This window comes from Mesoplodon bidens, assembly GCF_964165515.1.
Source record: "Mesoplodon bidens genome assembly, chromosome: 3".
NCBI lineage: Eukaryota > Metazoa > Chordata > Mammalia > Artiodactyla > Ziphiidae > Mesoplodon > Mesoplodon bidens.
Genome location: NC_138178.1, coordinates 77,664,625 through 77,808,803, shown reverse-complemented (window position 1 = coordinate 77,808,803; position 144,179 = coordinate 77,664,625).

Sequence of the window (144,179 nt, the reverse complement as noted above, 5' to 3'; positions counted from 1 at the left end):
ATCAGTGATATTGGCCTGTAGTTTTCTTTCTTTGTGACATCCTTGCCTGGTTTTGGTATCAAGGTGATGTCGGCCTCGTAGAATGAGTTTGGGAGTGTTCCTCCCTCTGCTATATTTTGGAAGAGTTTGAGAAGGATAGGTGTTAGCTCTTCTCTAAATGTTTGATAGAATTCACCTGTGAAGCCATCTGGTCCTGGGCTTTTGTTTGATGGAAGATTTTTAATCACAGTTTCAATTTCAGTGCTTGTGATTGGTCTATTCATATTTTCTATTTCTTCCTGAGTCAGTCTTGGCAGGTTGTGCATTTCTAAGAATGTGTCCATTTCTTCCAGGTTGTCCATTTTATTGGAATAGAGTTGCTTATAGTAATCTCTCATAATCTTTTGTATTTCTGCAGTGTCAGTTGTTACTTCTCCTTTTTCATTTCTAATTCTATTGATTTGAGTCTTCTCCCTTTTTTTCTTGATGAGTCTGGCTAATGGTTTGTCAATTTTGTTTATCTTCTCAAAGAACCAGCTTTTAGTTTGGTTGATCTTTGCTATCGTTTCCTTCATTTCTTTTTCATTTATTTCTGATCTGATCTTTATGATTTCTTTCCTTCTGCTAGCTTTGGGGTATTTTTGTTCTTCTTTCTCTAATTGCTTTAGGTGCAGGGTCAGGTTGTTTACTCGAAATGCTTCCTGTTTCTTAAGGTGGGATTGTATTGCTATAAACTTCCCCCTTAGAACTGCTTTTGCTGCATCCCATAGGTTTTGGGTCGTCGTGTCTCCATTGTCATTTGTTTCTAGGTATTTTTTAATTTCCTCTTTGATTTCTTCAGTGATCACTTCGTTATTGAGTAGTGTATTGTTTAGCCTCCATGTGTTTGTATTTTTTACACATCTTTTCCTGTAATTGATGTCTAGTCTCATAGCATTGTGGTCGGAGAAGATACTTGATACAATTTCAATTTTCTTAAAATTACTGTTCAATATTTTTTAGTTGGTCTGCATAGGTACAATCCAAATCTCTGTTTATATATAATTGCCACCAATATTTGAGGCCTGGATTTTAAACATTTCCTAAATGGAGAAGTTGAACAGGTAAAACATGGTTGTTTTTTTCAGTAGGATTTGTTGCAATGATGATGCAAAATTGGAGAACTAGAAATATTCTTATCATTGCTGAACGTAGTATGCCCAGGCTCCTAGTGAGCTGTCCTTTTCCTGAACATACACTTCTGGGTCAAGTGTAAAGATAGTGAGAGGGTTAAACAGATTCTGTATACACTCATAAGAGTTTTTGACAGCTTCTGTTACTCCAGAGTTCCAGCCTACCATTCACATTACAATGAAATGAATACTTACACCCTTCATTTAATCTATGTTTCATCCAGATGACAAGATGTAATTACCCATTAAGAAAAACCTAGCTAGAGGTGAAAAAACAAAGTTTTTCTACTTCTCTTTTAGACCCCACATGAACCTGATGAGTTCAATCTCAAGCCCAAATTGAGACTTTTAAGCTCAGATTCTATTTCCTTTCAGCCCAAATCTGACATCTTTATGCAAATAAAATAAGGGCTTAAAGATGCTTTTTAAAAACATTCATTGGGGTTTTTGGACATCAAAAATGTTTTATTTAAAAAAAATGCAATGAGTTAAGTTTAAACAAATCTGAAAATATGGGTCAAATTTTCCATAATGTACACTTGGGCTTAAAAATTAAGGGAAAAGTACTAAGAAAAAACTTTCCCTGGTTGTGCCAAAATAAGAACATTTGGGCAAAAACTGGCAACAATTGACAAATCTAAGGTATAGCCAGTTTCACTCATCTCTTGGTGACAAAACCATGGGTACCATACTGTTATCACTGAAGAAAGTGTGGAGGATCAGGATGGAGGATGTTGGAGAAATAGATTTTTTTTTTCTTCCAGAACTTAAACTCTTATATGTACATACAATTATTTCATTTTGGTAAGAAAAGGATAGAGACATATTCTAAAAACATTCTGACTTGGCTTCTCATGGTATATTAAAGCATACTATAGAGGCACAGACTCAAAGTTTGGAGGTTTAACCCCAGGGAGAGAAAATTATGGTTCTCTCCATTTATCCATGAACCCTACAGCTGGTAAGACTGCACTCTGTTAGTAATTACACTGAACAGATGAGGGACTTTTTAATTTTTTTTTTTTGACCTGCCGTTAAACACAATTTGCTTGTTTTATTTTTGGTTAAAAAATGATGAGGCAGCACCAACCCCAGTTTCACCCCAGAGCTGTTGATTTTTCCCCCTCTTTCCTAATTTGTTTCAGACGAGGAGTGCAGAGTCCCATTTTAGTGGGAAACGTTTGCTGCCAAGACCTTCAGGGGCTTTATCTGCAGTTTATTTTGTTAACTACAAGTTTTAGATTGTTGTGAGTTTTTTTTTTTCTTCAAACTTTGCAACGGAAAAGTTCATCTTCTGCTTTTAGGAAACACATTTAAAGCAAAAGGAAAGGGAAGGATGGGTTTGGAGTAGTCAAAAATTGTCAGCAATGGTCTAAAACCAATGATATTTATAAAGAGGAATCATAAAATAATACAAATGAATTCACTGTCTTAAAGGTTTTAGAGCCTGGTCCACACTCCACTCCCACCCTTCCCCTTGTAATTCAAATTTAACACTAATAAAAGAGAGGAACTAAAGATAATTGGCTAGAATCAAGCATTACATAGCAGGCATTTCACAAGCTGACCCAGCTAAGCAACTGCAACTCGATGCGTTTTAACTTACGAGTTCAGAACAAAAAACAATGGTTCATGAGGTGGAAAGAATGTGGTACAACACCCACATTGCCCTAGCTGGTATTTATAAAGTTTTGGCAAAATTTCATAACAAATTTTAAAATAATGTGAAAGTGTCCTGTTTCCGGTTTCTACCCTGCACCATGCCTGTCTTGAGGATGTTGTGGTTAGGGCAAGTAGCCAAGAATTTTGCCTGGCAACAGGAATGGAACAGACAAGCACTAATAATCCTCACGTTTGTACAGGACTTTCTTATTTGATGTTTCAAGGAACTTCATATAGATCCTCTCATTTAGTTCTCATCACAAGCCTGGTAGACCAAGATTATTTTATTTCCCTGATGATGAAACCAAGATTAAGAAAGATGGGGGACTTGTCAGGGCTACATAGTTGATAAGGATGACTGTAGAAACTTAAATCCACTTTTCCGACCCCTAGACCAAAGAATTTTTCATCAAGATTCAAATGTGGAATAACTACCCCAAATCCTCTTTGTTGCCCTCTTTCTCTGCTTCTCTATAAGGCTTCCACTGACCTTCCCCACAATCACACAGGGCTCTGTGTGTCTCCCCAAGAGTACCACTGGAAGAATGTGGAACTCCACTGGATATACCACAGCAAACAGTTCACCTGAGGCTGACCCACCTAACCATAGAAATTATAGCTCTCAATCACTGATCAATATTTGTTTAAAAACACCAAAACAAATCATCTAATTTTAAAACCCATGTGAAAAATTCAGGCTAAAGGAATCTTTTGCTGCTATCATTAAAATCCCAAGTAAGCAAGCCAATCTATAAAATTTAGCTAAATAGATGTCTTCTTCCGTGTTATACATTGTATCAGGTGAAATGTGTGCTATGTCCATCGGGTGAATAGCAGTGCATCTGAAGGAGGAACAGTGGACTGGAAAAGAAAGGCTTGGGGCAAGAAAAACCTGGGTTAGTATCTTATTTCTCCCATTTAACAGTTATGGGACTTTGGGCATGTTATTTCACCTCACTGAAACTTAGTGTCTCCGATAAAACTGTTCCTTTAATCTGACAGGATCCTTGTGAGGATTAAATTAGACAGCACATATCTTGCATCCCCACAATTTTAGCCCCTTTGTCGAATTCTGTTCCAAATATTTTAACTCACTGATGCTTCAGGAGCTCATTCTTCAGCTTTGGTTTTCCAGATGTAGTCCTGGCTTGTAGCTATAGCAGTTGAACTGTCTTGTGACCAAGTTAGTTATAGTGTAATTTGCACAAAATAAAATGGCAGAGAGTTGGGTGATGCAGATTTTTTTTTTTTCCTACAGGAGAACTGCCCACTCACTGATGGGTTGTGGTAAGGATTAAGTGAAGTGGGAAAGAGGTAAATACATGGAGCAGATACTACTAAATTCTTTAAATATACTATTTCGTTGAATCTTCTCAACAACATGGAGTAGAGACTTGAGCAGTTATATAATTGTACAGCAAATAGATCAACTATTTATATACCCAAACTCAGTAATTAGTAGTGAAAACATTATTAACTGAGTTTGTAAATGAATCCTTCAGGTATTTATCTTAACTCTCTTCTTCTCTTTGTTCACTGTAAATTTTCAGCCCTACAATAATTTATTCTGTTAACTTAATTGGCACTAAGGCCAATTCAGCTCTAAATTATTCACATTGTCTTTCAAATTATCCCAACATTAAAAGGATATTCCCACTTCCCCTTGATTTTTTGCATGGGGTTCCATCTACAACATGACAACCCACCTACCATAAAATTGTGAGCATATGTTCTGTCTGGTTTGTCCCATCTTGGGGCTGGAGGAGGAAAAAACAAATTTTTCTAGTTTTAAAAATTAGATCATTGGCCTTGTAAGACTGATACACATTATCAGCTATTTTAGGCCCTTGAGCCAAAGGACTTTCTGTAGGTTTAGACACAGGATTATTCTAAGATCCTAAGAAACTAAAAACTTTAGTGAAATTTGGCAGGCAGTTACACTGAAAAGTTAGGGTAGATGTGGGGTCATGGGAGGATGAAGGGGTATCCACCTAAAATATAAGCCAAATCTTCTATTTTAGATGACTTTCCAAAGTTAAGATTTCTTTCAAAGCTAAGTATTGTAATACAATTCTCAAAGAGAAAAAACAAGATAGAGCTAAAGTTGTAAAACTTTTTAAAATTCCCTATAGACTCATCATCATTATTTTATTCTCCTCCACCAAGTCCTTTAATTATCTTTAGATTTTTTTCCTTCTTGATATATACTGGATTTAATAGAAAAATAATATGTACGTGGATATTAATACTTCTTTGAAATGAAGACTATTCAGCAAAAGATTGAACTACATTGATAAATACAGTATAGATTTCATATGTATGGTATCCTTCAGGAACTAAGTAGAATTAAAATTAAAGCTGGGAGATTCAACAATAAACATATGTCTTATGAAAAATAAAACTAATTTCATACAATCTTAAAAGCATTACTCAATTTTAGAACCACAGGAATGTAGGACTTTAGACCACCCTATGCCATTTCAAATTTGTGGGTTTGAGTATTTCCAGTTTACACCTCCTTCCTAGATTAAAATTAAGGCATCCGTGTACCATTTGGCTTAAGTATCCACTTAACTTGAGATGAAAGGTGATTCCTTCTAGAAGCATGCAAGTATATGAGGTTTTCCCCAAAACATACCAGGTACATGCCACAAAGTGCTAGGAACTGGGCCAAGAATTTAAAATAGGATTACTATGTTTTCTCTTCTCCTCCTAACTGTATTTTTCTTACACACACTAAACCACCAAAAGTTGAGGGTGAAAGGATCCCAGACCTACCCATTTTAACTTGTAAATTGGATCAGTTCAGCCAAATTTTCTTACATACAAGAACAGATGGTATGATATTTTATCATAAAATGACTTTTCCTTTGCTTTACTGTAAAAAAAAAAAATCCAACCCCAAATGACAGTATATTTTTCACAGACCTGTGGCCTGTTATAATCTGAGCTTGTTTCGGCTCCCTGATCTAATTTATGGTTGAGTATGGCTTCTTTTGTGTCCTCAGATGTACAAAATGAAAAACCTCTTTTGCAAATGGAAATACCTTTTTCTGTTTGCATGATATGTGTGTGTTTAAGAAGAGGGAAAAAGAGTTTACCCACATTTGTAAAGAAGGTTCCAATTGTTCAGATAATGGGCTCCCTACTTTACTCATGAGCACATTGTTCTTTCACTTAAAATTAATTACAGAACATTCTCGAATGTGTACCCTCTGCCTGTGTGTACACAGAGTGGACAGTTGAAGAAATCACTGGAATATTTCCAGCAGAAAAACACTTTATTTAAAACATACAATTGATTAACAAAAAGTAAAGGATTCTGTTTGAATTATTAAGAGAATTGTATGCTGTTAATTTCCTTTTTGTGAGAGTAGAGTCACCTTTTAAATAATTCATGTTCCCTTGTGACCAAGTTCTTCCTTTGCTCATATGTACTTTAGAGATGATTATAGAATCTGAACTTGCAACACTTTACCATGAAAATTTAAGAATATTCAATGAATTTCAAAATATCCCAATATTTTTATTCTTCCCTCTCTCTACCAGGTACGTTCTCTCTCAGTCTGTATCACATTCTATACCACCAAACTGACAGAATTTAAAGAAATTCAGGGTTTTGGGGGAGGAGGGGTTTGCTGTGTGTGTATGTGTGTGCTTCTTGTTTTCTCTCAGAGAAATGGAAAATTCAGTTTTTGTTTCTGTTTCACATCTAGTTTCCTTAGAAGGGCCTGGAAGCTGTTACCATCTGAAAGTCTGAACTAAGGAGGGGAGAGCAAAGCCAAATCAAGGTATCCATTTAGCATGAATCCCTTTACAATCATGAAGAACCTAAGGGTAAGACAGGAATAAAGACACAGACCTACTAGAGAATGGACTTGATGATATGGGGAGCGGGAAGGGTAAGCTATGACAAAGCGAGAGAGAGGCATGGACATATATACACTACCAAATGTAAGGTAGATAGCTAGTGGGAAGCAGATGCATAGCACAGGGAGATCAGCTCGGTGCTTTGTGACCGCCTGGAGGGGTGGGATAGGGAAAGTGGGAGGGAGGGAGATGCAAGAAGGAAGAGATATGGGAACATATGTATATGTATAACTGATTCACTTTGTTATAAAGCAGAAACTAACACACCATTGTAAAGCAATTATACTCCAATAAAGATGTAAAATATATATATATATATATATATATATATATATATATATATATATAAAAACAGAAGTCTACATAATTAAACAATAGATTCATGTTCAAGGACTCATTAAAAAAAATCATGTTAATTGGCAGTTGTAGGTGGTCTTGGTAGAGAGACTAATAACTGAATGGGAAAGGAGTCACAGTTCCCAAAGTGGACTTGCTAATCCCCAGGCAGTGTCATAGTAACAAGAATGTACCAGGTTGTTCTGCTAATTCCTTGATACACCTACTGCTGAAGTGAGAAGGGGATTCAAGCTTTGCAGTTGGGGTGCTATCTGTCACCAGCACCAAATTTAGTCCCAAGAAACCAAAGGAAACTATGTCAGGCCCGTCTTGTAGCATCTTTCTGATTCATAGCCAATTCACAGTGTTCCATGAAGGGTTTGCAATAAAGAGTAATATGCTCGGGAAATTGAATCATGCATTGGAGCTGTTAATTACACACACGTTGGTTTAAAGCTGAAGCAAATACTTCTATCTGCCCTTTGTTGCCCATTTTGCATGCCTGCCTGTCCTCTACTGCTGCTGCTCGGTCTGTCTCTCTCTGATCTACCGCCCCGACCACTTCCACTACCCAATTCTAAGCGCTAACACAAATGTAAAATGTAAATTGTGGCCTAGATTGCTGCTACTGGTGTGTGGAGAGAGATGCCAGATTCTGTAAGAGCCTAGATGTGCCTAGGATCAACTTCCATGTCCTTGTTGATTGAGAGTCTTATCCATCACTTTCTTCTTTGGTTTCCTAACCAGTTTCATTCTTTGGCCAATCATGTGGATTTCCCATGCCTATTTACATGTGTTTTTCTTGGCATAGAAGAGAACACGTCTACATTTGAGACCTCCAAGCCAACTTACTTTGCATTGAATTTCCCTTCTTTATTTTTCTTCCTCATTATAAAGCCTGAAGGATGATTAAGCCAACATTTCCCTCCAGCAATAATTATCTATCTAATTGTGTCATCCCCCAGTTGTTAAGGTATGATTGATCATGATAATGTACTAACCTAACTTCCATCCCTGCCCTCTAAGAGCTTTTTATCAAAGAAGTGATTTAGTAATTCTGAACTCTAAGGCTACTGTCAAGTCAAAAAAGAGAGAAGAACACAGGCCAAGGCATAGATGTGCTGGCCCAGTGTGCTTGGAGGATGGTGAGCAGATGGTGGTGGTAAATGATGGTGCAGGATAAAGTATAGCAGGAGATGAGCTGAAAAGAAAGGTTATGTTCCAATCATGATGGTGCTTGGGCACCAAGAATTTGGATTTCATCCAGTAAGCAGCAGGAGGAAATCAACGGACATTTTTATCCAGAGACAGTACCCACTTCATTTTTTAGAAGGAAAAAAAAAGTACTGATGGCTGTTACAGAGAATTAACTGGGGAAGAGAAAAATGAGTGAGAGAAAATCTGTTGCCACCATCAGGACAAGAGATGATATGACCTAGTTTGAGACAGTGGGAGTGTGTGAATAGAGAGGAGGGTGTGCTTGGGCACATTTCTGAGACAAAGCAATGGATGGTACTTAGCGTTCTATTGATGTGATGGGTGAGACGGGAGCGTTCAACATGGATAGGTAATGGCAACTAAAAAAGTGCAGGAGAAAGAACAGATGTTGCCCAATTATATACAAATTTTTAGTTACAGTGAATCTGAGGTACTTACGGAGCCTCCAAGACAAGATGCCTGTAGATAGTTGAAAACACAGCCCGGTTTGGAGTAGTCAGGGCTGAAGAAAGAGATAGGTAATCATCAAAGCCACAAGAGTTCTTGGAATTGCCTACAAAGAGAGTGGAAAATGAGCAGAACTGGAAACAGAACCATCAAGACTACCAGCGTTCAAGGAGGAAGCAGTGGGAAAAAAGCCAATGATTGAATCTGAGAAGAAATTAGTTGAAGAGAAATTCAGGGCAGAAGTTTGGGGTCAGTAGATGTAAACTGTTACATATAGAACAGATAAACAGCAAGGTCCTACTATATAGCCCAGGGAACTCTATTCAATATCCTGGGATAAAACATAATGGAAAAGAATATTAAAAAAATGAGTGTATAAATAAATATATATATATAACTGCTACATATATACATATGTATAACTGTTGTATTAATTTTTGCTTACTGCAGAAATTAATACAACATTGTAAATCAATTATACTTCTATTAAAAATAAATTTAAAAAAATAAAATAAAATCTATAAGCAAAAAAAATCAGGGCAGGATTCTTGTTATAACATCTAGAGAGTATACTTGCCAGCTGAGGAACTGGAATACAGGCTACAAGGGAGTGTGTAGACTCCACTGCAAAGTGGCAAAGTGGGCATTACCTGGTCTGAAAGATTTTCCTCACTGAAAGCTGTTACAACCCCAAAGAGGCTTTGGGAGTCAGTATCTAAAATTTTCCATTTGAATGGGAATGTTGTTGTTTCTAAAACCAGCAAAGTGGAGTGGGGATTTTCCAGATTATTCATGTTATTCAGTCCTTGAGAATGCACTCAGCAGTGAATTGAAGCAAAAGTGTTCTCAGCTTAAATAACGAATATAATGATAATTGGTTTTTGTGTTTCATTTAACAAACATCAACCTGACCTAAGTTTTTTTGTCCATTTGTTTTTTTTGTGTGTTTTTTTTCTTCTTACTGATATATATTTCTACTTTTATTTATTTGTTATTAGCTTGGAATTCTGGGGACCATTTACTGTGACTGATGAACATTAAATCAGAAAATCATTATTTAGTCTGTACTGAGGACAAATACTATGCTACATCTATGGTGGATACTTCTGTTCTCAAACTAATGCTTTATTTATTTAGCTGTTCATTTTAGAAACATGAAAAGCATGTTTAAAAAAAACCCAAATTAGCCTTGGGAACAGATGAATAAATATGAAAACAATTTATCCCTTTAACAGCCTAATAAAATATGTTTTCATTATGCTAACTGACCCTGATAAATTCAATAGCCATCAGTTAAATATATCCATCATCCTCAAGAAGTACATCCAAATGTTTGCTCATTTTCTGATCCTCAGTGAGCCTTGATCACATGATGATCATTAATTGTGACATCTATAATGTAATACTTTTTTGGCTTTCAGTTTTAAAAAGAATTGGTAAGGTATGATTTCACCTCAAAAAAAGAAATGTTTGCAATCCTACTTTGAGCCCTTTTCCAAATTTTGATTTGAGCTCACTTGATTTCCCTTCGGTTCCTTTAGATTTTCTCAACAGCCACTTTAATTGTCTTTTGCTGTTACAGAAGTAATAGCATCAGCTTCGTTTTCTAAGTAGGAAGCACCAGGTTCTGACTTTGCTCTCATGTGGTAGGGATTGAAGTTGTGAATTCGGGTTCTCGCTGTTAGTAGTGACAGCCACATTTTTCTAAGGATGTCCAAAGGATAGCATAGGGCATGGGACAAAAGTTTTTGTTCCTCATTCCGCATTTCAGGAGGATTAACACTCAGGATAAATGAAGGAAAAGAGAACCTCTCTAGATGCGGGATAAGCAGAGCCCCTCAGATTGCCTCTGAAAGTGAGTGCATCACTCAGGACCCCAAGACTGATAAGCTTAGAATGAGCTTTCTCACTGCCAGACCAAGGCAGCCACCCTTGGTGGGCCACCCTGGCAGGCCTGGGGGACATCTTGGGCCACTCTCCCCACGTGAGCAGAAATTTACGAATACCTATACATGACTAATACACAACCCAAGAGAGCCTTTCCAGCCATTTCTGGTTCTTCAGTCAATAGCCTGTCACGTGGTTTTCTCTTCTAACCCTTCCCACGGGGCATTGCCTCCAAGCTCTAAAACCAGGACCACGTGCTCTTGTTTGCACATCTGGCCTGGGCAAGCCTGGCTCCAATTTAAAACCTACATGTTGGTCCAATTCCATTATTGGACAAGGAAATTCTGTTAACTAGTGGGCTCATTTGCATATTATTACCCAGAATGCCTACCTAGCTCACAGCTGTTTCCCAGACACTGACTGGGGAGACGGTGGGGGAGAAGTGAAGCTTTGGAAACAGAGAGATGTGTGTATATGTTACTCAACATTATTTTCCCTCTGTTTTCTATTAAGAAAGGAAATGTAATACAAAATTATGAATTTTTACCTGAGAGAAAAATTTCACTTTATTTTCAGGAAATTTAAACAAATGGAGACCAGAAAAACTAAACCACCAGGTAATGCTCTATTTATTTATTCAGATAAAAGAGAGAGTAACAAACTTCCATTCTTTATTTCCAACATTTGCCAAAGAACTTTCTTTTTTCTTGGGGATCAAAACACTTTTTTTTTAAAGTGATGTTAAATTGTTAAAAATGGAGGGTCTCCGTGGGACTAAATTTTGATAAAACCCACAGTCAGGAAGGATTTTACTTGGATAAATGGAAGCCACACCATTCTTCTCTTCAAATCTGAGCTCACTTAGTCACAATGTAAACTTCTCTATTGTTTTCTGAAAAATATCTAAAGGATTCTGGGCAACAGCTGGGAAACTAGGCTCTCAGTACAAAAAAAAAAAAAAAAGACTACATATACTGTCCACAGTTAAAGGTTTCAGGGTTCTTTTTATGCTTACATTTTACATTTTTTTTGTGCTTTACATTTTATTTTACAAAAAGAAGGAATGCTTCATTCACAACAGAAAGACCAAAAAAAAAAGAAAGAAAGAAAAGAAAAGAAAAAGAAATGAAATACAATAAAATAAAAATACTATAATTGCTTTGGGGACTGAAGTTAAAACACAGGTGTTTTGAGGGGAACATAAACATTTTTTCCTAAATGAGGCGTTGAGGGCTGGGAGAAGGGCAGTAAAATTAGTGGAATTACTGCCTGATTTTAACCAGATGATTGCTGCAGTTGGACACCAGCGAGTTTTCATTAGGGACTCTAATTTACAAGCCATTCAACACATTCCAGTGGAACACAACAACTCCCCCAGGTCCTAAAGAATGCCAGCTCTCCCACTTTATGGCAGAGATGCCGAACTGAAAGGGTTTTAAAGGCCAGCACGACTAAGAAATGGAGCTCAGGCTCTGTGAACTGGAGATGATCACATCATGGTCTCCCTGAAGGAGACGGTCGCAGGGAACCGACTTCTTATACGCAGCTCACCCGCAGTTTGGGAACATGTGGTCCCTCGGTGCTGTGCTAGCAGCCGTGGTGTGTCAGGAGATGTCCATGTGGTACTCCAGGAATGTTATTTGTTTGCATAAACCAGTGATAGATTCACTTTTAATATGTGACTATAAAATGATGTCTAACCTTGTTTCCTTGGACAATCAGGGTTGCTGGCTGTGCAAGATAAATAATTTTCTAATGTTCCACGGCCTTCATATTCCTGGTGGAGTCAGGATTTCTGTGGTCTCCCCCTCATGTGTTGCACCTGGACAGTCTATGCATTTTTATTGTGATTTGTCAGGGCTGGAAAGTAATGTGGCAAGGTCAGGAGTTCAAGTTCTGCTTATCATCTCAACCTGCTCTAACCTCAACAAGGTGAGAAATTGTATGAAATCATCCCAAACCAAACTCATCTCTTGAAGAGGAGAGAGCAGTCTCTCGGGGAATCCTAAAGAGCTTTTTTATGTAACCCAGAAAACAGACCTAGCAGGTCTAGACCGGTTTAGATCTTGAATATCTTGGGATTGAAGCCTGGTATCTTTAAAGTATTAGAAGTGAAACTTGCAGAAGTTAACACAATGTTAACCGGAAGAGTTGGCCGAGATCAAGCCCCTGAATACTTCTACAGTCACAGAATCTCTACAACTGTAGAAAGTAGCCTGGAATTTACAGGGTTGTAATTCACTTAGTGAGCACTGGTTAAACTTGGCTATAATGTTAGAAAAAGTTGGCAATCCATTTGTCGGGTCATATTTTCCATGTTGTACCTAAAACAAAACAAAACAAAAAGGTTCCTTAAAAAACTAAAAATAGAGCTACCATGCGATCCAGCAATCCCACTCTTGGGCGTATATCCAGAGAAAAACTTGGTTCGAAAGTATACATGCACCCCAATGTTTATTTCAGCACTGTTTACAATAGCCAGGACATGGAAGCAACCTAAATGTCCATCAACAGATGAATGGATAAAGAAGATGTGGTACATATATGCAATGGAATCTTACTCAGCCATAAAACAGAACGAAATAGTGCCATTTGTAGCAACATGGATGGACCTAGAGATTATCATACTAAGTGAAGTAAGTCAGACAGAAAGACAAATATCATATATCACTTAAATGCAGAATCTAAAAAAAAAGAAAAGAAAAGAATGATACAAATGAACTTGTCTACAAAACAGAAGCAGACTCACAGACTTAGAGAATGATCTTATGGTTACCAGGGGGGAATGGAAGGAGGGAGGGATAGACTGGGAGCTCGGGATTGACAGATACACACTGCTATAGTTAAAATAGATAAACAACAAGGACCTACTGTATAGCACAGGGAACTCTGCTCAATATTCTGTAATAACCTAAATGGGAAAATAATTTGAAAAAGAATAGAAACAAATAAATAAATAAAATTTTAAAAAAAGAACTCAGGAATGCATCTAGCAGTACTTCAGTGTCCTACAAATATCCAAGTGTGTCCTGATCATTGACACTTGATCATTCCCCTTTATCTGTTTGTCCCTGCTGGTGGAGGTTAATAAAGACAGTGATGTAGAGAATCTTAGCGCCTGTTTTTGTTTATATTTTAGCTCCATGGGATTCCATACTGTGGTTGAAACTTAATTAAAGATTGTTCTGCACATGAATCAAGTACTTCTTTGGTAATTGGCCAAAAACAACCAGTTCAGAACCTCTTCCAGGGTCACAAAACCTCAGAGCCTCATTTTCTGAAACTTGAATCTTGAGAGACAATACTGGAAGAAATAAATATTTAATACATATCTAGATAGGCCATTGAAGGTATAAAACCACTTTCTATAATTCATAACTGAGAATTATTTGTTTTGTTTTGTTTCAGATTATATTGGGGAGGGGACAAAGTTAAAAGTTTTTCATTATTTGGTTTCTCCAATTCTATGCTAAAACCAAAAAAAATTGTTTCTAATTGCATAAAAGTAATGAGTCCTTATCTTTCAAAAAGTCATGAAAATCTGACTTCTAACTCATCAAAGAATCAGGTCATTGTGATTTTCATATTTGCCCATAAAAGTTCAGGACTTTTAGTGAAAAGAATTCTAGATAGTGAATTTTGAGGTTATCATTACCTACTCCACATGACATGAAGAATATCATTAACTTGAGAAAAATCATCAGATGTCCACTTCTGTGAAATAGTTTTTGATTATTCATATTTTTGGAAACATCTTTAAAATACTTTCCAAGACTTTATTCATGTTGAACATGATGCCTCTTTATGATATTTTATTTAGCTGAAATTTAAACCCAAACTGTTCATTACAAAAAAAAAAGATCGAGTTTTATAATAATTATTTTTATTATTTTCTTAGTCATTTCAACAACTGTACTTTAAATTAGGTAACTCTGCTGTTAGGAAATGTGTACTTTTACATTTGAACATATCTATGTCAAAAGCTATCCAGGTGGTAACAGGTTTCTGGGAGTAGGGCTATGTTGGGTAGTCGGAGGGGGGAATTAGGACAGTGAATGAACTCTTGAAATGAAAAACTTACAGTATTTCTCTTTTATGTTCCATTTTAAAGTGCCTTTATACAGAATTTGTTAACTTTTTTAAAAAGACACAAACTCTAAGAAGAATAAAAATAATTTGTAATCTCACAACCTAGAGAACTACCATTTCACCATATATTTTTCTAGATTTTAGAACGATTGCTCTCATTACATCTATGCTGCTTCATAACTGTTTTGCTTTTCTAAATTTAACAGTATATGACAAACACTTTACCTTATGAAAGACTTTTCTGAACCAAGATTTCTGATAACTATACAGCTGTTCCATTATATGTATAAATTCCATCCTACTGTTTGGTTTTTGGATGTTCACTGTTATAAATAATACCACATAATGGAAAAATACATTGTAATGGATATTTTACATTTACTCTTTGCTTATACTTCTGATTATTTCCTTGGAGAATTTTCAGATATAAAAATTTGAACTTTTAGGTAAAGTATGTACACTTGCTTAGGGCTTTTGACTTATACTGGCAAATTGTCCTCCAGAAATGTACTGCACCAATTTTCACACTCATCAGCAGTGTCAGGGAGAGTATGTTGGACCACAGAGGTTGCTGGGTTTTTTTTTTTTTAATATGTATGTTTGGTAAGAAATCTATGAAAACTTCAAAAATACGTTCTGAACAGGATAGCCTATCAGTTCTGTTTGATCAACCATTATTTATTGCATGCTTACTCTTTGGTAGACTTTGTGTTGTCCTTTTACTTCACATTCATCATTCAATATGATGCTTACAAGAATCCCAAGACATATGCTCTGTCCTCATCCTCCTGCATGCAGATGTGAAAGAGGGTACAGCCTGCTAGTCACAGGTCTACCAGGTATCAAAGCCTGGCCTCCAACTGTGATCTGTTTTATTTCTAACTCCAGGCCCTGAACTAGTACTAAACTGCCTGCTTCTGTCATATACCGATAGCTACCTATTAACCAAAGGCCAAATATTTTGCTCTGCCACACTCTTTGGCTTTGCCACTAACTGGTTCATAACCTGGGATAGAGATGCTCTCCCTAAAATGAATGTTGAAAGGTGAATCAACTCCATCTCTAGATTTGTGTTTTCACACCTTTTAAACTTTTGCTTCAGCCAGGGCACAGGCTACGTCTGGGTTCTGATCACGCTTCCAAGGACCTGCTGAGCACGTCCTTCTACAGGAACAACAAACACACTGAAGAGGTTTCTGCCAACAACACTCTCTGGACTGCTGAAAGAAAAACATACCACTGAAGGCAAAGGAATATGTAGTCTGAACTCAAAAATGGAACTTTCTTTTCTTCTCCTGTTTTCAAGTTGTTTGCCCTGTGATATTTAAACTTTACCCAAATATATGTGCAGCCAGATTGACTATGAGATTATTGGAATTTGATTTTCAGATAAACCACAAACTTGGATGAGCTCATGTTATTCCAGATGCATTATCTCCTGATCTTCAGGAAGAGGCTCATTCAATGGGAAGGGACATGGAAAGACCTTCCCTGAAAGAACAGGAATAGCCATGTCTAATCCCCACTCTGCCTGGGAAGGAAAACGTTCACCTACCTCCCATGTCAGGGCAAGAATCAGAGTTCCTCTCAAATTCTTAAAATGCTGCAAAGTAAAGACAGATAGTCATCCTAAATATGATTCATCCTTGAATTATTAAAAAATGGAATTCTTTGTACTGGAAGAAAAATGATAAATAATTTTAAATTCCAAAGGCAAGGGAATGTTTTTGGTTTGATAACCCCAAAGAGTTTGGCTTCTGACAAGAGCTTAGGGAATGTACATGTAATATTTAAATCTAATTAGTTTAATCATTGGAATAATCAGGTATTTAAGAAAATAAACTGAGTAATCAATTATGAAAGTGATTTTCCATTTAAAAGAGAATGTAATATGTGTGCAAATAGTTTTCAAACTGCCAAGGTTCAGTGGTCTACTTTCTGAATAATTTTTACCATGACTTCATTGCAGTCTTTTCATCTATAAAGGAAAAAATAAGAGTGTCCATTCATTCAACAAGAACTTATTGAAAGCCAGCATTTTCTAATCATGTTTCCTGTACTCATGGTTCTTACAATCGTGTGGATTGTAGCTTTATTGACATGTTTTATGGAAACAATTAACTTTTGATAAATGTTCTGAGTTATTTAAGTCTAAGAGAAATGGTCGGTGGACCTATTCTGAGATAGTATCGTCTAGTGGACAGATCCTTACACCAATCGGCCAATGTCTCACCATTTTTTCAATTTCAATTTTCTCATCTTTAAAATAATGAGGAGATGGAAGGTGGGACTAGCTGATCTCCAAGTTCCCTTCCAATTTTAAGTACTTACTGAGCAATCGCATTGAGTAAGATGCTAACCTGCACATAACTCAGTTCTGTCCTGATTTTAAGAGGAAAGCAAGATGGAACTATGAAGTACTATATAAATGTGCCTTGACAATTTTTAAAAGATTCTCCAAAGAAATGATCCCCTGGTCATTCTTAGAGCAGTCAAAGCTCTCTAAAGCTCATACAAGAAGCAAGTTGCTTTCTTTTAAACCTCCCCAATTTTGATGATTTTTGTAACCTGATAAAATCTTTCTGTTGTTATTTCTCAGTTTTCCATTCGCATGCCATTTCTCAGTGGGTATAATCATTTTATTTTACTGACAATTCACTCTTCAATTATTGCTGTCTTTAAAGTGTGATATTAACCACCTTTTGGGTGCACATTGCTGAGTTCAGATTGATTGAATTTGATTGTGGTCTGAAAGGCCCATTCATTTATTCAACAAGAGTTTATTGAACTCTTACCATCCTGTCACCACAACCCACACATCAGACAACCAGTTCGAGTTATTAAATTTCTTAGGGTATAAAATAGATACATATTAGTTAAGTTAGTGACTCCCAGTCTAAACTAGGTTGACCCAATTCAAATCTTCCATCAGATTTTTAGTCTTATTCAGTTACTATTCCTATTCCTGCTTCTTATTCACTTCCCATTGTTCTCTCGCTCTCAATTTCTTTTGTATTCATTCTTTTTTACTCTTGTTTTCATTTTTAGCTTTCCTAACAGTTGACCCTAAAGCTTTTTTGTGCTTGGAAATCTGGAAAGATATTTCTGTGGTCCTTGACAATCTCTACTGAAAATCAGTGGCTCCAGTTGCATTCTCAGACATTAAGTTGTTAATTGGATGCTCATTCAAATACCTTTATCTGAGACATGAGACAGCCTTCTTCAAGGCCCATGGCAAACTAAAGAACATGATATATCAATAACTCTGGTTGTTTACCTTATATTCATTCTACTTTTCTTTCTTACTAACAGAACCCAGGTTCCCTGGTAAAGAAACTACATTTCTCAGCCTTCCTGGTAAATAGAGATAGCCATGGAACCAAATTCTTGCCAATAAAATATCAACATAAATTTTTGTGTAGGGCTTGGTAGTGGGGTCTAACTCAGTGATCATACACCTTTGTCTATGTCTCCCTTTCCATTCTTCCTGCCTGTAATGCAGATACAATATGATGGCTGTAGCTGCAATAAATCATTTTGCAACCATGAGATAACTCTGTGCTAAAGATCTGGAGCAGAAAAAAAGGCAGATCAAGGTCCCTTTCAAGTTTCTGGAAGTGCCATGTTGTGAAGGAAAAAAGTATCAAGTTGTTTAGACCACTGAGTTTTTGAGGTCTGTTACTTAAAGCCAAGTACAAATCCTAACTGATTCTAACAAATCCTAATATGTGTATGTTCTGTGTGTGTGACATCACATATGAATGTATATCCATGGCATGCATTTATTGCTAGATAGATAAAGTCTTATTGTAGTCAAAGTCTATTCTGTCTCTCTAAATATCTTTTATATTTATCCAAAAAAATGTAGACCCTAATATGAGTTCTTCTCCAAAGACTTGTATAGTGTGACTTAATGTTTATTTATTTAATTAATCCACTAATAGAAACACTATAACCCAAAGGGACCTTAGGAGTTTTATTTTCTTGATACTGTTAGCATTTAACAAAATATGATCAACTGATTACTAGTTTTGTCTTGTTGAAAGTTCCTCAAAACCTAAATGGGTTCTCTAGAATTTGAGAGTCATGGTATATATTAAAAATCTTTAAGGAAATCTGCACTAGAGAAACTTGCTTAACTTTGACTTTTCCGAAGTTATCTGATTATAAAACACTTCTTTTTCCCATGTAACCCCAAATATCCCTTAGCGCAAGTTGGCAGTAAACTGGTTGGGGGAGGTGCTTAGACCTCTTTGAATGTCTGACAGGAAAGCACACAGTGAGCGGTCACTAAGTAATTGTGTTCTGGTCATGTCCCCACAGATGACATAGGTGATCATATTATCAAAATCTACCTCTAGGAGCTCAAGGACAAGGGCTGGGAAGGGGCCATCGGTGGTGCTGATTCTTTATTTGATGCTCCTGTGGTCTCTAGCGTAAGTTTAACCTATTTTGAGCCCCAAACATCTAGCTGATGTCTCCAAAATCATTTCCAGTGTCTCCTTTGAAGAAGGGTAAAAGAAATGTTAATAATATGCACTTTGACTGGTCTTGTTTGTAAGTTTCCTGTAAATATATGTAACTTGAGAGTGGCTGAGCAGTTTCTCTGTCTTTCAGATACCCTGCTTTGTACTTGGAGTGCTAGTTAACCTTAGCAAAAAAATTATTGTCAGCAATAAATATTTACTTTTCAAAAATATCCTGAGGAGACTTGAAACAATATGTGCAAACCTCTCTGGTACTGTTTTTTCATTTAGAGATGACAAAAAGTCTGGGGAAAAAGTGACAGTTTTAAGGGCTTTAAAAATATCTAATGCTTTAGGTTTGAAATTGGCAGTGAGCCAGGTCCTGTCTTAAAGGGACAGGCACTTTATTATACTTTCTAATTCTTCCAAAGTCTGTCTTTAGGATATATGAGCTGCCTCTAATATGACTACTCTCTTCTCATCCTCTAGTGGTATACTCTGGTCTCATCTCATAAATTGAAAATTGAGGATCTGTAAATCAGGGCAGACTATTTCAGAGAGCCATTGTGAATTTCCAGTCAAATCTTCCAGTTTATCTTAAATATTTCACCTTAATGTCACCTTATGAAAAGTCTTTGATTCAAGTAAGTTACAACATCCAGTTCTAAACTTATTACACTTCTCTACTGACCTTCCGCTAGGAGACTGCTTGTTGGCATTAATGTCATTTCTGCTGATCTAGTACTGAACTAAAGGGGGAAACTTTTTCAAAAACCCAAATTATTTGATGATTAACAGATAAAGAATAGTAACCCAAATGTGTACAGTCTACTAGCTGCTCTACAGGAAGAAACAATTAAAAGGATCATTTTCTGTCATTATTTGCTGTTTATATTTTTATTGCCATTGTGTTTTAAATGCCCAGGTTATTATGAGATTCTGAGATCTGAGTTGAGTGATTCAGGTTATACGCTAGAGCATCTACTCATAATTAGTTGTCAAATATCTGTTGTAAAAATTAAGTTTATTATTTTCACCTTCTCAGTATATTCATAAGTATGTGAACTTCTGCCAACTCTGATTGCCCTTGGATGGCGTCTGAAAAAAATCACTTCCTTCAGTTTTCCTTCTTTGGAACCACTGTTCAACAGGTTAAATGAAATTGAGTATTTCCATGTCTGTTTGTTTATACAGGAATCAACATATTCCACCCTTACTCACCCACTGACAAGTTGGATATTGAACTTTCTTGTCATTTGAGCTAACATTTAATAACCTGTCAGTTGAAAGGACTTTAAATAAACATTTTCATATAATATTTAATATAATTCAAGTGTACATGCCCTGAGGCCAAAGATGAATAGACAAACGTTACAAGCCTTCGTCTTTAGTAATATACATATATATTTCTACACATCCTAATCCTTTAGTCCTTGAGACTTATAGGCAACAGCCTTGGATCCAAAAGAATCCAAAAATAAATAAGGTAGTGATATACGTGATTCAGCTTCCTGTACAAGAGCCTCCTAATTGTCTCTCTCCACTCTCTCTAGTCAGCTCCCGCCCACAGAATCAACAAAGAAGCAAGGACCAAAGTTATTCGATTTTTTGCTAAAATAATTTGATATTAACTTGATGTTGAAACGTGAAAACTTGTCAGGTATCCAGTTTTCCCAGAAGCAAGAATCTCACTTGGGTCAAGGTTGGGGTGGTCAAAGTCCGCACCAGACCTGAGGACAGGAGGCCAGCTTGATAGTGTATATCAAATCATAGAATCTCAAATGACCGAGGTGGGTGTGGTAACATTCATGTGTGAGCTGGGCAGGGATGTGATCATACAGAAGGGGAAAGACTAATGGCAAATTGGGATACTTATACTCCTACCACCTAATACATTTCAATTTCCAATTTTGAAATAACTGCGCTAACCAAGCGAAGAGAACAGAAGATGCCAGTATGAAACCCTGGCCTTCATGATGAATGTGAGCTAGACCAACAACTATAAAATGCAACCCACCTGACCCAACCAAGAAACATAATAGATATTAAAGATGAGCTGTATAGAGAATGGGATGGGCCATCATCTCATATAACTGATTCTCTGTTTTTCTGTGCTATTTAGGAATCCCTTTATAGAATTCAAAAAGTAGAGCAGATTTAGATTTTTAGACTTTTGTCTAGTTCAAAAGTTGAGCTGCCTAATAGTTGCTTTTGCAATTAAAAAAATATATATGCCACTGACATCACCAGAGGACACATAAATCACTTTTTAAAATAAAAGGAAAATATATGAATCAGAGAGAGTGACAATGGAATATCATTTGTTGTCATCCAGATGTCTAAAAAATCTCTGTAGGTTTCATTGGTTACTGCTCATTATTGGTATTTCAATTTTATGGTATTACAATTTTTTTTAACTCCCCTAAAGGCCTTTGCCAAACTTCTTGTCCTTATTTTGGGCTAATTGCAAAAAAAAACACCTCTTTCTTCTCTCTCCTAAATTTAAAAGAGTGAAGACACCACCTCATAAACAGCTCAGCTGGCACAGCAGAAAAAGTACTCACTCCATCTATTGCTTGAGTTTCCCCAATGATCTCTGCAGTCCTCTGAATTTCAGGGAAAATATTTTTCAGAATTTATCTGAGATATTGGATAAGATTTCATTTTGGTAGTCATGATGTTAAGTAAATTTGCATTCAAAAAGGCAAAGAGATTATTATCCAGATACAACAAACTATAAATTAGTTTATATAAAAAATATATCACATCTAAATTGTAAGTTTATTTAAACACATGTTGAGAATTTCACTATTCACCTACAAACTTGCTTCCTATACTATAGGTAATTCCCAAATTCAGAAATTTGGTATGATATTGATATGTCAGCTGAATCCACTCTCCCCTCCTCCATCATGTAGTCAAATGGCTTCTCCCTGAAGAAAGAATCCGGTGTCATCCTTATACTGTTCCCTGCTGGCAAGAACAAAGTTGACTTCAGAAGAGAATCATTGTCATGAGCCATTTCTAGTAGGGCAGCCAAATAACACTTTTCTCTTCCAACAATAATGTTCAATAGGATGATTTTACATTAATAGGCCTTGGTATCACACCAACAGTGGTTGTAGAAAGGACAGAGTCACTCCCCACAACAAAAATCTCAGAGAAAAAGCCCTGAATCCAACCTCCAGTTTGCTGAGTTTGATAGACCATGTTTGCTTAATTAAATACATTACAGATTAGATCTGTCAAGATTTATAATCCTTAAGAAGAACAGTTCAGGATAACAACATTGGAGTTTAATAATGTTCCTGGAAACTCCTACATTACTCATTAAGCAAAAGTACGTATTCAACAAACAAAACTGCCGGTCTTTTACACCAATGGTCGTCACACCATTGAGACTTCCTAGTCTGAATTATGTACAGAAATCAAAATTGTTTTCTCTTTAGCTCTTCCAAATCCCTAACTTCTGATTTCCTTTAATACCCTTCACATTAAAAGAAAGATAAACACAAAATGTATGGTTTTCCTTTGGCTTTCTTCTTCACAGCTGCTTATCCCCTTTCCTATATTGGGTTGAATCAAAGATCACCCCACTATCCCACGTGTTGATTACACGGTTATCCCAAAGCCCAGGCCTTCCTGGAGAATATCCCAACCTCCCTTATTTAGAAATGGTTTTAAAATCCCCAAATACCTATGTTAATCCCACTCAAGGCCCTTCATTCCTTCATAAAAACACGCTACATTATTAGTCCAATGTACCGTACCAACAACCCATGAGCTGTAACATGGAGGCACTGGCAGAGAACACAGCAGAATCATTTTTATTAGGTTTTGCCTCAGCAGGAAGGAGCAGAGTGACCCCCAGATGAAAAACTAATGGACAGCGAACAAAGAGGGTAAGACCGGGTTTTTCTTACAAATCAACAGGCTCTTGTTCCCTGGAATTGGTATCTGCCTCACATCCAACCGGCCAAAGTGTTATACCTGGCTGGGTTTAATTTGTTATTTATGTCAGCTTTGCATATTTGTAAGGTTCAAGGGTTTATTGCCCTGGCCTGACCTTGCCAAGTCAGAGTTAACATGTGGTTCTCTGGTAGCAGTTTCTTTCTAATAAACTTTACTTGAAAGAACATGTGTGATAGATTTTGCTCATGATTAAAAAGAACAGTTCTATGTTCATTGTTCCCCAATTTGGTTTTGAAGTTCTGTTGAAAGTCACCTCTGAACTTAAAAAAAGAAAATGGAAGATATTGGATATTTAAAATATTCTCTTTTAAATTTTATTGCAGACCGTTATTGTACTTTATGTTTTAGAATGTTGCCTTATTTGTGACTGTTTTAAAAGATTCATGTGATCTTGTAAAGCCAAGCTAAATAATAGGTTTCCAAATGGTTAATAACTGGATAAATAGTTTAATTTTGGTTGTGAGAAATATTGAAGTTCATTTAGCAGCCTCTGGTTTAGAAAAATTGAAACATAGTTCAATTAATATACAAGTAAATATTTTGTTCCCCCAACAATAAGATATAAAACAGCAGAGTACGTGAGGGTTATCTTTCATGTGCCTAGTTCCATATCGTCATTCATTTCTGGAAGCTACTTTGAAGAGTGAATATATCTAATCTGTGGCAATTATTTCAGGTATTTATTCAGGCAATTATTTCAGAGTCCAACTTCCACAGTGTCAGAAATTGACTACTGGAGAGAACTCCCATATCTAGGGTGACCTGACTTGATCTGATTTGCCAGGAACTTTCCTAGTTTTAAAACAGAAAGCTCCATATTCCAGGAACTCCCTTGGGTACAGGCAAACTGAGATAATGAGTTATTCTACTGTCCCCATGTCTAACTGGAGAAGTTTCTGAGTCCTTTTTCTTTAGTTTGATACAGGTACCTGTTAAATAGAAATATTGTCTTGAAGGCTAATGGACAGAAACTCTAATCAAAACCTAAATAAATTCATCATCCTGTTCATCAGAATGAAAATGAATGGAGCTTCAGCTTAACCTGCTGAAGCAGACATCAACAGTAAATTGTTCATTTTGTTTCATTTCACAATCATTAAATTAGTTAACCTGGGTAAAAATCATCATAAATATTTTCTGCTTGTTAGGTTATTTCTTAATGTTTTCCTGTCCTACATTTGATTCTGATTTTGAAACCCTGGCTTCTTCATGAGGACCTCAAACCGTGGCACAACTATCATTAGGTTTCCATTAAAATCTAGGCAGTAGGGAGCAGTCATGGGACTTGTCTGGATAAGGAAAGGATATGCGTAGACAGAGCTCCTAAAGGTCTGCACTTTTGGCAAAACATTTTTTTTCTCCAGAAAACCTGAACTGAAAACTAGCACATAGTTTTACAGACACTTGTTCTGATAGAGTCCTTACCTTAGATAACACTCTTTTCCGGTTGTGTGTGGATAAACGATGTCATGTTATGTCCTATTATTTAAAAATTAATATATGATTAAACCAATTATCACTTCTAAGTATAGTAAGAGTCAAATTAGTAGAAAGGCATGTGATCTGGGAATCAAGAAGAAAATCATTTGGAGATTTTAGGATATTTAGGAGATATATGTTTATATATTTATAACATACCTATTTAGGATACTTCAAAGATACATACATACATACATATTTCTATATATGTATATATAAAATTTATACATATATGTAAAATTTGGAGACATTTGGATAGAGATATATATCATAGAGTATATGTGACAAATACATAGGAAAGTGAGAGATTGAACTGAGAGAAGATAATTATTTAAGTGGATTTGTGTTTTAAAATTTTAAAAAAATACTTCAAGATGTATCCAAGGAATAATTTTTTTCTGAGATCTCTTCATATTATGGAGGCAATTATGCCTTAGCAGGGGAACTGGGTGACATAACCTCTCTAGGACCCTCCAGCCATACCACCGATACTCCCATGGTCCCTTCTCTCTTCCCCTCTGCTGCCATCTATTTCTATAGCTGGAACACAAGTGCACACACACACACACACACACACACACTTCCTCACTGGAACCCTGTACTCAGGACAGTGCATATTTACATGTGCCTAGGAGGTAAAGCCACACAGTGGGGAGATAATGAGCCGATGTGTATTGGACCATAAATATGTTATTGGAGGTTTATATGTTCCTTTGAAGTATACAGCATTTGCCACTGTCAGGGAGAAGATACCAAGCCAGACAGTAATTGCAATAATGGAACAGACAAATGGTCTATGTCCCCATTAAAGTTATCAACACCTCTAATTTTTGAAAGGAGCTTGCTGGAAATACAGTAATTGTGATTATGTTGTCCATAAAGGCTACAGGTGATCAGCCATTGTCAGCATTCCCAGTACCTTTCCAATAACCTGTGGAAGAGAGCTAAGTAAATCCAAACACTAAAGCACAATTCATTTCTGAATAACCAAATAGAGAGGGTATTTTATAATGCTTAAAATTTTAATACAGTATCTAAGTAATACCTTCCATTTGTAACAATTCCTCCTTTTTTTCTGAATTTTTAAAAAATTTCTGCTTTCAAGTCCTTTAACATACAAGTTTGCTCCAAAACCAAAAAGTCTGGCCCTCCGTCATCCTAATGATGTGTTCAACCTTCTTTGTAATTATGCTTCCTTGCATTTCCTTCATCATTTCTCCCTGGGCTCTTCTGCTTTCCCTGTAAAGATCTCCTCTTTCTCCTCGGCCTGCCTTTCTGCTTCTCTGCCTAATAATTGTGTTTCACCAAGATCACAGTTGGAAAACAATTGACAACGTAATATCTATAGCAATTTGCAGAGAGAACTCCTCAAAGTTTAAAGAGGAGGGTTCTCATTTTAAGAATAGATGCTTAGTGACTTTCTCAAAATCCTGAAGATCTAATTCTTGTGGTAAATATGCTTACTTTCCAGGAGCTAAAATTACCAAGAAAGCTAGTCTCATTTTGTGGTCATTGGGAATGTTGAACTGACCATGTAGAGTGAAACATGAGCCATGATGTTCCTAGTTCATGCCAAAGCATGGAATCCTTCCAGCTAGAAGGAATGTCATCCCATAAATGACATAAATAACTGGTATAAAATTAGCTTGACGTGAGGTGTCATCAGCTTATTCTCTGTTAACTTTCTTCTAAGGATGTAATTCTTCATCTGAGAAAAACTGTTGAAACTACTAGGAAACCTCATTATTAACAAGATTCCTTCATTCTGATTCTCAATCTATCAAAAGCTGAAATGCAACACTTTGCCATTTAATCTTTAACAAGGTCCTAGGCCATTGAAACCAGTATGAAGTGAAATTTATGGGCTAACATTTAACTGTTAAATTATTCTCCAAATCTTCCCAGGTTACTCTCCACTCCAGCGAACTCTCTTTTATTAGCAAGAGTAAATATAGAAAAGCCTACTGTTAAAACACTTAACAGATCTCCTCTGTCTAGGCCTTGAACTGCAGTGTCCACTCTATTTGGAAGCCTCTGCTTCTCTTTTTTTCCCTTTGTTTAAAATATGCTGACCACGCAGTGACCCCTCCTAACCCATCGGTCGAAAATTACAACCAGCCACACAAACAAGCAGCTCAGGGTCAGAAAGAGCAGGGTCTGCTAAAAGTTAGTAATCATACATTAATTCCCTGACATAATTAATCAAAATGAACCACCGTTATCTAGCAAGAAACCTTTAACCTATTACAAAGGGGTCAATTTGCAAACCACTTGAGCCTGGGAGTTTGGTACAAATAGCATACGCCCTTCATCCAGGGTGCCCTAAGTAGGGAAAAATGCCTTTGAAGTACCAAATCTATGAGATTTAGATATAATTTCATCAATCAAGTTAAAAGCCTGCCTCCCTCCAGAAGGATTCTGTGGAGCTCTGTCAACCAGCTTCGTTGAGTGGTGACTGAAAATCCATTTGTAAGGCTTTTTTAGTCACAAGTTGGCTAGAGTTGGTCTGATCTGACAAAAGAGCCAAGGGTTTATCAAACTGAAGAGGAAGAAGAGAGATTTGTGGAGGAGCCTGTTTCCCCCTCACGAGAAGAGTAGTAAATGAGATGTTTGTTATGTGAGCGAACTGGTTATGTGTCTGTTGACCTTTCTTCATATATCTAGTACTTAGAAGATGAAGGCTGCCTGGTGTTTGAATCCATACTCACATGTGCAATCAGAGAGTAGGAAAAACAGAAGAATTAAAACTGTCACTCAGAGAATTAGCTGTCACTCAGAGAATTTTTTTTTTTTTTTTGTGGTACGTGGGCCTCTCACTGTTGTGTCCTCTCCCATTGCGGAACACAGGCTCCGGACGCGCAGGCTCAGCAGCCATGGCTCACGGGCCCAGCTGCTCCGCGGCATGTGGGATCTTCCCAGACCGGGGCACGAACCCATGTCCCCTCCATCGGCAGGCGGACTCCCAACCACTGCACCAACAGGGAAGCCCCAGAGAATTTTCTTTTGTAGTTTTACATGTGTATAAAGGGAGAGCTTGCCCTCTGTACTAATGTAATCACCCTGATGGGATATGGATAGGTGTCCATTTGCAGAAAACAGAGAAGCATGAACCATGTTTCTTTGGATTGTATGCCTCACACCAATTACTTCTTACATCTTCAGAGACTGATTGTGTTTCCAAGGGCCTCAAAATATCTTCAACTGGAATCGGCTTCATGTGCTTAGAAACGCGTTTCTATCACTGCATCATTTCAGAGTGTGAAAACATTAAAAAGCAAGGAAAGACACAACACGTTGACTCATCATCTATGCTTTGAAAAGAGCAAATAGATCAGTATCCCTGGTCACATATTTCAAAGGAAAATGATGGTAATCAATTTCAGAATTAATGTCTGTCAAAGCATTGATAGAACTGTAACTAGGGTCACCTGAGAAACTGATCCCACTAGGAAAGCCATGTCCTTTGTAATCATGTACCTCAATCCTAGATAGAAGGTTCTATCCATTACAAACAATTTTTTGTCCATTTCTGTTTTGTTTTATTTTACTTTCCTATTCTTGGAACAAGTACTTTCCACACTATCACAGTAAACATATATTTTACTGAATTTGATCATCCCAGTGTGCCCCAGACATTTGCTGAGAGGTTCTTCAATATGGTAAATACTGTCACATAGACTTGTGGATGGGGCAGCTTGGACAATGTATTTGCTTCTTCCAAACCAGTAGATACTTGAAGACCGTATAGTACTCATCTTGCCTTCTAAGTCTTGAATCTATTTTCAGGGTGAGGAAATGGAGGCCTGGAGAGATTAAATACCTTAACCAAGAACATGCATTTGTACGTGGCTGAAGAGGTGTTCAGATCTAGGCCAGTTTGTCTTCAAACTAACTTGTTCCCACCACATCCAGCTCCTTTTATAATGTACAGCATCGGTGGCATCTATCCTTATGTCAAATTCATTTTTAAAAAATTGTAAAAAAAGCAATTTTCACAAAAAAGGTTTGTGTGGAGATGAAACATAAAAAGAATGAGCCAGAACATCCCCTCCATTTTTCTAAGTATAACTCACCACCCAGAACAAGAAAGAGGGAAATAGCACTCCTCCATATTCTACCTAGTTTATTTTTTCAGCTGGAACAACAACCCTTAAAACCCATTCCACTCTCCCAGGGTCAAGCCCTGCTGGCCCACTTTCTGTTCCTAAGAGGTATCAAGCTTGTCTCTCCAGGGCCTTATCCCTTGCTGTCCCCTCTACCTGGAATGTTCTTTCCCTCACACAGCTCTGCTGGTGCCTTTGCACCCTTCTGTTTTCAACTTAAATGTCCTCTTCCCAGAAATGGTTTGTTTGGTGTCCCCATCGGAGTCCATCCTTTCCCCTCTCATTCTGCCATCACGTTTCCCCCTGGTTAGGTTTTGTCCACTGCCGTGAACACGACTCAATGTTCAGTGCTTACTGCATTTGCTTGAAATCTCATCCTACCCTCCCCTGTCCAAGGGCAGCATCGCGTCTGCCTTGCAAACCATCCAATTCCCACCTCCTCCCAGCACCAGACCTGCATGAGTGAGTGAAGGAATGAATGACTTTTGGAAAAGTTATGCTCCAAAATGGTGTTTTGGGGGGGTTCATTCTTTATTCACTTGCTCATAGGGGTTTTGAGGAAGGAGCACAAATGTCTCTAAAAGATTCTGTAACTTGCTAACCAGTAGAAAGGAGACTGACTCTCCTTCTTTGGCAAAGCCCTGAGGAATGTCAACCCATGGACTTTCTACTTAGCACAAACATCAGGAAGTTGTGTTCTCTCTTCTGCAAAAGGATCTCTGAGGATGTGGATGTCCATTTTCATGCTTTCCTTCACTTTTCACTTTATACTTTCACACTTTCTTTCACTGCTTGGATGGACAATCCTGCTTCACCAGTACTCATAACAAAGAACACAGAAGCTAACTTTTGCCAGAAGGCACCGATGTGCCAGTATTGTGACAGACACTTTCCAGGTCCTCCTAACAACCCTCAAGAAATCCCCTAGGGCCTCCCTGGTGGCGCAGTGGTTGAGAGTCCGCCTGCGGATGCAGGGGATACGGGTTCGTGCCCCGGTCTGGGAGGATCCCATATGCCGCGGAGCGGCTGGGCCCGTGAGCCATGGCCGCTGGGCCTGCGCGTCCGGAGCCTGTGCTCCGCAACGGGAGAGGCCACGACAGTGAGAGGCCCGCATACCGCAAAAAGAAAAAAAAAAAAAAAAAGAAATCCCCTGACCCCATCCTGCAGATGAGGGAATAAGGCCTCAGCAAGGATCAGCAACACCTGGGGAGTAGCCTAACTTCAAACTGCATGCCCCACCCCTCACTCCATGCCTTCTAGTCGCCATTCAGAACAGAAAACAAACAGCACCAACTAGCCTGGAAATGCTAGGCATACACAAAAGACCTTGTGGACCAGGTTCACAAGTTTCATCATTGGACCATAACCAAGTTAAAATCACCAAGGATTCATTTTTCAGTAATATTTTACTGTCATTCACCCAATTAATGAATACCAAAGTAGATTTTCCCTTTCCAAAGGGCTGCCTGATAGCCAAAAACCATGTCATCTTCATCCCATGGTGACCAGTCTTAGGATGCTAATGGGTCTGCCAGCAGAGAGCTCCTGCTTACACATCCCTTGAGCCCCTTCACTGTCTGTCTGTGAATGTGCAGCTAGGGAAGACAGGCAGAGTGCCTGGAAGCCACCTGCAAGGGCCAGGAGCAGAAACACACAAGAACTCTGACTCATAGAGTCCCCTGGAAGCTGTTCCTTTAAAGCATCCCTGAATCCAAGATAAGGAGAACCCATCACTGTGCTTTCTTGAGACGGGAAGATCACACGTGTTCCAGCTCCTGCCACCCACACAAGCCCTCCCTCCTAGCCGGGGCTGGTTTGCCTCCTCCCTAGTCCCTGGACCCCACCCTCTCCAAGTGTACTGCTGCTGTCCCCCCACCACCACCAGCCTTCAGTCCATTGCTCCAGGGAGACATGAAGCCCCTGCTGGGAAACAGGAGACCTGGGCTTACCTACTTGCCGGTCAAACTGCAAAGGAATGTTGTGGGAAAATGTGTGGATGAAATATAGTACTGGGTGACCTGCACTTCCCCAGGGCTGTCCAAACAAGAAGCCAGGCCAGAATGGCTGGAGCTTCCCTTGCCCAGTGATGAGAGAGGCAGTTGGGATCTTGAGGGCTGTCTGTGCCTTCCCTCTGCTTCAGGTCAGGAACTTTCCAAGGATACAAGGATATGAGACATGATTCTATAAATTTGCAAGGGCTTTGCACCTTGAGATAAGATCCCGATTTTACTGTGGATGTGCAAGGAAGAAAAAAATCTGGGAAGAAACTCTGAAATTATTACTATTCTCAAGGAAGATACAAATCTAGCCCCAAAAGGCTACTCATTACAACCAGCTCATTGGAGCCCATCTAAAAATGTCTAGTCACATGTTCACCCGTAACAGGGAAGGAAGGAATCATTCAGTTCAATTTATATCTTCCATATTCTCCCACTGAAGCAATTTATTTTATTTTTTAGGAACAATCTTAGGTACTTATTTTACAAAGTCATTAAAACCAAATGAAGGAGGCTTGCTCTTAAATTGTGAGAACTTTTACGTACACTGTAGAACTCTTAGCCTGAGAAGAAATGTTTAGTACTTCATGATGAGTCATGGTTTTAAATATTATCCACAAAAATTTGAGGATACTGTAGTATGTAACTCCAAAAAATAAATGCTTTCTGCACACAGAGGTCAGGGGGCCTTCAGACCAATATCAACACTGCCTCTTGGGAAACCTCTAGTAAGGTAGTGTATCATGCCAAAAGAGGAGATAAGATATTGGTAAGAGATTTGCTAGAATCAGAAGAATTTGAGTTCAAATCCCAGCTCTCCTCCTACTAGCTGTTTGACCTTAAGATAGCTATATGGCTCTCTAAGCCTTAGTTTCACCATCTGTAAGATGGAGACATTAATCCCTACTTCATGGGCTTATGAAGATCAGAGGGTGTGTGTTGCACCTAAGGAGGGTAAAGTTACCCAGTATAAAGGCAGGATAGTTGTCATTTCTCTCAGTTGTACATTTCTCTGAACTGAATTCAAGTTCTGACTCTCCTGGGCTACATCATATTGTTCTAACTGTTCACAGATGAGGAATTTGGATTTGAAGTTAAGCTACAGAACCCAAAGGGAATTCCCTCTAGGAGAAATTGGCTCCAGTTGTTAAAAATACTCTTTTTCCTCCTAGAACAGCTATCCCCAGACGAGGTTACATGACACCCTGGGGTGTTTCAAATGATCTCTAGAGATATTGGAAAATTCTCAAGTTATTCTCAAATAAAAATTATTTTTTAATAAGTTCACTTGGGTTTTAGAATTAGTCTGTGCCCTATATGGACCTGACTATTATGTTGGGTGATAATGCTATAAAACGTAGAAAAAAAAAAAAGCTGGGTGGGGCTTCCCTGGTGGCACAGTGGTTGAGAGTCCGCCTGCCGATGCAGGGGACATGGGTTCGTGCCCCGGTCCGGGAAGCTCCCACATGCTGCAGAGCGGCTGGGCCCATGAGCCATGGCCGCTGAGCCTGCGCGTCCAGAGCCTGTGCTCCGCAACGGGAGAGGCCACGGCAGTGAGAGGCCCGCGTACTGCAAAAAAAAAAAAAAAAAAAAAGAAAGAAAAAGCTGGGTGTCAAATTCCCGAAAGCTCGGGAATCCTTTTAACATATAGCTTTTCTGGTTTTCTTAATTGCTCTCTGTAAGGATTTCCATATTTTTCAACCTGGCAAATCAAAAGCAGGATGTATTATGCGGCTAAAAACATCAGAAAAAAAACAGGGACCTGTGCTGGTATCTGAGTGTATATTTAAAATCTAGAAATGTTCATTTTTCTCACTTAAGTAGTGGATAATCATCAGGGTAATTCCTACATTAGTCTGTCACAAACCAGTGTAGCTGGTGGAAGTCAGTAGATACAGTGTGTACGGCTCCTTCTTCCTGGACTCCTCTGTTCACAGCTCACCTTGGTAGTCTACCAACACAGACAGGCCCCAGCCCTGCTTACCAGTGGTTCCCCCAACATCTCGTGGAATAACTGCTCGGGCAGCGACCTCAAGCTTCTCTGAGTAATGCTTAGCCTCTTGGCATTCATTGCCCCCAAATACTAGAGACATCAATTTTCCTAATTAAATCCAGGACAAATAAGAAAATCACTCAAATGTCCCTCAGAAATGAGAATGGGTTCTCCCCCCTCACTCCAAAAATGTTAGTTTTAAACAATGATACTCTGCATAAAAGTAAAATCATTGCACAGCATAGAGATTCCGGTAAGTTTTTCAGAACCTATAGATGTTGAGGAAAGAGAGAGAGAGAGAAAGGAGGGAGGGAGGGAGGGAGGGCGGAAAAACAAAACAAAGAAACAAAAAACTACTTTCCTCCAAAGCTCTTCTTTAATGGCATTTGCAAAACAATGACTTCCATCATTTTAAATGATTTCCAAAATCAAAGCGTTACTAACTTGGTTTGGTTGAAATATCTACCTAGGATCTTCCTCTTTCTGACTGGTAAGAGCTGAGTAGATTTCCCATTTGAAAATGTGGTGAGAATGCTTCTTTGTCAGTGACAGAAACTCTTTTCTGATACACTCACACCATCCAGCTTTAAAGGGAGTGGACAACGAAGGGATTTTTAAGAAATGATTATTGTCAAAATTAAATGCAAGACAATGGTTGGCACAAAGATAGCTTTAGTTTGGGGGGGGGCAATAGATCGTGGAAATCCATACGAAAATCCATTTCTGAGAGAGGACAGGAGACTGTCGATGGTGAAGTGTGATAAATAACATTTTTATATTATGAAGAATGTTGTAGATAGAAGGAGTCTCCCACCAAGTCCTGGGGATGCTCAGTCTCTGTGGTTGCTGGTGATTGTCTGAAAGTTCTCATTTTTATCCATTAAAAAACTCTCGCATTTTTTCCCTCCACAACCAGGTCTCCTGGCTCTTCCTGGTTTGTGTCACAAGTTCAATTAGGTTATTTAGACACTTCGGACATTTAAATTCTTTGTTTGTATATGTTTAAAATCAAGGAAAAATGTCATGGAAGGTTACCAAATCCATGTAATTTACCCAAGAAATGAGTCTACTGGGTAAATACATATTGAGGCAATTTTTAAAGTCATATTTATTTACTCTACACACCTCGGTCTGTGGAATAAATAAATATTTGAGCTGCGCAGTGTGTTAAAGCACCTCATGAAAATGTATGTTGACACTGCGTGTGCAAAAAGAATCTCTCTTCTAAGTTTTATATCTGAGCTGTTTGACTTTGGGGGGAATAGGAAAAAAGGAGCAAATGGAACCGTTTTTTATGGATGTAATTACCTGGCCACATTCTTGACACCTCCACCTCCCAACCAACACCCATCAAAGCCTATTTAAGATCCGCGTCTGAAACTTTCCACAGTTTTTCCCTTTTCTTTTCAAAGCAACTTCCACTGCACCAAAAAGTGTGCTTTGTAATTAATTCCTTTCAATCTGGCCCACACCTCTTTCTCCAGGAGGTATCAAATCATTTCAGGAGGGTCACATCTCAGCGTTTGATACATTTAAATGGATGGATCTTAAAATCTGGGGTCTGCTTTCTTTGTTCTGTCCTGGAGACCTGGGAGTAGTACCCTTCAGACATTTTATTGATCATTCTTCCCCTTTGCCTCATACATGCTAATTGTACCTCTGTAGCAAAACAATCTTATTATCATGTTAATTAGTGGGAGGGCTGTTGAGGTTTTCCACTTCATTACCTACTAATTTCAAGATAAATGAATCCACAGGTTCCTAAGTAAATAAGGTCACCTATCAAGCACTTGTAAACGTGTTTGTAAACAGGGAGGGGGGTGGAAGCAGAAGGCAACATGTTTGGTTTTCAAATGAGTGGGCTGGTTGGGTTTTGGCTTTTGGTGGAGCTAGGGGTCCCACCATGGGGGGCCCTGTCCCTGAACTCATTTGTAATGGATAGGGAATGTGCTGTCCACCTGGCTTCTCAGTGGGGCATTTCCTTTAGTGCTCTCAAAGGGCTCTTTGTGGCCTGATTCATTCTGTGCGTTGGGCGCTCATCTTGGTTGCTTTTGTAGAGAAAGCGCGAAGTGAGGTTTACGCTGGGCAGGAGAGCTTTGAAAGGGACTGGCCAGTGGGTGGTGTGATTACAAATCACACTGTTCCCGGTTTCCCACCCTTCCTCCTATTTGGGGCCAGGTTGTTCCTAGTTTCTCTGCCTTCAAAAGTCGAAGAAGTCTTACAAAAGGAATTAGAAAATTAGGCCTGCCGATAGCAAAGTTTCTTTTTTAGTAGGCTTCATTAAGATGGAAAGGGAAAAAAAAAACTTTGGGAGATTTCACCTTAAATACCAAAGACTTCAAAGGCAAGCATGCCTGGGAATGACTCTTTACCCGTTTATCCATTTGTCTTTTTAAAACAGCAATACAAACGAAGAGTTACTGTTTCTGTTACTGTTGCTCGCACTTGCAAAATACAAACAAAAAAGTTTTACATTTTTATCCACCAGGAGATGCCCGTTTGGAATCTAGTGAGGGTTCTATTCTGTAAGTGGAACCTCCAGGGGCATCCTTGCCCAACAATCTAACTGGCATCTAAAACATTGAATTCCGCCTTTTTTTTTAATTAAGATAATAAATTGGTCTTAAATTATCCCTGAAATCAGACCAGTGTTGATTACAATGGGGCTCATGCTGTGACAGCTCAAGATGATGTTATTTTTATTCCTTTTCAACGAGATCTTAATCTCTCCCTGCGTGTAAACAAATTGTCACTGTAACCTTGTTCTAATCTCCCAGTCCAAGACCTTTAAAGCGTTGGGAGATAACAGATCAGGCCGAGATTTCATCAGCTCTTCAGCGCAGGCAGATAGGACGCGGTTCACTCCCACTGGCTCAGTCTTTAAACATTGAAGGAGAGTTAATAACTACATCCTACATGAAAAGCTCCACGGAAACCTTTGAAAGCAGTATGTGTCATGTAGTTAGAGTTTCGAAAAGGCAAGCCAGAGGTCTGGGTGACAAATGCTGTTGCTTCCAGGAGGACCCAAGCCTGCCCACCTCCCCATCCTCAGCGCCCCGTTCCCCTGGGCACGGTGGGGGAGGGGCTGCTTGGGAGAGGGGTGCGGATTAGAGACACAGAGAGGGACCACTGAACAGAGACATTCAGAGACAGGGAGACACAACGAGAGACAGTGAGATTCAGGCCCAGAAAGGGAAAGAAGGAGAAAAGAGAGGTAAAGAGACTCATTGGGTGTGAAAAAAGAATGAGGAAGCTGGGGAAAATGTTTGACCCAGCAACTCGTCAATGCAACCGACAAACCCCTTTGCTGTCTTTTTCACTTTGCTAATGTGCAAAAACATTCCAGAGGGAAAATGGATCAGATTACCTTCCCAGCCATTTCAAAATATCACTGTATGACGTTCTCTTCGAGAATATTCTTGGGACTTCGCTGGTGGCGCAGTGGTTAAGAATCCGCCTGCCAGTGCAGGGGACACGGGTTCGAGCCCTGGTCCGGGAAGATCCCACATGCCGCAGAGCAACTAAGCTCGTGTGCCACAACTACTGAGCCTGCGCTCTAGAGCCTGCGAGCCACAACTACTGAGCCCGAGTGCCACAACTACTGAAGCCCGCGAGCCTAGAGCCTTTGCTCTGCAACAAGAGAAGCCACCACAATGAGAAGCCCGGGAACCGCAACGAAGAATAGCCCGCGCGCATCAACAAAGACCCAAGGCAGCCAAAAATATAAATAAATAAATATTTTATTTGTTAAAACAACAAAAAAAAAGAATGTTCTTGCATGCCATGAAAAGGACATTCTGTAAATGTTCCCAGACACTGATGAGCAAGGAGCAATTACTAATGAGATGCCTAGTGAACCCCAGCTCAGAGCCCCCTGATGAACTGTTTGACTTGTTTGTTTTGAAGTCAGTGAAGAGATAGGCCCAGGACATTGCAGACCCTCAGGAGGTATTCTAAGAAAGTCTACAGCCAGAGACAGTCTTGTAGCCTGGAGAGGAAGGTGAAGATTCTCTTTGGAGGGCTTGCCCAGACTCCAGCAAAGCCCACCCAGCAGACATTTTCAAACCCACTCTTTCCCTCTTCAGGTCTTCCCAATCTGATTTCCCCTGTCCTCTGACTCCCTAAAATTTCTGGCTAATTTGGTTAAAAAAATAGGACAATGAAGTTTAATGGGTGATATTCTCTTCAATTAGTAGGGGATTTTGATCACCAAAAGGGGTGATTCAACACAGGAAGGGTAAGCTCTGAGTTTGCCTGGCTCCTAAAGAAGATGTTGGGAAAATACATGGATTTCCTTGTGCCAGCATTTTTTGAGTGGAAAAGTCATGGACTCTGTTTCAGCTGTGTAACCTCTGAGGATCTGTAAAATGGTGAAATAGTAACATCTTCCCCCTGAACTATTGCAAAAATTAGACAAGTTAATGTCGATAAAATATGAAAGAATTGTCTTTCACATTAAAAAGTATAAAAAGAAGCTTTTCAATGCATGTTAATTTTTAACCCCCACCCTCCCAGAGCACACCAGAACCTGAATTGAATTTAGCCATAGAATAAAAACATTTGCTTTGAGGTCTGGGTAAACACCTTTGCCACAGCAAACAAATGAATAGTTTATAGGAGGAACTGCTTGGCAATTTTCAGGAGTGCTGTGAAAAACAGCCCTGCATAGAGGAAATTTTTTTCCTGGGTCAGGGGGTTCTTTTTTCTCTAGTTTCTCCAGAAACATTTTTCCTCTTTAAGAAACACTGGCTTTTATAATATTAGGTGATGTTTAAGTACCTGCTGGGTATTAGTCTGCTTAATTTTATTTTTCATTAAGTCAAAGGATTTGCACATAATTGGTTTCCCTCCGGGCTTCGATACCCACCTGTGGTTAGCAGCCACCACTGTGATATAGCATCCAGACAAAGATGGCTTTGCTTCTTTCTCCATCTTTTTTTTTTTTTAACAGCTCTTGGAGGCTTACACGAGGTGATTGGTTTACTTCATTTTTGACAATAATATTTATTGCACTTTTTCTGAGTATAAGAGTAATATGTTCATTAAAGAAAGTTTGGCAAAGAAAAAAAATACATGTATTTCTACCTTTTATTGAGCACTTATTATTTGCAAGACCCTTGTAAAGCTTATGCCTTGCAGGCTTACCCACTTAATCTTCATAACAATCCTGTGAAACAAGTAACCTACCCAAGACCACAGAATTAAGAGGTGAAAGAGTCAAGAAGTGAACGAGGATCTGTCTTTCTCTAAAGGGAATGGTTTTTATCCCTACCTGTGATATTATCTGTGATAGGTAGGTAGACAGGCAAGAGGCATGCAGTTATACAAAGAGGAAAAATAAAAGCAACAAATTATCTGTTATCAAGTGGGTGAGGGAATCTTTCCTTCTAAAGTGCAATTTATTGGAGGATGTATTTGGGTCATGCTGGTTGATAGCATAAGTTTTATGTCAAACATGTAAATGTTACAATCCTGCTCTTACCACTCATTAATGGATAGGACTTTGAATGTCTTAGTTCATTCAGGCTGCTATAACAAAATACAACAGACTGGGTAACTTATAAAAGGCAGAAATGTATTGCTCACAGTTCTGGAGGCTTGAAGTCCGAAATCTGGGTGCCAGCAAGGTCATGTGAGCATCCTCTTCCAAGAGGCTGACTTATCTTTGTATTCCCATATGGTAGAAGGGTCTCAGGACCTCTATGAGGTCTCTTTTATAAGGACACTGATCTCATTCATGAGGGCTCCACCCTCATGACCTGATTACCTTCCAAAGGCCCCACTTCCTAATACCATCACCATTGGGGGTTAGGATTTCAACATATACATTTTAGGAGGGACACAAATATTCAGACTATAATATTAAGTTATTTACCCTCCTTGTCCTCTCTTTCATAATCTGTAATAAGGCATTCAACTCACAGTTGATATGAGGATTCAATGGAAAAAATGTACAAAAACCATTTAGCACAATAACATAATAATAAAACATGGGAGAACTCACTACACACACATACTATACATACTACCTACACACATCTGTTACAAAATCAGAATGCACCCTATATACATTCATTCTCTAGCATGTCTTTTTAAGTTTAACATTAACATTATATTCCAAACATTTCCCATTTCAGCTAATATTCTTTTAACAACAATATATACTTTTTTCTTGCAGTTTCACCATAATTAAATTTAATGATTCTCTTATTGTTGTGCATTTAATTCATTTTAATTTTTTTGCCATTTTGAACACTATTTCAGTGTACCTTCATACATGTATCATTAAGCATCTTCTGTATTTTTTTCTCAGACTAAAAATCATTGACTTAAAAAATGAATGCACATTTTTAAGGCTTCCTGTAAATACAGTCAAAAGAACATTTTGCCTTGGTCAATAAAAGATTGCCAATATAATATGTTTTAAAAGTCTCTTTGATACTTTAGTTTTCTTTTCCAAATGAACATCGTTTTTATTTCTTTGATTACTAGTGTCAGTGAAAATGTTTTTATATTTCCATTGTCTAATTGCCTAAAATTTCTAAGTTAACAATATATGTCATTTTCCCAACTTCCGTTGGTTTATCTACTTGATTTTTTAGGACCTGTTAATAAACTATGTTTTTTCATTTTAATTGCCTTTTAATTATACATATGTATATCATTTGCAATTTCAACATTGATGTAATTAAATTTCTACTTTTATACTTTCTCACTTTGCATTTGTACTTAAAAGAGATAGAATATAGTCATCTATATTTTCTAATTTTTTTATGACTTTATTTCAATGGTTACTTGTACTTGAGTTTTTTTCCCTCTTAAGGAAAATATTGATGTGTAAGACCTACCTAATGCTATGCTTTTGAGGATGTATATACATTATCTCATTTAATTCTTAGGAAAAAAAACCCAGTAAGGCAGTTGTTAATATATCTTTTTCACAGATGAAGAACTGGACTTGCTCTGAGTCTAAGAAACATCAATTGCCTGAGTTGTGATTCAAATTCATATGTGCTTATTTATATGAAAATAAGAAGAAGATGGGGCTTAGAATCATAAAATTGTCTAGTATCTTTATCATTAGGGAGTGATAGGAGTAGGAGGAGGTATATGGCTCAAGAAAAGCTAGAAGGGCTTCCCTGGTGGCACAGTGGTTAAGAGTCCACCTGCCGATGCAGGGGACATGGGTTCGTGCCCCAGTCTGGGAAGATCTCACATGTCGCAGAGCGGCTGGGCCTGTGAGCCTTGGTCACTGAGCCTGTGCATCTGGAGCCTGTGCTCCACGACGGGAGAGGCCACAAAAGTGAGAGGCCCGCATACTGCAAAAAAAAAAAAAAGAAAGAAAAGCTAGAAGAGTGGATTGATGGATGGATGGATGGATGAATTAATAGTCTAAAAAGGCAATTTATCAGCCTGACAAAAATGGCTTTCTCTGTTTGGTAGACCATTAGTCTGGTTTAGCCTATAGTCATTTCACAATCTTGAGCCTTCAGATGAGGCTGTGGCATTCTGGGAGACTCAAGAGTGTCATAGAGTCAAAGTAACTGGCACGGATGAGAGGGTCCATACTTCCTGAGACCAACAATGAATCCTTTTATGCCGAAGTCAGTCTGCAGGTGAACATTTTAATTAGATGTTTTGTAGTGGTTAAAAGCAAATGATCATGAGGGTGATTGTCCAAGTCTGAGTCTCAGCTTCCTATCTCTGTGACATCTGGAAAGTAAGTTACTAAACCTCTCTATGCCTCCATTTCATCACTTGTAAAATGGGGATAAAAACAGTCACTGGGGATAAAATCAGAGAACTTATTTTTTCCCCAGACCAATGAATTAATAAATGCAAATCCCTCTAAATAGTACCTGGTATTCAATAAGTGATTAATAAATGTTACTAATTATTATCATTATTGTTTTCTTCCTTAATATATTTATATGTGATTTGTAAGAGCAACTGTTTCATAAACAGTGAGAAAATTGTAAAGGGATTTTCCTGGTTCAGTAAAGTGGCCCTACATACTTCCAGGGGAAAAAAGAATGTAAGAACGGAGAACTACCTAAACAGACTATAATTACTCTTAAGAATTCAATCTTTTGGGGCACACATGATTATTCTGAGGTTAAGTGAGTTACATTTAAATTTCGTAAAATCACTAGCCACAGCATAGTTCATGTATAAAAGGTAGTGATTTCTGTACTTGTCAAGATTGCATCATAAACATGATCACATTTTGAATTTGGAACAGTTTTATAATAAAGACACCTGATGGGCTTGTCAGTATCTACATTTTATTGGGAAGTAAAACTTAAGGAACTGTTTATTCAACATCATTATGAGTCTCTAAACCTAATTCTCTGAAAAGTTAACGTGCATGTGTGTGCATCTGTGTACAGTGTAGACACAATCTTAAGTTATCTAATGTTGGAAAAGCAGACAGTGACGGAAGAGGCAGTATAACAGTCATATGTTTAAGCACAGGAGACTTTATGGAGAGAATTCCTGAGATCATTCATCCAGAAATGCTTCCCCCTATCTTATCCCATAGAACCTCGGCTGCCTAGCACACACAGAGTGCAGACCGCACATTCAGAAAGCAAAAGAGACACCCACACAAACAAAAGTGGCCTGAGATAACCACAGTTTGAAGTTTACAATAGAGAAACATCCTATCTCTGGATAAGCATAGTCTCTGGGTACTCTTATTTTTCTTCTCAGATTTCTGAAACCTTTTACCCTCAAATGTAATCTACATTTTGCTCCTTCCACCTACCTCCCCATCACCACTATTCCAAACAAACGCCCAGGAACTTTGATAGTAAGAGAATGTTTGCATTGGTGAGAGGCTGGGTGATAAGTGACTTTACGCTGAACTGAATAAAACCAAGAAAGTCACCATGTCCCTTGTTAGTGATTTAATTTATCAAGGTAAAAAACTTAATCATTTAATAGCTTTATTGAAACAACACCAGAAAATGTTATAAAAACAATCATCCATGTCTCATAAGAAATTGATTTCTTTCTGGTACTGCATATGTGGCAAATTAAAACTATGTACTAAAAAACTTACAATTGCTCAGATAACAGCCAAAGGGAGAAGTGATGACAGTGAGTAGTTGAATTTGTATTTTAGCTGCAAATACAACTATGTTTATCAGAACATGAAAAAGCTATCAAAGAAAAAGACAATTTTAACAAAAGAATCTTGTATTTTGCCTTTTGAAGAAAAGTATAATACCACAAAAATGAAATAATATATTTTATAACTGTGTATTTCAAACAAACACAGATGTTTAGAACATGATGTGATGTTTGTGAGTGGGGTAGGAAATAAAAACATTCTAGACTAATATGCACTATTGTATAATAAAGAGGGAGTTTCATTTTTTAAGGCAAAATCTCAGAGGACTGGATATACTAACAGGTTGCTTTGGGATAATGGAAAATATGATCTCATTAGCACCAGGTTTGTTATTTGTTCTACAACAAAAAAGTAAATTACAATGTATTAATGCAGTTAGTGTTGTTTTTAATGTGCATGGGGATACAATAAAACTTTTATTAGGGAAGTGTGATGGCATGTTTGTGCTACAGGATCAATATCCGGCACTGTTTCAACAGCCAATCATGTGGCCCAATGGAACATTCTCATAATGATGTAATAAAATTTGATTCTGATATTGTAAAATATGTTTATGGTAAGGCTATTGGGATATTTTAATGCAATTTTATTAGAGCAGGTGCCTAAACCTATTATATTTTGTAGTCCAATTTCAGTGGAATTTTTTAAATGTCAAATTCCTAATCTGGAGTTTGAATGCTGAAATGATTACATTATGATGCATAATCTAATATGCAGCCCCCCTCCTCCAGGACTTACTCATATGAGTGAGCACGCAATTGCCATCTGAAAGCAGAGGTCTAAATGGGCATTTTGTCAGTTGACACAAGGCTGTTGACCATATTGTGGAGTTTTTCTCATGGGCCATTGGCTATTTTCTAAAGTAATGACTACATTTTCTAAAATAATGTAACTCCATCATATTTTCCTGGGTCTTCTTGATCGAAAACAGTGTATTCTTAGTTATTTTGCTTCTCCTATTGCTGGCCACCTTTCCCCTCCGACTCATCCTTTAGACCTCAGCAGCAGGTTTTAGGGAATAATATGTGCCCACGAGAGGCAAGCTGACTAGGAAATCCAAAGCAAAGATGAATCAGAACTAAAGGGTTTTCCCTCCATGGACACAAAAACACATGCTGTGGCCCCTCATAGAAGCCATATCAATGACTTATTATTCATAGAGTGAATGTCATTAGGTGTTTCTGCACTGATACATTAGAAAACCTCTGGCCTGGGAGACAGAAGCTATGAGTTTTAGAACTTTCCTTTGGCAAGTCCTCCCATTTCTCCATCTGTTTTCCCATCTATAACATGAGGGCTTTAACTATTGGCAGAGTTCTAAGTTCCTTTAAATGTACTCTCTACAGTGATTTATACATCCCATCACATTTCCTTCATGCATCGGCTTCTGGGAAAACCCAAACTGAATTTAACGTTGATTCAACAAATAACAATTTTATATGAGCACAAGTCGGTGTCTAGACACTAAACTCCATGACCAAAGTCCCTACTCTCGTGGAGCTTACGTTCTAGATGATTCATGGAAATATCTCTATCTACATCTTAGGAATAAAGTGAATATCTATCTCCCACATGGCTTTGGAACCCTATGTAATTTCATCTATTTCTTCATTTAATTATCTTTGTTGTCAACAATCTCAAATTCATTTTTAGGAAAGCAGGAAGGATCTTAAATAAAAATAAACGCTAACTTTGACCATTATAAAGAGCAATGCATATGTCTACAAGCCTGAAACCTAAGTATAAATTATGAAGAGGATTCTGGAGAAGAATGGTGTTGTTGGCCATGGCATCTTAAAAAATTAAAAAATAAATTAAAACTAAAACCCCACATTTCTTTAATTGATGAGTGTCTTTAATGGAAGGGAAGAACAGGAAACTCAGGGTGGAATAGTTATTACAACTCCTACACTGAGGAAGGTCATTTAGGAAGAAGCATCAATTAGGCTTTTTAAGTCCTTCCTACTTGTAATGCACAGAGCAAATCTTATAGGAAAACTGAGCTACAAAAATTACAAATGGTAATGCTATTATTTGGCATGTAGTTGCCAAAGGCATTCGATATAAAGATTTTACGGAGGTGTCAACTGATATATAGCAAACACACAAATAGTCTCAAACACTGTAAAATAGGCAAGGCGAGCTGGAGCAAAATATTAGGCATATGAATTATATTTTTTGCCATGTAGACTGAGAAAGTGCTTGCGAGGCACTGTAGTTAAAATGGGCAATAAATACCAGGGTTAATGTTGGCAGTGACTTGTTGGGATGGGGGGTTTCCATCCACCATAATTTTGGGTTTCCAATCCCTACTTTGGGTAACAAAGTGATTTCTTCCTGGTCTGTTACACATTTAAAACAGGTTTCAATGCTTTCTCTCTCTCTTATTTTTTTACCATCAGGATTTGTTTGGGGAGGCAAGCATGTTAAAGGAGAACATGGAGAGCTTTTTAGGATCCACCTTCCCCCATACATACACCCTCCCTCTCCAAGATAAGGCCTTGCTCTGGAGGTCAAACATCCGCCTGCCTCTCTCCTCCCTGTGACATTTCTGGATAAGGAGAAAGGTGGGGACATAACCTCACTGGGGCTGGAAAGCATCGCAACAGAAAGAAGTTGTTCATTTTCTCTTTCCCTAATTCCACTTTGTGGGAACATCAGCCTGCATTTGCGTATGGTTACCTAGTGTTAAAACAGCAGACTCCACTAACTCCATCTCAGCCAAGGTGATGAAATGCCGAATATTTTCCATTGAAATCGTTTATATCAGTCTTTGGCTTTACTTTGTAAATCTAGTTAGAAGACACCATCTTTCTTTAAATTCAAGTAAAAGTGATTTCACAGTTAAAAGTGCTATGTTTGGGGAAGAGGAATTCAAATAAAGGAGACCTGAGTAAGAGACAGAGAGAGAGAGAGAGGAAGAGGAAGACCCTTTTATGTGTTGGCTATTTACTCTGAATTTTTGCAGTTGAAAGGAGAAAATGATGATGGGCATGATTCCAAATAGAAAAGAAAGTCATTTGGGGACTTCCCTGGCGGTCCAGTGGTTAAGACTCCACGCTTTCAAAGCAGGGGACACAGGTTCAATCTCTGGTCTGGGAACTAATCCCATATGTGGCCAAAAATAAATAAAATAAAAATAGAATTTAAAAAAAAGAAAAGAAAATAATTTTGATGTAATTTTGGGATACATGTGATCATCCTGTGTCTGTCAATGTGTCTTCAGCTGGGTTTCATTTGGGCTGATATTAATGTGAATCAGTGAACCCTTAGAATTCACCTGACTTCAGACTCCCATTTTGCAGATGGAGAAGCCAAAATCAAGTCAGGAGAGATGATAAGGTTGGAACTCAAACCTAGGGCAGTGGCTTCCAACCAGAACCTTCTCCATGCAAGCTAGCACACAAGGACTGTGGGGGGAGGAGGAGATACTGCCTGGAGGCTCTCTGGGCAGGGCAGGGGGCACCTTCAAAGTTAGCATTTCAGCTCAGATCTGTAAGAAAACTTGAATTTTCATATGAGACAAATTACAGGAGTAGCCATTAAGTCCATATATGGGACAGGAATGTTTCAATCAGCTGAGTTCTTTACAGACAAGACCTTCCCTTGGGTGTGCCCACAACTTGACATTCTGTCACTCCAAGCTGCAGAAGAGGTCCAAGGTGACATAAGATTTCAGGACCTTCCTTAATTCTGAACTTGAGCACAATATTCTCTACACAACTGTGCAGCCGTTGTCTGACCTGAGAACCTCAGCTATTGTTTGTATTTGTCTAGCCCTTTGGGGTTTACCCTGCACTTTCTATTATCTCATTTAAAAAAATCATCAGAACGGCTTTGACAAATGCAGAAAGTGAGGCTCAGGCTTGGAACTCTAGACGTGCAACTGATTCAAGTTCTGACCTTCAGCTTATTCACTTTAGATGAGTGATTTCAATAGTGTGTGAGTTCAATAAAATGGAAGATGAAGTTTCCTCTTCTAATTAACAATTATTCTAGAATGTGCTTTTGAGCAAAGCAAATACTATAGGAGATAATACTTCACATAAAGGCATGGATTTACAAAGTAGATACATGTGAAAGCCTTTGTTTTGGACTGCAAAGGAACCCCAGCTCCAAACCACCAGTGCCTTTTTCTAAACAGTCACCTCTCCTCAAAGTTTGTCTCATTAAGAAAAAAAAAAAATCTTACTTTGCTCATATTTTATGAGCATATCTGCTATACCAACTGAAACATATCTTCTGGAATTTGAAGAAGTAAAAAAATATTTTTATAAATATATATTGAGCACCTATTATGTGGTAGATTCTGTGCCAGATGCTCTAAATCCTGAGAAAATAAAACAGTCCTCCCTCACAAAGACCTCCCAATTCATTTCCATAGCTCTATTCCAAGTACAAAGTATGTTTTGTTGATGATTAGCCATGTACAAAAGCTGCTGTTGCATAAAATATCATAAGATTCAGATATTTACAATAAGGAAAGTCTGAGTCATTTGAAAGTTTTAGGAAATGTCTGATAATGAAGGTGACATTGATGCCTAAGTATATATCTACTGTTATCAAAGTCAGTTTCCATATGTGGTACATGAACTTCATATGGGACAGACTTGCTTATTGGTGTGAGCTAAAGCACATTTTAAAAAGCATATCAGAAAGCAAGTAGGTGTGAATGCTGTTATTACAGGAAAAGGCAATCTCATCTGTAATATCAGTATGAGATCCACAGACCATAACACTTTTTTGCATTAATAACAAATGACTTAGGACCTTCCTCCTCGTCACTGAGGTGGGGAATGGTGGCTGTGAGAGCAAGGGTGTATGACTGTATTTTTAGAAGTTCACCTCAGGACCTGATTAGCCATTTGATTTTAAGATATTTTAAATCACACACACACACACACACACACACACAGAGAATGATCTCTCTGCAACCTCCTGTAGAAACAAGAAATGCTGCAGCACAGAAGTCACCACCCTTACCAGTTCAGTCCTCTCCCTCACCTTACCCTTGGTAATTCATCTGTTAGGCTCTCAAGGGCCTGGGAAGAGCTACTTAGATTCATGATGAATGAAGTCTGATGTCTCACAGCATTCTTGCAGCCCATGAGTTACTGAAAACTCACACTTCTCGGAACAAGGGGCAAGCAGCAGTCCTAGGGAAGGTGAGACACCTGCCACCCAGCTCCCCGTGGGCAGGATTCAGTTCTGACCTTGACCTGAAGGGAACAGAGAAGGAAGGGTGCTCCAAGAGGCAGCATCTTAACCTTCCTCAGCTCCTTTTTATTTCTAGTATTGATTATTAAGGTTGGAGCCAAATAGTAGGATAATAATAATAATCAAAACGACTCCAAGGCATTTCCCACCCCCAAAAGTTAAATGCCATCCTGTGAATTGAGGAAAAGCATTTTAAGGTGACTTTGTGTGTGTGTGTGTGTTCGTGTGTGTGTGTGTGCATGTGTGGTCATTTTAAGGATTTACTACGTTTAATCATAAGGGATGTTGAGCAAATATTTTTATCATTTTAAACATCATTTTTCCTCATGACTTTATATTAATAATCCTCTGGAAACTCACATTGAAATTTGATTCTTTCCAATTTCCTTTTTTTGTTTTTTGCCCCTCTTCACTTCCTTGTGGGAACTCACTGATTTACTATTGCTGGATACATCCTGGGCTGTAGCAACCTCATCCTGGGAACTAAGGGATGATCACATGGGCTGCAGACCTACTTTCTTCTTCTTAAATAAAGTTGATTTTCTTATCTACACAACAAGAGAAATACCTAAGAAAGGAATTTGCAAAAATATGTGGACATGAATACTTCTGATGAGTGAATGAGTCCAGCCCTACAAAAGGTGTCACCCCATTTTCAGATCTGCCATAGAAAGGCATTTCCATCTACCTGTGTCATGAAGGGTCACCCCTGTGCCAAACACATGAGACATTGCAAAGAATCAATACAGGAAAAGGGAAAATGTCATGTGCCAAGAAATAGAATTTGGAATCATTTCCTTATATACATGTAACCTAATGGATTATATGGAAAAAAAGGTTATGATTCAGATATTCACTTGTCTATGCCTATTTTGATTAAAAAAACCACATTACACAGACTAAGAAATAGTCATAGGCCTAGCACTGAATTCTTTGCATGAGCCAGCATTCCAATAGATAGGTTGTTTTGTTTGTGGCTTTGTTTTTAAGTCAGTACAATTGTCCTTTTGTTTCTTTTCATTGGACTGTCTAGAGCAAGTTGGGTCATTTTATTTGGTTTGGTTTGGTTTGACTGTTGTAAGAACATATATATAGTATGAGATCTTCACTTTTAACAAATATTTAAGTGTACAGTATAGTATTGTTCACTCCAAATACAATGTTGACAGCAGATTTCTAGAAGGAGAAATCCTGGTTTTTCATTTTCCCTTTATTATGTCTAGTCTGTTTGATAAAGGAAAACTCTGCTTGTCTCTGCCAGTTCTTCCCTTTCTGCAGCCTCCAACTTGTAGGTGAGCCCTTCAGAAACCACCATGCACCCATTCCTACTCGGTCAGAAGAGACAGCTCTGTTTACCCTAGCGCCCCGTGTCATTTTAATGGGAGACCTGCTCTGTCTCAAAGCTGGGGTGTGAAGGGAGGAATTAGTCAGCTGGGGTGGCCAGAGATCCCTCAGACATAAGGAATGACCAACATTAAGTTTTGAGTTGTTTGCTCTGCTGTGAAGCTGTCTTTTGCTTCTAACGTCTTAAAGTTGTCCGTGTATGCCAATGCAAGTGTGTTTCTGGAAAAGTCATGCAAAGAGAAGGTCTATGCTTACGTCACTGTGGAGCAGAGGAAAGAGCCACGGGGATGAGATGCTAGTGAGAGCAAGAGTTCAGGAAAAGCCAGAAGCAGTCCAGAGCTGAAGTGATCAGAAGAGTCTCTCAGATTTCGGGGGGAGACATCAGATTTCCTACCATAAGTAAGATGGAGGTTTGGGGCCAATTGACTTTAAATGTCCAGGAATAGGACTTTTAATTCACACATAAATTAAAAGATATATGCAAACAATTAGCCCAGTGCCTGGCCCATGGTAATCCATAATAAATGGTTAATAATAACACTATTATTATTTATTATGCTTTTACATTCAAAGTGACAGAAGTTTTTCTATTTTCTGTCTTTATTGTTAGGAAGTTCTGGCAATGGTACACAAATATCACAAAAATAGTGTTGAGCACCAGTTAAGTTTTCCCCTCCCTGTAAGCCTCATCACAAACTCCCAAACCTTTTCTAAATGGGCTTAACTCTTGTCACCCACCCCCACCCCCACCCCACCCCCACCAGCACCGGAAAGAAGTCATTCTCAAACTCTGAAGGACAGCAGTTGGGAAAATGGGTGGAAATCATTGCTATTGTTTTGTGAATAGCCGGGAGGTTCTGGGTGGTGCCTTAGCTTGGGACATGGTGTCAGGGTTTTTGTTATAGCAGGACTTACACCTACCCTTCCCCATCCCAGAGAGAAGACAAGAAGCTCAAGAGGAATTGGAATTCATCCTGAAGAGAATGCTCTACCCCAAGTTTTACCACCAATCTGAAAGTGTCCTATGAGCAAATTATTTTTTCTTCTGAATTTGAGTCTCTCTCATTGAAATCATCTCTAGACAGAAAAAAGCAAAGAGCTAAGAGAAGGGATATATACAGCCCTCCCCAGGATATCCAAGTCAGGCAGGAGAAATAACTACCCAGATTTCAAATGGAGGAGTCATTGTTAATTTCCTAGATGCTGGACTCACTTTTTTTGGTCATCCCAGCATATCACAGGGAACACATCATTATTAATTATGTCATATTCCTTTAGCAACCAAATGTTACCATTCCCACAATCTCTGTGCCCAGGCCAAGCATCTCCCTGACAATAAGAACCACATTCATGCATCCAAGATATCACGATGGATTACTGAAAAGCCCAGGAAAGCCTTGGTGATGTGTCATGTGTGTGGTGTGGTGTGATGTGTGGGTGTGTGTGTTTCAATGACTAGGGACCTTGGACTTGAAGACACAGCTTCAAATCACCTTTGATACATGACGCCCTGTAAGCAACAGAAGAAATCAGCAACTATAAATAAACAACAAGATTCAAAACTAGGCAAAAATAGAATGATGAAGAAAAATTTAAACCCAATATTTTAAAATCTGCATTCCCCAAAGAATGAGCAGCCCGGCATGACAGAGGAAAAAATTTTAAATAGAATGATGCCAGATTATTGAAACATATTTAAGTTCCCTAAAAATATAGACGTTAAGATTTAGAGGGCTGTGATTTATTGCTCTAGCTAAAAATCCAATAATACATCAACTGAAGACGTGAGCATGGTCATCAACTCTTGAAGGATACAAATTGGATATATGTCCAGGATGTCTGCCTGTTCCCTCCCCTGAGTTCTCCCTCTTATAGCTGAACAGAAATTTCCTCGACATTATTTTCCTCCTGAGAGAGGCAAAGGAGTTCTCTCCGTGGAACATGCAACCTGGACTTAGAACTATATAAGGTCCTTTATGTCCATCTTCTTTAGCCCTCATACAGCCTTGTGAGGTAAGGCTCCACAGTTGCCTCATTTTACAGGGGAAGAAATGGACAATCAGAGATGTTAAGTAACATGTCTGAAGTCACACAGAGAGGGAATGAAAACTGGAACTCAGAGTCATCAACTCCAAATTTCTGCTGTTTTCATCACTCCAATCCCGTCCCCAATGTACTAGACTCAACGTCAAGTTGATTATTCCATAATTTCAGCTTTGATCAAATTTTAAATTTGATCAAAGATTCTGTAGATTCTCAGACACTATTATGTACAATTGTTCTATCTCCCAAAATAGACTTTCGAATTCTTTATGCTAAAAAAAGAATCAAGAGCTCAAATATTGTCCTTTCCCTCAAACAGTCACCCAGTCGGTTACTTAAAATCTCAAAGGGTGATGGAAACTGCAAAAATAATGAAGACTGTTCAATCAGGAAGGCCTGCCTGTTTCAAGTGTTTTGTTCAAACTTTTCTGTTCTGATCTCACAGGGGAAAACTTCACATGATTTTCAAGTACCTTCAGAAGAAGCCAACCGTGCAGCTCTTAATAGAGATCCCCGTTTAATGCCCAAACTTATCGAGGGGAGCTGACCATTTTCTAGGCAACTGTGTGCAATTCTTATCAGGCGAAGTCCAGCTGCTGTTGGCTAACTAGCTCGCCGAAGTGACTCCCCCGAGCCCCAGCTAGGAGCAACTAAAATAAAATGCAAAAGGCACAACACAGATAAAAGGCTGTGGAATATATAGACCTCATTTTAATGGGGCCTCAGCTAGGTCTCTGTTTTTTGTACCCATGGCTAATTGAAGGGGCAACTAGAACAGACACAATCGAACACACACATAGTAAAGGAGCCACCCCTCCACCTGGCTTGCACACACAATTAAATATTTGCACCTGCAGTGGTAGTATGCGTGAAAGTTATCCCTGTAATTAGTTGTCGGGTAGAAATAGATGTAATTTTTAAAACCCTCTCTAATTCCAATAGTTATTTTTAAATAGATACTTTTGTTGAACTAAAAGAACTCCAAATTAATTCATGCTTTTAAAAGAAACAATTTCATATTGAGTACTTTTCAGGTAATCCACGAAAAATAGAACATTCTGTTTCTATATGTAACTCAATTACAGGAGTATTATTGGCACGCATTTTCAATGGGTTTGGTGTGTGATTCAGTCTACTCATTTTTTCATTCATTTTTCATTTATGTCATTTTATTTATTTGTTCAATAAACACACTGAGCATGTATTATGCCCTGGTTCTTGGGATACGAATGTATATGTAAGACAGCACATCTAGAGACTCATGGCATGGGAAGGAACTAGGGTTGATGTTTTGATCACATAATTACAATTCAATATGATGAGTGCATATCACTTATCAGAAATGATGGTACATGCAAAATATCATGTAGCACTTAGTTTTCTCAACAAGTTCCTCCAAGAGACATTTTTAAAAAATTTTAAACATAAAATTTGAGTTGTTCCTCATCGATGGAATAACATGGGGTGTGTCACAATTTTGACAATTACACAGGTTCTTCATTTGAACAGATTCTACTATTTAATTCACCTCAGATGTTGTTTAATGACATGAAAGAGTTGTCGATTTTTGACATGCTGGGTAAAGCGGAACAATACAGGATTTCAGCAAATAAGCATATTGCCGTATTATGGGATATGAAATGCCTCTTAACACTGATGAAAAATGAAGCTCCCCTGCTTCCCCCAAAAGAGACAAAACGCCAATGTTTTAGTAAATGCTTTCCATCCAGATGCATATGATGCCTGTTTATCCATAATGGACTTCTGTACTCTAACTTTTCACCCCCATATTCCTTATATTATTGAAACAATGAAAGAAAATGTCTACAGCTTTGAGAGCAAATCCGCAACATTTAGATTTCACATGGATTGTTCCTCTTTTCTTCACTTTGTATTTGAACCAATGATTTCTTACCTCTAAGAACGTCCTGTTTGGCCAAACACATCTTGTCTCCTGATCAGCTGCCCTGTTTAGGGTTGTTGATCTGTAGGGGTTTTTTTCAGCTCCAGTCCTATGATTACCACACTCTGTGGAATTTTGACCCAAATATTTTGAGTGTTCAGAAAATCGAAAAGCCCCTGAGAAGACCCACTCTTTCCAGCAAGATGACCCACGAGGGGGGGCTTGACTGGAAAGCTGGGCCCCCAGTCTCAGAGAATAAACATGGTTGGGGGGAGTCGGGGAGCTGGGGGTCGGAGCAGCCCTCCAGACCTTGAGGTGCAGCAGCTGTGCATCGTCTTTGAGGCTGAGGATCAAGCAGAGAATATGAGATAGGCAAACGTTGGCTTAAACTTTCTTCTCTCTTTGATTGTCCTTGGACATCTGCCCCATCTCCTGTTAAGAATGTTTGGCAGCTGTTAGCTCAGAATAACACGGTTCTGCTGCGGCAGCCGCTACCCCAGTCTTCTAATACTTTAAGCCAACGAGTCTCTGTTATATGCCTGGCCTGATACACAGCTATGCTAATGCCTTGAGTTAACCAGCTTTCCAGTGGCCATGGAAAACACAAGGGGAGCGCCTTTGGTTTATTTTCCTCACGTGCTAATTGGCTTTAATTGTTGGCCAATTGGATTTCAAGTTCAGAAAAAAAGTGAGCGACACAAAGGCAAGTGTTAACTCAAAACTGTGGGAGAGGCTGGCCGGCTCTTTTGGTCTCTAATGGAGCAGACTTTATGCAGATGCACGTGTCTCCTGGCCACGGGGGTCCAGGGAGGATTTTCTGGGCTATCACGATGGTTTAAGATTCATACTTGGCCCCATAGGCTAAATACCAAGCACGGGACAACGGACCAGAAATTGGGAGGGTATTCCTCCGCACTTGTGTGTCTTCGTAGTAAACATAAAACAAAGGATGAACTTAAGCATATTTAGCTTCTTTTAAGTCCCAAAGTTTTATTCTAAGAGCCTTCTTTCCGTCATTAAGAAATTACCATGGTGAGGAGAGAAAGTGCTGAGTTAAAAATACTGAAAATGGACATTTTTCTGCTTAATCTGTGAGCATGATGTGCCATGATTATTACTATTTTTATTAAAATGTATATTTCTTTCACCCATACTCCTCAATATTACCGTCATGGGAATTAATCTGTTGTAAAACAGAAGCATTGAGACTGGCTCCCTGAATACTTGGGCTTTATTAGGAGAGTGTAAACTAAGTCATAATAGTCAGTTGTGCAAGGGGCTCAGGACAGGTAGCATTGATTTATTTCCAGTCATGGTTATGGACTGTTTTTCAGGTAGTGCTTTGACTTAAATTTGCTACTGAATGAAATGGTGTTAGAAGCTGGTGACTTATTACCCAGTCTCTGAGTCAGAATATCCTCAAGGAGACCACTCTTGTGCTAATTCCCCAAATTCTCTTTTTCTATATTGGGTCTGAAATGTATCTACAAGCACAAATGGTTCTACTGCTTTGATGGAAGTGACCAGTCGGTCGGTCGAACAGCTGTCAGCTCAGTCACAGAATTTTTGACATTTTTGACTGAATTGGCCAGGTGTTAGACTAAACCCACTGGTCAATTTCATCAAAAATTGTCAAACCAGCTTTTATGATTGGAGAAAGCCAGAATCTATACCCTTATTGGTATTCCTCTATGTATATTGTTAACATACTTATTTTCTCATTTTTCTGGATCTAGATGCAGAAACATCATGATTTATACATATATTCATATATGCATATATATGTGAGTATCTCTGCCAATGAATGGTCTTTTTATTTGTAATTCACAAATGGTATAGCATAGAGCATCCATCCATGTAGCTGTACTTCCAAATAAAATAATTTAGTCACCTATCTATTTATTCCATTAGTCCTTTTTATTTCTAGCCATAATATACAGCATGTGGCAAGGACAGGATCATTACTGCTTGGCAGGCCAGCCAAATGATTCCAGTTCATGTAGAGTAGCTTCTGGAGAAAGTTTGTCTTTTATTTTTTTCCCTATAAGTCTTACCAAGGTCAGAAATAATTTATTATGAATGTTGGTCATTGCCTATCCCCAACCCTCACCTCCCACGGGAATTTAAAACCATGAGAGCAAAAATCTTCATCTATTTTATTCCCTGATGATTTCCAAATGCCTAGAACTAGTACATTACATCTAGTCCCTTGGCCATGGTGCTTGGAGATTTCAGGATCAGCAATGCTCCTTGTAATGGGCTAGGTCAGGGAAGTTAGTTCTGGGACTTCATTTCCCTCTCAACTTTCTAAGCACTTTCCATTTACCTAACTTGAATTACTTAGCTTACTCTGCATTACATTTATGGTGTTTTATTTATTTTTTATTTTATTTATTTATTTATTTTTTATTTTTCAGTATGCGGGCCTTTCACTCTTGTGGCCTCTCCCGTTGCGGAGCACAGGCTCTGGATGCATGGGCTCAGTGGCCATGGCTCACGGGCCCAGCCGCTCCGTGGCATGTGGGATCTTCCCGGACCGGGGCACGAACCCATGTCCCCTGCATCGGCAGGCAGACTCTCAACCACTGCGCCACCAGGGAAACCGGGTATTGTTTTATTTTTTTCCTAGACTATGAATATCCAGAATACGGATACTGCCTTAGTGCAGTCCATACTAGGCAAACCACAGGACTTTACAGATAGTGGACAAGGAGAAACATGCACCAGAATTAAGAATGAAACAGCAGTATTCACTGCTAATGACCCATGCTCCTTAGAAGAATTCCACAAACTTTAATAAAGAACACATACCATTCTCAGCCAGTTCAATCTGGATGGGTGGGTGGAGAAAGGGAAGTGACCACCAAGTGATTAGAAATGAAGCCTATGGTAATTCAAGGATGCTCTTGATTAGAACCCCAGAGCTAGCATCCTTCACTGACATTAAGGCTAAATGTTCTTAAAAACATATATCAGTGTAGCCACACACTCCCCAAATGAAAGCCAGATTATTTTCCAATGCATAATGTCTCTAACAAAGGACATGGCTGAGGAACTATATTTGTAGAGCCAGCTTGTTCCCACAAAGAGCATTTGATAAACAAGACCCCTCCAATCTCTTTTAGTGGATAGTTATTTTCCCCCTTCTGCCTATCTCCGACCTGTCTGATAGCATCATCCCACAAGTCACCTGGCCAGGTGACAGAGAGGAGGACACACTCATGCTATCATTTTGACACTTCTCGTGAGCTGCAGACACATCATTTTTAGACTCTTCACAAGACCAGCTCTGTCTGTGTGTCACCCTCATTTTCTTTAAAGGGTGAAATCCTTCTAAAGAGCTAAATGATATTTTGAGCGACTCTTGGATTGAACATCAATTTATAGCTCGGGAAACCATCCTCCTCAGGTGAAATACGATCATTATCTCAAGCCTAGAGAAGGTCTCTGTCCACTTATGTTTTCTCTTTCCCAGTGTCTGTCCTAAGCCAGAGTCATCACCTCTTATAGTCTGATCTGAGAAAACTCCTTTCCCAAGCCACCTAAAATGATTAGACTTGTGAGTACTTTGATTAGAAAATCTTGATTCTCAAATCTCTAGCGCTCTTGATCTGTGTTAACAGATAGTAATAGATAACGATTGTAAGGTACACTACCTACCAGATACTGGGCACGTTATGTGGGTTACCTCAGTTCAATCCTTCCAATAAGCCTAAAGAAAGTAATTTTTTTTTAAATTTCATGCCTCAAGTTCCTTCTAACATGCCCTACACCACCAGCACCAGCATCACCATTCACCACCATATCCAGGACACTGGTGTAAAAGTCTGAGGATACAGGTGAGAGTCAACAATTAAAAGTCAGCAGCAAGGAAAAATTCAGGGCCGTTTCCTCCAAGGCAGAGCTGCTTTTCCCAAACAATGTCAGTTAAAGCCTGCTGTTGAGTTCAAGAAGTATGGAAATGTGGCACGGAACTACAAACTTACTTAGAGTTAGGAAGTTGAATCTTCTCTCTGCCAAGGAGAGGCCCTTAACTGAGCCACTTACCCACTCTCATTTGAATTTCTTTTAAACAAAGGGATTTTTGTACTGACTTGTGTATTGGGAATAACTATAAATGAGAACAGAAGTTACTAGAGGATCATGCTCTATTGTCAATGCAATTGTTCTTATTTTGTCCTGTCCCCCACATGCCTTTACTCAGTTGTGAAAAGTTAGTCCATGGTAGTTACCGTGTGGCATGCTGCCTGATATAAACAGTGCTCCACATTTACTGAATGACTAAAGAAAGCCACAGTGTGAGACTGTTAACCTACCCTGGTGCTAAGAGTTTCACTGTCTCCATATTACTGGTCCTGAATGCTAAGAAAATGCTACTAATACTTTATATTTCAAAAGTGAATATAGGAATTTATCAATGTAGAGTGACTGATAATTTGATTCAGCTTAAAGATGATCATAATTATTTTATTACAGGCAGTGTGTGGCTCTGTATTTGAAATGCCCGAAGAGACTTGGAAATCTTTTTCTGGATTCAACAGTTTACACAATTAGCATCTCTCCTCTGACATCAGGCCAAAAATACTTTTGAAAAGGAACAAAAGCAACCTTTAAAAGCTAAAAATCATTTATGGTTCAGGGTATCCGAAATCTAAGAGGTTTGCATTTTAGACACAATGATTTTTTTTTCACTTTCTCCATTGATATATTTCATGTGAAAAAATGCCAAGAAATTAGCATACAGAAAATTATCTTCCCAGCTAAAAGTGGAAGCTGGTTCAGTGGCACAGCTGTTACGGAGCAAGACCTCCGTTCTGGGCTCGCCTGACCTCAGGATTCTGCCTCCCTTTGCCTCTTGGAAATGTCTTGTCCTCCCAGGTGGGTCATTTTCCTTTGAAGACTGATGCTTGCACAAGCAATCTGGAAAGCCTCCTGCTATCTGCTTTTCTCTCTGCACAAGACAAGACCACCCAGAGGTTTGCCTGGAGAAATATTACACCAGCTCTCGGGTCTGTAGCTCAGAAACTAGCCCAGGTTACACAGTGAAGCTGATGAACAGTCCAGGCGAGGAGAGTGAAAAGGGTTAGCTTGGACAGAGATTACCAAATAAAACAGAATGTCATGTCTCGCCACACCCATCTCTGTGTCCCCAGTATTCAGCTCCATGACTAGGTGGAGTTTTAGTAATTTATGACAATAAACCATTTATCTTGTAAATATTCCTTGTTATACTAATTCTTCATTACCAAAGTTTTTTGTTTTTTATGTTGGGGGTAGGAGTTTATTAATTAATTTATTTATTTTTTCTGTGTTGGGTCTTCGTTTCTGTGCGAGAGCTTTCTCTAGTTGTGGCAAGCGGGGGCCACTCTTCATCACGGTGCTCAGGCCTCTCACTATCATGGCCTCTCTTGTTGTGGAGCACAGGCTCCAGACCCGCAGGCTCAGTAGTTGTGGCTCACGGGCCTAGTTGCTCCACAGCATGTGGGATCCTCCCAGACCAGGGCTCGAACCCGTGTCCCCTGCATTAGCAGGCAGATTCTCAACCACTGCGCCACCAGGGAAGCCTATTACCAAAGTTTTGATGCCAAATTCAGCATAATAATTTCCTGCCAGTCTTTCATTATATAGAGAACACCCATTGCTTCTATAGCTCCAAAGGAGATTCCGTTAGGACAACTGATACTTACCTTTCTATACTGAAACTTCACTAGGGTGGGAACTGGTCACAATGAGCTTTGCTCATTGATCCATCCCTTGTATGTCACCCTGCCTTCCAACTCCCATAAGATTTCCTCTTTGCATCACCAAACTCTTTACCTGCTCTTGCAAGGAAATTCCTGGTAACTATCCGATAATCCAGATGCTTCTTTGGTAAACAGGATTGTGTCTCTCTGTAGTTTCCTTGCTGGTAATTTTTTTTTTCCCTACTACCATGTTTCACTGAAAGGAAAGACCTTCACAATTTTGTCTTGGGGCTGTTTCAATGAGTTTCCAAAGTTATGGGAGGACAGCCTTCATCCTACCAGGCTGCCATACTCACCTTGTGTATGACTTACTCTCTCTGCAGCCTTTCTTCAGATGTACGTGGCCACAGTGAAGTTTCCTAAGTGACATTCAGAGCCACCTCTCAACTCTCTGATATCAAACATCATTGTGCTATTCTTTGGTCAAACCAAACTATATAGAGAATGTGACACAGGTTTCACCAGCGGTTTATCTCTTAACCATGATGACAAGCATGCTTTTGTTGTTGTGGGTAAGAAGCACATTAAGAGAGAAAGGGAAGACTCTCTCGCTCTTAAAAAACTGCTGTTCCAGATACACAGTATATACTTAGTAGCAGAATCTCTGCTTTTCAGCTTCAGGTTTAGTTCTTTAACAAAATATTCAAATACACAGTGACTGCTCACCCAGGACTTACTAAAGGCAAATTACGAGTCATGTAGAGAGAGGCTTCCCATCCTCAGAAGACACCACTGAGACAGAAGCCGGTGCTCTATCACCCCTAGTCTGTAAGTGCACAGTGTACATCCAACACAGAGATAGTTCCCTAAACTGAGGACTCAGAGGGATAAAGCATGGTCCCTGATCCGCTATTAAATGATTACACAAGGCAGGAGAGCGTGAATCCCTATAGATCAGGGTTTCTCAACCTTGACACTACCGATATTTTGGACTGGATAATTCTTTGTGGTGGGGACCATCCTGTGCATCATGGTATGTTTAACAGTATCTTTGGGCTCTACTCACAAGAGTGAGTACTAAAAGTGGTACTCCTTTAGTTGTAACAGTCAAACATGTCTCTAGGCATTCTTAATATCCCTGAGAGGCAGGATCATCCCCAGCTGTGAACCAATGCTATAGAGTAAGAGAAATGAGGAAGACTTAAAGTGATAAAAAAAACAAAACAAAACAAAACAAAACATAAAATCTGCGGCAGGAAAAAAAAAAAAAGCACACTCCTGGCAAGAGAATCAGAGGAACAAGAGTTCAAGGCCTCCCAAGTCCTACTGAATAAACACAAGCTCCTTAGGCCTGCATTCAAGGTATTTTGTGATGGACCCCACCCTATCTATTCAAACTCGTCTCATACTTCTGCCCTTCCTCACAGCTCACACTCCAGCCACACCAAACAAATCACTCCTGCAGCAACACACCCTCTTTTTTCATGCAGCCATGTGATTAGCTACACATACTTCCGTCAGTTCAAAAATCCATTCCGGTTCCTTAGATACTATGAAGGGCTCTATCATCTTTTAAGATCAAACCTGAGCCCAGAGAGCAATTCCTCAGTGAAGTTTTGCACAACCCCCAAGCCTGTGTTTTCTCCTCAGGCCCTTGTTATGTTGGTCCTTAATGCCTGTCTGTCTTCTCCTAGATGAACTGCAGAGCTGTAACTATGTAATCCTGTTGATCTTTGAAACCCAAGTAGGTGACATCCTGTTCTGCAAATAATAGGCTTAATATGAGTGTTCTTTGAAAGAAAGAGAGGCAGAGGCAAATATGGTTCAAAAGAAATCAATAATCTGTGTTAGTAAAAAAAGCAAATACAAACAAACAAAAGAAAAAAACACTCATTCGACCAATATTTATTGAGCAACTATTATATGCTGGCATTGTGACAGCCTCTGTAGATAGGACACTGTTCACAAAATTGATCATTGCCATTCTAGCGCTTATAGTCTAAGTGAGGAGAGGATGGATGATATACATTTTAACGTAAATTTCATATCGTAATAATGTTGATAGTCAAGGTGATGTGATGAAGAGTGACAGGGGTGGAACTAGGTTAGATACGGTGGTTCAGGGAAGCTTCTTTGAAAAGGTGACTTTTGAGTTGAATCTTCATAGTTAAGAAGGGTTCAGCCATATTAAGAGTTGGGCTGAAAACATTCCTAGGAGAGGAAAACTGAGAAGTTCATGAAGCAGTAAATGGTTCATCTTCATTAAAAGAGAGAAAAGAGGCCAATATACTAGAATACACGAAAGATGGGAATTAAGGTAGAAAAATGAGGCTGATTATAAATACTTTTGAGTAGTAGTAGAAGGGGAACGAGCTAGGAGCTCAAGCTACACACACATACAAATATATATATATATATATATATATATATGTGTGTGTGTGTGTGTGTGTGTGTGTGTGTGTAAAATGAAAATCATAATCCTTAGGCCCATGAATATAATAATATTATAAGTTGTAGGTTATAGAGTTCTGGCTTTGCAACTTATCTTATTGAATCCCAAGATGCCTCTAAAAGATGAGAATTATTATTTTCCTTTTTTTTTTCAAGTAGGAGACTAACCTGAACATAAAAGTTAAGTGATTTCTCCAAGATCATACAATTAATGAGTGACAGAGCCTAGTGTCAAATACACATCTGCCCCCACTCTATACATTGATAAAAATTATTAAGAAAATAAAAACAGTTTATTTCTTTCCAAGACATAACAGTTTCCTTATTGTTTTAGTAGATCTATTTGTTACATTTAAAATAAATAAATAAAGTAAAATAACGGCTATGAATTGCCTAGTAGATTCACAGGTGACTCGGGATTCATGCATTTGCTGTAACTCCAGTTAACCACACACTTTGTGATATAGAAGTGTGTTATTATACCTCCAATAGCAACTTTCTTCTCTGTGGTTGTGGAGGGCAGGCTTCTTGGTACAAATGGCTTGAAATGTGGGAACACCCTTACCTTCAAATAAAAAATTAGGAGCTCACTGACTCCTCAATGGTGACCTTTTGGAAATGTCTAGAACAACAGCAAAAACAATGTCAGAAAGGGACATCCCACCCTGATCATGGTAGCAAGAAATAAAGAGGAAAAAAGTCGCATGAGATAGCCTGTAAATGCTTACCATAAATCCTATTCCACCGCTAAGAAGGGATTGTTAAAGAGATTCTATCTGAAACATTCAGTCAAAGATTGGAGCTTGAGTTTCCACTAGTGAAAGAAGGTTTGGTTTGATTTAGATATGTTCATATGTTAGAATTCATCTCCACCTATATTCGGGTTTAGTTTAATAGCCATAAGACCTGTGTAGAAACTAAAACCAAGGGTTGGGATATTATTCATTGCTTGCTGGGATGCCATTCCCAATCTGTCCTTTCAGAATGAATTTAGAGGCAGCTCTAAATATCAGCGGCACCTTAACAAACTACTAGTAGCTGAGTCCCAGCCTGCTGATGGGGGGCTGCTGGCATTCATCCAGGCGGTGGTCTCTTCAGGAGGGTGTTGGATTACATCGCCCAGCAGCCACCAGCTCTTCCTTTGGCCTCAGCAAACTTTGCGGTGGTGCCTTTTTCTTTGCTACACAGCAGGCCCCACTAGCGCCTCTTCGGCTACTGGGACAGAATGCTAGGAGTCAGGGAGTGTGGGGCTCAAGTTGATAACGGTGTCAGCTGACTTTCCATTCCCTGTTTCACCTCTTTCATTCTGTTGGGGAGCTTTGTCCCAGAGAAGGAGATTATGCAGCAGACTGCAGAGGAGATGGAACTTCAGAAAGATAGAGCGCACAAAAAAGTGTGACAAATTGCGATGACAGGGCTGCGATGGTTGCTTGTGATGGAGTGAAATTAAATCCCCCACCAAACAATACTGCTTTCTTCTATGTCTATGGGGACCCTTGTTGGGACTGGATTGAGAGAGAAAGTCAGAAGGAGAGAATAAGAAAGATGCATTCACGCAGTCAAAAGCATATTTTTCTCCACATTCATCGGATTTACTTTCCTCAACAAAATGGCACTATAACACGTATCTAGATATGCCATTGATGTATTAACATCCCTAAGCACTTTTGTAAGAGTTGAGGACACTCTTTGTGTCTCACTAGTAATTTTAATGGTAACCCCAAGTATAGGATGCAAAGCCACATTTATTTTCTCACATCCAATATCTCCATCCTCACAATTCTAAGGAATTGTATTAGAATCCTGGTTAAGAAAACAGATCTACATAAGCACTTCAGGCCCTTGTTTTTCTAGACATATCATGAGCCTGGTTCACCCAGAACCCTCTTTCCACTTTATGGCTTATATCAGGACGCTGAGCAGAATTGTTAATCTGTGTCTCTGCTGATCACAAACGCCTGATAATGTGGATCCAGATTTCTAGGCCTCACTGAACTCAGAGCAGAGAGAAATTGCTGGGCATTTTGTCATGAATTTCACCTTTTGAAACTTCCTCCAAGTACCCACCTCAGCTCACTTCACAAAATCAGAAGAGCTGCTCACCCAAGGCCTGGACAGGGAGGCGGCCTGACATATCTCCCCATCTATGAGCACTCCCTCGAAAGGTATTGGTGTCAGGAAGGGAGTGAGTTAAGGTGATTGAAGCTGAGTGTTGGACATGAATCACATTTGTAAAGCATTCTTTATTGTGGCAAAATTCACATAACATAAAATTCACCATTTTAACCATTTTAAAGTATACAGTTCAGTGGCTTTTAGGTCACAACATTGTGCAGCCATGACCACTGTATAATTCTAGAACCCTTTTTTTTTTTTTTTTTTTTTTTTTGTGGTACGTGGGCCTCTCACTGTTGTGGCCTCTCCTGTTGCGGAGCACAGCCTCCAGACATGCAGGCCCAGCGGCCATGGCTCAAGGGCCCAGCTGCTCCACGGCATGTGGGATCTCCTGGACTGGGACACGAATCCGCATCCCCTGCATTGGCAGGCGGACTCTCAACCACTGCGCCACCAGGGAAGCCCCTCTAGAACACTTTTCATTACTCCAAAATGAAACCCCATACCCAGGAAGTAATCACTCCCATTTTCCCCTTTCCTCAGGCCCTGGCAATCACACATCTGCTTTCTGTCTCTATGGAGACCCCTATCTGGACGTTTCATATAGAAAGAATCATATAATGTTTCCTTTTGTGACTAGCTTCTTTCATTTAGAGTAATGTTTTCAAAGTTCATCTACATTATAACATGTATCAGTATTGCACTCCTTTTTACAGCTAAATAATATTCCATTGTATGGATATATCATATTTTGTGTATCCATTCATCAGTTGATAGACATGTGGATTGTTTCTGCTTTTTGGCCACTAAGAATAATGCTGCTATGAACATATGTGTACAGGTTTTTGTTTGAACATATGTTTTCAATTTGGGGATGTATATACCAAGGAGTAAAATTGCTGAGTCATATGGTAATTCTACATTTAACTTTTTGAGGAATCACCAAACTGCTTTCCACAGTGGCTGTACCATTTTGCATTTCTACCAGCAAAGTCATGAGGGTTCCAATTTCTCTACACTCTCATCAACACTTGTTATTTTTTTATTTTTAATAGCCATCCTAGTAGGTATGAAATGATACCTCCCTGTGGTTATGATGTGCATTTCCCTAATGACTAATAATGTTGATTGTCTTTTCATGTGCTTATGAGCCATTTGTATACTTTTTTTTTGAGGAGTGTCTTAAGTCCTTTGCTCATTTTTTAAATTGAGTCGCCTTTCTGTTGTTGAGTTAAAGCATTTTGACAGAACAGTGATAAACACTTCAGAAGACCAACACTGTAGGACAGAAGTAGCAAAGAGCAGAAATGAGACAGTTTTCATTGTGAGCCATGGCATACAACCTGGATTGCATCACTCAAGTGCTGCGTGAGCATAGGCAAGTTCTTGCCTATGATGAGACCATCATCGAGTCTCAATGTTATTGTCTGTAGAATGGCAATACTATGACTCATGTTGGGGAGGTTAATATGAAAATTAAATGAAACAGTATACATAAAGCTACTGGTACAGTGCCTGGCATAGCGCAGTTGCTTGCAAGCAGACCCGTGGCTTGGCTATTCAACTTGCCGTTGTGACTCGACCAGGGGAAAAAAGGGAAACTAAGGATTCAGTGCTAAGTAGCAGCCACCCAGGATAAAACACATTCTTAACAGAATGACTCCTTCTGCTCACCTCTCAGTGGAAAAACCTGGAGAATCTATCCCACTGCCCCATGTTACTTCCATACAAGGAGGAGCAGCAAGAGCCAACTCAAAACAAAATAAATAAACAAACTAACTAACTAACTAACTAAACTCAAAGTGGGATTTGGGGGGAGCATTTTAGCCCAAAGTTTATAGGCTTCTACTCTTATGCAATTCAAGAGGTCAGTTGCTAAATATGTATTAAGCATCTACTCTATGCCAAGGATGCAGATATAAAGAAAATATAGTGCCTGCCCTCAAGGAGAAATAGAGATGCCATGATGAATGGGGAAAGATGAGCCTTCCTGTTGCTGTGCTAGAGGCATCAGCCCCATAATAGGCTGAGTTTACATAGTCATTAATAGAGAACTCTTCAGGTAGAGAAATGCTAGGTTGACAATATTGACCCATCTGCCTTAATATGTTAAACAGTTGCAGAAAACAATCTTTTGATCATTTTCTTAACAAAAAGTTGCCAGTTTTGCTTTGGATCTGTGGTTTGAACGCATGTGGTATTTTAACTTTATTAATCTATCATAAGAGATGTATCAAGACACTATAATCACTTTCTTGTTTGAATTTGATTTATTTTCTCTAGTTAAGGAATATAAAGTAAATGATTAAAAAAGTAGCCTCCCAATTTAGAAATATCAACCACCATTTAATTTATTTAGAGGGACAGGTTGGTCCAAGGGGTATAAGAAAATACTGAGTTAAAAAGAGTTGATTTACAACATAGAAAACAATGGTTATGGTTACCAAAGAAGAAGGGCAGAGAAAGGATAAATTAGGGCTATGGGATTGAAAGAAAAAAGAAGTGTCAACTGACTCGCACATGAGTTGTGTTCAATAAAATTGTAAAGTATCTCTAGCTTGGTTTTAGTCTGTTCTTTTAGATCTACAGGTTACATTTGGGGAAATAGGGCATGTAATTGTGGTCAATGATTGCTCCAGAGACTTAAATGCTGAAACAATGAGGTCAATTTTTTAGTAATTTTAAAGCATTCAGCATTTGTCATTAGGGTATCTGGATCTAGAAAATACTTTGAGACTTAAATGCTGAAACAAGGAGATTATACTTTTAGTATTTTTAGTGCATTCAGTATTTGTCATTAGGGTATCTGGATCCAGAAAATACTTTGGCCCTCTGTTCCCACTACCCATTCCCCAATGTACACACATAGAGAAAGTTGAAAGTGAGTTCAAGTTGTTTGGATAAACAGACAGGTAGCCAGGCACAGTCTCAGGTTATTGCATCATAGATTCTCTCTACTGAAGTTCACTCTCCCAGTTTGTGTAGATATTGTCACTATTAGTATAACACTTTGGGTTTATTTGAATGCAACATTGTTGCAGTTGAGAACATTTTTAGATATTGTAGATATTGTCACTATTAGTATAACACTTTGGGTTTATTTGAATGCAACATTGTTGCAGTTGAGAACATTTTTATATTCCAGTCGCCCCACAGTTTCCCTCTCCTCTGTCTCCTCCTCTCTCCTGTGCACACCCTGGCTTCAGTTGCCATGGGCAGACTTTAAAAACATTTCAGACTTAAAAGGTTAAGATCTAAGGGCTGCTGATTTTATCTGGGCTTTTAACTAACACAGGCAGGTGGATTAGAGATATGTGTACAATCCCTACTCTAGACACTTGGGTAAATATGCACAAGTGCTGGGGCAGCCAAGGAAGCAATCCGATGTTATTGTCTATTAATTCCAAAGTGGAGATTAAAGAAATCAGTAGTGTAAATATCAAAAGGATTTCCACTTACACATAAGAACGTTACTCAAGCAGACTGCTTGTTCCAAATTATATGAAGGCTTTTGGCTTTAAGAAAAGTGTGAATTTGTTTTCACTTGAAATTTGCATATTTTTTGGTCTCTCTTTGTCTGCAAGGAGGGTGCTAACCCAACCAAGAATTCTATTCACATGGTAGCAATTTGTGCTGCTGATAGTTTCCATGTAGTTTTACCACAATAACATATATTTGCCAGAGTTGTAATGTAGAGTCAAATTTTATTTTTTTGGTGTCTCTTTATGTAACATTTCCTAGAAATGCCAAAATACGAGGTAAGGGAAGCTGTGTATCGAGTGCAGAGCTTTTCTAACTTTAGACAGGATTAAATCCCCACCTTTCTCTGCCGACTTTCCCTGTTAGTTTCAGAATCCAGGATGAAGTGAAGCCACCTCATGCCATCACAAATGAATACCAGCTGATGCCTGGAGAAGTTAAACGCAAACCCAGCCATTTTGCACCCTGTTGCAAGTGGACTGGGACAGACCTTCCGAAGCTGTGCTTCAGGGAGGGAAATATCAAAGTACAGGTGCCCCAATTTCAACAAAAGTCATCAAGAATCACCATTAGCTGTTATTATAGGATGCGTGCATTTAAATACACAACACAGGCTCACACGGCTTTTTAATCAGCCTAGCGGCACAGCCAACAATGTAAAGAAAAGAGTTTCTGAATTTTCAGAAATTAGAATAAGAAGTGACTTTTCCACCCTGTTTTTCGAGACCCTAATCACAGATCTCAGGCCATCTTTACATGATGCACCCAGAAGAGAGTCTCAGAAGAGTCTAACAGAATCCACAGCTACTCTATAACTTTCTTCTGAGTGACTATGCCCTGCAAGCAGTAAAAAGAAAGACAATAAATTATTAAAAATGCTACGAATGAAGATATAGGACATCACTATATAATAACCAAAAACCAACTAGTTCTAACTCGATACCTGTTCAATCCATCGAAAAATATGCATAAAACCTATTTTGACATAAGTTAGGTCAACAGTCAGAGACCATTTAAAAGAGGAGCACCCAGGGACGGACCCATATTCATCTAAAGCACAGGAATTGGGAGGAAGGAAAGAGGGGAGTGGCTGTCCTCCAGGAGAGGCTTTTAGTTTACCAAAGGGGAAAGGGGGGTGGGGGAGGGAATCAATTAGGAGGTTGAGATTAACATATACACACTACTGTATATAAAATAGATAACCAACAAAGACCTACTGTATAGCACAGGAAATTATACTCAATATTTTGTAAGAATCTGAAAAAGTTATACATATATGTATGTATAACTGAATCACTTTGCTGTACACCTGAAACAAACACAACTTTGTAAATCAACTACACTTCAATCAAAAAAAATAATAATAATACAAAGGAAAAAAACATCTTCCCCCATCAAAAATATGACTTCATCTACTCTACCAGTTGGAGTCCAGTGTGGACAAACATAGTCACTGGTTATCTTTTTAATCAAAAGTCTTCTGTTTTTGCCCTAAGATGAGTTCATCATTTCTTCACATATTGGTATGCTTTCTAGTCCTTTCAAGCAATTAGCATGAACTTTTCTACAGAACAGCCAGATGGGATTAGCACATTAAAGAAAAGAAAGTTATGATTAGGAGTTGGGATGGGGGTGTTAACGTGGGGGCAAGAGTATTTCAGGAGAGAGGAGGCGTGGGTAAGGTGTAGCAATAGGGGTCTTCGCATGCCTCAGTGGCTGAGTGGTAGGAAAGGGGCAACAGGAGGGGAGAAACATGGGCAGAAAGGGGGCCAGGAGAATACTTAGGACTACTTTCTCTAGACTGAAAATTGGCCTAAGCTTTGGTTCCACCAAAAATAATCTAACGTTTTGTTGATTAAGTCATACATACTTCTAATTGCAGAGTTTGAAACAAATATAAAATCCTGATCAACATTACTAACATTTTAATTTTCAACAATTTATGTGGGATTTAGCACATAATAGTCATCATTTCATTTCACCACTGGGCTACAGATTTGTCAATGAACTTGACAAATTTCCAACCCTAATATGCAAAGACATTCATTTGATTATGTTAGCATCAGGAATGTGGTAGGCTGCATGTAAATTGGCCAGGAGGTGTTTCTGGAAAAGATGGAAAGGTAGACATGTCTCAAGAAGATTCCCCAGAATGTCAGGCCATATGCGATCTTTGGCAAGCTTGTCATGAATGTGGTAAACCAGCGCTGAATCCTGGGGAAATTCTAAAGAAGCAAAGTTCGCAATTTTACCATTTTCTTTTGAAAAGCTGAGTCCTGTTCTCATCTCTACAAAATGAACAACAACAACAACAAAATCAACAAAAAATAGGTCTGAAAATTTTCTTGATTTAATATCATACCCTGAAGAGTACAATATTACTTACATTTTATTCAGGTGTGTGTTTTCAAATTAAAACAGAAAATAAATGTATGGATACACCTTTTGTATCAAAAAAAATAATTACTTTAAAACATAAAATATATTAAGTGACTCCCTTATTTTTGTGCAGACACTTGAGTCTTTTTACAGAATGCTATGTTTGGAAGCCCAGTTGCGATCTACTGATATTTTAACATTTACTCACAAAATCTGAAATAAAAAATAGTGTAATTTTAATCCTCATGAGGTTCATGTCGGTAATTTCCCCGATTTTCAGACATGGGAAGAAACATCAAAGAATGGAAATACTATTGCAGAACTCTGAGGGTGTTTTTTGGATGAGTGTCTGGGGTGGAGGGGTGAGGAAAAAGAGTGGTAAAATCAGTCTTTGTGACAAGTGATTAATAGTCCAAAGTCCTGATGGCCTTTCTATGAAGAACAGACCCAAGGGGAACAGTATGAAATAAAACAGATATCCTCAATTAGCTTGTCCACACTCTCTGGGGTTCTGAAGGAGTATGCTCTCAAGGTGGAAGGGCATTTCAAGCCCCAAGCTCTCGGTACACCCCTCCTGTTTGGATGTCTCTGTTTTCTAGAACCAGAGCACCTGGATTCTGTTTGGTAATTGCATCTTTCTCTGAGCAGCAAGCAGATACATTGTTATAAAAAGGGTGTATGAGGGCCATGCCATGTAGCTGAAAGAGTATTCCTTTCTAGTCCTGTGAATGCTGGCCAAGTCTTTCAACCTTTCCTAGCCTCAGTTCTCACATCTGTAAAATGGAAACTGTATCTTGCTCTAGGATGAGGATCAGCATGTGAAACTATTGAAGCCTGTAAGGCATTATCTGCATGGATGGAATTGTTATTATTCCAGGTTTCTTTCTCTGCTCTGTTTAGTTCATATGTGCCCACAGCTAAACAAAAAACCCAGGACATATGTTTTGTCTATTACAAAGGCTCACTTGCAGATTCAATTTCATTGTCCTCCATGTTGAATCCTTCCCTCTGTCTGCTTTTCACTTGTACCAGGACATTTCACAACCAACCAGGTTCAAAGAATCCAACTTAAAAGAAGAAAACTTTTTTTTTTAAAGATAGGGATCAGTACAAATCTCCAGAAAAAAATAAATAAACCTCACCAGCTTTCTACCACTAGACAACCTCTCTGAAACCCAACTCAAACTCAATGAAAAGACAGAGGATTCCTGGAGAGAAGGGATTGACCTCAAATGTGCACACCCTTTATGCAGAAACCAAATCAGTTTCAATATCCAAGTCAACTTTAAATCAAAAGCAACTGATGGATAAAGAAGCTATTCCAAAAACAAGGGGCTACAGAAAACAAACAGAAAGTCCTCCCTGTGCACCTGCTGGAGATGCTGTGTTGCAGGCGCCGCATTTCCAGCCTAACCTATATTCTACATGGTGTTGATGCAGCTGTGGGACCAGGATGGTTTATTTAAGTGGCTCCAAATGCCTGTCAGTGTGGCAACCAGCTGAATACATAAAACAGGCTCTCCAAACCCTTTATGGCCCAGGGTCAGAGTAAATGGAATAATAAAATCCAAATGCTTTTGTCTCATTTTCCATCACCCAACCCTTCCGCATAAATCTGCAGCTTCGCGGTGACCTTCGTGTTCCACGCGGGATGAGGCCACGGGTTGGTGATGCATTTGGTCGGCATCTTGGGTCTTTAAAAGCTTTTTCCAATTAATTTTAACTGGCTTCCATAAGGATAAAGTACAGCTTCCTCCCGCCCACCACCCTTCCCTCCCACCTTTTTAACCAGCCAAGTGACAATGCTCTAGAGTCATACGACAGGTATCAACCCCATTATGCCCCAGATGGCCAAAAAAAAACCTGATTCCACATCCCAGGATGTCTGAAAAGAGCAACATATCCTTATTTCCAAACCACAGAGATCGAGTTGGGTTTTATTTCATGGCCTCACCTCTAGCTGCTGCATATCTATACAAAGCTGGAAAAGTATTACAAAGTCCTAACTGGAACTCTGGAGACTAGGGTGTTTGTGTTTGGAGACAGCTGAAGAAATTCCCTGTTGGGTTATTTGTGTAGGCATTTGGAAGCACAGAGATAGAAAACTGTGATGCCTGATAGGCTTATCATCTTTGGAAGACTAAGAGAGGATGAAAGAACGAGTATCGGAGAACCTGTGAGAAGCAGAGAGGGATGGAAGAAGAAGGTCCTGAAAAACTGTGACATGACATCTCTTCTTGCCACCACTAGCCCCTGAACTGCAGGAGAAACCAATAGCATGGGATGCAGCAACAGGAGGCATGTTTATTTTCATTCACCAGAGAAGTTCCGTTTCATGCCATGCGTTTATTTACTGCCATTTCTTTGTGTTAGCCGTGATTCAGACCCAAATAAGACACAATTTCTATTTGTCCAAGGGTCCACCATCTACTGGGGAAGGCGATGGTCACAGAATTTGACTAGAAAACAAATGTGATTCATACTGAAAAATACTATATTGTGGGGGAGGGGAAGATTTAAATAAGAACTTTCAGGAGGCAGGGATAAATTAGGAGTTTGGGATTAACAGATACACACTACCATATATAAAATAGATAAACAACAGGGACCTACTGTATAGCACAGGGAACCCTACTCAATATTTTGTAATAACTTATAAGGGAAAAGAATCTGAAAAAGAATATACATACATATATGTATAGGTGTATATATAACTGAATCACTTTGCTGTACACCTGAAACTAACACAATATTGTAAATCAACTATACTCCAGTAAAATTAAAAAACAAAGAAGCAAACAGGAAACAACTTTTAGTCCTTTCCGTCCATCAGCTATGTGGGTTCCCTAATCACTCTCCCCACTCTGGGCCCCAGTTCCATCAAACTGGACACACTTCCATTTTGTCTCTGTTCTGTGCCTTTTCTTTCCTTTTTTTAAGTTTTATTCCCTTTTCTTTTATATGCCTCTTCCTCTTCATCATTTTTACCTCCAGAAAATACAAGGAATGTATAAGAAAGGAAACCTAAAAATGAAATCTGAAAATATATCTAAAAATTCTATAGTGTTTCTTAAACCTGTAGAATGCTGGAACAGGAAGTGGTCCTGGAGTTCATTTGGTTTTGACATACTTCATTCGGCAGGAATAAAGGAAACCTGAGGAAATAAGTCCTAAGCAAGAAATACATTGTCCAAAGCCATAAAATCAGTTAGTGGAAGGGCTGGTTGACCATATTCCACAACCACCTTGTATTCAACTTTTACTCGGAATTGGCACTATGGTAAGTGCTTTTCTTTTATTTTTTTTTTTCTTTCTAAATTCATTATATCCTTTATTTCTACCATATTTTATTTTTTTAACATCTTTAATGGAGTATAATTGCTTTACAATGGTGTGTTAATTTCCGCTTTATAACAAAGTGAATCAGCTATACATATACATATATCCCCATATATCCTCCCTCTTGCATCTCCCTCCCACCCTCCATATCCCACCCTTCTGGTGGTCACAAAGTACCCAGCTGATCTCCCTGTGCTATTCGGCTGCTTCCCACTAGCTATCTATTTTACATTTGGTATTGTATATATGTCCATGCCACTCTCTCACTTCGTCCCAGCTTAACCTTCCCGCTCTCCATGTCCTCAAGTCCATTTTCTATGTCTGCGTCTTTATTCCTGTCCTTCCCCTAGTTTATTCAGAACCTTTTTTTTTAGATTCCATATACATGTGTTAGCATATGGTATTTGTTTGTCTCTTTCTGACTTACTTCACTCTGTATGACAGACTCTAGGTCCATCCCCCTCACCACAAATAACTCAGTTTCGTTTCTTTTTATGGCTGAGTAACATTCCATTGTATATATGTGCCACATCTTCTTTATCCATTCATCTGTCGATGTTCTGGCTACTGTAAATAGAGCTGCAATGAACATTGTGGTACACGACTCTTTTTGAATTATGGTTTCCTCAGAGTATATGCCCAGTAGTAGGATTGCTGGGTCGTATCGTGGTTCTATTTTTAGTTTTTTAAGGAACCTCCATACTGTTCTCCATAGTGGCTGAGTCAATTTACATCCCCACCAACAGTGCAAGAAGGTTCCCTTTTCTCCACACCCTCTCTAGCATGTATTGTTTGTAGATTTTTTGATGATAGCCATTCTGACAGGTGTGAGGTGATAACTCATTGTAGTTTTGGTTTGCATTTCTCTAATGATTAGTGATGTTGAGCATCCTTTCATGTGTTTGTTGGCAATCTGTATATCTTCTTTGGAGAAATGTCTACTTAGGTCTTCTGCCCATTTTTGGATGGGTTATTTGTTTTTTTGATATTGAGCTGCATGAGCTGCTTGTAAATTTTGGAGATTAATCCTTTGTCAGTTGCTCCATTTGCAAATATTTTCTCCAATTCTGAGTGCTGTATTTTCGTCTTGTTTATGTTTTCCTTTGTTATGCAAAAGCTTTTAAGTTTCATTAGGTCCCATTTGTTTATTTTTGTTTTTAATTCCATTTCTCTAGGAGGTGGGTCAAAAAGGATCTTGCTGTGATTTATGTCATGGACTGTTCTGCCTATGTTTTCCTCTGAGAGTTTTATAGTGTCTGGCTTTACATTTAAGTCTTTAATCCATTTTGAGTTTCTTTTTGTGTGTGGTGTTAGGGAGTGTTCTAATCTCATTCTTTTACATGTAACTGTCCAGTTTTCCCAGCACCACTTACTGAAGATGCTGTGTTTTCTCCATTGTATATTCTTGCCTCCTTTATCAAAAATAAGGTGAGCATATGTGCATGGGTTTATCTCTGCACTTTCTATCCTGTTCCATTGATCTATATTTCTGTTTAGTGCCAGTACCATACTGTCTTGATTACTGTAGCTTTGTAGTATAGTCTGAAGTCAGGAAGTCTGATTCCTCTATCTTCGTTTATCTTTCTTAAGATTGCTTCAGCTATTTGGGGTCTTTTGTGTTTCCATCCAAATTGTGAAATGTTTTGTTCTAGTTCTGTGAAAAATGCCATTGGTAGTTTGATAGGGATTGCACTGAATCTGTAAATTACTTTGAGTAGTATAGTCATTTTCACAATGTTGATTCTTCCAATCCAAGATCATGGTATATCTCTCCATCTGTGTGTATCTTCTTTAATTTCTTTCATCAGTGCCTTATAATTTTCTGCATACAGTTCTTTTGTCTCCTTTGGTAGGTTTATTCCTAGGAATTTTATTCTTTTTTTTGCAATGCTAAATGGGAGTGTTTCCTTAATTTCTCTTTCAGATTTTTCATCATTAGTGGACAGGAATGCACAAGATTTCTGAGCATTACTTTTGTATCCTGCTACTTTACCAAATTCATTGATTAGCTCTAGTAGTTTTCTGGTAGCATCTTTAGGATTCTCTATGTATAGTATCATGTCATCTGCAAATAGTGACAGCTTTACTTCTTCTTTTCCGGTTTGAATTCCTTTTATTTCTTTTTCTTCTCTGATTGCTGTGACTAAAACTTCCAGAACTATGTTGAATAATAGTGGTTTGAGTGGACAACATTGTCTTGTTCCTGATCCTAGAGGAAATGGTTTCAGTTTTTCACCATTGAGAACGATGTTGGCTGTGAGTTTGTCATATATGGCCTGTATTATGCTGAGGTAAGTTCCCTCTATGCCTACTTTCTGGAGGTTTTTATGATAAATGGGTGTTGAATTTTGTTGAAAGCTTTTCCTGCATCTATTGAGATGATCATATGGTTTTTCTCCTTCAGTTTTTTAATATGGTGTATTACATTGATTGATTTGCGTATATTGAAGAATCCTTGCATTCCTGGGATAAACCCCACTTGATCATGATGTATGATCCTTTTAATATGCTGTTGGATTCTGTTTACTAGAATTTTGTTGAGGATTTTTGCCTCTGTGTTTGTCAGTGATATTGGCCTGTAGTTTCCTTTCTTTGTGACATCTTTGTCTGGTTTTGGTTTCAGGGTAATGGTGGCCTTTAGAATGAGTTTGGGAGTATTCCTCCCTCTGCTATATTTTGGAAGAGTTTGAGAAGGATAGGTGTTAGCTCTTCTCTAAATTTCTGACAGAATTGGCCTGTGAAGCCATCTGGTCCTGGGCTTTTGTTTGTCGGAAGATTTTTAATGGCAGTCTTAATTTCAGTGCTTGTGATTGGTCTGTTTATATTTTCTATATCTTCCTGGTTCAGTCTCGGAAGTTTGTGCTTTTCTAAGAATTTGTCCATTTCTTCCAGGTTGTCCATTTTTTTGGCATTTAATTGCTTGTAGTAATGTCTCATGATCCTTTGTATTTCTGCAGTGTCAGTTGTTACTTCTCCTTTTTCATTTCTAATTCTATTGATTTGAGTCTTCTCCCTTTCTTTCTTGATGAGTCTGGCTAATGGTTTATCATTTTTTTTTATCTTCTCAAAGAACCAGCTTTTAGTTTTATTGATCTTTGCTATCATTTCCTTCATTTCTTTTTCATTTATTTATGATCTGATCTTTATGATTTCTTTCCTTCTCTTAAATTTGGGATTTCTTTGTTCTTCTTCCTCTAATTGCTTGAGGTGTAATGTTAGGTTGTTTATTTGAGATGTTTCTTGTTTCTTGAGGTAGGATTGTATTGTTATAAACTTCCCTATTAGAACTGCTTTTGCTGTATCCCATAACTTTTGGGTTGTCATGTTTTCATTGTCATTTGTTTCTAGGTATGTTTTGATTTCTTCAGTGATCTCTTTATCATTTATCAGCGTATTGCCTCCATGTGTTTGTATTTTTAACAGATTTTTTCCTGTAATTGATATCTAGTCTCATAGCATTGTGGTCAGAAAAGATACCTGATACAATTTCAATTTTCTTTAATTAACTGAGACTTGATTTGTGACTTAAGATATGATTTATACTGGAGAATGTCCATGAGCACTTGAGAAGAAAGTGTATTCTGTTGTTTTTGGATAGAATGTCCTATAAATATCCATTAACTCCATCTTGTTTAATGTATCATTTAAAGCTTGTGTTTCCTTATTTATTTTCATTTTGGATAATCTGTCCATTGGTGAAAGTGGGGTGTTAAAGTCCCCAACTATGATTGTGTTACTGTTGATTTCCCCTTTTATGGCTGTTAGCATCTGCCTAATGTATTGAGGTTCTCCTATGTTGGGTGCATAAATATTTAAAATTGTTATATCTTCTTCTTGGATTGATCCCTATATCATTATGTAATGTCCTTCTTTGTCTCTTGTAATAGTCTTTATTTTAAAGACTAATTTTGTCCGATATGAGAATTGCTACTCCATTGCTCTTTTGATTTCTATTTGAATGGAATATCTTTTTCCATCCCCTCACTTTCTGTCTGTATGTGTCCCTAGGTCTGAAGTGGGTCTCTTGTAGGCAGCATATGTATGCATCTTGTTTATGTATCCATTCAGACAGTCTATGTCTTTTGGTTGGAGTATTTAATCCATTTACATTTAAGGTAATTATTGATATGTATGTTCCTATTACCATTTTTTAATTGTTTTGGGTTTGCTATTGTAGGTCTTTTCCTTTTCTTGTGTTTCCTGCTTAAAGGAGTTCCTTTAGCATTTGTTGTAAAGCTGGTTTGGTGGTGCTGAATTCTCTTAGTTTTTGCTTGTCTGTAAAGGTTTTAATTTCTCCATCGAATCTGAATGAGATCCTTGCTGGGTAGAGTAATCTTGATTGTAGGTTTTTCCCTTTCAGCACTTTTAATATGTCCTGCCACTCTCTTCTGGTTTACAGAGTTTCTACTGAAAGATCAGTTGTTAACCTTTTGAGGATTCCCTTGTATGTTATTTGTTGTTTTTCCCTTATGGCTTTTATTATTTTTTTAATTTAATTTTTGATAGTTTGATTAATATGTGCTTTGGCATGTTCCTCCTTGGATTTATCTTGTATGGGACTCTCTGCATTTCCTGGACTTGACTGACTCTTTCCTTTCCTATATTAGGGAAGTTTTCAACCATAATCTCTTCAAATATTTTCTCAGTCCCTTTCTTTTTCTCTTCTTCTTCTGGGACCCCTATCATTTGAATGTTGGTGCATTTAATGTTGTCCCAGAGGTCGCTGAGACTGTCCTCAATTCTTTTCATTCTTCTTTTCTTTATTGTGCTCTGCAGTAGTTATTTTCACTATTTTCTCTTCCAGCTCATTTATCTGTTCTTCTGCCTCAGTTATTCTGCTATTTATTCCTTCTAGAGAATTTTAAATTTCATTTATTATGTTGTTCATCATTGTTTGTTTGCTCTTTAGTTCTTCTAGGTCCTTGTTAAACGTTTCTTGTATTTTCTCCATTCTATTTCCAAGATTTTAGATCTTTTTTTTTTTTTTTTTTTTTTTTTTGTGGTACGCGGGCCTCTCACTGCCGTGGCCTTTCCAATTGCGGAGCACAGGCTCCAGACACGCAGGCTCAGTGGCCATAGCCCACGGGCCCGGACGCTCCACAGCATGTGGGATCCTCCTGGACCAGGGCGCGAACCTGTGTCCCCTGCATCGGCAGGTGGACTCTCAACCACTGCACCACCAGGGAAGCCCCTAGATCATCTTTACTATCATTACTGTGAATTCTTTTTCAGGTAGACTGACTACTTCCTCCTCATTTGTTTGGTCTGGTGCGTTTTTACCTTGTTCCTTCATCTGCTGTGTGTTTCTCTGTCTTCTCATTTTGCCTAAGTTACTGTGTTTATGGTCTCCTTTTCACAAGCTGCAGGTTTGCAATTCCTGTTATTTTTGGTGTCTGCCCCAAGTGCCAAGGTTGGTTTAGTGGGTTGTATAGGCTTCCTGGTGGAGGGGACTGGTGCCTGTGTTCTGGTGGATGAGGCTGGATCTTGTCTTTCTAGTGGGCAGAACCACATCTAGTGGTGTGTTGTGGGGTGCCTGTGACCTTATTATGCTTTTAGCAACCTCTCTGTTGATGGATGGGTTTGTGTTCCTGTCTTGCTCGTTGTTTGGCATAGGGTTCCCAGTACTCTAGCTTGCTGGTCATTTAGTGGAGTTGGGTTTTAGCGTTGAGATGGAGATCTCTGGGAGAGCTTTTGCCATTTGCTATTATGTGGAGCTGGGGGGTCTCTGGTGGACCAGTATTGTGAACTTGGCTCTCCCACCTCAGAGGCACAGTCCTGACACCCAGCCAGAGCACCAATACCCTGTCAGCCACATGGCTCAGAGGAAAAGTGAGAAAAAAGAGAAAGAAAGAAAATAAGTAAATAAAATAAAATAAAATAAATTAAAAGTAATGAAAAAAAAAAGGGTCAGACAGAACCCTAGCACAAATGCTAAAAGCAGAGCTATACAGACAAAATCACACAATGAAGCATACACATACACACTCACAAAAAGAGAAAAAGGAAAAAATATACATATATATATATATATATATATATATATATATACACACACACACACACACAAATAGAAAGGAAGAGAGCAACCAAATCAATAAACAAACCTACGAGTGATAATAAACTCTAAATACTAAACTAAGATAAACATAAAACCAGAAACAAATTAGATGCAGAAAACAAACCCCTAGTCTACAGTTGCTCCCAAAGCCCACCGTCTCAATTTTGGGATAATTCATTGTCTATTCAGTTATTCCACAAACGCAGGGTACATCAAGTTGATTGTGGAGATTTAATCCGCTGCTCCTGATGCTGCTGGGAGAAATTTCTATTCTTTGTTCGCACAGCTCCCAGTGTTCAGCTTTGGATTTGGTTCCACCTCTGCATGTAGGTCACCTAAGGGCATCTGTTCTTCGCTCAGACAGGACAGGGTTAAAGTAGCAGCTGATTAGGAGGCTCTGGCTCACTCAGGCTGGGAGGAGGGAGGGGTACGGAATGCAGGGTAAGCCTGCAGTGGCAGAGTCTGGCATGACATTGAAACAGCCTGAGGCACACTGTGTGTTCTCCCGGGGAAGTTTTCCCTGGATCATGGGACCCTGGTGGTGGTGGGCTGCACAGGCTTCCCGGAGGGGTGGTGTGGATAGTGACCTGTGCTTGCACACAGGCTTTTTGGTGGCTTCAGCTGCAGCCTTTGCATTTCTTGCCCACCTCTGGTGTCCACTCTTATAGCCATGGCTCACACCCATCTCTGGAGCTCATTTAGGCACTTCTCTGAACCCCCTCTCCTCGTGCATCCTGAAACAATGGTCTCTCTCCTCTTAGGCAGTTCCAGGCTTTTTCCCGGACTCCCTCCTGGCTAGCTGTTGTGCACTAGCCCCCTTCAGTCTGTTTTCACACAGCCAACCCCAGTCCTCTCCTTTGGGTCTGACCTCTGAAGCCCAAGCCTCAGCTCCCAGTCTCCACCTGCCCCAGTGGCTGAGCAGACAAGCCTCTCGGGCTGGTGACTGCTGGTCGGCACCTATCCTCTGTGCAGGAATCTCTCTGCTTTGCCCTCTGCACCCCTGTTGCTGCGCTCTCCTCTGTGGCTCCAAAGCTTCCCCCCCGCCATCCCCATCTCCACCAGAGAAGGGGCTTCCTAGTGTGTGGAAACTTTTCCTCCTTCACAGCTCCCTCCCAGAGGTGCAGGTCCTGTCCCTATTCTTTTGTCTCTGTTTTTCCTTTTTTCTTTTGCCTTAACCAGGTACTTGGGGAGTTTTTGCCTTTTGGGATGTCTGAGGTATTCTGCTAGCTTTCAGTAGGTGTTCTGTAGGAGTTGTTCCACATGTAGATTTATTTCTAATATATTTGTGGGGAGGAAGGTGATCTCCACGTCTTACTCCTCTGCCATCTTGAAGATCTCCCCTGGTAAGTGCTTTCTAAGTGGAGCTCTGTTAACTACCAACTGTTCTTCTCAAGGATCCTCCTGCCAGTATGTTGAGCCTGGGTTATCACATTTCATCACTTCCAATTCCACCCTTAACTTACCTGGAATCAGATAAACATAAAGCAAAAAGAATCTATGTGAAGGTGACATTTTTATTGTTTCAATGGCTGATGAACTAAATAAAATGGAAAATTTGAATCAAGCTTAGGAGAAAAGGTCCCCTGAACTAAAGTCAATATTTTGCTCATCATCTAAGTTTGATCTATATAAGAACCTAGAGTGAGGGATTGAAAGGTCTAAAACAATGAATGCCAGAAAGGAAATTTCAACATAAATATTTTTAAATTGATTAAAAGGCTTAGCCTTATGTAAATCAGCCCTGAAATTATTTAATAAGAAGGCCTTTGAAGGGAACCGTAATGATCCCACTTAAAGGACCAGGCATGACAGATGACAGTCAAAAATGATGGGTCAAAAAGTGTAACCTGTGTGTTTTGCTGCTTTGTAGGGTGTTCACCCACAAATGAATGAAATGATGGAATCCTGTGGCCCTTGAATATTATCTATGTTTACCCATTGTATCGTCTTCATTCAGGCTCAGCATGGATAATTCCATTGGAAAGGGACTTAAAAGCTTTTTTTCTAGGCAGCCACTAAATTTCATTTTTTTTTTGCTATTGTTACTTTTTTAAAAACAATTTTAACTTTTCATTCTGGTTTTAACAGCTCATTTTTTCAAAAAGTATTTATTATATTATCCAAACGCATCTCTTTGGGACTTCGAGGCTGGCTGTGTGGTGTCACGAATGTGAAATTTCAGGGAAAATATCTCTGGGTCCAAAATCCACCTGAGCAAACCTGAATAGGCTGACTTAAAACTCTCTCATCATCATTTTCCTCACCTGTAAAATGTGGATAATAAAACGAACCTTACAAGGTTGTCAATAAGGATTACATGAGATAGCATAAATTATGGATAGATGGTGTATGTAATGAGTATGTAGTAATAAATATCCCCCCCAATCTTCTCTCTGTAACACACACACACACACACACACACACACACACACACACGCTAATGTGTGGTTTTACTCCTATCTTCTTTCCCCATGTAACACCCAATGAACTATTGGCAGGCATGGGCTATTTTGCCAGGTTAAGCACTCTGTGTTGTTTTGACTATCTCATATTCCCTCAATACCTAGGTCTCCTCAGGTTTCCACCAATTTTCTAATATCTTTCTCAAAGAAGTGGACATAATTTTCAACAGTGGGTTAACTAACAGAGAGAGGGATATTTAATAGGGAACTTTGCATTAATTCAGCCTAAAATACATCAAAGTCTGGTAGCTCACTGTATCCAGGAAGAGCACAGTCAATCTGTAACTTGGGGCAGTCAAAAAGATAGTCAATATCATGCTGTCCCTTGGACATGGCCTGACATGGTCACAGTTGACTGCCCACTGTCCACATTACACAATTAAAAGCACAAAACCTACCATTTCTGATTCAGAATCAACCATACACTTGTGTTCCCTACTTACTTCCTCTGGCACATATCTCTGTTGGTTTTAAAGACTTTGTCTAGCTTCCAGGTTCCTTTGGTTTATAAAGTAGGATTTTTCAGATTAGTTTTTAACCAAATGAAAGGAATCTATAACAGATGAGCCCAATTTCTCTTAAGTCAAACATAGATTTTAGAAATAAGGAACTAAATGTTTTGTCCAAAACTTGAAATATAATTTTACTAGTTTTTCAGCCTAGAAATGCTGAAGTTTTCTTTATGGTTGGAGAAAACGGTACACTATGTCAATAGATCCAGGCAAAGAGTCTGGGAAATCATAGAGTCCTTTTGGGCTATAATTCTCTACTTGTTCAGTGACTGCTTATCTTCCAATTCATTGGCATGAGCATTCTCAAAGTTGAAGTTATTTAAAGAAGGAGATCACTTCCTTTGAGAGACTGGATAACCCAATATGAAGTCACAATGATAAAATAATATAAATCAAGACAAAAATTAGTTATGATAGCCATGCCAAACCTACCTATGGCTTCAGATGTGGGGCCAACACAGATAATGCAAATATCTTGAAAATATCCACTGGACATCTTGTTTCAACTTCAGATCAGAACAGTAATAGAAGCTTTCCAATGAGAAGAACTTTCTTGATCAGAGCTCATGCATCAGTCTCACAGTTAACTCTGGCAGCAGTGAGTTTGAACATCATCATCTCTGGTCTCCCTCTATCATTCCCTGATCTGGTCAACACGTTTCTTCTCTGAGCCACGAATGCACCTTCAATTTTTATCACACAGGGGCTCTCATTGCCTGTTCACTTCTCTTCTGCACCAAACTGAGAGTTCTGGAAGAACTGAAGCCATCTCTGATTTGTTACTGCCTCCCCCAGGGTCTGAAACATAGCAGTTGCCCAGTAAATGTTGAATGCATTTTTTAAGTGAATGAATGTTCCTGAGAACCTGGAGAAAGCCTGTCTATTTCTTATCCTTGGAATGTGAACTGCAAAAGTTGAATGCTTTATCTGTGCACCTAGCACACTGTAGATCATAGCACAGAAGCTCAGTAAATATCCAGTTAGGCTATTGTGATTTTTTTAGAAAAAGGACAGATGAAATGAAATACACAGAGGCAGGGTAAGAAGAATATTATGTAACACCTTCTGAGGAGCAGTTGACAAACAGGATGCAATGGCAGGGATAAGATCAATGCAGCATCTGGTTATCCCACCATGGGTGGGTCGGTTTGCATAAAGGTACTTGCATCCGAGGCCCAAAGATGCAGGCCTGAAAATTTAAGCTGGGAAAAGACACACAGAGTAAAGCAAACCAGGCCAGGGTTTTGGATGCAGGCAGACATGATTCCAGCCCAACTCCCTCACTCTAGTGCGTCACATGCAACCTTGAGCTTAACCTCCCTCATCCTCGGGTTTTTTAAATCTATAAACTGGGAACTGTAAAATGTGTTTTCCAAGGAATGAGTTAAGACAAGTAATGAGCTTAACAGGAAGAAGGGCTTTAACATTATTATTGCTTTTAAGGGAAGCATGGGTAATTGATGCACACACAAGTAGGACATGGGCAATAGAAACCTGCATAACAAAGGCAGACAAAATGCCATCTGTGGTCACAAAGGACAGTTGAATATGTGCTTGTGGAGACCAAAGTCTTTGATAAATCCCCCACACAAAGTCATAAATATTTCCTACTTTGTGAAATCATAATATTTTTCAAAGAAACAAACTATGATATTAAACAGTGAAGTCCTTGGTCTCAGGTTGGGAAAGTAAAATTGGATCTTGAGAAAATCAAGAAAAAACAAAAAGGGACTATTTTCACTAATATCTGAATTACTGATATCTGAATAATAAAATATTTGAATTCCTATATTTACTGAGTCTAAAATAACTTTGATTTTAAGATACTCTATAATTTTATATGAAAAAAGATACTATTACTTTATATGCTAAAAAGAAAAAAATATTCCCAATTAAATTTTGGTATACTATCAGTAAGATGTATATTTTTCACACATCTTAAAACGTGAAAAAAACGAATGTTCAATGACATACAGAGTTTAGGAATGAGGAGTCAGGAAAAAATGTGAAACACTTTATAACTAATATACTTTTTTTTTTTTTTTTTTGCGGTACACGGGTCTCTCACTGTTGCGGCCTCTCCCGTTGCGGAGCACAGGCTCCGGATGTGCAGGCTTAGCGGCCATGGCTCACGGGCCCAGTCGCTCTGTGGCATGTGATATCTTCCCGGACCAGGGCACGAACCTGTGTCCCCTGCATCGGCAGGCGGACTCTCAACACTGCGCCACCAGGGAAGCCCTATAACTAATATACTATTGAAGTCAATTTTGACTGTGTGTGTGTGTGTTTCTGGTGGGGCAGGGAAGGTTCAAACACAGTCAGCAGCTCCTCAGCAATATCCCAGCTGTTTGGTAAATGCTTTTCTTCAGAGTGAGCAGACAAATATGGAGCTCTTTTGGTTTCTTTTTTTTAAAAGGGCCATTTATTTATTTACTTAAATTTATTTATTTTATTTTTGGCTGCATTGGGTCTTCACCGGCGTGCACAGGCCCTCCCCAGCTTCAGCAAGTGGGGGGCCACTCCCCACCGTGGCAGCACCTACCGCCCCCCCCACCCTACTGCAAAGCATGGGCTCCAGGAGCATGGGCCTCAGCAGTTGAGGCACATGGGCCTCGGCAGTTGTGGCACGTCGGCTCAGTAGTTGTGGCCCGCAGACTCCAGAGCGCAGGCTCAGCAGCTGTAGCACATGGCCCAGCCATGTGTAATCCTCCTGAACCAGGGCCCAAACCCACATCCCCAACATTGGCAGGCAGACTCCCAACCACTACACCAACAGGGAAGCCCTGGAGATCTTTTGAAAGTTCCCACCTTGCCTTCAGAATGTAAGAATTCTTTTGAGACCCAGGGAGCAAGAGCCTTCCTATCCTTCTAGAATCACAGGTGGGACACAATCTTGGCATACTGATTCTGAGGTTGTGTTTAGAGTTGTGATGTTTATGTTAATGCTAACAGACTTAGAGAAATGAAATGATTTTAAATGGATTGCTCTGGGAAGAGGTGAAGCATTTGTGCTAAACCTAAAATATTTAGATTCCAACACAATTAATTTTATGTGTTGCACAGAAAATTTTAGCTAGAAAATATAAATATCAAAGTGACCATTCTCTTTCAGGCCTAGAGCTGTGTGTGTGTATGTGTGTGTGTGTGTGTGTGTATGTGTGGTTGTGGTTGTGTGTGGTTGTGTGTGCATGTGTGGAGTTCATGTGTGTGGTTGCATGTGTGTGTGGTTGTGTGTATGATTGTGTGTGTGTAGTTGTGTACGTGTGGTTGTGTTATGGTTTTATGTGTGGTTGTGTGTGTGTGTGTGTGTGTACCCATTCATTTACTCATTTATTTAGGTTCATGTGTTTCACATTGGCATGATGTAACTCCAGTAATGCCCTGACATTTCACAGTGCTCACAGATTGCAAAACTTTTGCCTGCTTTCACTTCTCCTTTTATTTGAAACTTTTAGGATAAAGAAAAATATGTCAGTGAATTGTTTGGGTATGGATAGAATTCCAATTCACTGATCATTTCTAATTATGTTTGTTTTAATTTAGGAAGACTTTGAGCAAAAATAGAGATCGACAGAAATGACAGGACAGTGTGAAGTCAAAACCTGGGATGTACTATCTAATACCTGCTCTACCTTAGCAGGACCTGTTTGACTCACGAAGACCTCTGTGAATTTCAATATCTCACATAAAGTGACTAACATTGAATCCTTGTTAGATATCAAGCATTTTGCATTAATGATGTCAGATAAATTCTCCCAGTGAAGCTGTAGAGTAGGAGTTATTCCACCCATTTGTAGCAGAGAACATTTAATACAGAAAAGTTTTGTAATTTTTCCAATGTATCACAATTAGGCTGCAGTGAAGCTGAACTTCAAACTTTTTACCTCAGTGGTTTTAAAACGTGTACTCTTGAAGGATAAGCTGGGATGAAGTGAGAGAGTGGCATGGACATATATACACTACCAAATGTAAAATAGATAGTTAGTGGGAAGCAGCCACATAACACAAGGAGATCAGCTTGGTGCTTTGTGACCACCTAGAGGGGTGAGATAGGGAGGGTGGGAGGGAGACACAAGAGGGAGGAGATATGGGGATATATGTATGTATATATATATAGCTGATTCACTTTGTTATACAGCAGAAACTAATGCACCATTGTAAAGCAATTATACTCCAATAAAGATGTTTAAAAAAAAAACAAAAAACCTGTGCTCTTTCTATCACCAAACTTCGTTGCTCCCAGTAATCTCCTGAACTATGGGGGTAGGTGTGCATCTCCCTCCTCTGCATAGTCCCTCAAGCTTCGCTTTTGGAAGGAAGCTAGAAAACTTCAACCATATCAACGTGCTAGCCCCAAAGAGAAATTATTGGTTTACCTCTGTCTTCATTCCAGCGGTTAGATATACTTCAGAAAAGACACATCAATGAGTTACAAAAGTCATAAGTTCACTTGCCCATGACTACTTGATATTATCCCCTCGCTGGCACTATTCCTAACTCAGCCAAGACCAGCCTATACCATGCAAAAAGGCCTATTGGAGATCACATATCACATCAAATTCACAAGAATACTAAAAACAGTTTACTTGGATTAAAATATTTCAAATGGCCTCCTTTTTCTCATTTTACATAGCTGTTGCTTAACAAAATAACTAAAGAGTGCCATATTTTTTGCTGGAAAGAGGTAGCTTCTAATTCAGAAATGTTTTTTTTTTTAATGTGGTGCAACAATATTGTGAAAAATAAACCAGACTATAATAAAAGAATATGAAATAAAGAGGCAACAAGGGTGGCTGAGCATGTCAGAGGCTATTACATATCCTTACCATATGATCCCATGATAGTGCTACTGGATATTTACCCAAATGAGTTGAAGAATTATGTCTACTAAAAAACCTGCATACAATGTTAACAGCAGCTTTACTCAGAATTGTCAAAACTTGGAAACAGCCAAATTGTCCTTCAGCAGGTGAATGGATAAAAAACTGTAGTACATCCAGAAAAAGGAGTATTATTCAGCACTAAAAAGAAAGAACTATCCAGCCATGAGAAGACATGAAAGAATCTTAAATGCACGTCACTAAGAGAAAGAAGCCAATCTGAAAAAGCTACATCCTGTATGATTCCAAGTATATGACATTCTAGAAAAGGCAAAACTATGGAGACAGTAAAAATATCAGTGGTTGCCAGGAGTTATGGGGAGGGAGGGCTGCCTAGGAGAAACACCGAAGGGTTTTAGAGCAATGAGACTAGTCCGAATGATACTATAATGGTGGATATGAGTCATTATATACTTGTCAAAACCCATAGAATATACAACACTAAGAGTGAACCGCAATGTAAATGATGGACTTTGAGTGATTACGATGTGTCAACGTGGGTGAATGATTACGATGTGTCAATGTGGGCTCATCAGTTGTAACAAATGTACCTCTCTGGTGGGGGATGTTGATAATGGGAAAGGTTTTACCTGTGGGGGAACGGGGGGCGGGTACATGGGAACTCTCGGAACTTTTCTCCCAATTTTGCTGTGAACCTGCTCTAAAATAAAGTTGATGAATTAAAAATTCAAGTTTTCTTTCCCTCATTTCACTAACTAGTCAGTGATACTAAAAATAAAAGTGAAGGAATTATTTAACAGTGAAAAGAGACAACTTTGGTGATGGGGAACTCTTCCATTGCCTAATGCCCACTCTGTTTCGTGGCCTCGTTCCTGGACAAGGAGTGGATTACAAGCCTCCAATGTAGTCCCCTGAGTCAGGGTATATGCTGCCAATCTGTCACACAGGCCTTCTGTCGTGCTGTCTTGCATTGCCAGGCCTCTTCAGCTGGTCTGTGTCAGAAGTCTAGTGACAGGGAGGATTTCCAGAAGGTGCTTCTGGAACATCTGGCTGCCCAGATCAAGGGCATTGGCTGTTTAACATCACATCAAGGGGCCAAGCATCTGGTCAGAGCCCAATAGTGGGCCAAAAGTAAGGTAAAGGAGAGGAGGGGAGGATGAGGAAGGGTCCAAGAGGCTAAAGAAAGATGGGGAGGAGAAAAGAAGATTTTTCTGAGGTTTGGAGTTTTACAAAGTACCAATAGTCAAAAGTACTGTGTCCCAATCTTCAGTGCTCAGGAAGTTCTGTTCATTATGCCCAGTACATGGACGGAGGTTTGGGGACCCTGGGACAAAGGCAAGCAGCAAGGAGCAGCTCTGAAGGGCCTATGTAAGCAGAGCTTAATTGAGAGCATTTGTCCTCCATCAAATTGCAGTTTTATTAGCCAGCCTCCACATGCTTCTCTTTAAGACAGATTCATATCAAGTTCATTGTTCCAGTTGAGATTGAGGAAAGGCAGTGTTAGAACGTAACACATGGGAAGTGTCCAGGAGCCTCAGTGGGAAATCTCCTCTGCAAAGAATTTATGATCGAGCTCTGTTGTGCTTTGTGTCGATCACTTTCAACATGGCAGGTCAGACAGGAGAGGCTGGGAGACTTTTTCTCAAAGGTAGTAAACATGTGTTTACTGTCTGTAGACAACCTGTCCTGACTACAAAAGGTCACGCATTCTATCTGGGCTGCACTGTTCTTGAGAAGACTCTACCTTTCTGAGGAGTCCATCAGGGAGCCAGCCTGAGGCATATGAACAGAAAAAGAGAGAATTCTAAGTACAAAGTTAATGGCTTCCAAATGACATGGGCCAGCAGATGATTAGGAACCACCAGCCTGTCTTGAGAACAGGTGGTAGGTATCCAAGAACATTCCAAGAGGATACTCCTGTTCTCAATGACCAGGAAAAGGGGGTTCTGGGGCTTTTTTCATTGAGGCTAATGAAATGGTTACAAATGACCACCATTTTGGCTTCAGTTGCATCTCAAAGTGGTGGAATATAGACACATCTATGAAATTATGCTGAACCCTAAAGAGTATGGTCACCATTCCTGAACCAAGCTCTCTAGGGACAGTTTCACAATTCCTATATTTAAGGACATCAGAAGGGCAGACTTACCCTTAAGTCCTTCCTTGTAGACAGCGAAGAGGGCTCAGAGCCTCTCTTGGTGTCACATGGTCCATGTAGAATGAATCACCAAGACAGAATTTACTAGAAACAAGAACTTGAGGACAAACGCCCTGATAGAAACAGGAGGTGCTAATGTGGCAATGAGTACAGCATGTATCTGACTTTGCAAGCCTCCCAGATCTCTGTTCTGCACAAAACTTGGAGTGTTCCCAGGAACTGCTGGTGATGGAGTGGGGCATTTTCCATTTGTAGAGGTGATTTTTATTATTATTACAGGCTTTTGTCAGTATTACAGAAATTGGGGGGAGAAAAAGAAAAGGGACTAATCACAAATGCTATTTACCAAACCACGTTAGTCAAAATACTGCATTTTAAAACCCCTTAAGTTGTTATACATCATCATATAAGTCATCGCCAAGTAGTAATACAAATTCTCGAGAGTTATGTTGACATGAAATTTGTCAGCTGAAGTGCTGGAAAATTTACCTCTGCTCGTATATCTGTAGTCATATCTTCCAAAGAAATTAACATATCATAATGCTAATATTTCAAGGTAATGTTTTCTCATGATGATGCCATATTTTATCAGTTAATATCATCTGTGTAAAAAAACTATTCAATTACAGTATCAAGCTGTATATGATTAATATTGATTTTGGCATGGTAACGGTGACTATGCAAGGCACGAGAGTCTTCCAGTCCTTCCACTCCTCAGAGAATCTGGGAAAAGAAATAAATTCATTTCTGCTAAGTAATAAAGATGAGTGAATTTGGAACTCATGGGAAAAAATTAGATGCACTGAGAGCCAGCTGTCTTTACCAGCAGTTCCAAAGCTTTGGAATTCTCCAAGGCAGGATTAGGGGTGGGGGCCCTGTGGAAGACCCCCGGGGTGGGGATTGGGAAGGTGGGGATGGTAAGTGGGAAGGGATCCCTATAAAAGTGCACTCAGATTGGGAGGCTGCAAGCATTCATCATCACAAAGAATTCAGGAAAATTGAAAAAAGAATACCTAGTATATTTTTTTCCTTGTTTGCTCATTCCCTTCACCTTTTTAAATCATTATCTTCTCAATAACTTTTTGGTTCTCTTACTTCTTTATCATTTGCCCGAATTCTTTGAAATTGTACCTTGTGCCTTTTATCCTCTACCTACGTTATACCTCCAATCTTTCCCTCCTGATTCTAAAAATTACTCCTTAAATCTCACCTCTTCAGAAGGGCTTCCCACTACTTTGATACTTACCAGAGATACTGCTTCCTATGTAGACCCATGGCTACTTCTCTAGTCCATTGCCTTCATTTATAAATTTGCTTGACTGTAACTTAAATTCACTCAAGAAATATATGTACATATTGATGGACTCAGAGCCCAGACCTAAAACAGGTAAGGGGGGTTGTCCCTGTGAGAGTCAGAAAGCTTTATTTTGCTTTACTGACAAAACCATGACCGTAACCAGTCATCATGCACACCCATGCCATTGGTCTTGAGAAGGCGAAAATCAAGCTTGAGAAGGTGGCCACCATAGTTCTGATTTTGAACAAGAAGCCACGAGCTAGTATCCTGCCACTTCTGCATCTGAGGCAAAATCTGAGGTATCAGAATATGAGGAAACAGCCTTCATTGATCTGAGTATGTCATTGGGAGGTGATGCCATAAACTCAAGTGACTTCTGAGTCTAGGTAGTTAACAAATTAATTGTGCTGAGTCAGTGGAGGACTGTATAGTTTTAAATAGTTAGTAATAACATTTTTTCTGTATAGTAATGGTGCAGCATTATGACATTTTCTGAAAAGGAAAATCTGAATCTGGATTTCTATGTGTAATCTTTCAACTAAATATTGGAATTTGGTATGGCTTAAACAATCCGTATCTGCAGGCTAGATCTTATCTATAGTTTGTAATCTGATTTAGAGCTCTTTACTCCCTGTTCCTTCCCATCACTAAAAGTGTTGACAAGCATGGACTGAGTACCGTTGGTAAACCATATGTAAAGCAATTTAGACTTATTGCTTTACAATAGAGTAAGAGATTAAGAAATAATCTCTGCCCCTTTTTTCTATGTCAGTGTTTCCTAAAGTGTCTTTAAGAAGTACTACCTAAACCAACTGCTAACAATGTTGCTTAAAAAAAGTTCTACTGTTAAATAAGTCTTGGAAATGTTGATTAAAATACCAGTAAGGAGACAGGAATTCTGAATGACAGTGTGAGAAGGCCAGCAAACCCTCTTCCTAAAAATCAATTATAAAACTGGGCAAAATTGTCAAAAACTATCATTTCAGTGTTCTGGAGATCAACCAATGGCATCCAACAAACTGAGAAGTGTTTATTAAAAAACAACTATTAAAACTCAGGTAAGAGCAGTGTTTTCTCCTGAGGTTGCTTGGATCCCCTCCACCTCAACTCTGCAGATTTCATAATTCTATCAGTGGACCCAGAAGGCCATGAAAACCAACAGCTTCACTGACAAAGAGAACTGACTTGGAGTGGAACATGGAAAAGTCCTCCATGTAGAGATTTCACTGACAAACAAAGGGAGAAGACCAGTATTACAGTAAACTTAGATTGCATTCTGGTTAGGGCAAGCAAAAAGATGTTAACCAGAAATTTAGCAGTAAGGTCTGGGGAATAAGATAGGCATAGTGAGCCTTGTGAAGCATCCACATAACCCTGGCAGTCGGGAAGGCTACACACCTGCTCAAGGTTGCACACACTCAAAAAAACAAACAACAACAAAAAAAAACAGAACAACCAGAGAGGACCCCAAATACATATCTTTTGTTGAATGTGAAGCCTTGTGCAGACATAGAAATGACATGAAAAATAAAAGCCAAAGAAGACTTATATTTTATTTACATTTTTTATTGGTGTGTAATTGCTTTACAATGTTATGTTAGTTTCTGCTGTACAGTGAAGTGAATCAGCTATATGCATACATACATCCCCTCCATCTGGGACCTCCCTTTCCCCCATCCCACCCATCTAGGTCATCACAGAGCACTGAGCTGAGCTCTCTGTGCTATACAGCAGGTTCCCACTAGCTAGACTTTCAAATTAACTGAACTTTGAGTGAACTTCCTAACCCCACACACAGGGCCATCAGCAAAGAGTGGAAGCCTTACTGGCTGAAGTGTTTGAGAACAACCTGTGACCAGTCACTAGCTGAGCTGACCACTGGAATCAGGACAGAATTACAGATTCAGGACAAACTCTAGAAATCCAGAATTAAAAATAAAAACAAAATTTCAAAAACAAAACCTTAGAATGATCAATAGCCATACACTGTGAGGAAATTGGGACCCAAAGAATTCTTCCTGGAAAATCACTAAACAAACAAACAAATAGCAACAAGTGTGTATGTGTGTGTATGTGTGTGTGTGTGTGTTTGGGGAGGGGAGGGTCAGAATCCAGAGTTGCTAAAATACATTATCCAACAAATCTAATTTTCTACAAAAATATATGACATGCAATAAAACATTAAACTGTGATCCATTTGTGGGAAAAGTGGTCAATATAAACTGTCTCTGAGGAGATCCAGATGTTAACCTTAACACACAAAGACTTCAAAGTAGTTACTTAAAATATGTTCAAATAATTAAAGGAAATAATGCTCAAAGAATGAAAGTATGAAGACATGGACTTATCAAAGAGAAAGTATCAAGAAACAGAAAAAAAATACTCCTAAAATACATATATATTATACATATATATTAATATATCTATAATACATATAGTGAAACATATATATACACACACATATATATAAATAAAGAGCAAGAGAGACCAAATGGAAATTCTGGAGTTGAAAAGTGCAATAATTGAAATGAAAAATTTACAAGAGGAATTCAAAAGCAAATTTATCTGGAAAATAAGAGAACCAGTGAAGTCAAAGATAGATCAGTAAAAGTTATTTAATACAAAGAATGAAGAAAAATGAGCAAAGCCTCAGAGACCTATGGGACACCATCAAGCATATCAACATATATTTAATGGAAATCTCAGAATGAGAAAAGAGTGAGAAATAGCAGGGAAAAAAATAAAGAAATTATGGGTAAAAACTTCCCAAATTTAGTGAATAGACAGAACACATAAAATTTGGGGGGCAGTGAAATTATTCTATATGATACTGTGACAGTGAATGTATGTTATCTTATATTTCTTAAAGGCCTTAAAATGTATAACAACAAGAGTTAACTCTAGTGTTAACTAAGGAATTTGGGTAATAATAATGTGTCAGTGTAGGTTCATCAGTTGTAAAATTGTACCGCTGTGAGGTGGGATGTTGACAGTGTAAAGGGGAAAGAGGTACATGGGAACTCTCTGTACTTTCTGTTTAACTTTGCTCTGAACATAAAACTGCCCTAAAAAATAAATACTCTTAAAAAAAATTCCCAAATTTGATGAATAACCTTAATGTACACATCCAAGAAGCTCAACAAACTCTAAGTAGAATAAGCACAAAGATCCACACCTGTTCATATCATAGTCAAATGGTTTAAAGTCAAACATATGACATTTATAGAAATAACAAATAGAAAACAATGGAAGTAAACTCAATCATATCAATAATTGCATTAAGTCACCAAGGTAGACCATGTGCTGGGGATAAAATAAGTCTCAATAAATTTAAATGGACTGCAATCAACAAAATATATTTTCTGACCACAATGGAATTCAAATAAAAGTCAATAACAGAAAGAAATTTGAAGAATTCCCAAATATTTGGAAATTAAACACACACTTTTAAATAATTCATGGGTCAAAGAACAAATCACAAAGGAAATTAGAAAATATTTTGAATGAATTAAAATGAAGACATGATATATCAAATATATATGCCTATAATATAAAAGATAAAAATCACAAATCAATACCTAAGCTTACATTATAAAAATCTAGAAGAAGACTAACATACTAAAGTCAAAATCAACAGGAGGAAGGAAATAATAAAATTATAAATAAATAAAATTAGAACTCAAATAGAAAACAAAAACAAAAATTAAAAGAAAAACAGATAAATAGAAAATAAAAACACAAATAGAAAAAAAACAGAGTTGGTTCTTTGGTTCTTTGAAAAGATCAACAAAATTGGCAAATCTGTAGCCTGACTAAACAGGAAAGAAAAAAAGGAAAACACAAGGTATCAAATATCAGAGGAGACATCAGTACCAATCCTATGAAAGTTAAAAAGATTAAAAGTGTATACTATTAAGACATTACGTTAAAAAATTAGACAACATAAATGAAATGGGCAAATTCCTAGACAGACACAAATTCCCAAAACGGTTTCCAGAAAAAAAAAAAAAAACAGAAAATCTAAATAGGCCTATAAATAAATCATATTAGTAATTAAAATTTTTCACACAAAAATAACTCTGATATAGAAGGTTTGTTGTATCAAATAACTGAAGAAATAATATAAATCCTTGTAAAAATACATTTCGCTAAAGAAATATGAGTTGTTAATAGGCAGAAAAAGTTGATTGATATCATTAGTTGTCTAGAAAATGAAAATTAAAATCAATAAGATACCATGCCATACCTCATACCCATTAGGATGGCTATAATTAAAAGACAGACAGCAATAATTGTTGGCAAGGATGTGGAGAAACTGGAAACCTCATTCATTGATGAATGGATAATGAAAATGTTTTGCGCAACTGAATATTATTCAGCAGCACAAGAAAGGAACTACTGTTACATGAAACAACATTTATGAATCTCATTAAGCTAAATGAAAGACACCAAACAACTAAAAAAGACTACATATTGTACAATTCCATTTATATTAAGGGTCTAGAAGAGGCAGATCTATAGCAAAAGAAAGCAGATTATTTGTTATCTGCCTCTGTGGGTGGGAGCAGGGATTGACTAACTGCAAACAGTCATTAGGGATCATTCTGGATGACGAAAATGTTCTAAAAGTGGGTTGTGATGGTCACTGCACTTAAAATTGGTGAATGCTATATTGTATAAATATACCTCCATAAAACTGCCTAAAAAAAACAACACTAACGAGGTTAAATTTGTTTGCTGCTTTACTTTGCAGAGTAAATAAGCAATGTGCACTGTAAATCTCTAAAAGAGGGATAGATTGCAGACCATTTCCCAAACTTATTTGACTCATGGAACACTATACATATATAAATATATCAAATGTAACATATATAAATATATCAAATGTAACATATGTGTAATATGTTATATATATGAAGTATATGTAATATAAATAACATATAACATATAATAATAAATATATATATATTTAATATTACATATGTATATATATAGTTTTTGAAAATCTTTTTTTTGTTTTAATTTTCTCTTCCATTTGTGATATATGGTGTAGTTCATGTTACTAAAATCTCTGAGATACTTTTCAGAGTAGACAGTACGAGGGTTCATCGAGGTCTCTGGCTGTTCTCCTTTTCTAGGGTGTCACATACACCATGTAATTGCTTTGACCAACAAAAGGTGAGCTGAAATGTGTTACTTCTGAGTGTTTTTAAAAGGCACTGTGTGACTCTCCAAGGTTTCTTCCCCTGAAACCTGGTATTGAGATGATGACATCATCAGATGGTGGAGCATCAATCTACCAGGGCCTCTGTGAATATGATAAGAAAAGCACCTCCCCTTTTTCCCAATATTCCTTGGACATGAAGGATGAGACAGAAATAAATCCTCATTGTTTTTAAGTCACTGAGATTGCTGGATTCTTTGTTATCGTAGCATACCCTAAACTGTCCTTACCAGTCTATCCTCCAAGTTCACCTAAATTGAGACAGGTATTATTAAGAAAAATTAGGAAATATGGGGGCTTCCCTGGTGGCGCAGTGGTTGAGAGTCCGCCTGCCGATGCAGGGGACACGGGTTTGTGCCCCTGTCCCGGAAGATCCCACATGCCACGGAGCGACTGGGCCCGTGAGCTATGGCTGCTGAGCCTGCGTGTCCGGAGCCTGTGCTCCGCAACGGGAGAGGACCCAACAGTGAGAGGCTCGCGTACAGCAAAAAAAAAAAAAAATATATATATATATATATATATATATATATATGGAGCTAGTTTCTTCATCCAAGGGCCTTAAACTGTGTACCCATTGTGAATAATACATGTCTACAATTTGTGAACAATTTAGCAATAATCATCCCTCTCCCCACCCAGGCACTTATAGCCAACTTACTTTATTATAGGTGTCTAAGTCCAATTTGACCTTGGAAGAAATTAAAAAGGGAAGAATATACATACATTGCCCAAACTCACTGGCAGCATTTGGTACAGATTACAACTTTGGCTCTAAAACTGCCCCCGAATCCCAGAGCCTGGTTATTCCAAGACAGTGTGGGTCAGAGATTCCCTATGGGTCTGGGTGATAGGCAATAATCCTATGTTTCTAAGTCTTACCTGTGGAAAATAGAGCAGAGTGGATGAAGCTAATGATAGCAGCTATGCCACACTTGAGTCAACAAAAGATAAGCCCAGGGAATACTGAGTTTAGTTGGAGTACCTGTGGGAACACAGACAGCTCACCCCTGGAGTAAAGCAAAAACAGATGCAATACTTAGATATGTAACAAGTGTCCCAAGGGATCCACTAGTGAAATAGGCCTACACATCCATTTTGAAAAAATACACCTATGAATTCAGCAGAGTTTTGACATAGGCCAGTCACTTTTACTTCTGTCCAATTCAATCAAAATGGTCAAATTAGTGATGCTTGCACCGAGTCAAATGTGCCTTTCAACAAACTTTAAGAAGCAGAAACTAACACACCACTGTAAAGCAATTATACTCCAATAAAGATGTAAAAATAAAACAAAAACAAATTACCAGTGAAACATATCTAAATCATTATATTTTACGTATAACAAACTATACTAAGAATATAGAATGATTAAAAATTATATTCTATTTAATTAATTTTAATTACTAATTAAAAGCATCCATGTTAAGAAAAAAAAAAAGTATGGGATGTTGATTCTAAATGAGCATTGGGAGATTCTATTCCAAAGGTAGGAGGCACACTCATGGAACAGCAAAAGAAATACTACATGAGTGACAGTTCTTATTGTAGTTATAAGCTATTGGGTTCTCCTCGCTGAGAAGGGCTCAGCCTGTTGCAAGTTGTTGGTGACTCATCAGCAATGAGTAGGGAAGAAGATGGTAAAAAAAATAAAAGTCCAACATCTTTATAAACTATAGTTTTCCCTATTATGGCACAACAATTAAATACCTATCTTGCGCAAAGCAGAGTACTAAGCTCTTCACACACTTTATTTTATGTAATTCTCAAAACAATCTTAGCAGGTCCATACTATTTCTATTTTACTCTTGGAGAAACTGAGGCTGAAGGATGGGCTGCTTTGCAAAATCACACAGTTAACCAGTGACCTCAAGTCTTAACCAAGCCATCCAAGTTTGCACACTGGCAGTACTGGTTGTACTCAGCATCCTCACAAACATAGTGGTTCTCTGGATTTACTTTTTGAAAAGTCAACTTAGGAAAATCCAAATGTTTGGCCTCTAAGGACAATCTGATGACCCAGCAAAGTTGGCCTGTGCTTCCACATGGCAGTTTCTTGCTTGAGCTGACCAATAGCTGTTTCCTTTGGACAGAGTGTGTGCTTCCCAGTTTTCCACTATCTCGCCCAGTCTGCTGCACTCTTGATCATTACCTGGCTGCCCACAGTAGATATGTGAGTTTGAATCCCCAGGTTTAAATGGTGTTGACAAGATAAAGTGAGAAGTGATTCACTGTGAAATCTATTATTCCTCTAAAGTAGTGTTTCCCAACCTTGGCATTCTTGATATTTTGGACAAAGAGAAAACTCTTTCTTGTGGGGGCTGTCCTCCTATGTACTGTGGGATGTTTAGAAGCATCCTTGGCCTTTACTCAGTAGTTGCTAATAGCACCGTCTCATTTCCCAGTTGTGAGAAGGAAAAAATGTATCTGGACATTGCCAAATATTCCCTGGGCAACAAAATCACCCACAGCTGAGACCCTTGTCTTTGCAACACACTCTTTTTGAGACTCAAAACACTTTAAAATAGTCAAGCAAATAGGGTCTGTTTTGAGGAAATATTATGTTGATTTCCTGGTTTTTTTAAACCTATTATGACTATGTATGATGTTTTATTGGGGGAAGCTAGTACATGAATACTTTCTGTGCTATTTTGAGATTTCTTATGTCTTTATTTTTAAATGTTATTTAAAAATTAAAAGCAACAGTTGAGCGAATATTGAATCAATGAATGCATACTGAAACATAGACCTCTTTATAAATTTTAATCGTGTGTATTTGATTTCCTTGGAAGTAACAACCCTCACAAGTTATATTTCTCTATCCTGGGTACCTAATAAGGTATCTGATATAGAAAATGTTCAGGAGATATTTATGGACCAGGTAATTTAAGGGGAGTCTATAAGATTTGAACTCACGTATATCAGCCACTTGGAAAACTCTTGAAGAAAAGGAAGTTACTTTTCTTAATAAAGAGATGGGCAAAGGAAGGAGATTGAGACGATGATAAAATGAACAAGGAAGAAATTTGGATTGCTCAACTCAGTTGAGCTATTTAACAGAGGGAAGCAAATATCAAAGTAGAGACAGAGAAAGAGGGGGGAAAAAAGGCAAGCTGAAACGGAAAAGAAATTATTCCTATAATGATTCTCTGTCATAAACACATTTTGAGCAGATTGTAAAAAGTAATTCAACTGAACTTAGATTACAAAGAGCACGCAATACACTACGTACAACTGTATTATGGAAAAGGGAAATTAATTAGTCCGGAATATGGTATTTCCCCTCATCTGTAGGAGGCTGAGTCTTTCTGGTGACAGTCTTGGGGCTTTGCCTTAAGGCCCTGTGAATCACGGTAGCATGGCATTTCTAGGCTTTGATGTTGGCCTGCCAGTACCCACTGCAATTAGTCACTTGATCTTTAATTTCAGTCTGGGCAATGACACGTGGATTCATGTGGGGGATTACTATGTTATTAGCAGAAAACTTGTTACTTCCAGCTCGGCGTTCATTTAATCAGCCGACATAGGCTACAGCATTTCAGCTAGGCCAGTACAAAATAATAATGGATGGAAAAGGATCTGATAAAGAACATATATACGTACACATATATATATAGTATATATATGTATGTATATATATATATATGTATGTATATATATGTATGTGTATATATATATATATATATCTGAATCACTTTGCTGTACACCTGGAATTAACACAACATTGTAAATCAACTATACTTCAATTTAAAAAATGGTAATGGAATACCTCCTTGTAGGTTTTGTGAAATTCTCCCTCCAAATTGGGGAAAATGGTTCCTAATTATACACGAATGCATTAATCTGTTCATTAATAATTCAAATAGTCAACAAGGAATAGATCCAAGGAGTGTTCCCATCACTCTTATAGCTTATGGGGCCAAACTACAAGTCTTACTTTATTTCAGTGTGGTAGCATTAGATTGGATTTCTTTGGGCTGATGGGAAAACGCTTGATGGTGATTTTTGCGGTTGGGAATCATGGTTATGGGGCAGCAGTTTTTTTAAACAGGTCTACTTTTCAGATAAAAAGAAGGCTGGAAGATTGAGAGTTTGGGATTAACATGTACACACTGCTATATTGAATAAAATAGATAACCAACAAGGACCTACTGTAAAATAAATAGATTAATTAATTAAATTTAAAAAAAAAGAAGGCTGGAAAGATGGTTAAGAATCTCCAAGCACTGCATACAGATATCATATGAGGAACCTAAATTCACAGTGAACAAATTTGACCAGAGCTGAGTGCATTTATGGTAGATTTTTTTTTTTTGCATCCTCCCCATGATCCCATAAGTTCAGTATTGTTTTTTCCCATTGAACACATTAGGAATTCAACTGTCATAGAAGTTAAGTGATTTGCCTATTAGAGCTGGATTTAAACTCAGGTTTGAATTCAAACTTTAAGTCTTTGCTCTTGTCACTTTCCACTGCTGCCTGTGTCATGAATAATGCTGACATCTGTGAACAGAAAGCATGAAAAGAAGTGAAGTGCCCAAGCAAAGAGACACTCATCCCAGGACCAATGCCGCCTGCTCTCCTGCTCAGTTACCTTCAAATCCATTAGGAGGAACAGAGAGAGGCACTTGGCATTAGGACTCTGATAGCAATCTGATTTCCATCACAAGTACCAAAGAGGAAATGCCAGAACAAGCCTTCTAAGGACCTCCAACCTCACGCGTGATTTCCTGATACAAAACACCCCCATGCCTGCTGCTCTTTTAATGAGAGCAGCTTTGCCACTCCGCAGTTTCTCTCATTTTAATTTCTGCTTTGCAGCAAGCTTTATCACCGGGGAGGCGCGGGCTCGGCCATTCTCCCAGCATCTCCCCATGATCAAACACACTCCTTGTTCCCACTACTGGCTGCTTAGGGAGATGTTAACTGATTCCCTGTTTTAAATCTGCAGCACTTCAAAAGGCTGTTCTGTCTTCGCAAGCGCCAAGGCCTGGCGCACGGCCACAGCCAGGGACCTGAGTTTTGCCCTTGAGTCCCCATGCAATCACGCACGGTCTGCTTCCCGCTGCTCCCAAGTTCTGAGAGTGTTTTCAAAAATCCCCCAGTGTTTCCAGAACGACAATTGACTGGTGATAGCCAGAGCCATTCAGGTGCCAAGAAATGCCAGTCTGAGGCTGAGCGATTAAGGAAGAATGTTTTCCTGCCAGTGGAGTGGGTCTTGGAGAGCTATCACTGTCCTTCTGTGAAGGAGGAGAGAGGGGAGGCTAGGCCCATCTCTCTTCTCTCCACTGTGTCTCAAGAAGCAGTCACTCTGCAAGACACCAGGCTCTGGCAGCCTGGAGGTCCCGCAAAGAAACACATGTGCTCCCCAAGCCCTGGGGTTTTACAAACCAACCATCCCAGCAATAAAGATGCTGGAGGTGCCTGGGCCAGGGGCTGGAGACACTGGAGAGAAAGACATAATGCTTGTCCTCAAGGAGCTCGTTTTCTCAAAGAAAGAAAAAGAAGGCCCAGATGAACAAATCCTTGCAATCATGAGTGATAAATGCAGAGACAGAGCTACACACCAGGTAGCCCAGAGAAGCAGCCTGGGCAGCTTATATGTGGGTGAGTGGGGCTGTGTCTCTGGCCCATGCAGGGTGAGGACAGGGAGGATGGTTCTGTCTTAAGAAGCATTAGCCTGATGGAGGAACTGGAGGCGGGGAGAGCATCACTTGTGATGCTGGAGGTTCAAACCACGTGAGCTCCTAGTGTATGGCCAGGGAGGTGTGGCTGGGAGCTAAGTCTAAAAGAAAAAGTCATCTACAAGGAGACTGGCCCCCAGTGCTATATGATTGCACTGGATGTGTTCTCCATGGGGTTCTTAATTTTCTCTCTAAAGAGTGGTATGGTTAGTTCTTCATCTTAGAAAAGTCCCTTGAATTGCCATACAGAGGCAGAATCAGAGCCCTTGAGACCCAGGTCAGAGAGGTCAATGAATGAAGTTCAAACATTTGTTCCAGCCTGAGGCACCTGGGGCCTGAACACTAGGAACACTGGAGCCTAGTTTGGCCCCCATTAGTCTTACAAGACACATTGATCGACTTGGTGTGAGACTTGCAGGGAGGAATGAACTGAGGGTGGTGACTCCTGGTTTCTGTCTTGGGTACCTGAGAAAAGAAGCAGGTAAAGAAGGACTGCAAATACCATGTTAAGTCTCCACCAATAAACAGGTGATGGATTTAGAAGACTCTGGTTATTCCAGTCATGAGTTTGGGTGAAACCTCGGGGTTTGTAGGTCTAGATTTGGAAGGCTTAAGAGTGAGCAAGGTTGCTCAGGACTTTTCAAAAGATAGAAATTTCAGGAAGCATATTTTTCAATGTGAAGGGAACGCATAAAAGTCTAATGTCCCAAAAGGGGTGGGGGAATGTGCCATAAGACATGACGACAGCCGAGGGGTGAGTGGAGGACCCTCAAGGCTGCCCTCCACATGATGTCCCATGAGGTCAGCTGAGCCTGTTTGACTGTCCTCCAAAGCTCAGTGGTCCAATGAACACAATAACCCATGATAATTATTGCCTGGTTCACAGGGCTTCAGAGAGATTTGCTGACAATGTGTACAAAGTGTTTGGCACACAACAGGTGTTCAAAACTAGGCATTACTACTATTATTTTATTGTGTGTATTTGTGTATGTGTGTGTATGTGTGCATGTGATCGGTATGGGCAAGCATAGAGAAACCCGTTTTTTTTCCCTTCTCTTTGATCCATGGGAGTCTCAGCATTTTATTCCAACTAATGTAAAAGGCCATGGAAGAGAGAACAACAGAACAAATTGTCCAAGTGCAACCCTGCTGTGGTTAACACAGGCAGCAAGGAGAAGGCAGGACAGAGAACTAAAAACTGCACTTTGGACTAGGGCACCACCTCGGTCCAGAGCCTTGGGGCCAATAGCACAGGGGCTGATTCCTTTTCCCTCCTGGACTCAAACATTCGAGCTGCTTATCAGAGATCTACTCGTGATACTGAGAATGGCACACTGCTGATACCACTGTCTTACAAAGGGGCACTTAAAACCAATTATAATTTTTTCTAAGAAAATGTAGACATAAGATTAAGGAATAGCCAAAGGGGGAAAAAAAGATAAAGTGTTAGCATGAAATTGCTAACAAAACTGAATCCGTTGTCAAACTTTGACACTGTTGATAGATATATCAACAGAAATATACAAGTGAATTCTTACCTAGGACTGTGAAAAGAGGTACAAGGCCCATTCAGGTGCTACCCAAGGATGTTTAAAATTCAGCTGTTTCAAAGGAATAGACACTGCATCTCTTAAACCAGCATTGCTGCTCAGCGCATCCTTTTTAGAACAGCAAAGGCATTAAGGAAGAAGTACAAAAGAACAATCCATTAGAGGAAGTAGCTGTACAAAAGAATTTTCACAAACACTTCCAGAAGAAAAATTACCTTCTTTGCTTGATGAGGCTGATCGAGATAAAAGATCCCCTAAATTAGTACAGTTCCTGGAAAATGCCATAAGAGAGACAATAGATGAGGAAAAAATGAAATTTATAAATAAATAAACAAACAAACAAATAAATAAATAATTTTTAAAAATAAAAAAAGAAATTTAAATCAGGCCTGGGTTATGCCAAAGAGGGATTGTCTAATTAAATAAAGAAATAAGACAAAATTAACGTACAGGAACTTTTCCTCATACAGAAGGAAAATAAAGCCTGACAGTTTAAGTAGGAAACTTTATGGTAATTTTTAAAGGAAAAAGAAGAAAAAGAGAACACAGAAGATTGGTTGATTTCAGGTGGTTGATAAACTTTCACACAGACTGATATTTCTCAGTGCAAAGTGTGAAGTCATAGGGCCATGATGACTGAGGGGGTCAGGGGAGTTCAGTGATATGGTTCCAAGGAAAGTTAAGAAGTCAAAATTCTACAAACAATAAATGCTGGAGAGGGTGTGGAGAAAAGGGAACCCTCTTGCTCTGTTGGTAAGAATGTAAACTGGTACAACCACTATGAAGAACAGTATGGAGGTTCCTTAAAAAATTAAACATAACTACCCTATGATCCAGCAAATCCCACTCCTGGGCATATATGCAAAGAAAATCATAATTCAAAAGGACACATGCACCCCAATGTTCATTGCAACACTGTTTACAATAGCCAGGATATGGAAGCAACCTAAATATCCACTGACAGAGGAATGGATAAAGATGTGGTAGATATACACAATGGAATACTACTCAGCCATAAAAAAGAATGAAATAGTGCCATCTGCAGCAACATGTAATCAACTAAAGATTATCATACTAAATGAAGTAAGCCAGAGAAAGACAAATACATGAAATCTAAAATCAAATGATACAAATGAACTTATTTACAAAACAGAAACAGAATCAGAGACTTTAGAAAACAAACTTATAATTACCAAAGGAGAAAGTTTGGGGAGAGGGATAAATTAGGAGTTTGGGATTGACAAACACACACATTATCTACTATATATAATATAGATAATCAACAAGGACCCACTGTATAGCACAGGGAACTCTACTCAATATTCTGTAATAACCTATATGGGAAAAGAATCTGAAAAAGAATGGATATATGTATATGTATAATGGAATCACTTTGCTGTATGTCTGAAACTAACACAAAATTGTAAATCAAGTATACTCCAATATAAAATAAAAATTAAATTAAAAAAAGAAGTCAACTGGATGGATATTGAGCTGCCCACCAAAATCCATCTTTCTCTACCTCCTGGGCATGTGGATAAACTACATTTCATCTTCTTTGCATTTAGATAAGACCATATGACTGACTTCAGACCAAAGGAATGTGAGAAGTGATGTTTGTTACTTTCTGGCCTGGACCTTGAGTCATCACCTCCCTCATGTTTTCATTCTATCCTGGCAGCTGGAACTCTGAAGGGGTTGTGCTCCAAGCTTCAACCCCACAACAACTCATGGAAGGAGCCTGAGTCCCTGAATGTCTCTGTGAAGAAAAGATCTTCCTCCAACCTGGACCACTCGTTGTCAAGCTGAATGACTTCTATAGTTTTTAAACCACTGTCTTCTTGTTTCTATAGCTTTGCCTTTCCCAGAACTGTGTACCAATAAACCAAAGATTCATTCAAAACTATTTATTGAGAAGTTACTAGGTCCTAAGTCTGGTTTTAGGCACCTAACACTCAATGCTAAGTCAGACACATACATAAATGACTCATCCCAGGGTAACCATCACTTTATTCTGGTGCCATGTACAGAGTAAAATGGAAAAACCAAAGAGGGGGCATCTCATTCTGCTTGGAAGAGGAGAAGGAAGAATCAGTGTGGCAATGGCATTTGAAATGAGCCCATGAACAGGTGTCCTCTGGATGGAGAAGTGGGGAAGGAAGCAAGGGAGAGGACCTTCCATGGTGTGGGCAGAGAGGGCAAACATAGCCAGTCAGCAGGGTGAGTGGATGCAAGAGCTGGAGGTAGATCCAGAAAGACAGATGAGGACAAGCACATGGTGATGCTTATTTGGACTTGACCCTGCAAGACAGTAAGGAGTCTACTGTGGTTGAAATGAAGTACTTGATGAGGCCAGATTTGTGCAGTCAAAGAGGGGTATGTAGGGTGGACCCAACTGGGGAAAAGCCAAGACAGGGAACCCAGGGTAGAAGCAGCACATTAGCTTAGGTTGGTGAAAGTAGGTGGCTGGATGGGAATGTAACAGTGAGACTGCAGGGGAAGGGGCAGCTTTGAGAAACACTTCACGGCAGAGATGGACAGAATGTGGCAACAAGGAAATGTGGCCTGATAAGGAAGATGACTAAGTGGACTTCTCCCCATGGCTCTCCCTCTGCGTTCTAGACTGTGGCTCTCAGGTCAGTTCTGAAAAAATCAAGCCGCTTTCCCTCTCCCTCTCTCTAGTATATTGCAGTCCCTCTTAAATGGGTCCTCATGTCAGTTCCAGGCTATTTCCTCCCCTCTTTTACCATTCACCTACTCAAAAGCCTCAGGAACTGCCCCAGTTCAAATCCCATCCTCCCTTCATACCATAAGCATGTCTGGCCCTACCTTTGAGAACCTGCTGCTTGCCCTTCTACAGCTGAGGACCGACCATGTTAGCTTGAAGGATGATAAGGCTCAAGACAATGAGATCTAGAAAAACAGAGAAGTATTTTTAAGGGAAGGGGAAGAGATGATGAAAAGGGTGAAGAAGCAGAAGATGGCCATGAGCGTGGGCTGGGTTTTGAGCCAGGGCCTGTCACAGAACCTCTTTGGGCTTCCTGTTTGGAAAATGAGAGGATTACAAGATATATTTTAAGATTCCTGATGACCCCCACCAAAGTAACAAACAAATGATTCTAGAACCATGAAAAAAATAATTGTTGTTCATGAATTGTGTATTACAGAGCAAATAACAACTAGTTTAGATTTCAGATATGACCAAATTAACTTTGCAAAGCTACCTAACTAAATCACAAATTAAATGAGCTAAGAAATGGAAAAGTTATATGACTATGTGTTTTTAGGACCTAAACAAATACAATAGTTTTAAGATTCAGAATCATTTAGCAGGAATCAATGTAGAATATGGAACTAAACTAGCATTAATTGCCACTCTTAAAGAAGGAATAATAACTCTGGTAACCAGAAAGCATATATAAAATTAATACTAATAATTACAGAGGAATTACTTAATTATCTGACTTATCCAGAGAATACAATCAGATGCTATTAAATAGAATTGAACCTTATATTACTTTACTCTTATGTGTCAGTCAAACTGGATGTTTTGGAACAAAGAAGTAATGTTGAATAGATGCATTATGCAAGATGATGGTTAGCTAGAATAATTATCTGCTCTAATTAATTTAATTTATTTTACTGTGTCCTGGGTTCAGAGAGGTACATCAATTGCAAAATATTTGGGGACATTATACAATGAGGCAAATGTTAAGGAAATTGACACCCTTTCATGAACTTTCAAGCAAAAATGCCAATAAGAAGATTTATGAGAAAGTTGTTATACAGAATTCCAGGTGCTGGTAAGCATTTCTCAAATCCTTTGAAAAAAAAAGTTTTTACCTAAACGTTGAAAATCCTCTCGAGAGCATTAAATATAAGCACATAGTAAAATAACTTATAATCATTGAGCACTATATGACTGACCCTCTTCTTCTTTTTTTAAAGTAGTGAATCTTAATTTTATAGTCGTATATAGTATCTACCATAGTCTTTCTTTAAACTGAAGTATAGTCAATTTACAATGTGTGTTAATTTCTGCTGTACAGCAAAGTGATTCAGTTACACATACATATATATATACATATATATATATGTATATATTCTTCTTCATATTCTTTTCCATTATGGTTTATCACAGGATATTGAATATAGTTCTTCCCTGTACTATAGTGTAGGACCTTGTTGTTTATCCATTCTATACATAATATTTTGTATCTGCTAACCCCAAACTGACACACTTCTAAGTGTCTTATAGAGATGAACTCATTAAGTCATCGCAACAACCCTAAGAAATTGGGACTATACTCCCATTTTGTTGAGGAGATTGAGGCACAGGAAGGCTAAGGACAATGTAGGTCATAAATATCTGAGCCAGGATGTGAAGCCCAGCAGCCTACTTCCAGAGTCAATATTCTAAGCACTACCCTTGGCATCAATCTTGATAATTCCTAATTCACTGGTAAATAGGGAATTCATGCCTGAGTCTCCTAATGGCTGCTAGAAAATCAGGGTTTGGGAGAGTCAGTGGGGAGAAAGGGCTTCCCCTCAGCCTAACACCTTCATTTGGAGCATTTTGAGTACCTCTGTGAAGACATATGCCAGTCAGTGGCACCACCAACTTCCAAAAATCTGGGTCAGGCACTTCAGACCTGGAGAGACTAGGTTTCCACCATTTACCTGAGACACAAAGAGTTTACTTTAGGATAAATCAAATATTTAAATTTGCTTTTCTGGCACTGCCACTGTCATTCCTGCCAAAGCATCCATAGATGGCCATGGGCAGGAATATTATACACAACAAGCCAGAGAAGACAGCCTGTCATTCCTAAGCCTAAATCCAATGACTCACTAGGCACCCAGAGCATGTTCATCTTGTCCTTAGGAAAGAAAAGTAACTTATTCCTTAGGTTTCCTGTGACAAGATAATTTATTGTCTAAATCAGGCATTTTTGAGACAGAAACAGGACACTATTAATAATGACTGCAGAAAAAAAAAGGACAAAAACCATGCTTGCCCTATGCACACTGAGACATATCATCATCACACTATCCATGATTTAGTTTTTTCATCTCTATTACAATACATTATGTCTTTTTCTGGTTTAGCATTCCTTAAATTCAGTTTTAAGTTTTTCCATGGCAACAGAGACATGGCCACAAGTCAACAAAATCATTTCTCAGCAGCAGATAATGATAGACCACAAGGCAAATAGGAAATGTCTTCATAGGTCACACTGAGCTTTCAGGTGACTCTGGTATCACATGGCCTCTGGGTCAACGCTTCAGGAGAATTTGCATTTATTGCAAAGCCACCTGGAAAAAGCCTGAGTATCTGTCTGATTACCAAATCTATAAGTGGCTAATAACTAGCTTTCTTCCACATAGGATTCTCAAGATTTAGTAATTTGGAGAATTTTTAGAAATTTTTCATCATGGCCATGCAGATCCAGTAGGCACATTTCATTCATTCATTCACTTTCACATTGATATAGTTTTAAACAAGTATTTATCATAATTGAAGACCAATGCTTCCTTTTACCCATGGAAATCATCTAAATTCATTCATTTATTTACTCACCCCAATCCTCTGAATGTTGATATGCCAAGCACTGTGCTAGGTACCAAAGGAATTATCAGGTAAATAAGACAGGCATCATGTCTATGCCCATGGAGCTTGCAAAAACAGATAGATTAAGCCACCAAGAATTGAGATCATGAAACAAATTGTAGCTATATAAGATGCTGAGTTGTTAAATAACAGGAAAGACATTTTATCATTTGTTTATTCTACAAATATATATTGAGTGTCTACTGTGTGCCAGCAACTTTGCTAGGCACTGAGATCCCAGTGGTTAAAAAAAAAGAGACATGATTCCTGCCTCATGGGAAATACAGTCAACTGGAGAAGACAGGCAACAAACATGTAAGTGAGAACAGGCTTTGTTTAGATTGCAAAAAATGCCATCAAGGACTCTAAACCCCTTAAAGCAATAGAACAGGAGTCAGCTAACTCTGGCCCCCAAGCCAAATCTAGCCCACCTGCTGCCTGTATCTATAAATAAAGTTTTATTGTAACACAGCCACTTCCCATCACTAATGTTCTGTCTATGGCTGCTTTCACTGTAAAACTGCAGAGTTTCCCAGAAAACTGCAGAGTTGAGTAGTTGCAACGGAGACTGTATGGCCCACAAAACTTGAAATGTTCACTCTCTGACCCTTTAGTAAAAAAGTTTGCTGACCCTGCAATAGAGAATAATAGCTGATGACAGATGGGGAGAGAGGGAAAATCCTAAATAAATTGAATAGTCAGGGAATATTTCTTTGCATATAAGACTTTTAACCAGAGGACAGAAAGAGAAAGAACTAGTCACAGAAAGGAGAAAGAGCCTTCCTGTCAGAGGAAATTACAGGAGCAAAGAGACCCAGAAGCTGAAAGGAAACATGGGTGGCTCAAGTGGTGAGGGAGGGAAGGGATGGTGGAAGGGACCATTCTGAAGAGGTAGGCAGGTACCGGATTCAAGAGGCTTTAAGGTTTGTGATGAGTTGATTGGGTTGCACTCTGAAAGCAATGGATAGCCTGGACAGATATTACATAAGAGAGGATGTGATTTGTTTGGAACTTTAAAAGATTTCTCAGGCTGCAGGTCAGCAATTGTAGTTGGAAAGGTAGAAGCTAAATTAGGATGCTACGCCTGTTGTCCAGGTGAAGGTTGTTGGAGGCCTGGCCAATAGAGTGGCAGAGGGGATGGAAAGCTCGGTTACAGGGAAGCATATTGGAGCAAAGGGTTTCTATACCATTAGTGTCTCCATCAGCAAGACTGTGGGTCTAAGACTAGTAAGAATGTTCAACTTGTATTGTTCCTGCTGCTTGAAAGAAACACCTAGAGCACTAGAGCCAGTAAGATTCTGAGTCTCCTTGAACTTTATTATCCAAAGATGAGCCATATAGTTTGATGGTTTGTCTTGATGGGAATATTATTGTGATCATCTCAGAGCCTAAAATATAGAGGGCTGGAGAGGCATGGTGACACATCGTGGTACAGTCCTGTCTTACCTTGGGGTCCCCAAGAAAGCAGAGTCTGAGAAAGGGCTTATGGACCCCACAAACAGGAGCTAAATGAGAAGACCAGGCAAGGTCTTTATGGACTGTGAAGCATTTGTATACACCGTCTCCCATTTGCCCTTCATAGAGACCTGTGAGGTTTTAATTTAATTCTTTAGCAAGACTTAACATTCCCATTTTGTAGATGAGCAAACTGAGCCTCAGATTTACCATGGAAACATCGGCAGAGGTGGGAGTAGAATCCACATCTCATCTCCCAGCTAGTGCTCTTTGCTCTACATCTGCTACTTCCCCTAAATAACTGAAGAAAAAGCCAGTGCAACAGAGAAACAAATTCTTATGAGTATGAACGCGATGTAAGGAAGAGGATGTCCGATTTTGTCAGGAGGTGAGCAATGGAGGAGGCCTCTTGAGGAAGCCATCTTGTTCGAATGAACCAGTGTTTGGTAAACAAGCCCTTAATCACACATTTCAGTATTGTCTACACTTAGAATAATGCGATCTTTCAACTTCCCTTTTCCAGCCTGAGTAATCCCAGGCTCTTCGGTCTCTGCGTATAGTAACATCAGTTTCTCTTTCCCTGTCTATTCCCCAGTTTTGTTATAGCTTTCATGGGGAAGAATGCAGACACCACACAATGTGCTGAAAATGCTAATTACGATTTATTATTTAAGAAAAACAGGATCAATCCAGTGTGTAAAGAAGCTCCCCAAGGCAGCAGTTGCCCCTAATTCTGGGCCCTGTCCCTTATCAGGTAGGTGATTTGCCTTGTGTGCTTAAGTCTACAAGTAGAGCCAAAGTCGAAATGGTAATGATCGCAGAACCATCACCTATGTTCCCACATCTCATGAGAAATCACCTTTGGATTTTCTTACTCTCCTTGGCCATGACTCACCTGGCAAGGTGACCTGGAGGCACAGTGAGGGATCACACCTGAAGACTGCTGTGACATGGCCACCTGGTCTTCCCAGGCAAGGAAACAAAATTTGCCCCAGAGTAAAAATAGCTTTATTATAAAGAGCAGCCTAGATTCCATACTAGTTTACATAAAATGAAAGCAAATCACTAGAAAACTTCATCCCTGAATGGTCATTTATAATTAGTCATGAGAGATCTCACTCTAGATCCTGACTCCTGTTTCTGAAGCCAACCTCCTCTATGGTTATTGCACATTTAAACCAGACATTAGTGCTTAGGATCCTCATTTAAACACTCTGACTGGCAGTATTAACCTTGCCCCACAGGAAGACAGCACTATATATTGTGAAGAACATGGTTTCTAAGTGATTGTAAACTCTACTGCATGTGTGTGCCTCACACTGGATAAAGCTCTTACCTCTTTGAGCCTCGATTTCCTTCTCTGTAGAATAGAAATACAAAAGAAGTAGGTGAAGAGGGTCAAGCACATAGTAGGTATTCAATAAATTTCCACTTAATATTATTAATAATAGCAGTAGCATTAGAATCAAAAAGAAACCTTGCCTGTCCAGTGACCCACAGAATTTCCCCAAATAAACATTCTGGAATCCAGACTACTCTGTGTCACCCAGGAGTTTACTGAACAAACACTCTCCCCTGAGACCGAATATAAACCAGCTTCACTCTCCTCCCAGCAAACCTTCTAATTATCTCCACTGTTTACAGCATCCAGCCCCCCTGCTACCAAATTCTCCATTATTCTGACAGCCAACAAACTAGACCTATTAGAACCCAGCACAACTTTTGCTTAAGGCAGGAACTTTGTGAGACCACAAATCGTCTTAGTATTAAAAGTCGGTGCATAAGAACTGCCCTCAGCTTTTACTCTAAGTTGCTAGTTTGAAGACATTCATTGTAGTATATTGTATTTCCACTATATTTTGCTTTAATAGACTTCATGGTGAAGTGTACAAGAAGAGTTTTAAAGCCCGAGGTAGCACACAGCCAACTTTTTTTTCTTTTATGTATTTTTCCATCTTTTGTTTGTCACCTTATATTGTTTTGTTGCTTCACATATATAAAACAACCTGGCAATCACAGAACAATCCCCAGCAGTTAGTTGGAGGCACATATTGACTTTACTATTAAAAGTTGAAACAATCAAGCTAAAGAATCTGTGGTGTATTTTTCTGCTACTTGCATGAGACTTTAATTTTGAAATGAATGGAAAATATCTCGTCTGAAAGTAATAGCGCTTTCATCGACCTTGGTTTATTTCTATGCTTTTGCATTGCCTGCCTAGGACAACTCTGTAGTTAAAGGGGGCAGAAAGTGGAAGAAAATATTTGCCCAGCATTTTCATCTGAAAGTGCCAAGGTGCTTTATGGCCATGATTCTTTGATTTCAGGTCAATTGATGGGCTGAGTGATGCCAACTCACCTTGCCTAGCCTTGGTTTAGGGAGCATATATCATCCCTTTGTTCACTTTCATGATGCCATGGCAACAAGCCAGGTATCCTGTATCCATCACCCTATAGCACTAAGGATAGAGGCTAGTGAAGCCTACGTGCTCTGTCTTCATGAAGCATATGGTCTCATCTTCAAGAACCATAGTCTCCTCTTTAAGTAGCATCACGTCTCATGAGAGAGAAGTGGATTTAATAAATAACCATGCAAACTCATCTATAAATATAGATACCTTTCTCATCAGCGTTATGAAGGAAATGTATTATCAAAGGATCAATAATGTGAGGGTCATAGAAGGTCATGCAAAAATTGACTGAGATGAGGAGATGGGGGGTTGAAGAAGAGTCATGAAGGAAACGCATCAAGAGAGGTAATCACACATGAAAAGGCCCCAGGGCAGAAAGGATCTGTAGCCATTGAGGAAGCAAGGTAAGTACTGCACTGGGGAGCAGAGGACCTCACCCCCAGCAAAGGAAGTGGGAGGTGAGGCTGGAATGGTAGACAGGGTTAGAGCAAGGGGACCCTGGAAGTAATGATAGAGATGGGGTATTTTATTCCAAGGACAGTGGGAGGGCATTGAAAGGGTTTCAGCAGGGAAGTTACATGATCCACTTTTGGAAGAATTTGTCTTCCTCTGTCTTTTGTATGGAGAATGAGTTGAAGGAAAGCTGGAGCAGAAGTTGAGAAAACTGTCTTGAGAGAAATGGGTCCAGGTGAGAGAGAATAGTCACTAAATGAAGGGTTTGGGGAAAAGATACTTGAAAAAACAAAAGATTTCAAAGTGACTTCAGGACAGACTAGATACGATGCTGAAGAAGGAGAAGTTTCTAGAAAGATGCCAAGATGTCCGGCTGAGTGATTAGGAGGTGGAAGTGCAACTGTTGAGACAGGAAACCCTAGAAGGAGCAGATTTGAAAGAATATCAAGTGCTCAGTTTTAGACATATTAAGAGTTTATTCCAAATGAGAGTAATCAGAATCCAACTCCAACTAAAGAGAGATCTACTGGGAGAGTACTGAGATCTCTCAAAGAATTCAAGGGAGGAAAAGAGGAGCCAGGGCAGCCCAAAGGTTCAGGCAGCAGGAATTCATTGACCTTCTAAGCTCCGACATTGATAAAAGTCAGTTCAGCAACTCCTAGTCTCTGTGTCTCTCAGTTGCAAGTGCCAAATATGGGAAGAAAGGATCTAATTGATCCAGATTAGGACAGGGGCCCATTCTTCTCCAGTCAACAAGGATCAAAGAATAGTACCATATATCACAAATATGGCCTCTCTACTCACACCAGTCAGAATAGCCATCCTTAAAAAGTCTACAAATAACAAGTGCTGGAGAGGGTGTGGAGAAAAGGGAATCCTCCTACACTGTTGGTGGGAATGTAAGATGGTGCAGCCTCTATGGAAAACAGTATAGATGTTCCTCAAAAAACTAAAAATAGAATTACCATATGATCCAGCGATCCCATTCCTGGGCATATATCTGGACAAAACTATAATTTAAAAAGATGCATGCGCCCCTATGTTCATTGCAGCATGATATACAATAGCCAAGACATGGAAACAACCTAAATGTCCATCAACAGATGAATGGATAAAGATGTGGTACATATATACAATGGAATACTACTTAGCCATAAAAATGACTGAAATAATGCCATTTGCAGCAACATGGATACAGCTAGAGATTATCATACTAAGGGAAATAAGTCAGGAAGAGAAAGACAAATACCATATGATATCACTTATATGTGGAATCTAAAATATGACACAAATGAACCTATTTACGAACGAAAGACTGACTCACGAACCCGTTTATGAAACAAAGATAGACAAACAGACATAGAGAGCAGAATTCTTGTTGCCAAAGGGAGAGTGGGGGAAGGATGGACTGGGAATTTGGGGTTCGTAGATGCAAACTGTTACCTACAGAATGGATAAACAACAAGGTCCTACTGTATAACACAGGGAACTATATTCAATATCCTTAGATAAACCATAATGGAAAATAATATAAAAAGAATGTATATATATTTATAACTCTGTCACTTAGCTATATAGCAGAAATTAACACAACATTGGAAATCAACTATACTTCAATTCAAAAAAATTAAAACAAACAAACAAATATGGCCACTCCATCTTCACCCATGCAGTTTGGCCACACTTCTCAGAAAAGGTTGTGAGTTGGAAAATAGGAAGACACCGCACATGTCTCTTGTGTGTGTATGTGTATATACAAATCTATATCTATATCTGTATATATATTATATCTATACAATCTTATTTAACCTTTGCAGGAACTCTCTGAGGTGGATTCTTTCATAACCATGTTATGGAGAAGGTCACTACACCCAGAGAAGTTAATCAGCCTCCAAGGGTACACACTTAATAGATGGTAGAGCCGTGAGTTAAACCCACATTTGTCCACAGCATCTTCAAATTCAGATGGATTCAGTCTACACTCACAGCTACTCAAGATGTACTTTCCCAGCCATGGCCTTCTTATGCAGGATGCTGAGCACCACAAAAGAGGAAAAAAAAAGAGATTTGGTTAAGTTTAATTATGTTCTAGTTGATTCATCAGACTTTTGGAGTCTGAAATGTATGCCTTTCCACTGATGGGTAACATGATCATTAGAAGGACAAAAGTGCATTTGCCCAGAGTTAAACATAAAGTTTGTAAAACAGCATGACTTCTTCTATTTCCAAGCCTGGCCCAATAAGTCATCCACACTGTTACTTTAGGAGACCAAAAGAAAGAGTGGATAATCCTTCTGAAGCTATCATACAAATTGTTCACTGGTCTTTCCTTGAATCCGGTGATAGATGGATGAGATTCATCTTGACTGAAGTGGAAAGAATGGATATACCTCCATCAACATCCACGGGAAAAGAATGATTACACCTAATAAAATACTCTCCATCACACATCACACTCCCCTTTGTATTAAATGGAGTTGTGAATGGCAGTGGAAAATATATTAGTTACATCACAAAGAATTCCCAGACATGTGTAGTATGTTGACCAAAGCTTTCTCTACTAAAATGTAAACTTTACTAGAGCAGGACCAGTGTCTGGCACTACCCAAATGTCTAGTACATGTTTATGGAAGGAGGGAACAATTAAAATTGTCCAAAGAGATGTCAATCTAGATGTCATTCTGTGAAATTCTTTTTTTCAGAGTTTTCTGAGTTTATGACACCATAGTAAAGGCAACCTCCACTTATATAAAATCCAGTTGAAAAGCAGTAAATAGAAAGGCAATGAAGTTGAATATAGGAATAGACAATTTATCCAAAGAAAATATTACAATTGTTTGCCTCCAAAATTTTCTTAGTTCACTTTATCAGCTTTTATCCAACCCATCTACTATCCTAATAGTATTTATATGTGGATGGGAGTTGGGAGAGGGTGGATAAATGCAAGCAAGCAAAAATAAACAAAAAACAGATGAATCTAGCCACTCCTAGAGCACTGACACATAAATGTTGATGGTCTCAAATCTCTCTCTCTCTCCTGAGATGCTAACCTATATTTCCAGTCAACCTGGATGTTCCATGGGTACTTCAATCGAAAACAAAATTCATCATCTTGTGCCACACAATTTTGTATTCTAGTTTTTAATTAACCATATGCCCTCCTCTCCCCAAGGAACCTGAACTTGAAGCTCAGGTCATCATTGAGTGCCCCCTCCACCCCCACCTCTGATTAGAAGCTGAGTCTTCGCACACCTACTTCAGCCATCTCTCCACTCTTCACACCCCACTTGGTTGTCTTTGAAAAGCCCTCACTCTGGTCAAGAGCACCCCTTTTCTAGGTCCATTGCATTAGCCTCATATGGAATCCTCAGCCTTTGATCTCTGTACTCTATCTACCTGCTACATCTTCACCAAAGTGAAATTGCACAACACAAATTAGAGTGTTCCCTTCATTAAACTAATTTTATGGTGTCACAATGCTTTTAGGTACACACTATTTATCCTGGCCTTTAAATTCTTCTATAATCTCCTTTAACCTAGCACCAAACTAAATCTTTCCAGCCTGTCCTCTAACCTGCTTGCCCTCCATTTATGGGCCAACTAGTTCCTAGTGACTAGAGAGCATCACTTACTGAGTTAGGGGTGTAGACTCAGTCCCTGCCCTTGAGAAGAAGTTCAAAGTCTTGTGGAGAAACATTTGAGCAAACAGTCATGGCACCATGTAGTAAGGATGAAGATAGAACATCCAGAGCCTTTTCAAACCAATTGTTATTTCTCAAGTTTTGCTATTAGGTTTTTGTTTTGACTACACACCTCACTTCTCTGACTGCAAGTTCTCCTTATCCACCTACCCAGAGGACTGTTCCTGGTCCTTCAGTAGCCAATCTAGTCTCCAATAGCTGAATTAATTCGAGCAACTTTTCCTTCCTTTTCAGCCTGAAATCAGATATTTAGGCTTCTGGGGAAGTTCAGCTACTGGTTACCTAACTCAGCAAGCAACCTGCAATACTTAAGTTGATACTGCAGAAAAAAATACATTTCCTAGTAATTGTTTCAGTTGGAGCACTCATTTAAAAAAAAAGGAAAAAAAAATAAATGAAATAAAAATATTGATTCCCAGGTTTTATCCCAGATCTACTAAATCACAATTTCCTGGAGAAAACCTTGATAAAGGATATATTTAACAAGTTCACTAGGGGAAGTTTGAGAAATGTTATTTTGAGTCAGTGGTTCTCAAAGTGAGGCTCCCTGGCCAACTAATGATGATCAGGTTATGCTGATGCTTATCTACCAGGAACCACACTCACAGAAACACTCTTTTAGGCCAAAATTCTCTTTGGCAGACACTCTCTGGCAGTGTCATGAGACAGTACTGTCACAACAACTTCATGGAAGAGTCAGTACAGTGAATATGAAACCAAGGCTGAGTGAGGCTACTTTATTTACAGACATGGACACAACTGCATCACAGTTGGTAAGACAGAGGTATTGACATAACTGTTACTCTTCCTGTACATCCATAAAACAGCATGTGTGAAGTACCCCTAACAGTGCAGGAAAGAGGAAACCTTCCACAAATGCCTTATGAGGACAGATCAAGAAGACGGCCGTCTATAAACCAGGAAGAGAGCTCTTACCAAAACCCAACCAAGTGACACACTGATCGTGGACTTCCGGCCTCCAGAACTGAAGTGGACATGATTTCTGTCTCCATCACCCAAAGGACACATGATCTTGACCACCCTCCACTTTTTCCTTCAGAATTCACAGCCCACCACCTCTGAGAAATAAAACAGGGGAAGTGGAGCAGACCAGCACGCTACACTGAGTTGAAAGAGCTTTTCATACGCACTTCTCCTACTGCAGGCTAGGTACAGACACTCCTCTGGAAGGGAAGATGGTGAACAAGGAACCAGCAAAGAACAGATTCCTCTCCTTCCTATCCCTGTCCCTGTCCCTATCATCACCTGGGAAAGGGTTAAGAAATGTACATTCTCAGGCTTCACTCGATTTGCCGAATCAGAAACTCCTGGAGGTGGAGGGGTTGAGGCCCAGCCACCCATGTTTAACTGGCTTTCCCAGAGCTGCTGCCACGTACTCAGGTATGAAATCCACTCCTCCAAATGAGTCCCTAGGAGTAGAAAATTAAACGTTAGCCTGATAAATTAAATGATATCTGTGTTGCCTGAAAGCATAAATACATCCTCATAAGGACCTCCTTTTTTGCCACAGTGTGGCCAAGGCTAAACTGATCAACAGAAACAGAAATTTCAGAATGGCCATATAGTCATTTGGGCCTAAAATCAGAATTTTCTATTACATTACATCTGGATATTTCACGGTGGAACTAAAAACAAATTTTTAAAGTAATTGATCCAGGGAATCTTTGCTGCTACAGCCTGAAATACCCATATAATTGAAGACTTTTGTTTGCTGTTGTTGTTTATTTTCTTTCAGTTTCTTGGTATTGTTTCCTTTTTCAGTTCATTGTATGTATTCGGTCACAAGATGAAAATCTCTTTATATCTTCAATGGTTCAAAATATACAGTAAGTTTGACCCCAATTTATAAAATAGAAAAGAGATTCTGTTCTGATGTAGCCCTGCCCATGGCCTTCTTCAACAACCCCAAGGCCCCTATAGGCATCTCTATGATACCTCATGACTATGGAAAAAGCAATTGACACTCCAGTCCTAGAGAGTATTGCCTTCTTAATTCTCATAGTCACAGACAACTGATGAGAGAATACAGGAACTGAAGCACTGAAACACTCAGTACCAGCCAAACAGAGATTGTTTTAGTTTTGGCTCAGTTGAGGCCACTAGATGATGTTTGAAAAGATCAACATATTTAATAGGTTCATAAAGATTTGGAACTTAACAAAAAAAGAAAGGGGTGGAGGGAGAAAGGAAGAAAGCAAAGAGGAAGAAAGCAAGCAACTCTGAACCACTCCACAGTCTCAGTGGTTTTACTTTTCATCTTGAGATGCTTGGAAGCACTGACTTTTGTTGTCACTCTGGGCCCAGGGTGAGCCTTCTTTTCCCACGCTGACCTCTGCCATTTCTGGAGGTGGTTTACATAGCAGAGCACAGGGTTACAGCTCTTCTGCAAACTTCTTCACAGCAGAAAGGGCAAACAAGTTTTCACATCACTTCCTGTTTCCCAACAGAGCTGTGGGTCTTCCCCCTCCCCCATGTTTTTGTTTTTCTGCTCATTCTCAAGGAGAAAAAAAAAAAAAACCTGGAAATGATTCAAAAAGAAAAATAACTTAATTAGAAGCAGGGAATAATCAGAAACTTACATGGGGTGAAATATGTACTTCATCCTTTTTTTCTCTCTACCATGGACTTGAGAAGTTTGCATATATTCTGTCCGTTTTTGTAAGCAGTGAGTGAAAAAGTCACATACGTATTGCCTTTTATTCATGTGTTTTAAGTTCATTTTTTTTTTAGAAGTCATATGCCCCGGAGAGGTTTAACTCTGGGGTTATTGTGTGGAGAAGGGTATTTGGGATTAAGACTTTTCAGATGAGGCTAAGGCCTTTTGGCTGACCTCTGACATGACCTTTAGCTGCAAGCATCTCCAGAGAAGGATATTAGGCTTATTCATCTTTATGGCCCCTGCACCCATCATCACAGTGCTGGGTACAAAGTTGACACTCAGAAAGGTTAGTGAGTCAATGTGGGTTGGGTGTCATAACCAGAAATTTTCATTTGCTTTCTGTAAAGATAATAACAATAATATAGAAAACCGTGTCATTTGTAATTTCTTAAAGCCCTTCGAAATTAATTCCAGAAAGATTGTCAATGACTCCTTGAAAGAATAAGAGGCAAGATGTAGAGTTTTAAACTCTGACCTTTTCAACACAAACTTTCTCCTCCTTTACATATGTATATATTCCCAACAAATGTAAAATGTTATGTTTCAGACAAGAAGGCATTATGCCAAAACAACCAGCCAATGATATAAAATGAAAACAGACTCCTGGAAACAACCAGGTGGCTGACTATATTATTTTAATTTGCCAACAAGTGAGGAGAAAATTCTATGTAAGTCTAGAAGATGCCCTCCCTCTCGGATAATAACCTAGAAATCAAAATGTCTCCTGACGCAGTCTCTGTAATCTTTAATATAGGCATGAATGCATCCTTTAATATGGAACTATTTAGATCCTCAAAGCTGGAAGAATTTTATATGAAGAGGCTTTTTGTCCTTAAGAACAAACAGGTAGGTAGAATCCCCTACCATCCCTGTCCTCAGTTATTAAAATCCAAGGCAACTATGAATTCCTTTCCATATCCCAACATCGCATTCGTTGACAATCTCTTTTCTCCCAGGACAGACGAGTGTGTTCAAAATTCCACCGAGATAGTTTGCCAATATACACCCTTGGTGAAGCAGTTTGTGAGTAATGCAAATCATTCACATGTAATTAACGAGAGTGTGATTGTTTCTTTACGCAACTGAGAGGGGAGATGGACCCTCACTTTACGAAACATCACTTTATGAAACATGACCTTAACTAAGTCGTTCATTTAAGTATTGTTGGAATGAATGATGGGCTCACAGCAGAAGGTTTTTGCTCACACTTCCCTGGATACTGATTGGAATTCCATCTAAACTTCTTCAGAAGATAAAATTGGACCAGAACTGTATTGGAATAAGAGTTCTCAGATCAACTCCTGATATTTTGCCCTTGTCAACCAAGGAATATAAAAAGAGATCTTCTTAGATTCATTCCATCTGCAAGTAGAATCTGGAAGTGGGGGAAGGAAATATTTAGGGGGATGAGAGTCAAATTTGGGTTTAAAAGAACGTGAAAAAATTTGATTTTATTTTTGTGAATCTGGGATTTCTGCAGCACAGATCGGACACCCTCTTACTGGCTGCATTAAACAGTCTGCAGAAGACAGAAGCTGCAGCAAAACCTGAGGCAAAACCTCCGATGGGATGTGGACGAGTAAGAGTCAGAGAAAAGGGAAAGGCGAGCGGTAGAGGGTCAGAGAGACAGAAAGGAGGGTGGCCCTGGGAGAAGACATGAAAAATTAGAACAGGAGCTCAGAGCACTCAGGAGAGCCAGGGAAATGACAGCTGAAATTAGAACAGGAGCTGAGAGGAGCGGGCAGAAGGGGACGGCAGGAACCAAGAAATTTAAAGAGGGGAGAGAAAAACGGAGAGAAGTGGACAGAAAAAAAGAAAGCTCAGCTGCATTAAGAGGACCCGGGATGCATGTGTGTCCAGTAGACAAGCCCAGTACAGGTCAAAACAAATTATTTGTTATTCTGAAATGACTCTGAAAGGGGGAATGGAACATGCCCCAACAATCAATATTAAATTTTATGCCTGCTGCACCTTTCAAAAGCCTCAAGAAGACATTGATTCAAGTAAGTGTCACATTTTTAAATGACCTTTGATTATTCACTTTAACAGTTCTGGAGCAGAAGTTTGCACCCTGAGTTGGGGACCAGTGAACACGGAAGGGTGGTTTCTAAGTTGTGGTTGTGTGGCTGTGAAGATGGGGGAAGGGATGCTCCAGCAGGAGGAAGTGCTCTTTCCCATCTAACTGAAGCACACATATAGAAGCTGGGCATGGGGTGGGGGGAGATGTGTCTTATGTTTTTCATTATATAGATTATATAGCAGGCATTCTTAGACAGTCAAGAGGCATTGTGCTTTCTGGCTGGATTGGCAAAGTGGTTTGGGGTGCTTTATAAGTTGTATTTTGTGGCTGGTTTTACAAGAGGAAAATATCTGATTCCAATGGAAGGTTTTGGGAAACCTGATGGTGGGTTTCCCAGATGAGGCGTTTGTAGAATTGGCCAATCAGTACTCTGGCATTGCAGAGTTTTTTTACTGACGTAAATGTCTCTCTTGCAGTCAGACGCTCATACCAGGTCAAATTGGTTATACCAGGCAAAGCTTTGTGTCTGCGACTGAATGAATAAGATTGCAAGCTGGGACACATGATATAGTCACTCTCTGTATTTCTCTATACCTAAATGCCAAAATTAGAGCATAGGTTTTAGGCCTAGAATCTATTCTCCAATATATCGGAAATCTCCATGTACTGCTGATTGGTTTTTTTAAAGGTAATCTACCACCCTGTCTGCTCCATGCTTGAATTAAATGCTACGTCCCCAGGAATCTGGTGCCAGCCATGGTTCTTCTTTGGTCTGATTCTGAGCCTTTGGTTCTGGTGACTCATTTTTATCTTCTAACTCTGATCGATTTGCTGGCTTTAGCTTCTTGATATCCCCTGATTTGGGAATCACTCTCATCAGCTAGTCCTGAGGAGCCCGATCCCCATGCCCCATCCCACCCATGGAGAGTACCCCAGTCAATATCCCACCATGTTATTGATGATACATAATATCTGGAGTTGAGGGTAAAAGTCCAGGCTGGAGATTTGATTTTGGAGTCATCAGTACTTAGGTGATATTTAAAACCAAAGTCAGGATGGAATCACTTAGGAAGTTAAAATTGGGTAGAGATGAGAAGTCAAAAAACCAGTTCCTGGGACATTCTAATGTTTCAAAGCCAGAAGGATGAGGAGGTATCAGCAACAAGATGGACGTGGTGTCCAGTGATGTGGGGAGAGAGAACCAAAAGAAAGTGGTGTTCTGGAAGCCAAAAGAAGCAAGATTTTTTGAGAAGAGGGAATGATCAAATGTGTAAACTGAGAACTAAAATGACTCAGGAATTTAGCCATGTGGAAGGCATTGTTGACCTTGATGAGAGCTGTTTCAGTGAAGAGTGAGAAACTGATTTGACTGAATTCCAGAAAGAGGAGGACAAGATGAATTGGAGGTAGCAAGTACAGGCAGAGAGATGGAGCAGGAACTGAAGGAAGATGTGGAGTCACAGGAGGGCGAGAAATTAGAGCATTCAAGTACAAACAAGGTGAAATGGGGTGGTAGAAAAGAGGAGGAAATGTCCAGAATGAGGTTCTTGAACAGGCAGGAAGGGATGGGACAATGCACACCAGAGGTTGGCTTGACGGAGGAGTTTAGACCAATCATTCATAGGAACAAAGGAAAAACAGATAGACTACAATCAATACAGACACAGGGGAAAATGTATGGAAGTTCTCCTCTGATTGCTCTATTTCTTTCTCATTAATTTAGTAAGTTCATAAGCAGAGATTGAGGATGGTGGAGGAGATGTTAACAGTTTAGGTAAAATGACATGAACCAAGATTGTGAAGAAGGGAAAAAAGGGGAAATTGTAGAAATTGCACTGGCTATTACTCCCTCCTTTTCACGGCTAGTATTCTCCAGTGGGCATCTCCTGGTACTCCCACTGGCTTCATCGGGCCCCTCATCCTAGATCCCAGCATTTACAGCTGGATCTTCTGTCACTTCCTCATGACCTCTGCACACTTTTCCCATTGTTCTCAACATACCTACAGCAAACCATTTCACACCATGGACGACTCCAGACTTCTTAAAATGCTCCCATTATCTTTGTGACTGTGTAACAACTGGGATGTCTTCCCACCACTCTTTTCCATATCCTTCACTAGGTTTTCATCTTCCTCCTCTCCACTCCAAGAGTCTGACTGTCCTCTCCAACCTCCTTAAAGGAGAAACCCTGTTCATTCCCAGAGTTAGCCACACCCCTATAATCAATGCTCCCAAGCCAGTATCTCCAGTCAGACCCTTCCTGCCTTCTCACACTCCACTTCAAACTACCTGGTAAGAATTTTTGATAAACCACTCTGCCAAATTATGCTGTTGCTGGCTCAAACCAAGATATTTTGAGCCATATTTCTCACCTTCTTCCCCAAGTCATTTTCTCATCCTGATTTGTCTGTTGTTATTAATAGCCTCGTGAGTTCTTCAGATCTGTAGGTTGTAAATTAGAAGTTATTTTGATCTTTCCTCTTCCTCTCATCTTCACATCCCATCAGCTCCCCAATGGGCAGAGCCATTGTCTTCGCAGCCTACACCTGTCAAGGAGTCTCACACAGGGTCTTTCAATATAAGAGATTCTTGGTTAATATGTTAAGTAGATACTCATGTAATATTTATATAACCTGACAGTTGCCTGTACTGTGCTGTCATACTTTCTCTTCTTTCACTGCTACCAGTGCATTATCTCCTGCACAGTTCCCTTTGAATCTACCAGTATTGGCACAGCACATTGGCTGACCTAAAAGAGAGGCCATCCCAATTTGTCACAGATCAGAAGAGGTGCAGGAAATAGAGTGACTACATTTTATAGAACTTAGTGTCTACTCAGAAAACATCCTTCATGGCTTTGCAAATAGGCAAAAATGTCAAGTCAGCTCTCCTCTGAAGCCACTTGGAGACATTTGCAACAATGAATGCATGATTAAGTTTATTGTTTAGTAAACAGTTTGCAGACATTAGCCAGAAAAGAGTTATGGTGGCAGTTTACAAATAATTGCAATTGAATTAGGCAGACTGCAATGCAAAAGCAGTGCAAATAACTCGCCAATTCCATAAAATGTTTTGCAAACAGATTCTGGGAGAAAATAGAATGAGAAAAGCAGAAAATCCAGAGAGGGATGTTTTCTGAGTCTGCTCTGCAGATAGTGAGAGAGGATGCCCTCATATTTTACCATGAGGCTGAAGTGCTAGTGAAAGGTGTTTATTTCTGCTTTGCCTCAGAGACAGAACTTGGCACAGACCTCAGAGGAGGAAAAAGGGGCATGACTCAGTGATTTGGCAGTTAAGAAATTCAATCGAACAAAAGTGGAAGAATAATTTTAAAATAGAGTATATGTGTTTGGACTGAGGGGGATTGTGGTGGGGAATCCTGACTTGTGGAAATGAATTAGTTATGGCAAGTGCCATCCATGTCCAAGAGACACCTTTGCCCAAGGTCAAGCAGCCATTATATATCTGGAATATGCTTAACCAGAGATGTTTATTTTATCAAATATGTATAACATATATATTCATATTTTAGTAAATATATGTTAAATATTTTATTAAACACATTATATAACATATGAATTTAATTAACTGATATATATATAGCACATGCACATATATAGTTATGTATATATAGTATATATATAATACAGCATATGTAACTATAGTATATGAATATGCATATGAATATTACATGTCATATGCATTTAATAATATGCATACATAATAAATATATGACATTTAATAATATATAATGATAAATAACTATAACATTTAATGATATATATCATGTCAATATCAAGGTATCCTCTCCTATGCCAATGGAGCAAAAAGCATTATATTTGTTAGCCATGTTGTGTTTGCCTCCACCGAGCTGTTTTATTCATTTCTTGCCACTGACTCGTGAATTGAAGATACAAATGCAACTATAAACACATTGGAATGAACCTAGAAATCAAATGAACAAAAACTTACACAATGCTTAAGCTATACAGTTACTCACTGGAACTGCTTAGTTAAGTATTCTTCAGCCACTTTAAGTTTGCTTTTATGTTTTTAAAAAACCACAGAACATTCATAAATAGTGTGAGAGATTTTCTGGGTAAGAAGTACCCAGGGGGCTCTCGTGGTTAAAGGTTGGACTTTTGTTTCAAAATGCATCCTGGACATGTGGTTTTCCTCTGCTAACCACACCCTTTATCATATGCTATTGATTTTGTAACTATCCAACAAGATTCTCAGATCCATGCATTTTGGGAAGAATAGATATCTAAAATAAACTCATGAGTCCAATCCTACATATGTAGTGATGGGACAATTGGTTGACGTAATGACTCTTGTTCCTTCTGAAAGAATCCAGGATCAATCACAAATCAATAAGAATTTGAAACGGTCAGAAGTATGGATTAAGAACATGCATTTCCAACCCTTCTCCACAACATTTTGAAGAGTAACAACAGATGCATAATTTGTAGATTTACCACAAACATGGTTTAAGCCTACAGATCTGCATAGTAGCTGAGGCTGAGGAAATGGGGTCAAGTATATCATAACTGGACACTTCTTAGCACTGAAACTAGATGCAAAAATCCACCGATCATTTCCAAAGACAAATTATGTTTCTGCAGTGCCTAGCCTCATTTTGCCCATTCAAAAGTCTTACTGTCTGCCTAAACGACTGAGGGTGAGACAGATCATGCCCACAAATGGAACTTTGGAGTTGAAGCATTTGCAGCATTTTAGTTGCAAAGCAATTCTGTAGCTTAGAAGTTGGCATAATAGGAAGCTTCTGAGTTGGAAACTAAACTAAAGAGAACATTAGATGACAAGGGGTCCAGGCGCTGTCTTTCCCTTTTACTCTTTGCTCTTGTGTCCCTGAAAAGAGCCAGCATTTTCTCTTGGCAACAGAGGGGAGAGAAGGATGTCTAGTTTCAGCACTTGTTGATCCCATTAACATGGAAGATTGACAAGAGGCGGACAATTATATCTGACATGAATATGGATATGGAGGGGATTGTTGAAATGGAGACTCTTGTTAATGGAAGAAAGATGACCCCAACCTTTTGACAGATGTCAAGTAGATTGGAGTCCAGTGAAGTTACAACCATTTAATCTGCATCACAAGAGAAGACAAACTGTATGACTGATAACCTCTTTATTTTTTATTGTATAATTTTTTACTCTACAGTCTAGAAAGAGATAGCATTCTCAGCTTGCTAATGTGGGTCAGTATTATTCATCCAGAATTTCAATGGCACTGGGGCTTTTGTTAGTTGGTAGCCTCTTCTCTGGGTCAAGGAAGAAAAGAAATAAATGAAAAAGAAGTGACTAAAGAAATGATATAAATCAATACAAGAATCAAAACTCTTCAATGAGATTTTGACCTCAGTTACAGGAATGCAATTTCTGACTCTTTCTGAGAGGCATTAGTGACTTACTTAATGCATTATATGAAAGTAAGGTAAGTATGAAAAATGTACTTGAATTCCTTTTGGTTCTAAAATATAATGGAGACAGAAATGGGCTTTTTCCTCATTTCAAAATAATCTTTTACCCTTTTGAGATGGATGTGTGTATTTCTGAGTAAAAATTGTTTAAAAAACCAGTTTGGCCGTGGGGTCTTCTGTAAGCACTCACGTGTGGAAAGTATACATCTTTTCTGTGAGCTTTGAAAGATCTCAACTCCCTCCTTCCCTTCCTTACTTTGGTTTGTTTCAAATTTTCTCGAATTACACCTTATTTATTCTCCTCCCCTTAACCATTCCATTGAACTTGTTTTGAGTGCTTTCGTTAAACCAGGATGATTTAAGGCTTTACATATAGTATCTCACTTAATCCTTACGCTAATCCCTTGACATAAGTAATATCTTTCACCTCAGTTTACAGATGTGGAAACTGAGGCACAACTGGGTTAAGTAAATTGCCTGAAGATACAGCTGATGAGTTGGGGAGCCTGGCTTCTATCTCCAGACAATCTGATTCTAAGGCCACTACACTAAAGCTATTTTTATGGATCTTACCTCCTTAACTAGATTTTAAACCTCATAACTTGTTATTTGCAGTTCACACAATGCCTACTCTCCTGACACTGTAGTTGGTCATAGACTATTTATTGAATAAGTGGGTGAATGAACAAATAAATGAATGCATGAACTCTACTTAGAAAGCTGGTAGAAAAAGTGACCTACAGAGGATTGAGCAGGAGAGTGACTGACAAAAAGGATAAAATGGTATTTAAGGATGATAAGAAAAGCAGTAGAGTGTGCACTTTTCACTAGGGCTTAACAGTAGCCAAAACATTGGCATAGCAATGTGGGCCAGCATAGATGCTATGGGAATGAAACATGAGGTCTGGATACTTGAATCATTTTAAAGGGAAAATTTGGTGACTGCATGTAGAGACATGTAAATGGATATTATTACAATGAAAAAAATCTAATTTTCTTAATGGAAAATATATGAGCATTTATTTAAAAGTACTAAATCACTCATTATCTTACTGTCTGACAGTAAACAGAATGGACTTTTTTTTTTTTTTTTTTTGCGGTACACAGGCCTCTCACTGTTGTGGCCTCTCCCGTTGCAGAGCACAGGCTCTGGACGCACAGGCCCAGCGGCCATGGCTCACGGGCCCAGCCGCTCCGCGGCACGTGAGATCCTCCCGGACCTGGGCACGAACCCGTGTCCCCTGCATCGGCAGGCAGACTCTCAAACACTGTGCCACCAGGGAAGCCCCAGAATGGACATTTTAAAAAAATTATCAACATTAATCATTACGTGAAGGTCAATTTTAAAAATTAGACAAAACAATTTGCCCTCAAAACTCCAGCCCCAAAATACTGCACTGTATTATCCACTTTGAATTGCCAAATGGCTGATCCATTTGATTGTATGAAAACTGATCACTGATGTAAATACCCCAGTAAATAATCCAGTAAATAACCCAGTAAATAACTGAGTTGATTCAGGTTGAGTCCAATTCCATCATCACAGGCATCAATTATGTGGTAAACTTTGAGGATTCAAAAGTTGGGCACTCCCAAGCCTTATCTTCCAAACAGTGAGGCATTCCAGTGAAACATCATCTAATTTGACTCTATTGATCAACAACTCTCTCAACTCATTCATTCTACACAGATAAACATTACTTATGAAGCTCTTTATATGTCCCTTCTGCATAGTTTCTTAAGAAACATCAACATTTTCACATGTTCATTAATGTTGCAAGCATCACCTATATTCTATAATGGTAACTTTCTAAAATATATAAAATAATTGAAAAGTTGCATTGCAGATGCCAATTATGTAGAGCATTTGTTTCTCAGCATAGTAATTTCAAATGCAGCCCACTACAAATTCATACATAATCACCTGGAATTATAAAACCAACACAGAGAGAGGAGAGCTCGAGTTATTGCTTTACATCACATTTCCCCTGGAATTACTTCAAGAGATAAGCCTCCCCAGTTTCAGTAAAAAGAAATGTATTGATATTTGTTCATGTTTATCTTTATATTTATTATGTCTCTCCTCTGTGCCAGGAACTGTGCTTGGGGATGACTTTTAAATAGTTTTTTTTTTCCAGAAATGCATCTGGCCATACATACAGCCAATGCACATATGTGCGATTCTTCTAACAGGATAATTTATGAGACAATTGCTGTTGTATGAGTCAATCAGCTGGACAAAGACTGTCATCAGGAAAGTATTTATTCAGTAGATATTTGCCATAGCTTCAGTGTGTTTTCCCACCTGTCTCCACCAGCAGATTTTATCTTGTAGAATTTGAGGAGACATTTCTAGAACTTAAATTAGACTGTTTCTATAGTGTGAAAAGATACAACCTGAGTTGTGTTTTAGGTGTCAAGTTATTCCCAAATTTTATTAAATACCTAACATAGACTCAAAACAGCCATTAGATATTAGGGGCCTGCAGTAGGAAAAGATTTTCCCCAGAAACTTAGACATTAAATTTGTAATTTACACTCACTTGTGGTTCTAGCATTTGTAAATAGAAGACAAAGTCTATCAAAGATTACTTGAAAGTATTTTTTGATTATTCAGAGAATCAAAAAGGAATTGTGAAAAGTTGAAAATTGCACAATTTCCTGGTTGACTCAGAACACCCAGGTTTGGACCTTGGTCTTTGGAGATCCATGACCTAGTTGATCATATAACTTCTTTAAATCCCTGAAACTTCCATTGCAAAATGAAACTTTATCATGAAAAGCTGCTATGATAATGAGATAATGGATATGAAATGCTTTAGAATTTATTCTGAAGTGACGATAGTTACTAGTATTATACTACCTTAATAATAGTCTAATATAAAGAGATAAGTTATGGGACTTCCCCGGTGGTCCAGTGGTTAAATCTCCACACTCCCACTGCAGGGGATGCAGGTCCGATCCCTGGTCAGGGAACTAAGATCCCACAAGCCACGTGGTGCAGCCAAAAATAAATACATAAAAAATAAAAATAAAATACTTAGGCTAAAGCAGCAAATAATTTAAAAAACATAAAGAGATAAATTGTAACTAATCTTAAACTGTCATCATCTTTCCAAAATTCATAACCCAAATCATTTACGCATGATAAGGACAATTGCAAAAATTCTTATAGATGGGTTGTATCCTGGACCTCCTATATTTAAAGTAGAATCATATCCTTTATTCTCAATATACCAACATCTTGCTGATCCATTACTAAGGAATGATGAGTATGTGCTGAAGACAATATAACAGGGTCTGGTTTTGTCTTCTTTCTAAGGTCTGGGGTTAAGAGAATGGTTGATGAGGAAGGAACAGAGTGAAACTTACTAGCCCACCTAACACTAAACCATAACCTCTTTAGCTGACACCCTGCTTTCCACTGAACATGTCTGTTTCTGAGGAACATTCTAATTGCAGCAACTTGAAGCAACTTCCCCCAAGTTAACCATCTGTGGTGCTTACCTGCGGGCAGGTAGATGCAGCTCCCAGGGCCCCTGAGGATAGGCTGCCTCGGATAGCCCAGATATGTCTGAATTTTTGATGCAGTAGACACTTCCCTGGGAAAGCAAAACTCACTCCAGAGTCCCCACATACAAATTATAGTCACCATTTAAACCATCATCACAGTATTTGAGGTTAGTAAAACATATTGCTTGAGCTATAAAACATTCTAAACTAGCATTCCAAATGTCTCGCCTCAAGCAAACACTTCAATTAAAGTTTCAGACAGCTGGCACTGGAATCATAATAACAGTTTACACAAAGGGATTGGCTAAACATGATTACTGTTTTGATAATTTATTGTCAACAGGCATTATTGTGCCCTGATCCCAATGCTTGGCTTCCTTTCTTCTCTATCATCAACAGGTGACAACGAGAGTTGGTTCAGGTTATAGAGAAGGAACATTCAGTGTCCTGGTCCTAAGTAGATCACACACACAGACACACATGCACACACACACACACGAAGCACTGTATATTGTTATTAATTTCCATAATCCAATCATTTTTACTGTCTCCTTCCTATGAATTGCTTTGTTTGTAAAGGGGAAAAATCTAAGGGTACTATTCTTAGCACCCTTATTACAAGAGAAAAAAGAAAAAAAAAAGAAAAGAGAAAAGGTTAGCTTCTTAAATACAATCTATATTCCCTTGGAATATCTACGGAATATCTAATTTCCCATGCCTCCCTTTGTGAAGTAGATAAAAGCAGCGAATGCCACAGACTTTCTTTTGTACTTTGAAGCATGTACACAACACTGGGAGCCTTGTGTCTGTTTAGGCGGATGGGTGCTGGTTCACCCAAGAGACAGACAGTACTGACAACAGCTATTTGCCCTTTAGCCAATTCGAAAATACAATATTTTGCAGCCTTATTAACATATTTTCAAGTATAAGAGATTTTCTGTTCATTCCAGCTTGACTATTTTGAGCAATTTTATTTCTACCACAGGGAAGTATGTGTGACTGACATTGTCATTTTATTTTATTCAAACTGGACCCACTCGCAGATTCCTTAACAGGATTAGAAACATAATATTATATTTTTATCATTAAAATCAAGCCCAACAAATTGTCCAGGCATATTTGGTGCTCAGTCTTTGTGAACTGTTGGAAACAGCATGGTCATGTGCTTTACTGTTTTAATGAGAAAGCAGACATTACTTTTCTTTGAGGAGTGAGATGGTTCTATAATGCAACAGGTTTTGTTGGTTTGTGTCTTTCTGTACACAAAACGCTAAAGAAATTGGAGAGAGTCAGAAACAGTATGCTTGGATCAGTCAAGAGGGAATCAAAAGGACACTTCTGAGTACATTTGCATTTTTTTATTCTGAACATGACTTTTCCATTGACTTTAATTAAGGTTTCATTAACCCTGAGTTTGGAAAGCTTTTAATTGAGAGAGAATTTGCTTACTGTGCATATTTTTTTTTCAGCTGCAAAGAGAATCACTGTAACAAATGTCTCTTCCAACTTGATAGTAAAATTCAACTTTGTTCTACCTTTGCAGAAATTGGTTATAGATCCACTCTTAAGAAATGAGCCACACCACATTGATGATTTTTATCTCATCATAAAGTGGTACAAATTTGGCTCCAGTACAATTCATAAGTATATTGCCTGCTGACAAATTAATCCAATTAGCAAAGGTGAAGGTTTATAATTGGGGTTAACTAGAATATAACTGGCCATTGCTAATCAAACCCTCCCTCACCTCCGCTAGAGTGTGGTCCCCAAAGTTATTCAAATAGTCCCATTTAGTCTTCTGATCAAACCAGAAGTCAGACTTCAAAAATCCCTTTTCAAGAAAATAGGATAGAGCCACCTTTCCAAAGCCATGACAACAATGGAAGTTAGTGGCATGGTATTTTCCTGCTGTTTGGGAGAGTGAATATCCACACACACCCCCTCCCCACTCCCCTACTACTGAGAGTATTTTTATATAGTTCAAGTCCCTATTGGTCTGCAGTTTGCAGTGCGGTTTAAAAAGTAATACATCTTTTCTTAGATGTACCCCAGTTTCTGCTTTTTAATAGACATGATAATGAGCTTCTGGGTCTTCATTTCCCAGTGTGCAGAGAGCTCGAATAAATCTTCGATTGTTCACAACCCAGGAGAAGGTTCCAGAGCACTGGGATCCATTGAGGTCTCTCTAAACAACTATTGTTTTAAGCGTGTTTTTTTTTTTTTTTGAGCTTGGACTTTTCTGGTGCCATTGAATTTTTTTTCCCAATATATTCTGTAGCATCTGCTTATAACGAGCTGAGACAGAGTGAAATTCATTTTGCATTGAATCTGAATGAATGAATGTTCCCAACTGTTTTGGAGCGGCATAATATGTTATCTGTACTATTGGCTGTAGAAAAGATTTCCTGGTAGGTAAAAGGAAAAGAAAGCTTTATTTGAGATTTTCACAAAAATATGTCTGCTTGGGCAGTCTGGGTTTTGTTTCCTAGATTTCAAATTTTTGGAAGATGTCTTACTTTTGTGCAAGACCAAAGGATGCCAATGTGAAAATATGTTTGACCACATTGGGGACTATTTGCTGTTTTTGAAAACTGACTTATTTACATCTAGCATGATATAATTCCTTAATAACAAAGTGCTTTCCAAAAAAAAGCTAATTCAAAGGACTATCTAAAAACCTTAGACATATGCAATTATACATGTCTCTCAATTTTTCAGAAAATTAAAACATCCTCTGGGCAATTCCTGTTTTCAGTTTTTTTGACAAGTCTGAAAATAGAAATCGTGAGAATGAAAAGACCTAACGTTGCCAGGTATTTTTTATAAATTTAATGGAAAAATATATACTTCCTCTCTTCCTTTTTTTTTTACTGGGGGAGGTGGCACAATGGCATCAGGTATATACTTTTATATGACCTCAGGTTATGCTTAAAGGAACTTATATGACATTGACTAGAATTTTTGATTATAGTAGCTGAGGTGATTGATGATGCTTCTACTAATTCTAAAACAATCCAATGGACATTATCTTCATGTTACTAAAGATATAACCCCATCTATTTCCGAAGCCAGCTCAATCTGGTGGAGGTAGAAAAATAGTTTAGTTTAATTTTTTTATTTGTGTCCTTATAAAAATAAGAAGGAAAAAATGGTGACTTGAGCCCATCCCCAAAGCTTTAACCAACTGACTATGATTGAATACTTTTTCTTTTTACTGCTCACTGGGATCTTCTTATGAAATGCACATTTCATTTTTATCCAGGACCTGGGGATATGGGGCAACAGAAGAATATTATTTGAAATTCGGCACACCACAGTTTATAGAAAGCTGCACAGCACCATTGTGGAAGAGTTATAATTTTAATTCTTTTTACAATGACAAGATTATTCTGAAGTTAAATTATCATTCTCTGTTAAACCAAACAGCACTGTGTCAGTTTTAATAGGACAAGGTGGCTTATTCTAATTGGTAGGATCTGTAGATTCCTATGCTGAACTTTAGATCGAAGCATTTCCAAGTTAATAGGGTGATTGGAGGGGAGGGATACATTTACAATCTGTTTGGGCTGAAATGGATACTTGGTGCCGTGAATTCTCAGGCGGCAAGCCATTATTACCATTATTACTGTCTCCGTGATAGCCAGGTAGAAGCACCTGCTCTTTCTCTGGCTTCTCCAGGTAATCCCTAACAATCAATTAATTCCTGAAAAACAATAACGACCAAAGATGTGGGCTTTTATAATATCAAAGGAGGATGTCTTTGACATCAGTCAATGGAAACGCTGTGCTTGCAGAATCCCAAAGTTTTAAGACCACGGATGCTTAGCTGAAATGAAACAAATCAGTTCTGTAACATCCTGGTACACAACAGAACCTGCTACAACTCTATTTTTTGGTATGAGCTTCAACCGTGATAATCTCTGTTTATAGAATCTGTGTCAACAGTAGGGTTTTATTATATGACTCATTTGAAGATTCCGGGCTTGCGATTTTGTTAGCAATATTTTTCTGGTTTTGCATAAAAAGAAAAAAGAAAACAGAGGAAGTTGTTTTTCCACAGATGATATAATAGGGGTATTAAAAATATATAAATAAGTAAGCATCAAGAATATATATATTCAGGGCTTCCCTGGTGGCACAGTGGTTGAGAGTCCGCCTGCCGATGCAGGGGACACGGGTTCGTGCCCCGGTCTGGGAAGATCCCACATGCCACGGAGCGGCTGCACAAAAATTCAGAACCATAGTAGAATCAAAAGTACGAACTTACTTTGTGTACACTACTTAGCAGCTTATATTTCCAGTATGTAATATGTCTTCTTCCTGACGGAAAATTGTGATGAAACAGATTGAACAACTTGGCAAATCCTTCAAAGTGGAAAACTGGGAATTTTGTTCATGTTTCTCAAAACAGCAACAGAGATTTTTTTCACAATCGCTTTATACTGTCAGACCAAAAAATAAATAAATACATTTAGATAAAGCCAAATTAATCAAATTAGAACTCTCACCAAGGAGGATTGGAACGTGTTCTCTGTTCTTTTTTTTATAATTCATCTATAGGAAAGGATCTGATATTTGAACTAGTGGCCAACATTTAACAATTGAGAGAGTTCAAAGAAAAAATATAGATTTTTAAGTTTTTCTTGAAAATTCAAATCTGGCAACACAGGGCCTTCATTTCTACCTGTAAACAAAAGGCTTGGTTTGAGCAGCTGCCTAGTTAAACCAAACATACTCTCTCACACCATTTTCTACAATCCCCACCCAGCCCACTCACCCACTTAAGTTACCAGAGTGATCATCTTGCCCTTCCAGTTGACAGCCAATCTGTGGCTCAAAATAGGAACAGCCACACCCTCTAACTCTCACCTCTCTCTCTTCCTTGCCGGATCCTTCTCTCTCGGCCACATCAACCACTCTACCGTCTCCCATCTTTATTTGCTGCTTTCTACCTCGAGAGTTTTCCCAGGTCCTCCCTTACTCAGGAAAGCTCACCTTGCTCCAATGCAGTCTTTTTCTTTGCCTGAGACGAAAACTCCCTTGCATGTAGCACTTCCCATCACTCTCAGCTCTGTCCTGGCCCTGATTCTATTTCACATCCCCTTCACGTTTTGATACATGATCCATTCAACAAAAGCCTATGGTATCAAAAACCAAATTAATATTGATGAGTAAATGTATTTTCAATTACATAGCTCTCCTCATCAATTTCTTACAATGACATTGCAGGAGACATGCTACAGGCACTCATAACTCCCCTTTGAGCTAGAATTTGGCCCCTGCCATCAGATATATATACTAATTGGTGATGTTCCCCTTTCAGTGTTTCTACATTTCAGTCTTATTTCTTATTTCTCTTATTTCTCGCTAAATAAGACAATTTCTGAAGTCAAGGACAAAGATCTTCCAGTTCTTCGTGACCTTTAAGAACAAGGGATACAGTCCTATGAGCCAAGTACTAGAACCCCTATCTCTTGCCTCAGAATTCTCATCACATTTTGCACCACTTGCAATGCACTTATCACATTTTATTTCATCTTAAATAGTAATAGTGTATACTCTCTTCAAGGGCGGGCATTGTACCTTATTCAACTTTGTATTCTCCTCCTTAAAGGTACACCTTTAAGGAAAATACACCTTTCTATGTGTTTGAATTAATAAAAGTAAGCAGTCTTCAAAGAAGATTGACAAATTCAATGGACATGAGAATATAAATTTCTGGTGCTTGAGATTAACATTTAAAATCACCAATAATTCATCCAAGACTCACACTCACAGCTTGAAATGTCTGCAGATTCCCCAGGACAAGGAATCACAGAAAGGAGGAAACTTGATGGCCATGAGCAAATGGGCAGGCAGCTTATTCACAGGACAATACTCCTATTTCCTTCAAGATCATACCCCCTATCACCACATCCCTTTATTGCTGGAAATATTAAATTGTAATATGAAGGTGGATAAATGGAGACTAGTGTTTTACACCATTAGTCCTTCCTTTGATTTTAGACCTTAAATCTTCCCGATCAAATAGACACATCTGAAAGAGTTATTTTCTGATGGCACTAGAATGGGAATCAGTTTGTCACTGTATCTAGCCTAGAATAATCCTTCAAGGAGAGGGGACACAGGACGGTTACATTTTGATTTATGAGTTGGGAATGCGAATAAAGTGAGAAGAGTTCTGGAAGGGAGAATCTTGATGGGGTAACTGTTATATTAGGGCCAGAAAGGTATGGAGAGGTAATGTCTATTTTTATAAAGGGCTTTTATGTGATCTTGAGCATAATTGCATGTGATTGCTCCCCGAAATTGTGCCAAAACTATTTGATTCAAGGTGCATTGGGGTATCTCAAACACTCCCCATAATATTTTTTGTATTTTTTCCTAGAATAAAAGAAAAATAATTGCAAAATCCTACATCAATGTTTTTTTCTAGTTGTATGTTTCATGTATGACTTGAAAATAAGAATGTAAATGAGAGGAATCTCACTGGTCATTTATGCAAAATTCTTGGGGCGGATGGCAAATCTTCAAGGATGGATAAATTATTCATCCAGAGGGAAAAGAAAGACAGAGAGGAAGAATGATTGGGAGGGAGGGGGGAAGGGAAGACAGAAGATGAAAAGTTTAAGATGTTGCTTTCAGATTTCCCTGTTTCTAATTGTTAACACCAAATTCCACCCATTCCAACACATGCACTTTTCTCTCAGGCTCTCCTTCTACTATACCATTTTGTTTCTTGGTGTCTCTATATCCAATACACATGTATAACCCAGACACACACACTCACACAGACATACATGCCACAGAATTTAGTTTCCTTATTCTGTTTATTTCCAACAGCAGAAACATGAAGCAGTGACAAGATGGTCAGAATTTATATCAGACTTCGAACTCTTATATGAATAGCCTCAAAATCAAGTGGACCCAGTTGTTTACTGGAAGACACTGGTGTTTATGTCTATGACCTTAGTATCCATCTTCAAGATTTCACATTTTGTATTTCGAAACAGGCTCCATTCAAATTTTTTTGGGGGAAAAGAGGACAATCTCAAAAAACACTGCCACTTATTTGGGGGACCTTGAACATGTTTCTTAGACATCATTTTTCCCATTTTATTGACAAAGAAAAATGAGACTGCCTGGCAGGATTATTGCAAAGGTTGATAAAATGTGAAATCACCAAATAGGGTGACAGACACATAGTGGAGACAATAAATGTCTGTTCCTCCCTCTTCTCCAGAATTCCTTTACTTGGATATATATGTGTTCTAAGAGTCCCTTGCAGAAATAATAATAAACTTTGTATCTTTAACCAAGTCAATATGAATTTTCACTTTTGTTAAATCAGGCATATGAAAGTCTTGTAAAAGCAGAAGCACAGTGAGAAAGATGCATGGATTATCACAGTAACCTTCTTGAAGAGGGCTTCTGGGCAGCAGAAGGAGAAGGTTCCATGGTTAGGCAGCTCTATCATTCAGAAGAAAAGGGACAAAGGAAGTCTCCAGAAATTTTTCTTGGGTAGAGACACTCCATAGTGTCAATATTTCTTGGATTCTTCCACCTAGATTCTTAAAAGATCATAGAAGAAATGAAAAACCATATAAGTATTCTTTTCCAAATATATTTCAATGTCCCTGTCAATATTCACTTGGGATCCACCATTGATTTGGAGATTGTCAGAGGACATGTGGTCCAGATTAATAGCCTAAATTAATTAATTAGCTTCATTGTCTCATTGCCTTCACTTCTCTTCCTCTGTCTTCCTTTCCCTCATCCCTCCCAATTGCTTTTCCTCTGTGTCTTTCCTTTCCCTTCTGGAGGAATAATTTATCCATCCTTGAAGATTTGTCATTCCCCCAAGAATTTTGCATATATGAGCTGTGAGGTTCTGCTAATTTACATTCCTATTTTGAAGTCATACATGAAATATACAGCCAGAGAAAAAAATTGATATGGGATTTTACAATTATGTTCCTTTTATTCTGGGGAAAAATGTAAAAAAATGATGGGGAGAGTTTGAGATAATGAGAAACCCCTATGCACCCTGAATCAATTAGCCTTGGCGCAATTTTTGGAGTGATCACATGGGTCGGTCAAGGAATTTACTGTTCCAAGTGGGAGAAGACTCACCACACACTAAGAGGGGGGGCAGAGTCAGTGGGTCAACATTTATGATTTCTCCAGGATCACCATTTTGAGTTTTCCTCAAATCTATTGATATTTCTACTGCAGTGAGAGAGAGACAAGAAATAATTTACCAGCTGTACCCATGAATTAATTACAGAGACTGAGTCTTCTGAAGTTCCAGAAAGACATTAGTTTTGTTTGTTTCAAGTAAGCCATCCTATATAGGTAAAGATCCTCTTTACCAGGCTCTAAGTTTTAATAAAAAGTAACTACATCAGTCTTGCAGTTTTAAAATGGAGAATAAAATAATGAGGATGGAGAGGTGATTTAATACATGGAAATTGAAAAATACAGCTAAAAGCCTTTCTTTCCTCCTTTTTCCCTGCATCCTTTCTCCATCAACTACTTATGTCTCCTCCTCCTGTCCTGATGGGAAGGCCGCTGAGCAGAAGACAATCACCATGAAAGCAGCTAATCATGGGGCTTTTGCCAGTTAATCAGTATCTCTGTGGCTGACCATTGTTTACAGACGGAAGGGGTCCCAAGATTCTTGATCTCAGATACTGGAGGGCTGCAAGTCAGGGCCTTCAGCTCTCCAGCAAGCTGCTGCAGCCTCGATTTAATTAACTGCCTATCCCTGCCCTGGTGTGACTTTGCATGGCCAGGAAGGTGTTTCCCAAGGAAATCAGAATGGGGAGCAGAGCGGGAAAGAAGGAAAAAAAAAAAGGTGAGTTCAGGAGGGCAATGAGGCGGGGGTTAACAACGCTGCTTAAGATCAAGGGCTGGAGTGCTGAGATGCTGCCAGACTTGAAAACTTTAATTTACTGTCACTGTTAGCCCCCTTTGAGGTTTATGGTGGTATTTATATACACAGCATCAATCACATGAAACAAGGAGGGGATTTATAGTTTGTTTTAAAGACTGCAAATGCAATGTAATGCAAATAGCTTGCCTCATGGGCATTTACGTTTAATGGGAAAATTACAGATGCAAAAGATTGGTAGAACAAATTTTAAATTGACTTTATTACATCTAGTGCTTTTCAGAGAATACTATTTAAAAAAAGAGAAAGATATGGTAATGGAGTTCTACACTGTAGCCTGATAACTTAAATTCTACTTGACTTTTTTTTTTTCCTTATATCTTCCTGCTTACATTACTCTTACAATAACTTTGGCTGAAAATTCCCCAGGACCATAAACTGATTAGAAATTTGATTTGTCTTTATTTCATTTCAGATTACTTTTTTTCTAGACCCAGCCAAATAACAGATCCATATAATGTATATTCATATGATATCATGGTGGCATATGCATTTATAGCCTATGCCATGACTCCTTTGTATATTAATATGTGAATGCCTTTAATCAAGATTTAAAGTTTTAGGATAGATTAGTTCTCATGTTCTCATTTTCTTAAAACATATTTGTATGTGTGTTTGTGTGTGCACATGTATGCATGCACACATTTCAAGGGATAAATTGTTCTTTGTAGATTTTTTTTTTAATTTTTTGCTTTATAACAAATTTAATCAGTTATACATATACATATGTTTCCATATCCCCACCCTTTTGCGTCTCCCTCCCACCCTCCCTATCCCACCCCTCCAGGCGGTCACAAAGCACCGAGCTGATCTCCCTGTGCTATGCGGCTGCTTCCCACTAGCTATTTACCTTACGTTTGGTAGTGTATATATGTCCATGCTGCTCTTTCACTTTGTCACAGCTTACCCTTCCCCCTCCCCATATCCTCAAGTCCATTCTCTAGTAGGTCTGTGTCTTTATTCCTGTCTTACCCCTATGTCCTTCATGACATTTTTTTTTCTTAAATTCCATATATATGTGTTAGCATACGGTATTTGTCTTTCTCTTTCTGACTTACTTCACTCTGTATGACAGACTCTAGGTCTATCCACCTCATTACAAATAGCTCAATTTCATTTCTTTTTATGGCTGAGTAATATTCCATTGTATATATGTGCCACATCTTCTTTATCCATTCATCCGATGATGGACACTTAGGTTGTTTCCATCTCCGGGCTATTGTAAATAGGGCTGCTATGAACATTTTGGTACATGTCTCTTTTTGAATTATGGTTTTCTCAGGGTATATGCCCAGTAGTGGGATTGCTGGGTCATATGGTAGTTCTATTTGTAGTTTTTTAAGGAACCTCCATACCGTTCTCCATAGCGGCTGTACCAATTCACATTCCCACCAGCAGTGCAAGAGTGTTCCCTTTTTTCCACACCCTCTCCAGCATTTATTGTTTCTAGATTTTTTGATGATGGCCATTCTGACTGGTGTGAGGTGATATCTCATTGTAGTTTTGATTTGCATTTCTCTAATGAGTAAAGATGTTGAGCATCCTTTCATGTGTTTGTCTGTATATCTTCTGTGGAGAAATGTCTATTTAGGTCTTCTGCCCATTTTTGGATTGGGTTGTTTGTTTTTTTGTTATTGAGCTGCATGAGCTGCTTATAAATTTTGGAGATTAATCCTTTGTCAGTTGTTTCATTTGCAAATATTTTCTCCCATTCTTAGGGTTGTCTTTTGGTCTTGTTTATGGTTTCCTTTGCTGTGCAAAAGCTTTGAAGTTTCATTAGGTCCCATGTGTTTATTTTTGTCTTTATTTCCATTTCTCTAGGAGGTGGGTCAAAAAGGATCTTGCTGTGATTTATGTCATAGAGTGTTCTGCCTATGTTTTCCTCTAAGAGTTTGATAGTGTCTGGCCTTACATTTAGGTCTTTAATCCATTTTGAGCTTATTTTTGTGTATGGTGTTAGGGAGTGATCTAATCTCATACTTTTACGATAAGTTGTTCTTTGACTTTGAACATTTTTGGTAAAGATCTTTTCCTGAGCTGTGAACACCAAGGGCTATCACTTTATGGTCATTGAGTTGTTTGAATGGGATGAACAGGTGGTCTCAGCTTGTATTTTGGCCAATGCCTGGTGCCCCCTGCACAGAGCTGACAGTTAAATTGGTATTACCACTTGATCAGAGGAAAGACAAGGGTTAAACAGGCAGGAGCTGGAGATTTGCTCATACTATTGGCTGCAGAAGCTCCATCCTCACCTGTGCAAAAGCACAGTCTTCTTATCAGTTAATGAAAAACATTTCCATGGATAATCTGGCCATCACCAATTAGAAGCTGCATCTATACTATATTCTAAAAGGTTTTTTTTATGTTGATTTGTTCTTTATTCCTGCCCTCTTTCACAAAGGACTCGAGGTAGCTTACAAAGATGCACATGATTGTAAATACAAGAATTTTGAAGATATATTCTATTTTTTAACTCCGTAACTTTGTCTCATAAACCTCTAATTTTTATATATTTTGCTCATATATATTCTAGTATTCATAGAAACCTCTTTCAGTAAAAATACTGTTACGAAGGCACACATGACTTGCAGAATTTTCCTGTTTTTGTAACCATTTGTTTATATTCTAAATAATGAGCAACTAAGCTTAGAAAGCAATATACCTTTTCAAGAAACTTATGGTTTCTTGAAGGTGACAAGGAAGTTCCTCTAATTCTGTGTTCATATTTGATGGGTTTCATTGTGCTTAGCAGTGAAATTCAAAATAACAGTGGTAAATGTAAGAATTGATCTCTCCTGTTTCAGGCAAATCAAGGCAGCTGTGGTGGCCCTCTTCCACAAAGTTCAGAGGAACTCATATCCTTTCTACTTTTTTGCTTTTTCTTAGGTGACTTCCATTCTGAAAGTTACTTCCTGTTCAAGATGGTGGCTCCATTTTTATCCATGATGTCTTTATTTTAACCAGAGGGTAAAGAAAGGCTCAGTCCCTGCTTTAAAGACACTTCTCAGGAATTGCATACACTTCTACTTTCACTTCATTCGCCAGAATTTTGTCACATAGCCGCACTTAGCTTCATGGGAAGGAAAAAATGTACTCTTATTTTTCCTGACAGCTGTAAGTTCAATTAAAATTCCAGGATTCTGTACTAATGTAAAATTTGGAAGAGGAATATTAAGCAAAAAACAACAGTATACAACAGCAGTCTATACCAGAGACAACAAGGTTACTTTTACCAATATTTTGACTCATACTAATCCTTACACTCAAGAGTTAGGTTATAATCTGTCTACTGATAAGATGACCAGAAGAGGCAATTTAGCTGTGTGAGGCTCCGATCATCAACTATATAGAGACTTAACTCCATTCATGAGACAAATATTTCTGTTTTTAGCATTAATGATATGCTGTGGTCTGAATTTTTTATTTTTATTTTTTTGTATTTATTTATTTTTTTTGGCTGCGTTGGGTCATTGTTGCTGCACTCGGGCTTTCTCTAGTTGCGGCAAGCAGGGGCTACTCTTTGTTGCAGTGCTCAGGTTTCTCACTGTGTTGGCTTCTCTTGTTGCAGAGCATGGGCTCTAGGCATGTGGGCTTTAGTAGCTGCAGCACGCAAGCTCAGTAGTTGTGGCATGTGGACTCTAGAATGCAGACTCAGTAGTTGTGGTGCACGGGCTTAGGTGCTCTGCGGCATGTGGGATCTTCCCGGACCAGGGCTCGAACCCGTGTCCCCCACATTGGCAGGTGGATTCCTAACCACTGTGCCACCAGAGAAGCCCCATATGGTCTGAATTCTTAAAATTGGACAGGTACAGGCATGATTTCAAGATTTGCCTCATTAACTTCTTAGTTTATATCTGAGTGCAGTTGCTCAAAGTTGCTTCAAAGCAAAACAACATGCATGAATTTTTCCTAATTCAGGAAACAGTTGTGGGGCGGGCATATTTGACCTGATATAACAACAACAAAACTGTCCGACTAGCTTCCAGTCTTCTACTCCTTCATGCAGAATCATTGAGTATTTACGAAGACCCCAGCATTTGCAAGACATTGGGCTTAATCAATTAATTCATTTAATCCCCAGGGTGAGGGAGTAGGTAGTGGCAGGAAGGCAGGATTCCCTGCCTCTATTCACAGATGAGACTCTGAGGTTCAGAGTAGTTAACGAAATGATAGTTACTATCAAGACCAACATTACTGGATTGGAAAACCAGTCTGACTGAGAGCAAATGAGGGACACCTCAAAATGTGTATTTGAACAGAAATCAAAGAAAAAAAGCCATGAAATTTATATTAACAGCAGTAATGTAGCTACTTTCAAATGATTAAGCAGCCTTTAAAATGCAAAGGCAAGTGACCAATTAAGACTTGAACCTTTGATCTGTGACTTTGCTAGTAGCCTTGAATTATTAAATTAAAAGCTAAGAGACACAAATAACTTCATTAAGTTGATGTCTCAATAGATAGCAATAGATCTATTAAAGATAAATTGTGAGAGGGTAAAACGCCTTCCTACGAAATTGCCTCCTGGTTTTGTTTTGCTTTCCTTCATAAAATTAAAGGAAATTCTTCAAAAAAGAGTGTACAATTTAGAGTGAAAGATGTAGTTTTCCTCCTTCAAATTTATTTTACCTATAGGAGGCATTAGACCTGCATAAAATTTTCCACAGTTTAGGGGACAAGTATGGGGACTGAAGAAAATATGCAAAATTTATACGATACACAAATATCTTACAGTTTTGCAATGTTTACAGAAGTCTATGATCACCTGAACACATTTTTCAGGCTTCTCCCAGATCCTGGAAGGGGCCAGGCAGGTGAGGGCCCTGGATCATTCATTGGATGGCAAGGATGTCTCTCATCCCGTCTCCAGATAATGAGGCCATGCCCACTAGAGCATCATTATAGCATCAGCACCCTCCTGCCAGCACCCTGTTTTCCAATGAATACAAATTGATCCACCAGAGTCAGATTTCATTTTCTACAGTTTGAGAGATACTTCTAAATGTTACAACTTTTCAAGAGAAACAAGAACAAAGTAGCCTGGATAGATGCTCAAGCATGAATTTGCATCAAGAGAGGGGATAGGAGAGAACTTCATTCTATTACTTTAATACTGCTGGAATATTCTAATTTTTTCAATAAGCATGTCTTATTTGTTCTAATTTAAAAATAGTTATAGAGGAAGTCTTCATCCTAAGAAAAATGACTATGATGCATTTCTAAAATTTTATTTATTTATTTATTTATTTATTTATTTTTACGAGTATAATTGCTTCACAATTGTGTGTTAGTTTCTGCTTTATAACAATAAAATTTATTTTACTGAAGTATAGTTTATTTACAATGTTGTGTTAATTTCTGTTCTATAGCAAAGTAACTCAGTTATACATATATATATATATATATTATTTTTCATATTCTTTTCTATTATGGTTTATCACAGGATATTGAATATAGTTCTCTGTGCCATACAGTAGGACCTTGTTGTTTATTCATTCTATATATAATAGTTTGCTTCTGCTAATCCCAAACTCCCAATCCATTTCTCCCCATATGATGCATTTTTTATAGACTAAATATCTACTGAGTTGCCCTCTTTTTCCTCATGTAATTAGCTGTGGAAGTAGTTTGGCTTCTAAAGCAGGCACTCTAAAAATATTGGCAGGATAGAGGGTGAGGCATAGTATAATTGCTAACTACCCTCTACTTTAAGCTTTCTGCCAACTATCAGAATCACCCAGGCCTTTGGGAAAATTTCTTCAGAAAAGTGAACTGCTACCACCCAAATGCCATCACGATTTCTTAGGGAGAGATTCTGAAAGTAATGCCACAGAGAATCATAAGCATCACATGGGAAGTTGTTAGGAATGCATGTTCTTGGGCCCACCCCATACCAACTGAATCAGAAACTCTAGGAAGGAAGACCAGTAATCTATGTGATGCTGATGTACCTCAAGTTTGAGAACGATTTCCTAAGAGAAAATCTAGGGTGAAAGCTGGCATTTGATATGTATAGTTCACCCCTATTATTCAATAATGGCTCTAATTCATGGGTTGTTTTCTATGATTAAGTTCTCCAGCCTTTTCATTTTGAAAATTTTATGTAAAATTAGGGAGAACTACGGGTTTACAAAAGATAGGTCTGTGGGTATGTTTATGCTTCCTTTGCTTTTTTTATTTTTCATTTTTAAGCACAAAAAGGGAAACTGAAACTAATTTCCATATGTCAAAATTCATTACAAAAGAAGCCTGGGAAGGATATACAAAAAGTCACTTAACTGATGACAGAAAGTAGGCCCATGACCATGGTACCCAGATGTTGGGGTTTCAGGAGAAGCAACATTTTTTTTAACATCTTTATTGGAGTATAATTGCTTTACGATGGTGTGTTAGT